Genomic DNA, 144,179 nt, shown 5'->3' on the forward strand with positions numbered 1-144,179 from the left:
TGTTGATGCAAGAGAAAGCTGTCTGAAAAGTTTCACACAACATATATCACACAATATCACAACATTCTGTGCTTGATGGGCGCATCACTTCCTAGGACTACTGAACCATTCTGGGGTGCGTTTCCCAAAAGCATCGTTAGCGAACTATGATCGCAAACTCCGTCGTTATCAGCATAGTTGAACGAGTCAGTGTTTCCCGAAACCAGTTCCAATAAACATTCGCAAACAGCATCGCAAAGTTATGTGGTTGGAACGACAGCTCTCAACCTGTGGTTATAATCATAGTTCTTTGTTTGCATGACATGTGGACTCAATAAATCCTTATGTTGAGCAAAATAAGCAAGCTAAAATTCAGTAGAATCTGTATCTTTTATTAAGAATACATACAAATGTCATTTATGTCTTTTAGCTCGTCAAGAGATATAAATCAACGTTTTTGAAGAGTGTGCATGTGCGAACATGCTATACTATGCAAGAATGAGTCTATGATTGAGTCCGGAAATAAAGAAAAATAACTGAGAAAAATGAGAAATAGTCCTCAGATGCCATGTCAGTAATTTATAGCAAAACATCTAGCATTAATTCAATCTCAAAAAGATTTGTTAAAAGTACTTATTACTCCAGCACGTGCATGACATCAACCAACGTGGTTGAACAACCAATTTGCGACAGTATGGTTTCGGGAAACAGTCGTGAGTAGCTGGATGATTTCTTCAACGATGCATCGTACTGAAGCAGCGAGTTATGTCGTTGTACGGGAAATGCACCCTGGAGTATTCTCTACTGTGGTTTATGGGTGCATCAGTTCCAAGGACTACTGAACCATTCTGGAGGACCATGTGAACCTAATAGTTCAAACATTGTACCCTGAAGGTGGTGTCATGTATCAGCACGATAATGCAATAATACACATAGCAAAACATGTGAAAGAAGGGTTTGTTGAACATGAAGGTGAAGTTGAACATCTCCCATGGCCTGCACAGTCACCAGATCTGAATATTATTGAGCCACTTTGGGGTGTTTCAGAGGAGCAAGTCAAAAAAAAAAGTTTTCCTCCACCAACATCACATTGTGACCTGGCCACTGTTCTGGAAGAGATATGGTTTAAAATCCATCTGGCCACTGCAAAGGACTTGTATCTGTCATTCCCAAGATGAATTAATGCTGTATTGGCTGCAAAAAAGAAGGCCCTACACCATACTAATAAATTATAGTCTAAAAAAACAGGTGTTTGCTTCATTGGCCAACCCCTGTGTGTGTAATATATATATATATATATACAGGCATCATGCTGCAGTCATGTAATGCAGATTCAGAGACAGAGAGTTAGTTCAACCCAAACAGGTATTCATTGACAGAGATGATATGCACAGTTAAGCAGGCGAGTAATGAAGCAGACAGTATAATGAGCAGATGAATACTGACTAACAGGTTCTCTCTCTGTTTTACCAGGGTAACGGGGGACTGGTGGTGACTGGAGCATGACGAGTCAAGAGAGCACACACCTCTTGGCGGAGCAGGGTGAGTAGACAGGTAAGTGTTCTGTTCCAAACATTAGCTTACAGGAGTTTGCTACAATGTCACAAAGAGATTTCACTGGTAAGTATAGTGCAGGTAAGTAAGCCGTATTAGAGACCAGACAAAGAGTGACTGTAGGGTGTGTGCTTTTATTCAGGTCCTGATGAGGGGCAGGTGCAGGTGATCGCCAAGTGAGTACAGGTGAGGGACAGGACGGATGCTGGCAAATCTAATTTCTGACTGGATGACTGGACTGGTGAAGATGGGAAGATGGAGAGCATACGTGACAGCGCCTACTTGGAAGTTTACCACAGCCCACTTTAATGTAGTGGGGTTTCTTTTTGTATTTATTATTATTTTTCCTTATTAGTATATTGTTATTAAACATATGGTATTTAATCGCACATGTATTTATACATTTTAAATGTATAATCTTTAGTGAATATCAAAATTAATATCCATTTTCATACTGTACAATATAATGTTGTGACTTGTGGCATTAAAAATTATTAGTTTTTAGTCTTATTTTGAACGTTGTACATGATGGAATATAATTTTTATTTTGGCTTTTTATCGATTATGCATCCCTATATTTTATCCACAAAGTTATGGTGTTTTGTACCAAAAAAAATTGTAATTTAGTTTATCATAACCTGTTTCAACCCTCCAAATGACTTGTACAATTTATCAGGCTATAGTTAATCGCTGACAGGCAAAAACGCTACTTTTCAAGAAATGGAATAAAACACTGTATTTTTTGTTTATTTATAATTAAGCACTGCATCAAAGCTGATATTGTGACTTTATAGTCAGACACTAACCTGTGTCATTATCCATATTATCAAAATCAAGCTCAAATGGAGTTAAGAGGGTTTTGACCAGCGAATTTCGGACCTGCTTGTATTGTCCGTAATTAGATCGGCCGGATCTGAGGCAGCAAGTGCATTACATTTTCATCAACTTCCAGGTTATAAGTTTACTGTAGCTATGCGATCAGCCAGTTTTTTTTTGTATTCTCGTAATTTTGCCCAAATCTCAAGTTATTAAAGACAAAGTGCTTCACACAGGCTATTTAAGACAGTATTGGCTAAGACTCGATGACTAAATGCTAGACTTATCAGTTCCTCAAATACATTCAACATTAGTCTTTATGTTATATAGTGTTTCTTGAGTAAAGAAAATGCTGTACTTGTTCAAACAAACAGTTCTTTATTATTTACTCTTGCACCACAAACAAGAAGAGACCATAGACGATGGACGACGCCCCTTCGCTCTCTTCCATTGGCGAGAAGTGAAGCCGACATTGTCCCGATATGGCGCTGACATCGTGGGACTTAAGTCTGCGCAGTTGCGATTTCGGGACCAGACATGCGCAGTAGTGAGCAGGAAGCTAAAGCCCGGCCTTCACTCTCGCTGAATCAATCGCAAGCACATGCCTCTGCTGCAGAACAACCCATTATGTCGGTGTGAAATAATTAATTATATCCAATAATTAACTCCAATCTCCTCAGTCTGAGTGTGTGATAAAAACTACAGTAAATGACAGAAACTATCTTTGGAAAAAAATATGTGAAGTGTAATTTAATTGTTTAGTTGGTCTCTCGTCCCGTTGAATAACATGGGGAGGCGGGGTTTATGAGCTATACTAGGACAGGTCACCGGGGGGCGATCGAGACGCTTTGGCTTCACATTTCAGGGCTTGTGCGGCAAGCTTGGAAGAGACAGTCCAAAATGCGTGGCAGTTCGTTCATGATAAAAGCTGTGGAGTTATGAGGTTTGACTGACGATTTGATGAGCCAATGGAGTTAAGAGGTTTAGTCAAAAGCTCTTTTTAATACTTTTCATTGGTTACGTTTTTGCAAAACCCATAGAAACATGTGAAGGCTGACCAATAGTAATGATTCATGAAAATGAATAAAAACGATGAAATATGGAGATATTACATTTTTGCCTAGCAGCAACGTTTTTCTTCTGTATCTTTGAGAATCTTACATTTTCTCTATTACTGTGGGTTTGGTTAACTATGTATCAGTGTTGTTCACACTGTTGCAGAGTACTAGTGATGATGAGTAATAGGTGGTCATCATAACTTAATGTACTCATTGTTATGTCAGTGGTCCCATAACAACTTTTTTTTCTTATTCTATGGGGAAAATATAACGCTCTTATTGCAATGAAATAAGTGCAAAGAAAATCCAGTCAACAGTCCCTCGCCATGGACCCTCACCTCCAGATGGGGCTGAATATGGGGTCTTTCTCAGAACCACAACTCCCACCCACAGCATCACTGCCTCTTCAAACAACCACCTCACATGGTTTTACTTTCAGCCGTACTATGGCTTTATGATAGGGAAAATAATAATAATATCCTGAGACCGCACTGTAAAATGAAAAGGACTGGTTCTCTCATTGGTCAGAGGCTTTAGTGTGATTAATCCATGTGTGTTTGAAGGGAATGGTTTGGCATGAAATATAGAGGCGAACTATTCTCGGCCAGTCTATTTATCTTTATGCTTGTAATTAGAAAACAAACCCCTTATATATATATATATATATATATATATTAATAGGTCTAGTTGATCAATGAGCACATTCATTATGAGAAATTGGTTTGTTTCTGTTTCTTGTTCTCTCTCTATGTCTTTCTATATTTCTCTATTTGATAGAAGATGGCGAGAGAAAGAGATGAGAGGTTTGTCAGACCATGGCTCGGTGTGGATGAACGGACAGGACTGTGTTTTTGTAGGCCGCTGATATAGTCATCTGCTTCCAATGTAGAGAAGAGCACAGGGAGCCATCCATCGCTGGGCACGTGGACTCAACCTTGTTAGTCTCTCTTTTCTTTTCACAGACACTCACACACAAAGTAGGACATAGGCGAATACATGGAAACTTGTCCATGAGAATAAGCTGGAATCCCGTGATGGGTCTTTCATGCCTTCGGATGGATAGGGTCTCTGAGGAGGAACCTACACATAATGAAATTGAAACCGTTGATAAAACACAGGCTGAACTTTCCATGTATATGCATTAGACATTCGTAGTACTACATGATGAACGCTTGTGGACACGATTGTGTAGCTCTTCTATTGTATAGCGCTATAGTAGTAAGGCCGAGTTTGTGGGTTCTCAAGAAACATGCAATCTAATGTGTATCATAGAACTGTTAGCACTGTTTGGATGAATGCGGACAATGTCTGTAAAATAAACGTGGCCTAACTCTTCTTTCAAATTGCAGGTGCGCACAGTCTAAAGATGTCAGACGTGTGCAGTTAAAGAGCTATTTCTACCTGACCTGACCCTAAAAAAAGTACTTTGTATAAAAGTACTTATATATAAAAGTTATTGTATAAAAATATTAAATGTTTTAAACATTTATGTGATATCAGATCTAACCCAATGCCCCACGCTTTTTAAGATTATATATATACCTAATGTTCAAAAGACAAAAGTTTGATGTCTGTAAGATTTTTTGGTAAGACATTGCAATAAAGCATCCATTTGTTAATAGTTAATGAAGCTACATTAGTTAGTTAACATGAACTAACATTAAAAATACATCTAAAGCATTTATGAATCTTAATGTTAATTTGATCAGTCACTAATACATTATTAAAATACTATTTGATAATATTATTATATTATTTAATAAACCCTGAGCTAACATGAACTAAAAGTGAACAGTTGTGTTTTTATTAACCAACTTTAACAAAGGTTAATATATACTGTAACAAATGTATCATTGTTACTTGTGTTACTGTTTTTATGGGGGTTTTTTTTCAAGTCTCCTGCGCTCATCCAGGCTGCATTTATTTGATCAAAAATACAGGAAAAATGGGAATGTTGTCAAATATTATTATGACTTAAAATGAAAGTTTTATATTGTAATATTTTTTTTTTTGTTGTGCAAACCACGATACATTTCGAAATACATTTTTGTATTTCATGTACATTTTTGGCACATTCATGAACAGAAAGTTTAAAAAAAACAGCCTTAATAAATAGAAATGTATTTATTATTTAAATATAATTTATATAATTTATATAAATATAATTTATATCTGAGCATTTCGGTCCCCATGATGAAAACAGTATATAATACTAACTTATTATTATTTTTAATTAAAAATGCAGAATGTTTTTTGCAATGGTTAGGTCCAGGGGGATATATTGTAAAGTTTTTACAGTATTACATTATTATGTCTATAATTGAGTTTTGATATAACCCCAAATCCTAACGTGTGTATAATAATAAATAAAAGATAGACATTTTTTATACTTTTTATATACATACAGAAACAATGTGGAAAACCGCTTTAACCCTTAAACGCATACCTCTTGTCTTTACAGTGACCCTGGACGTCATACCCTCCTCCTCATTCATTTTTTAAAATTAGACATTCTTAACGTTCCTCAATCAATTCATTATAAACAATATAACAAGAAAAATAATGACTTTTTTCCCATTCATTTTTTGTAAAAATTGTATAAGGTCGCTAACGACCCAAGGTGTGTAACAGTGTAAGTAGGCCTATTTTCTTCTGCACAACAATAACTGTATCTTTGATGCCTGAACAAGTGCAATTGACCTTTATTCCACAGGGTGGCGATGTCTGATATAGAATGATGAAGTGACGTTTCACTCATCGTTAGCGCAGGCAGAAAACAATAGAATAGGAAATATCATCAGCAAAACTTGAAATGGCCCAGAGATTTACTGCAGAGCAAGTACTGAACGCAATCAAATATTAGTGTCACTGTCACTTGATGGATCTGGTGAAGAAGCTGTCAGTGATCAAAATATTGAATTTGTAGATGTTGCAAATGATAGATTTGAGAATATGTTTGAGAATGTGAATATGAGCCAGATGCTGAATGTACTGGGAAATGAGCTCTGATGAGGACAGTGATGATGGTATAACTATAAAACATCTCAAACTGAACCCTTACAAGCTCCAAAAGGTAACAAAATATGCTTTATTTTATTCTTCTTTAATTGTTACAGTAATATCAGGAGAATGTTATTGTATAGCGACATGTAGAGATCCATCCATGTTAGATATAGATATGGGTCGCTAAAAACCTGAATATGTAATAATGATTGGCCAAACAGTCATGCATTTAAGGGTTAAACTTTATTGCATGACCTTGGTTAAAGATGACATATTATGCCCCTTGTCACAAGATGTAATATAAATCTATGGTGTCCCCAGAATGTATCTGTGAAATTTCAGCTCAAAATACCCCACAGATAATTTTGATTGTGTGCCTTTAAATGCAAAAGAGCTGCTGCTCCCCATTCGGAAGGGGGCCGATCCTTTACACAAGCTTCTGATACTCCAATAACAAAACATGCGAATAATCTCACTCATCCGAAATCTCAGAAACAACCAGCACCTGGATGTTTCTGAATGGTTAGTGGATACATTCATGTAGTTGTTGTGGAGTTACATTGATTCATTTCATCGACTTGCATGTACCATCATGTTTAACTTTTACACAAGTTGACACAGTTCCATGAGGTCTTTATAAGAATGTGTTTGGTCAAATAGTGTTCTCTGCTCGTCTGTGCAGCCAATGAAAGAACAGTTTGTATGCTTTGCTCGAACTTTTGCCATTGCCTTAGAACTGTTTACACTGTTGTCGCCAGTGAAAACCAATGGTGGCGCCGTGGGTGGAAACGTTGAGATTAAGGGACGGTAATATTATAATAAGATCCCCTTCCTACGTCAGAAGAGGAGCGAAATCTGATCGGCTTATTTTTTTGACATGCTTGCAGAGAAAGGCTTACTGAAACAAAGTTACTGAGTTACTTTTGACGTTTTCTGGGTTGGTAGATGCACCGGGGACCCGGTTATAGCAATCAAACACTGACAAAGTCAGATTTTCATGATATTTCCCCTTTAATATTTCTGATATTGGAGGCGTGGCTTAGTGCTTTGTTGTGTGTATACATATGGAGAGTTCAAATCGTGTTTAGCAAACCACCCCCCCCCCCCCCCCCATCATTTCCTGTCCTCTCTCCTCTAAATAAAAAATAGCTTTTATAATAACATTGAATGGCTTAGATTCGCCAGACAGTTAGATATGTAAGAATCGAGCACTGAATGATTGCCGTGGACTTCGTTGCTCAACACACACATCCGTAGACTCCTCATTTACCAATCACCTTTAACAAGGGTTATTGTGACAAGCCATAAAGAATCTGTACATTTGTTTCCATGCTTTTCTGTGTTGGTGACATCATCTAAGGTTAAGAGAGCATGCATGCCGTTGCAGGAGAAGCGTGGAGGGAGATTGAAACGTGTGGTCTTCGCTGCACTTCTCCTTTAACAAGCTCAAACTGGACTCAAGGGGGGAACGTAAACCATCACGTCTGGATCTGGCACAGAGCAAAGAGTGATATCAAAGAGCAAGGCAAGTGCAAGGCTTCTTTCTCGCTCTCTGTCAGAATACCTCGGCCATATGAGTCACATTAGAGTAATTGAGGAGCAATGGGCCCAGGTGTGAGGTGATCTCTCTCTCTCTCTCTCTCTCTCTCTCTCTCTCTTTCTCTCTCTCTCTCTCTCTCTCTCTCTCTGTCTCTCTCTCTCTTTCTCTCTCTCTCTCTCTCTCTCTCTCTCTCTCTCTCTCTCTCTCTCTCTCTCTCTCTCTCTCTCTCTCTCTCTCTCTCTCTCTCTCTCTCTCGCTTTTTGTTCACTGTCCCACATACTTTACCATCCCAAGTCTGGAAGTTTAACATTCAAGACATTGTATTTGATGTTTTTACCCATTCTTTTTCTTCATTCTCCTCTAGAAAACGTCATCATACATTACATTTTCATACCTTAAAAAAAAGAAGCTTTGATTATTTTGTTTGTTCTTTTCTCCCCCTTGGGACAGCACAAAGTGGTTTGAACACAGAGATCAATTAGCTCCTTTTAAGTGAGATCAAAGCAACGTGGCCCCATGTCCAGGCATGAGGGCCAATTAAACCTGACTAGAAGGATGCTGGTCCCCATGGACCAATCACCACTGGACACATGCTACGGATTTAGCAATATGCTATAAAAACGCCAACAATTTGTATACTTATCATTTGATACAATGAATAGTGTTATTTTAGAGGTCAGCAACACAAAACTTCTCAATTCCTATTATAGAAGTCATAGTTGTTATATCATGAGAAATGCAGGTTCCAGTGTATATTTAATATAAAAATACAAATATAGGCTATTGAACAAAAAAAAGTATATATATTTTTTATTTTAAAGGCAAATTATTATTATTATTATTATTATTATTATTATTATTATTATTATTATTATTATTATTATTATTATTATTATTATTATTATTGTTATTATGTTATTTAATAAGATATTTGAGATGTGGATGGAAATTAGGGTTCACTTTATTTTAAGGTGTTCTTGTTACAGTGTAATGATACATTTAAGTACTGATTAATATTAATTAACTACATGTACTATATGGTTAGGATTAGGGTGCATGTAATTATGCATAATTTATAGTTAATATTATAGTAAGCAGTGTTGGGTGTAATGCTTAAGTATTGAATTAATGTAATTTAATTACTTTTCCCTGGAAATGTGAAGTTAGGGATTAATCTTAATTTTTCTGTAATTTCATTACAGTCACTTCTGATGTAATTGCATTAAATATTGTACGGACTATTGAACAATTCTGTATAAACGAATAGTGAGTTTTAACATCAAAATGTAACGTCTAATGTTAAAATGTATGCTTTTTTAATGTAATCCCCTTTTAAATACTTTGGTCAGTTTAAGAATAATTTATTCAATTTTATATTGTTCAATTTTAAAAAATAAAAGAGCAGTTTCACATCTATCCTTGTATTGTCCAACTGGTCGAGGTTGATATGGAGATTTAAAGAGTAATTAGTAATAAATAATTTGTATCTAATTGCACTGTTGAATATGTAATCAGTAGCTAGTAATCAGTTACTTTTATAGAGTAACTTACCCAACACAGATAGTAACTACATGTAATGGGTAACAAGTAAAGTGTTACCAAAATAAATTGTATATTTGTCCACATCTAAATTTAGACTATTGAATTTGAATGTTCTTAACCTGAAATTCAATTTAAATAACGTTATTATATTATATTATATTATATTATATTATATTATATTATATTATATTATATTATATTATATTATATTATATTATATTATATTATATTATATTATATTATATTATAATAGTTTAGCTCTTTTAGAATGAAAACTTTGGGTAACAGAGGGTATATATTATTATATTATTTCAGGTAAATACTAATTATTATAGCTAAAACGAGGCAATAAAAGAGAGAAACAAAGTGTCAGAGCAGGAGTGAGGGAGCGTGAGAGTGGAGTCGGAAGAGGAAACATCGAGTCTCAGTCCACAGACAGGTGCAGTGACCCTATCCACCTCTGGAGGTGCCACTTGCATTTTATGGGACATTTATGGTAGACCAGCACTTTTTACCATGGCCACCTGGATGCAATAAGAGCGCAGCTCCTGAGCCTGCTTGTAGGAAACTCTCAGAGGCTGCCGGGGGAGGCAGGCCCTGTTAAGATGTTTATGATTCAGAAAGTGGTCCAGGGGGAAAACACTGACAACTACAGAGAGGGATTTTGTAGAGGGAGCTTGTTTTCTTGTTACTCCCAACACTCCCCCAGAGAGCTGTTTTCCCTCTTCTTTCCCTGACTAAAACCCACACAGAGAACAGGACTGATTTAGATGTTTTTTAAACTGTGCTTAATTATGTTTGGTTGATGGTTCAAGCTGATTAGATGCCCGGTCAGTAGGGTTTTAGGTTTAATTTCGTATGCGGGAGTCATAGTGAGACCTAGATTAAGAAATGAATCAGCTAAATGCCATTAAAAGTTTGTAAATGAAATTGCAGCGGGTCAAAGCCCCTTGTGTCCAGATCCAGGTGGGGGTGCTCTAATAACTTCATTAGTATCGACATGCTTCCTGTTCATTGATATATAGATCTGTGGTCAGACCTTGTAGCTTAAATCATAAATTGAATGGCAAAGACAATTATTATCTTTTTTTCCCCCTTTTTCTCTATTTATTCATTTACATCGTTGAATATATATATATACATATATATATATATATATATATATATATATATATATATATATATATATATATATATATATATTAGTGCTGTAAAATTGATAATATATGTGTGTATATATATATATATATATATATATATTTGTTTGTACTGTATATACACACACAGACACATATATACATATAGCCTACAAACACACACACACACACACACACACGTTAGTGCTGTTAAATCGATTAATCACGATTAATCAAATCTAACAACATAAAAGTTTATTTACACACACACAAATACATACATATATATATATATATGTATATATATATATATTTTAATGTATTTGACAGCACTAATAAAACTCAATTATATATAGGCTATATAAATATATATATATATTATATATATATATATATATATATATATATATATATATATATATATATATATATATATATATATATATATATATGTTATATACAGTATAAAATATATAAATTCAGTTACCCAAAGTCTTGATTCTGACAGGGCTACGCTATTTCAAATAGTTAATGAGACAGCTGGTAACTCAGACTGAGAACTTCACAGCTCTAATGCCGCAGGTCTGTTCTTTTCTAGGCTGTAACCCATCTTCCACGCTGACCTTTGATGAGGGAGACCACAGCAATAAATCCTGGGCAGAATCCACTCACACCTTCATGTTTCAGCCCGGTAACTACATTTGACCATTCAGAGGGTTCAAAACTGCAGGCTCTAATAGCCGAGCAGATGGACCAGTAAATGATGGCCAAGACACGGCTACAAATCTGAGGAGTTTAAGTGCTCATGAGATGAAACATAGCTCGCTGGAAAGGCTTTTTCTACCCTTACACTTCTGATGGAAAGTGAAATTTGGACTATTATTTGCTTATATGCTTGCATTTGTATTATGTTTTCCACATACATACAACATTCATATTACATTAATAAGTCTTATAGAGGCCAAATATCGCCTAGATTTCAGATAGCTATCTAGCTATCGGCTAGATTTCAGTTTTCTTTAACATATTTTGGTTTCAACATAAAACAGATCAACAGCTCCACTGCAGGTCATTATTTATCTGTGATCTTAAACACACGGGGAAAAGGTTCAGTGTTTGGACCGGTTTCAGTGCTCAGAAAGTCCTTTTTTTGCTCTCATGGGATGCATGGAGACCCCCGGGTCAGCACATGCAGGGAGCATTGAACGTGTTGATAGAGATGAGGGGGTGCTGGATAGATTCGAAACGCTAGCTTTTGACAGACGCTGCACAGATCTTCATCTCCAGATCCAGCCAGCTGAGGAACATCTGGAGGAATCCCCACTCAGATGCAGACCTTGAGAGATGTGTTCTGAGTTGCATTAATAGCATGGCAATGGCGAATGCGGTCTATAAATTTGTTACAATTACATATTAATAATAGTGCTGTCAAATCGATTAATCACATCTAACATAAAAGTTTGTAAATATATAATATATATTTATGTACAATTATGTATGTACATGTGTATATATATATATATATATATATATATATATATATATATACATAATACATATAAAAACTTTAATGTTAGATGTGATTCATCGATTTGACAGCACTAAATAGTAATAATATTTGTTGTTGTTATTATTATTATTATTAGAAGAAGAAGAAATACTAATTTGTATGTCCTGAGGTATGACATACAAGATTCCATCTAAAACTATTTTAAACAGCATTTTGCTATTTTTTTTAAATTGGGAAACACTTTAATTTAAGTTGACGTAGTTTCACGTTACTACATGCACTAACTATTGTAATAACAGAAAATGATGCATAATTACATGTGACTAACCCTAAGACAAACTCTAAAGGTGACTCTATAGTAATTACACTATAGTTAATTAACTATAACTAAAAAGTAACTATACATCACCTTAAAATAAAGTGTAACCAAATTGTTATTCATATAGATTTAATAACCTCATGTTCATTGACAGACTACATGGAATATTAGGATTTCTAAAAATGAATTTGTCACACTACAAGACCAAAATCTAAAATTAGCTATTGGCAAAAATCTAAAAATAAATAAATAAATAGAAAATTGCACCATCCACAGTATATAAAGTAAGATAATCATAATATAAGATATACGCATATGCATTAGTATATGGTTCATGGACATGTTCAACTATCTTTATTAATATTATTATTATTATAATTATTATTATTATTATCTGTGTGAGAGTTGTTCTAACTATAAGTTGAAAATAAAATGAAAAAGACCAAAGGACTGTCATTCATCAAAGCACCTGAAATTTTACTTGAAGTCTTGATGTGAACCATTAAGCCATTACCTTGATCCCCACGTTTCCCCTTTAATCTTCACGGCACACTGTTGGTTTGCCATAATTACAAACCAGTGACAAATTTTCAGACATCAGCTCCCCTCAGTGTGGCGACTCTAAATCTATTTAGAACATCTCAATTCCAGGCCGCAAGACTGGTTACACACGTTTCATTTCAAGAGCTATGACTGAAGTTATTCCTCCCACAAAAGAGTAACAGGGGATGTATGTTGTCAATGGCACACATCCTAAAATCAGACTCGGAGCCGCCACTGAGCCTGCTTTGCCATGGGATGAATAAATCAGTCTGGAGAAGAACCGAAAGAACAAGACAACCATCTGCTGAAAAGCCTCGTAAATCTCTTCTGGTTTGGGAAACGTTACCATCCCTTCTTATAAGGAGTTGCAGGCCTAAAAAAAAAAAAAAAAAAATCGAAACACTCTTCCATAACAACAATGCAAATGCTAGATTACTTGTGTAATTATCATGATTCTGAGTGCATTACCATTGCCTCTCTGCTATATCAAAGCTGTGTGTGCTAGTATTTCTTTAGCATTAAAAGGATACAAATTTGCCCAAATCTTCAAGCGTTTTCATGTGACATTTTCCAGATTCAATGTAGAAATCAAACACATCTTCTCTCAACACAGTGCCTTTGTTAGCTTTACCTAAAAATAGTCTGTTTCATCTTAAGCTAACTTTGATCTGCTTCAGATCCTGACCTTTGATAAGAGGACTCTGGATGAAGTGAAATTCGTGTGGCTCGAACCTTTTCCTTTCAAAACGTAATCTTTTTTACCTTGTTTCTTTGGGCACTGATGAATGATCAGTTCATCAACTTTTAAAGGCACAGACAATTTTAGACAGTTGGAATGGACATAAAGTGCTAACTTTATTTAAAGTTCTGAAAAGTAGCTGCAATGAACTCTTGCTTAGTCCTCATCTCAATAGAGACTATTAAGTTTAGCTTTATTTGAGATTATTATTAATATTGTTGTATTTTATTGTTCCATGTTTTACCATTAGCATGTCTATCTATCCATCTATCTATCTATCTATCTATCTATCTATCTATCTATCTATCTATCTATCTAGCTATCTATCTATCTATCTATATTTTGTCAGTACAAACAAATAGGTCTTCAAAAAGGTCTTGGCATAAAAAAGTAGCCAGAATGCCCATTTGTGAACATGTTTTTTTCCTAAATACAAAAATGTTGTTACCTATCTGTTATTTTCTGTTTAAAACACATAATGTGATTATTTGCACTAGTGCTGATTATGCAACAAAAACAAAAAAACGTTGCAAACTGAGATGTAGACAGCCACGTGACCTTTAGCACTATTGACGGTAACTTAGCCAACAGCTATACCATAAGTTATGGTATTATGTTGAGTGCGGTGATTAATAAATCTAAACTAGAAGGCTCAAAAATATGTTTGTTTCAACATGAGTAAGTCAAGTAAAAAGTCTATTGGCCACTGGAGGGCGATATTGACCCTGTTTATAACACTGAACATTGAGATACCAAGTCCATTAAGGGTAAACGGTATACTGAACTGCTCTCAGTGCTGAAGAAATAAGAACTACTCATTCAAGAAGTCATTCAGCAATATGAATGTGTTATATCCAAATTAGTAGTTGATGTAAATTCAAAACTTGAAATATAGAAAAAATATATTGGGCCTAATAAAAGTTTTATGACGAGTACATTCAAAGTTAAAATAAAAGTATCTCTTCATCATAAAACGCACAGTGTTACACTCGTTGTAACGTAGATTGTTTGTTAATATTAGGAATATTTTATTTTATTATTTATCTAAAATAATCTTACACAAGAATGTGTGTGGTTGTGCATTATAACGAATATTTCAGGAAAAGAACTTTGTAAAGAAAAAATTATAACAATTATTACAAGCTGCGCCGAATGTAACGGTAGCATTAATTATTGTTCAATTAATGATTAATATTTAATTATTCTTGTTCAGTGGCTTTTGTTATGCATAAGTGAAAATAACTTAAAGCTGCCTTTTATCTTATGCCTCTAAAAAGTGAAATGGTTCGTTATAGCAAACACTCATTAAAAGATCAAAGTGGAACCAAACATGAAAGTTCACTGCCACGTACAATTTACTGTATGTCTGCTTCTTACTGCCATTAGCAGGGTTTGCTAAGATAAGTGAAGGATTAACCTGTATGCTCCAAACAGCTCTAAGATTTATCCGATACGAAACTCAAATTGTGTGTAGCATAAGGTATGTTTCTTGACAACGTTCTTAATGTGCAGTAGCCTTGTTATTATAGGCTATATTAACATATATGTGCAAATTGTGAGTATTAAAGGAAAATATACTTTAAAAGAAAGAATAGGGAGATTAAAACCAGACATACATTGTTTTAATATAATTTCCACTTTAAGACATAATTTGCTATAGGCTAGGCTGTGTTAAAAGCGCAGGATCGGTTAGATCACACGGTGTGAGTGTAGCACGAGTTTGACAAAGTTTTTTCTTCTTCTTCAAAATCAGCCTCTCTATGTACAGTACATTTCCTATAAAAACTAATTATTTTTGGCATTAATATTTATTATTAGTATTATCATAATTATTATTATTGATTATTGTCATCTCGTAAGTAAGAAAGCTCTCCAGAAGTAGGCTAGTAGTAGTCCAGCATTTATTTTTGTTTCTATTAATTTTTCTTTTGAAAATCCTTTTAAATGCATTTAGCTAAATTTGTCGATTGATACTACACTTATAAATGTATACATCCATTTTGATGACGTTACATCGTTGCGATCAAAAGTGAAGTATGCATCGTTAGATGGCAGTGATGCTCTCAGAGCGCGTCACATCGCGCTTCGCCAACACTACACTGCTATCATTTAAAATGAGATCCTAGATGACATCTGAGGTGTTTATAGCTTAAACAGATCCCAATACTTCACTTCATACTTCATTTACAGAGTCATAATTGACACTAATTTTGTGCACATTCCTATACAGAGCTATAATAATATTATTATTATTAGGGATATTATTGTTGTTGTTGCTGATGTCGGAATTTTTTATATATTGTTGTCGTTGTCTTTTGATTTTGTTTGCATCAGGAACATTTATTAGGCTATTTGCTGTAAACCGTTCTATATGATTAATATTAATAGGCTATAACAAGTTTGAGCAAATTTAACAATGTTAATATTAAGCCGTTAATTCTATATATCTTATTATAGGCTATTGAAGGAAAATCTCCCCTAAACGAAATTGTTGGGCTAATTTAGGCTATCTCAATTTGATTTGATTTATTTTGAAAAGGAAACACTACAATCAACAAAATATGGCCTATGATTCGTTTGTAATTTATATTTTCGTTTCTTTAGCGTCAGTACTCATTGGTTGGATGGATAGAGAGAGCCTATAGCCTTCATTACGAGCTTTTTGCCCGTTTTTCATACATAGTGGAATAACACATTATTGCGACCGGACACAATAATCAAACCCTGTTATGTTTTTTAATTGTCCTGTGATCAATTATTTCGTATATAGCCATATTTACAAGTAATGCATATTATATTAAATAAATAATATTATATAATTAATATTAATATTTGCATTGCCACTGTACATATTTTAGCCAAAGATACAGTATGCTACTATAGGAAACTGCAATAACATTATTTTTTAATTATTTCATTCTTTTCGTTTCTTTATAAACAAGCAGTTTAAGTCCTCTTAATGCGAGTTGCGTTGTTCTTACCTTGTGGTCGAATTATCCGCGTTGTTTAACTAAAACAGCGTAGCAAAGCTTGCAAACCTTTATTGAGTTTAGATTGGCTTTTTCGCCCTCTCTCTCTCACTCACTGAGGTGCATGTGCCACACACCTGCTGGGGGGGGGCTGAAAGAAAACAATTAAAGAGAGTTTTCTCAAGCAACATTGCATAAATCACATGTATTTGTATTGCTTTGGGCCTCCTTGTCAAAATTCTTAAGAGACCAAAGTTCAGAACCCATCTCGTGCGCACTAAAACCCTTTCAACTTTTGCGGGCACAACATTTGGGCCTTTGCGCCACCAGTGACGGAAGTCGGACGACTTTTAAGGGACTCGAGACATGTAAGGCGTTCGCTCTGATTGCCTTTCATGCTTGTCCAATGAGATCCGTCTTTATGAAACACTTCGTAAACCAGAGTTCCAAACAAAAGGCCAAGTCCCTAAAACACACAAGTCACGCCACCACCACATTACTGACGGCCTTGGACACAGTTCATTCCTCATTACTTTCTTCATAGCACATCCCTGCTGGGGAAAGAAAACATCTTAACCAAGCCTAAACTAGTTCTCTGGACTTAGCTGGTTCGCAAGCTGATGTTTAGCTTGTGTTTAAACTGTGATGCTAGAGCAGATATTTGTGAAGATATTAGTATATCAAGAGCATCAAACATGTTATGCAATCTCTATTTTAATTGCTCTTAATCCAGACATCTTTATACAATCGTCTTTCTGATAATAAGTTTGATTTTCTCAAGATTTCCTCCGCAATCTGTCTGTCATTAGGCCTAGCCGTTTCTCTGCAGGTAATTATTGAAACGCAAGGGGGAGCCTTTCACAAATCTTGTTTAGGAACAAAAACGACCCTCGGGCTCTAGTTTCATTTCAAAGGATGTTCAGTGAACCTCAATCAAGGTAAATGATGCATCGATCTTTTCTAATGATGGTGAGTCACAAGGTTTTTTTTAACATTACATTTGGAAATAGTGAAAACGTTATTTTTATTTATTTAATTAAAGATGCACTCAGGTATACTGAGTAACAGAGGGAGTTAAAGCACCTTTAATTAACTAGCGTGTGCATCTCTTCTTACCCATGATTTTTTTGCTCCACACACATACATAGCAGCATCCTCCTCTTTGATCGTGGGAAACTACCATCTAGGCCTATGTGTGAAGCAAAGAAATCACGGGTTAGAAGTGATGCGCACGCAAGATATTTAGGGTGTTTCAACTGTCCCTCTGTTCCAACTGTACTCGACCTAATTTACTTGGAATTAGACCTATATATGTACGGATGCAGCATAAACCAGACGTAAACATTTTCGATTTTCCTGCGAACGAATAGCGAATAATTTTATTCTGAAAACTGACATATTGGATTATGTTAAATACAGATGTTTTCCAGGCGACCTGCCCGATACAGAATAATGAAATCTTCCACTTTGTCATTTTAAGCACATTTTCAGAAACATTTTTCGTTTGGTTGTTTTTTTTTCTTTAGCCTACATATTTTACAGTAGCTAAAATAAAATTAGCCTGTTTTTTATTACATTGTAAAAAATTAGACGATCATTAAGTTATGATGAAATATGTTTTTACATTGCTTTAACTCATCAAAATAAGTTAAGTCAATTTCAACCTTTTCAAGATTCAACTCATTTTAAGTCAGTTTAATGTAATTTAAGTTGAAATGACTTAAACATCCAAGTTAATTGTACTTAAAAAAATGAAGGCAGTGACTTTTTTTTACAGTGATAGCTATTATAATTATTATTATTATTATTATTATTATCGTAAGTTATTGTTTATTTTAAGCTTTAAATATGTCCCTACTAGTATCCAGTTGTTGGTGTACGGTCCACCCAATGACTATCTCAGCCCACAATTTATCCTTATTATTATCGAAATAGTCTACACTGTTCGTCCTTTAACTCTCCTCCTGTCTTTAGATTGATTGAGTATTTGATCGGTGACCAGTAGCCTTGCTGATCATCACGAGGCATGCTTCAGTGTAATGGAGAAAGTACTAAAAATACATTATCAGTTGACTTCGACCGAGAATAAACCGTTTAGAGGACTGTAATGAACTGGCCGCCGTGGCCTATGGTTTTCTGAGTGTTAACTGAAGACATTTATTTTTAAAAGTGTTGGGCTGGTGGGGGTTAGGCACTCTATAATGAGGGGTCGTCATAGGTATCTCACTTGGCGACTGCTTGAAGTCTCCTAAATGGCTCGGAGGTAGTACGGAATCCCGGGAGTGAGGTGGTAACAGGGGAGCGTGACGAATTATGTATAGCGCGAGGAGTTAAGCGCGTGCATTCCTCCCTCTCAGTGTACTATATGATGTTTGGAAAAGAGCGTGTTAACTCCCATGCTTGAGTAGCCTACATGACTTGAGGCGTTGGAGGCAAGACGTTGTTTTTAGTTATATTAAAAACGGTACGTTTGACTGGCCAAATCCCATTATAAATTATGAAATATGCAATTAGCTAAATCAATGTTCTTATTTTGACAAAATTTTGAACATTTTAACAGAGGCTTTCAATACTTAGAGTGTGTGTGTGTGTGTGTGTGTGTGTGTGTGTGTGTGTGTGTGTGTGTGTGTGTGTGTGTGTGTGTGTGTGTGTTAATAAGTGTGTGTGTGTGTGTGTGTGTATATTTTAATAAATAGAGGGAGAACGAGAACTTGACTATGTAGTTAATCTCAGCAACAACTGAGGACACGTGCAATTAATAAAGACCTGAAGATGAAAGGTGCAACCATTAGTGGGTCTCAACCAAAAATACCCAGCACTGGGATCCTAACAACTACTCTCAATAGGTAGTCAAATGTATATCATTGGTAGTCATGGCTATCGTTAGTCTGTCTCAAACATTTGTGAAGCATTGGGCTGCCATAATACAGCTGATTTATTGTTTTCCCTCGTGATCAAAACGGTGAGCAAAAAATGTTTCCTTACAATACCGCTATAAATTATGCTGTGGAAAATTTAGTTAAACGATTCTTCTTTGTTTCTAATAAGAACGAAATGTCTTAATGGTTAGAGTCACTGGAATTTACTCCCTAAATTCATTACCTGGGTAACAGAATAAGCAAATTACAAAGAAGCGACACATTTTAAGAAATGTATAAAAGATTCATCACTTATCTGTTGCATCATTTCATTTGTTCAGATGCGTCCTCTTTTGATTGGTTTATTGGTTTTGGATGATAATAGATCTATCCAAAGCGGTCCCGCCGGAACAAAACAAACAAAGCGCACTAAATAAAATTAGCTCGATTTTTATCTTTTCTGTTTAATCGGTAGTATTATTACTCTATCCAAGGCATCCAATAGGACTGCATTTTATTTCATCTGACTCTGTCATCCGCTGTCTGTGGTTATCGGCCCTGATCTCCAGGTGCATCGTGGACGAGGGTCAGAAGGTTCGAGGCTTTATAATGGACACAAAAGCACAAAGCACGCGGACGGGGCAGGCGTGATGCTCCGCTACCTGATATCAAAGCCAGCAGCCTCTGCATGAGAGGAGAGGGGAAAACCAAAGAGCTCTATTTACAACAACAACAATAACAGTAACATTTTACATTACAATACGCATGTTACACATTTGCCGTTATTGTGATTAATTACAAAAGAAATAACGCGTAGGCTAATTGCAAACGGAGCCACATTACAAATGACTTTCTTCTGTATTCATCGCAATCACATTGAAACCTAAAACTGCGATGCAAAGTGTGGGATACTTTTGCTACTAAATAATAATAATAATAATAATAAAAATAACAGTTAGCCTATTATTGATGTTGTTTTGTTACATATAAAATACATGATTTTTTGTTCTGTTTAATTTTTTGCGTCGTAATTTCGTTAAATTGGTAAAAGGAGCAAATCATATATTGTAAAAAAAAATGTCAAAAAAGGCGCGACTGTTCTATATGGCTAAATGTATTCCCACTTTTTAAAAAAATTAAATTCTACAAAGCCTATATATAGTCTTTGGGGCATCAACATCCATATTTGAAGTTATAAATACATATACATAAAATTGTTTCAACATACACGACTTAACAGCTCTTTCTTTCTTTCTTTCTTTCTTTCTTTCTTTCTTTCTTTCTTTCTTTCTTTCTTTCTTTCTTTATTTTTTATCACTTCAGATATGGATGTTGATTCCCCACAGATGTAGAAATGTTGCATTTTGAGCCCTCAACCATTTTTTTAAGTAATACATTTATAGACCGAACAGTCGCGCGCATTTCACATCTTTCTGTCTTTCTTTCTTTCTTTCTTTCTTTCTTTCTTTCTTTCTTTCTTTCTTTCTTTCTTTCTTTCTTTCTTTCTTTTTTTCCTTTAGGCAAAGCTTTAGCTAGAATTAGACTGTTTTCAGACTCGTTTGTTTTCACCACAATTTTCGTAACGTTGTTTACCATCCTTGTGCGCCTCAAGTTTGGGAGGCAATGCGATTTGGAAGGCGGAACGCATTTAGTTCCACTCTGCAGAGTGCACGAACACTGGCGCACCAATAGTATCCCTATGTCAGTCAATAGTCTGCAAAGTGACGCGACCAAAAGGGGAGGGTGCTTTCTCTCAAGCCTATCTCAGTTTTGAGATTTCTCAAGCTGCAGGGAGCCGAATGGCGCACTAATTTAAGAGTTAACGTTTAGACATCTCCTTTATATTTTCGTGGATTTGTACTAATTTCCTGAAAAGTTTTGCGGATCGAAACGACTTGTGCACAGTGTAGAAAAAGGGAGGATCTTCCCTTGTAGCTCGTGATAGCGCACTGATACAAACTTTGCGCTTCGTGCAGAAAACGTCTAGACTGAATCGGCCGGTAATTAACAGGTGATTTAGTGCGTGTTTAAAGTTTTATAGTTATATGTTGTTGTGCTTCTGTACCAAGGTTTTATCTAGAGCATATAGTAATCTTGCAAGTGGCAATTGCAATGAAAAGTTTTCTTGAGCTGGCCATCTTAGACCGAGATTTCTGTAATATCAACTGATGTTGTGTGCTGTAGTTTGGGGATTTAAAGCGTGGACAACTCTGACAAATGTGTTGTTATGGATATTACAACAGGTCCCGGGTAACTAGGACGGAGTTTCCTTGCAGGTAACAGTGGGAATATTTAAAGATGTTGGACGGTATAAAAATCGAAGACCATCCGCTGCGGTCGGGTCAGGCTACACTTGGAGTTATGCTGGGTAAGTGATTCAGTATCTTCAGTATATTTTCGGAGAATACGAAAAGATAATTTCTGAGAATTTTATAATGCTTTTTTAAATCAAGATGTCGAAGAGAAATACAGCTGGAACTGTGGCAGTCGAGCTATGCAAGCGGCTGGGATGCATCCACCTCATGTGTCATGCATTTTACCGGCCGGCCACATATCTGTCCAATTATCAAAGTTATTTCCCAGATAAAATAACCCCAGTACACAACTGATGTATAACATCCATTTCCCTTAAATTTTATGCGCAACGTAATGCATTTATTTCCTTGCTTCAAAATTGGCATTTTCGTGGTAACGGTTACCTATTTCTCATTCTCACACCTACAGAAATATATCGTATTATGACTGCTTCATTTGAACTACAAATTGAACGTCTAATTCCTGGCGAATAAATAAAAAGCTTATGGTAAAAAATAAAAACAGGCCTTAATAAATTTAAAACACACACACACACACACACACACACACACACACACACACACACAAGCCAGCTAACAGACAGACTGACAAGCAACAACTACAACAAAAACCTGCTACATAATTTTTTGGTTTTGTAGGTAGGCTATAGCTATAAACAAAAAGTACAAATATTATATTGTCAATTTTTTTTACATCACATATGGCTATAATCGTCGCAATCATGTAGACCTAGGCTTTAATTTTTATATTTAGTTTTAGCTGAAAGTTGCGTTATTTGAATTTCGAGCGTATGCTATATAATAATGATTATTAATAATTATAATAATAATATTAAATCCCATCGTACATACAGTATGGTGGTTAATTGATAGTTATCCACACATCATTTGTTTTGTTTTGTTGTTTCACCGTGTCATATTATTTAATATGACAATGGTAACCTATAAGAAAATATTTCATAGCCACTTTTTCAGCAGCCCATTTATAAATCCTTATTTTACAAATTCAGATGCAGTCAGTGTGTTATTATTAAAATGATGCTTTTGCCCTCCAGGGACGGAGTGCCATCACCAGGCGGTGTGTGAGGGGTGCCAGCGGCCGATATCTGACCGCTTTCTGATGCGAGTCAACGAGTCTTCATGGCACGAGGAGTGTTTGCAATGCGCCGTGTGTCAACAACCGCTCACCACCAGCTGCTACTTCCGGGAGAGGAAACTTTACTGCAAACATGACTACCAACAGTAAGGGCATGGTTTTTCTTTTTTCGGTGTAACACGCGCGCAGGTTCATTACTTTCGTTTTTTATTCAATTGTGATCAAACAAAGACATGACACAATTTTCGTTTTTACGCACGAGCTAATACTTCCAAGTCTTTCCGTTCGTATGGTGGAGTTGGTGGTATGATTTTGTTGAACTTGTCAACCTCTTAAAATGGTGTTAGTTTTACAATTGAGCCACTACTCTGGAGCAGTGAAGAGTAGTCCTTATAATTTAGACCTTTAAGATAGGCCTATAGGCTAGTTATAGATACCCTAATACATTTAGTTTGTACTTCCTGCGTTGTCTTGCTCTGTTTTTCTTATTTCTAAACTGAGATCGGCTACGTCACTCCTGTGATTTTGAAGGAACTTTTGGGCTGTGATATTTTGCAACGCAATGGGAATGAAAATTAAGCGATTTCATTTAAAATGGTCGTTTCTTCGTTTATTTCGATTAATCCAAGCCGACATAATTATTTGATAATCTGTCGTTCACACAGTAGGTTTATTTAACTCAGATTGATGCTGATGGTCACCACAGATTATTAACGTAGGCCTATCTTAATTTTGCCTTTAGCCTGTTTACATGCCAATGGTAAATCCCCAGAAAATATTTAGGCCTAAATTAGACATTCCGCGTTCTTTAATTCCGTGTATTCTTTAATTTAGGCTATGTATTATTTTAATTTATTGTCTGATGTCTAATAAACGCACTATTATTTTTCCTACTTTTTTTATTGATTAATTCATCAAATGATATATTATTATTATTATTATTATTATTATTATTATTATTATTATTATTATTATTATATTATTATTATTATTAGTAGTAGTAGTATTCTATTATTATTATTATTATTATTATTAGGCTATTATTGTTGTTTTTATTGTTATGCACTCGTGGTCGTTTCTATTGTTCTATTACGGAATGCCTTTGAACCATGAAGCTACCATCATGAATGTTAAACCAAAAAAAAAGCCTATATTTTAACATCGTGTGCAACCACTACATTCTGCTCGAATCGGACTTCTTATTCATCTTTTCTATAAAATGATGAAGGCCTGGTCATGGCATGGGATAGTTTGAATGTGCTCTGTGAATGAGTGCTGTGTTGATCTTCACCCGGTCCTGAAGCTGTGTGTGTGGACCAACCGCAGGGCGCCTTATGTTGCAGGTCGTCTTCCCGTGTCTGTCTCTACTCTAGCTATAGCTTTTGTGTCATGGGGTTTTGAAATATCGCTCCCTCTCTCATAGTTATAACTGGGAGGTCCCTATCGGACACCAAGCAACAATTAAAAGGCCACATCTACCGCCTGACTCTAATAGTCGCTGATTTTTCCAGCTTGACCGTGAAGAGTTAGTGTTAACAAAATTAATTTCATAGCTCTGGTCTTATATTCCATTACCCTGGAGACGGCAGCTAGCCCGAGACATGCCAAACATGGGAAAGAGGTTTTCTGAGTAGCCTATTATATAGACTATACAGTAGGCTACATAGAAGGACTGTTTAGATTTAGCCTATAGGATGCTTGTCTTTTGAGTGCTCTCCTTTTTGTTATTCTTTTTCATTTTGTAATCTTAACTCTGTTATGATTTCTAAGATTGGATTTCTATCAGATGTTAGGTTAGTGTAAATCATATTTTCCTGTCTGATCCCTTTTTGCTAGCATTACAAAACCTGCCTTTTCATAAACAGCAGTTTCGTCCCAGCATGTTCACATGCAGTGCAGGGCCTTTTCGCGCGTGCTACACAGGTAGCTAGCAGTGATATTTGTTTATTTATTTCTCAATGACGGACCACTTAGTAGATGTAATTGGCACCTTTTTGACTTTTATGACGTTCATTTAGGTTGTACTTGTCAACCCCGCAAAGCGCCATTGGCTCCAAGTTGAAGCCTTTGGCCATTTCTGGAACTCCGCCTAATGACATGCTAGCATCAATTGATTCATGCCCTATAATTATTAGAACCGTAAATCACGACATTGGGCAAACGTTCATATTCACACCTCTCTGTCGGATATTTACAACACGAGCTTACCGGCGGGAATTTATAGCTTGTTTTGGCGCGAAAATTTCACCTCGCTGTAGCTCAAGAGTAACTTGGAATAACACCCTTTCGTTATTAGAGGATTAGCTTTGGAATTATGATCTGCATATAATGTTCTTTAAATGGCTCAGAGCAGACCTTTGCGTTAGTGCCAATTAAAGACACAGGTTATGGAAATATAAATGTGTTTCCAAGCTATTAGTGGGAATTCTCTTTACTGTATTGTCAATTAATCGGAATTCATTTGAATTGCAACGCCACTATACAATAGATAGCCTACAGCCTGCACTATTTTTTACATTTCTTTCTTTCTTTCTTTCTTTCTTTCTTTCTTTCTTTCTTTCTTTCTTTCTTTCTTTCTTTCTTTCTTTCTTTCTTTTTTTGCTTGCTTGCTCAAAGGAGACAGGAAAATAAATATTAAATAACCTCAATAGACTATTATTAATTCTCTAAATTAGACTGTAATGCAGACCATTAAATCTCTCATTTAAAAACATTTACAACATTTGGAATCTTTTATCTTTTGTTATCAGAACATTAACTTTTAAAATCAAAAAAGCTGTAAAAACTTTTTAAATTAGGCTAAATGTAATTATAATTAAGTTTTATATTCATGTTGTTTAAATCTATATAGGCAGATGAAGTTTTTGACAAAGATGGCTTTTTGTGGCTGTATAACTCTGAATTGAATTATTCTCACACATTATCTTTCACATGCTTTCTGTGTGTGTGCAAGATAGGCTAGATATGACATAACTTCTGCAGTGCAATATCACAGTGTTATTTAAAGGTATACTGTATTATTTGAATGCTGGGTGTTTGAATGTTCCCCTTTGGCCCTTGTCAGTGGAACCTGGCTCAAGTCTGTTGTTAGTCTTGGTCCAGGGATAATTTGCTCGAAGTAGGAAGTTGTGGACGATCCCCTGGTGTGCTGATAGTTCTATTTTAGCACCGTGGGGGCGTCCTCCTGCGATGTGTTGTTTTTTAATTAGCTCTGCTTTGCGAGCGGGATGCCATATTCCCGCTGACATGAGTGGATTCTGGTCCTGGCAATGTGTTTTCTACATGACTGGAGCCGTATACACCCTCCCAATACACCCTGACATCGTGTTTTTACTCAGAATGCCTTTACTCTCCCATATTATCATTGTTTCAAATGATTTGAATGATTTGTAATGTTCTTCAATACTTGTTTCATTAGTTGTATAAATATAAGAATGAAAGCTGTTTTAATGAAAGTGTGAGAAAAGGTAGTTCTCGCACGTTTAGAGAAGCGAGGACGCCGGGGTCCTAATCCTGCAGCGTTCAGGGGGTTTTTGCTTGCAGTGTTGAAGGCCCTCGTATAGCGCCCTGCTCTGGGATGAGGCCGAGTCTGAGCCAGCCTGTTCCTCTGCAAGGAAGTATTAGGTTTTGTGTCAACATTAGGCCAGCCTCTCCTGGCAGCATTAGAATGATGCAATCATCTGTCATCTCATGACTTGTACCACACACACCCCCCACCACCAGACGTTTAACGCTTTGACCTAACGGGATGTTATTCTGGTGTAGAGGGGAGCATTAGATGGCATGGTTTTGCTTTTACATTCATTCATGGAATAGATTATTTAGTTTTCTCTATACAGGTCTCTTCTCTTAGATGTGTTAGTAAATGTCCTTGACATGTAACTCCACAGCTGTGATAGTATTTAACCATAGAAACTGTGTGTGATATGTCTATATGTTTAATGTGCCAGCCAGAGACAACTTTAAAGGATATTCATTTTGCTATTATAAATAGAGTAGGCCTACATGCAGAAGCTAATATTTCTCGAGCCATTCTTTGCATTATGAATGTGATATTATGAAAATGTTGTCACGAACACTCATTTTCATTTAATTGAACTGAACTCGAAACACTGATGTTTTGTTGACACACTTAATGATTTTTAAAGCTTGACTGTGGTTTTAAAAAGTTGTGTTTTTACTTAAACTGAATTATTAATCCATTTGAGCAAGTTATTAATTAGGTCAATACTTGAACTTATTTGTTAATGTTTATATTTCTATATTTACATACATATAAAAATTATTTTGAACATACATTTGCCGTATTATTTATATAGTAATTGCTATGAATAAGCTAACATTTTTGATGGATGTTCCTAGCATCATAATGAGGATATATAATTCATCTGATGACACTAAAACTAAATTAAATATTTTACAATAATTGGTAACACTTTACAATAAGGTTCGTTAGTTAACATTAGTTAACTACATTAGTTAGCATGAACTAATAATTAACTGCACTTATACAACATTTATTAATATTTGTTAATGTTAATTTCAACATTTACTAATACTTTATTAAAATCTTGTTAACATTAGTTAATCCACCGTGAACTAACATAAACAAACAATTAACAGCTTTATTTTTATTAACTAATGTTAACAAAGATTAATAAATTCTATAACAAATGTATTGCTCATGGTTAGTTCATGTTAATACATTAACTAATGTTAACTTATGAACCTTATTGTAAAGTGTTACCCAATAATTTATTAAGACATTTCTAATCTATAATTTTAAACATTGGTTCATCATCCCGAATTGGATAATCAATCTTTGTGTAATTTTCTATCACCACTATAACATAACATTTCTATAGCAGAAATAATGTCAGGAACTCTTCCCTCGTCAACCATTGGTTGGACAAACAGATAAGCTGTTTCTAAATGCCATTAAAGATGTGTTTGTGTTAGACTGGTTGGGATGCTGAGCCACAGTGGGAATTCATGGGAATAAACAGATATCATCCAATATGCAAAAAAAAAATACTAAGAAGCCAAAATCATGACACCTTTCCATAATTTCTCTTCAATGTTGCTATTGGCTCATTGTTTCACAGTGTTCTCAACATAGTGATGAAGCTCAGAGTCTCAACAGTGTTATTCCTAAACACAGGCTTTTCACAGGTATACGCTAGAAAACAGTAGCACTGGGGTGGCAAGTGGTGCCATGGGGCATCACTATCTCCACCTAACACATTCTACCTATACATGAAGACATTACGCAAGTGGGTTTGTCTCAAAACAAGGATCTTGAGTTTGCGAAATAACCTACATCATTAAAATAAAGCTGGAAATAAAATAGAATTCATGAATGCAAAACCAGCAGTGACATAATCCAGTGATATAACAATTATTGGTGTCTTCAAAGTCTCTGCATCCAAAATAATCCTGACTATTAAGTTGTCTTGCGAGAGACAAGAAGATTTAAGCTTGGCGCATGTCTTAGATGCGAGTTATGAGGATGATAATCAAATCTCATCTTGGACTTTCAGATTCTGTCTCTCCCTCTCTTTCTTTTTTCATATCCTAATGAGATTAGCCTCCTAACAGCCATAGTACTAGCTGATTTGAATGACAGGTCTGCTCCGCTATCCAAGGCTATCTTACTAAGCTCTTTGCCGCATTGTCTTGAATGGAGGGACTGACGGAAGCTGTGTGCCCTAATCCTCTTATTTGTGTCAGAGGGAGAAAAGAGGGAAGAATGAGATGGAATGGGACAGTGCTTTGGAATGGGACCACTGCCACTTCCTCCCTCTGAGCCCTCTCTCACAGCCAAGTGAGCATGAGAGGGATCTTATGGGGCTCAGGCTCGCAGACAGCACAGTCACACATGCATTAAGCAGTTTGCTCCCTCCATTTAACCCTTGTTTGGAATGCATTTTCATAAAGTACAAAGCTCTTGATGGTCTATAAATAGAACATATCCCAGTAGCATTTCAGCACAAATTGAAGAATTCTGGCAGGTGTTCATGTACCAAGGGATACTCCACCAATAATGGAAAATTCTGTCAATGACTTGCCCTCTCGTGGATACAAACCTGTGTGACGTTCTTTCTTCTGTGGAACACAAAAGTCTGTCTCAGTGTTAATTGAAGAACTTTGTTTGGACCCTAACATTCTACCAAACATCTTCTTTTGTGTTCCACAGACAAAAGAAAGTCATATAGTTATGGAACGACATGAAGGTGAGTAAATGATGAGAGGTTTTTAAATTTTGGGTGAATTATCCCTTTAAATGTCAAAAATCGCCTCACCATGTATGGGCCCCATATCAGGTTGTTTTAGGGGTCATTTGAAAGAATGACTTTTGCTGGTTCTTGCTGGATGCTTTGTGGTCTTTTGCACTCACTCAGTTTTCCTTCACGTGGAATAAGCTTTCTCCGGGTCGGACCCTCCTGGAGCTAGAGGTAATCTGTCTTCAGCTGGAGCTCCCACAGTTCTTTATTTACTCATTCAACTAGTTGAAAGTCTGTTAGACTGCAGATCAGATGCTCTGAAACGATCTGATTACCTCAACCAGCCAATTACCTTCCTCCTCGCAACCACAGTTCTAAAGCCAGATTGTGATATTTCTTAATTTTCGTTACAAAGGGAAAGAGAAGAGTAGCAGTTAGAACGATCTTAAATGCTGTCATACCACCAAGGCACTTGGACGGACTTTTCAGGAAAATTAAACAGAAATATTGGAAACGTTACTCTGGCCAGCAATTGAATCCCTACCATATAGCACTATTGATGTTTGAAGGTGAACTTGACAGTTTGCGTTTTGGTTGGCTAAAATGTTTTGTGTGGTTGAAACATTAATGATGGAATAATAATTTTTTTTTTTTTTAAATCAAATAATGGTTTTGAGCAGAAGAGTAAAGTTGTTCTACAAGCAGAACAACTTTAAAGTTAAATAAAAGAAAATACAAGTTTATACTCACTGGAAAAAGGTTGATGCCTTAAATATTTAAGTACAATCAACTTGGGGGTGTTTAAGTCATTTCAACTTAAATTACATTAAATTGAAAATTGCTTAACTTTTTTTGATAAGTTAAAGCAATGTAAAAACATGTTGTCATAACTTATTGATCATATTATTTTTTACAGGCAGTCAGTGCTTTTGTAAAAATTATAAGCTTCAAGTGTATGCTTTTAAATCCTTCAGATATTGGCCCCATTAACTCATTGAATGCCCCATTAAATGCCTTATTGTAAGCTTCTGCTCAAAACCATGAAAACAGAGACTGATTTCTAAAACCTCATTGACCTCTTGTATATGATAATATGAGTTGTGGTAAATGTGTCTTTCATTGGTGCATGAAAAGTAAATGGATTTATCCTGTTAGGGGGTGTTTTCCCCAGCAATTGAACAAAAGAACAAAAAGGATCTTATCTATCTACACTAAAAAACTGATTTGACCCTTAACAATGACTTTCCTTGGTGTAATAAATTAATTTAGTTAATTGAGTCTATGAAATATTTTTTTCCGGGCCTATTCGGATCTGTTTATGTATGAAGGACATTTTTAAATTATGTGACAAAATGCCATTTGCTTTACATTTTTGTACCATTTTGGTGTGTATAAGGCTACATTTAAGTTCATAACTTCAAATTTGTCAAGCTATTATAAGATTGGGTTTTTTGTCCAATAATATAAGCTGTCTGAACTTTTATAATCACCGATCGCTCACTTATCACTGAAGATTTTAGAGAAGAAGTAATAATTGTACTACAGTGTCAAAACTGTTGTTCAGAAAGTTGGCTTAAAGTCAAAGAAATAAGCTGTGCATCAGAGAAGGAGTGTCATTGCTCAGTGTGTGTGTGTGCGTGCGTGTGTGTGTGTGTGTGTGTGTGTGTGTGTGTGTGTGTGTGTGTGTGTGTGTGTGTGTGTGTGTGTGTGTGTGTGTGTGTGTGTGTGTGTGTGTGTGTGTGTGTGTGTGTGTGTGTGTGTGTGTGTGTGTCCGGGACGAAATCCTGAATCCTAAATGTAGCGGTCTAAATATTCCTAATCTCCCTCCCAGGGTTTTGGGGAAGCTGAAGTAGGAGACTAAAGTAAGGAGGTTAAAGTAAACTGAAAAAGCAGCGTTCCGACCAGCAAGACCTCCTGTTTCCCCACCCACGGTCCTGATCTTCTGTTGCGATGGGGATCACTGCTGATCGGCCCATTGCTGACTGGACCAAGGAAAACAAACGTGAGCAGGAGATGGTGGGGATCGTATTTCCATACCTCCATGGGACTGCGAGCCCCCCGCAAGCAGCTAAAATGATTTGTGCTGGAGGTCAAAAGACCCATGGCGGCTTCAAAAAGTGGAGAGTGGAAATATTTGGATGTTAGGCGGAGTCAATGAGAGGCACAGTGATAGAGAATGGAATGACAGGAAAAAGCAGCTAACTGGATTGCAGATGTTTCAAAATTTTAATAATCTTCTGTCAGAAGATTCCGAGGAGTTAAACACACAGCCACAGCACTGTAAACACAATTAGTTTTAATTTCATACTCATTGGAATTAAAGGAATATTCTGGGTTCAGTTCAAGTTTGCATGATGTTGAGATCTACAAAGCTGCTTGTCCCTCATTTTCTTAAAAAAACAAAACAAAACAAACAAAAAATAACAGGAGAAAAATCATAGTGAGGCACTTGCCAAGGAAATTATATAGGGCCAATGTTTAAACATTGCAAAAGCACTCTCTGTTTCAATAGTGTAGCCAGGAAATCTTAATAATGAAAAGAACAACTTCAAGATCAACTACAGCTAAAAAAAAAAGAGTAGTATATAAACAGAACTATTTATGTAAATGCTTTTGTAAAATTATATGCCTTACATTTTTATTTTAAATCCTGTGAGAATTGGCCCTATTCACTTGCATTGTAAAAATTATGTTATTGTATTTTTTTTTTTTTTTTTAAGAAAATACAAATAATTTTTGTGGCAATAAACATATGCTGTCAATTGGTCTTAACTTGTATTGAACCCAGAGGAATTTTACTAGAAGCAGAACAGATTAAAATAGGTTCCCTTTTATAATTTTAACAGCTTTGTTTTAGAGAAGGTTTCCGCCGAGGACGTTGTGATGTCATATTTAGGTCAGGTCTCTTCTTGCTTTTTTATGGAGTGGTGCAACCTTTGTTAGCCAAAAAAAAAAAAAAAAATTCCTAAAAGTATGATACTGATCGTCTGTGCCTTTTTCCTTCTCACCCACTCTAACCCCCACCCCCCCCTCTCCGCTTTCCTTCCATGTCTCTCCTGGCTGGATGCTAATATTTCTCTGAAAAGAGACACAATACATCTTCCTGGGAATTTCCACGACTCGCAAGTGCAGCAAAATGATCTGCTAGTCTAAAAAAAGGTGGATGAGGGAATGAAATATTGAGGATTTCTGAAAATCGAATAAAGGAAAATGATTTATTCCATAGTGCCATTTTAATGAAGACTCATGTGTCTTTGTTTACTTACGAGCGAGACCGAAAAACCTAATATATTGTCTGATTAATATTGAGATATTACGTGTTCTTTGTTTTAGTGTCAAACAATGCATTCTCTTTATTGTTTTACCTTGTGAATGCTGTTGTTTTTACAGTACACTTTTTACCAGTCCTCCCGATGCCCATCTTTTTTTTGGCAGGAATCATTACCACAAACAAAAAGATGCTGTTCAGACATAATAGTGTTTTCGAAGAAACACGGAACCTTAGAATTGCTTATTTAGCAGTAAGGACTGGATGAGAAACATAGCTAAACTCACTTGAGTCACATATGGAAAATAGATAGACCTGACTTTGGCATTTTTTGCCCCTAAAAAGATTGGCTTTGGAGTCGAACATTTCTGTTATGGCCTCAAACATGTTCTCCATCTCAGACCAATCCATCTCTTCTCCTGGCTTCCCTGCTTCTGTTGTTTTTTCTCGGGAGTGAGTGAGTATGTCCATTCCCCCCTCCCGAGGTGGGCGTCTGTCTGTTGTCAGGCGTGAGGAGCGGCCCCTGCCCCTGCAGTTAGCAGGGGGAAAGCGATCCTGACCCCCGGCCCAGAACATGAAACCAGAGCCGGTGTGTGGCGCTTGGTGCTCAGCTGGAGAGGCGGCAGAGCCCTGACCTCCAGCTCCACATCACACCGTGCGCCAGACTCCTCTCTGCCCTCCTTCTTCTGCTCTGTAGTGGTGGGACACGTTGCCAAACCACCTGAGGGCAAAGCCTGAACACCCCACGCACCCAAAAACATCTCCATCTGTGAGATGAACAGTCTGCTACAATCCAAACAATTTGCTGTCACATTCATCCTCGTTTGCAAAAGTACTCTTTACAAGAGTTAAAGGATTAAAATATAGTGTTATACATTAGGCTATATAATATCTAAAATAATACACATTCAAATATTTTGTGGAATAAAAGCAGACTGTATTCAAATACAGAAACGAGACGTCATTTTAAAGTGCATTCCTATTGGTTGTGAGGCTATGGGTTGGCGGATTTATTAGTATAGAGAGGGTTTGGTATCTGTGACAAAATAATGATTTAATGATTTATTTCTCAAATATTATGTCCAGGGCATTCAATCCAATGATACCATAGTATTTAATACTCCAAAGTGCTCCAAGTTACATGTCCAATAACTCTACATCTTAAATGCTTTTTGTCCTCTGTTAATGTTTTAATACTGTTTTGGTCGTTCAAGTTTCACATGCAGGTGTCAAACTTTCTAACGACCTTCTTCATCGATGTCAAATGAGAGGATATCCAGTGGATTGTAGATAAATATTCTGCTCAATCCAGCATCTCCATTCTATCAGAAACTCAATCTCAGAATTGTGAGATATAAACTTTCAATTGCGAGTTATAATGTCAGAATTGCGCGATAACTCGGAATTCTGACTTCGCTTTCAGTCGCTCACGTTTGACGTGACATCGGCGTGGCGACGTCTCGTCTCCCGTTCCCTCCTTCAGGGAACGAGGGTTACTTTAGTAACCGAGACCTTCTTTTTCTCAGAATTTCTATCTCACAATTCTCTATAACTCGCAATTGCGAGTTTATATAACGCAAATCTGACTTTATAACTCACAATTGCGAGTTTATATCATGCAATTTTTCGGAAAAAAAAGTCAGAATTGTGAGATAAAAGTCACAATTATTATTATTTGTTTTAATTCTGTGGCGAATAAACAAGGTAAAACAAGGATTTATCAGTATATTTTTACTGGGACTTATGCTAAAACTGAGCAAGTTGTTCAACAAATCCTGAAAATGGCTTGCTTAAAAGATTCTGCTTAAAAGATGGTCGCTGTTTAAAAGATTGCACTGTGGTTCCGAATAGAATTCCGAATAGGTACATCCGAATAGACTTGCAACACATTTTTGGGTCACAAAACACCACTTGAGAATGACTGGTCTAGATAAGATGCTCTCTCAACCAATTTACATACTATTGGCAAAGCACAATCAAAGCAAGGTCAGTAATGTTTCATAGTTTTCAAAAAGAGAGACCAGCAAACACATCGTCCATGACGTTGGACCCAGTTATGTAAGCGGAGAAGAACAAATGATCTGCTCTGAAGTGTTAAGTGCTTTAGTGTTATGATATCAAATGGAGCATGAAGGCTTGGACAGAGGTTTATGATTTCACTTCTGTATCCCTTTCATGGCTCTTTCCTGTCGTTATTTCCCAGTCTCAGAGCATCTGTCTGTCTGTCTGTCACACGTGGGCTGTATTTGCATATAGTTGCTGAGTTGTCTTATGTGACTACATAACATGTGACGAACAAGAGTGGATTAAGTCACAGTGAACCAGTATATCTCAACTGGCTTTGCTTTGGGATGCAGATTTGTTGTGAAATTCTTTATTGTACAAAATTGAACAAAAGCTTAAAGTCAGTAAAATGTACCAATATTGAACTGCACAGGCCAAATTAAAATGATGGCTCTATCAAAATATTAGTTTGATTGCACTTATATCCTATGGGGAAAAGTTCATCCTCTCATTGACTACGTTTACATGCAGCCAATAACTCGTTCAAAACCGGAATATTAGCAATAACCCGGTCGCGCAAAAACCGGAATATGCTCATATCCCGGATTTTAAAAACACGGATATGATCCCTGGGGTACCCCTTTTCTAACCCGAATTTTTGGTCATGTAAACGCGTATCGGCATATCCCCATAGTGATTTGTGTTCTGCGCATGTTCTATTCGCAAGGAATCTTGGTCTTTAGAGTAGAGGAACCTCTCGGCGCATACTAAAACCCGCATGCAGTATAGCAGAAGTAAACATGGCGAGACGCAGCACAGCATACTTTTGGAGCGAGGTCAGTACCAGCACCAAAGCGCAAACAAAGGCGATCGCTATCTCCCCCGAACTATTCATTATCCGCGTGCTGCTGCTGTTGTTGTTGTCTTTGGATACAGGAAGAAGAATCGGAAATGACTCATATTGCGTCTTAAGGTTGTCCGTACGTCCAGACGCTAACCGTGCGTTTGCCGTTTACATCGGGATATTGCAATTCCATGTATACAGGAGTAACTCTCTCTGCTCACACATGTAAACGGGTGTAGCAATGTTCAGGGAAGAAGGAGGCGGGACCCGGCGAACATTCAAATAAACTATATTAAAATAAAACAAACCAAACTAAAATACTGCCAGCAGCCCCTGGCGGACGACTGCTGGCTTACCTAAAATAAGCATAACGGCCAGCAGCCCCTCGCGGACGACTGCTGGCTAAAATAAAACACAAATACAAAAAACAAAACTCAACTAAAATACAGGCCTGTTCCTCTCTCGATCATCAACGTCGTCGCTCCTCCTTTTTGCTTCCACTCCTCCGTGAGAGATGCGAGACCGGTGTGCTTCACAGGTGTTGCTCATTAGCAATCGCACCACCGGCCTCGCGCCGTTCTCTCACGTCCCTCGGCCGTCCTGTTCGCCACATACCCACATCGCCCCTCACAGGCCGGGGGGTACCCACAAGCCTGTGCCTACTCCCCCCCGGTGGCGGCGATCCCCTGGGGGGTATGGACCGACAAGCCGAGGGGAACGGAGACGGAAGCATGAGGAGCGACAGATCGGGAGAGGGGAGAGAGGAAAAAAAAAATTGGTCCGGTTCCCACAACGCGCTGCCATCTGGTCCCCCACCAGCTGGTCGATCTCCTCTGCGGTGCCTGGTGGTGACGCTGGGTAGCCCTCGGTGGACGGCTCGACCCTCCTCCGCCGCCCGGTGGACGGCGACGGCTCCTTGGGCTCTAGGGTAGACGGTAAGAGTCCCCCGCTCCCTGCTCCTCCCCTTTTCCTGGTGGACGGCAGCCGGCTCCGGCCCACGGCGAGCGGCAGCGATTCCCCCGCTCCCTCCCGGACGGCAGCCGCCCCTCCAACTCCCAGGCGGCCGGCAGCGAGCTTGACCGTCCCACCGGCAACTCACTCCAGCGCACCGTCTCGAGCGTCCATGGTCGCGAGTCCCCCGCTCCCTGCTCCTCCCCTCGTTCGGCGGATGGCAGCAGGCTCTGGCCCACGGCGAGTGGCGGCGACTAGCGCACCATGCTCGATGGCACCGCGGATTCCCCACAGAGGCGAGGACTCTCTGACAGCGCGTTCCTCCCTCTTCCCTGGTTTCGGCACCAGTGTAGCAATGTTCAGGGAAGAAGGAGGCGGGAACCGGCGAACATTCAAATAAACTTTATTAAAATAAAACAAACCAAACTAAAATACTGCCAGCAGCCCCTCGGGGACGACTACTGGCTTACCTAAAATAAACATAACGGGCAGCAGCCCCTCGCGGACGACTGCTGGCTAAAATAAAACACAAATACAAAAAACAAAACTCAACTAAAATACAGGCCTGTTCCTCTCTCGATCATCAACGTCGTCGATCCTCCTTTATGCTTCCACTCCTCCGTGAGAGATGCGAGACCGGTGTGCTTCACAGGTGTTGCTCATTAGCAATCGCATCACCGGACGTTGCGCCGTTCTCTCACGTCCCTTCGCCGTCCTGTTCGCCACAACGGGTTATTCCTAATGTTTCAGAAACCCGAATAGTGACCTTAACCCGACCATAACCCGTATATTTGCTGCTTGTAAACGTAGTCATTTAAACTCTATTGTTCTGTCATTTCTATACATGATTACATGGTTGGTTGCAGTTAATTATTTACATTTAACATTGTTTTGCCCTGAACAAATCTGCAACCTAATTTTGAAAAATACTCCCACAAGCCATATGATGCTCACACATGGACACATGCTCTGTAAAAAAAACCTTCTCTGTGTCATTGTGGTGTGGGTGTTTGCCTTTTTAACAAAGTGGCTGAGCCTGGTGGCGTATTTGCTTCGTGGTTTTCAAGTAGTGCTGATGTTTCTGTATCTGACAGGCTGCAGAGTTTTTTTGCAGAGCTGACATTCGGTTTATTCGCAATGGAAGGGCAGCTGCTGTATACTCTCAACATTTTGGCCTGATCCACTGGTTACACGCTTGCAGGCACGCATACGTGCCGCACATCTGCATCCCACATGCTTAGATACACGCGTACACATGTTGTCGGATTTGAGACTATAATCAGATTAATTGGTCCATCTTTCCTTGGAAACCTAACATACATTTTACGTTAAAGAATTTTTTTTACAAGAGCCATATCGATGTAACATTAACCAGAAGCCGTGCTCGGAGTGTGGGGTCAGAGGGAGACTTGAGGGCCCCTGACATGACATCCTAATGAAATAAAGACTGCAGAAAGAAAATGAATGCACGAGAACCGCTCAGAATTAGCTATTAAGAGAGAAGAATGATTCCTTTTCTCTGTATCGTGCTCACAAGTTTTACCCCTAAAAGTGTTTTCTATCTTTTTTGTTTTTAAAAATGTTAACTTTTACCTCAGATGTTATGTCTCCCCCATTTGAAAAACATGAGTAAAAATCAGTCATGGCCCCACGAGGGAACCCGAACATTAGTTGAAGTATGTTTCTAATCCTTATTAACATTCTCCAAAGTCATGCATGAAATATGTTTTGTGCCACACTACGCACCATGTGTTTTTCTTTTGCTCCACAAGTATTTTTCAAACAGAGATCCACTACACACACTGCTGTGCATTATTTTATTATAGGGTTGAAGCTCACCACAGCCCTGAGAGTTTAAGACAAGGAAAAACTGGCCTTGATTTTCCACCAAGTTTTTGCTTGCTATGTCCCAACGTTCCTTTTTGCTCGATTGTTATTCCGTAGTGATGTCATCAGCACAGGTAAAACATGAAGTTTTATTTATTTTTACAAACTATCTGTTGCTCCAACAGGCCTTGCATTATTACTCCAGCACATTTTCACGATGCTGACCACGGGACCGTCCTCTGCTGTCTCTGCAATGAATCTGTATTTTTCTCTGTCAGGTTTTTAATGTCTCCAAAAAACTGAAGCATTCTCCTGGGATAGATGTATGATCAATCAAAAGGCTGAAACGTCATTATTTTTTGAGAACTCCAAATATCTCCCAACCATGTGGGTTTTTTTTCCCCTCCATGGGAGACATGCGAACAGCTGCAACAAAACTCTTTTGCCAGCCATTGGATGAACCTCAGTGGACAGCCGTCAAGGATTATAAAAGAAGTCTTTCTGTTTTTCGTAATTGAAATGTTACGTCTTTCTGACCGGTGAGAGAAAGACAAACAAGCATCTTGAGAGCCAAACAGGAAGACTTTTTGGTCCGAGTTCACGTAGTGTATCTGAAAAACACTTTTAGTTGTGCAGAATTTGAAGATGTGGTCTTTCAGTTCCACATCATATGTAATGAGCGGAGAGCTGCGAGGAAGAAAACAGGGAAAGAGAGGGAGAGAAATATGGTGAGTGGTTTCTGATGGCAGCATTAACACAGGGTTCTGTAGTATTAAAAGAGATTTACACCCTAATGTTTTAAAGCCGTTTTCTTTAGCTCACTAGCTCCTCTTTTAAAGATATTTCAAGGAAGCTATAAAAGTGAACCGACAACTGGAGCAAAAGCCCTGACACAGCATTGGAGATCGGCCCCTCAAGCCATACTGCATCTAAGATCCGACAACTCTTGGGGCCCTTGGGTTTGAGTTCAACCGCAGTTGTTGAAAGTCAAAGAAAGATAAATAAGTGTACGCTTGCTCTAAGGTTTCATGTGACTTTGTTAGGATATGTTTTTGCTTGAGTTCAGCGAAGACTAGGATTGTATAACTTGTGATTGTGCTCCTCATGATACCTGTTCTTCACGTTTTCTGCTGGAGGCCCATTTGTGACCCAAATGTAGCAGTGTTTTCTGTTTCCCATGCAGTTCTTTTGAAGCATGGGGTCTGCGTGGTCCAGAACGCCTCTGCTCTGTGTCAGATGTCATACTCCCCTCTGGGCTGACCAACAGGCTCTCTTTGCACCCTGATGTGCCCATAATGTTTAACGGTGCTTTGGCAACCCCAAATGGAAACTCTTATTTGGCCTCTGCAATCAGTGTTCATTTCTTTTCTGGTTGAATCTGTATTTTTGTTTCCTTCATTTTTATTTAATTAGTTATTTAACCCTGAGTCTTTTATATCTGTGATGACAAAGACATGGAAATTTGATGGAGAAAGTTAAGTTTTCTCAAAGGGGTGCTTGTAGGAGCAATAGCTTGTTCAGAGGTGTCTTTTGACGGTAGTATAAGTGGAAACTCGAAGTATTTGCAGGGTTTTTTATGAGTGTGTTTGTATGTAACGTGTTTGAGGACCTCTAAACAAGTTAAATGGTATAGTTTTGCTTTACAGTAGACATTTGGTGCACATGCACAATGGCAAGCCCAATAATAGTCCAATTAATGTGCAGAGACAACCGTTTAAAATGCGAGTAAATCACTTGCATATGCAACCAAATTTCACAAGAGGCGACTAAAAATGTCATTAATTAAAAATGTCAGCATGTGACGTAAATACTGAATTGAGCTCTCTTTTACGTCTTCTTGCGCTTGAACAGACAATTTCACACAAAATTGTCAAAATGTCTGTCTTGGCGAGTATTCTAGTAAACAGTCGGCTATGTCTTAAGTGTACCTGTATGTAAACAGTTAAGAAAAAAATGCATGTGCACAGTATCAGTATATTGGATCTGTGCATTATGTCTTAAAGTGACAGCAGCCTCATAGTCCTGCTACTGTCTGTGTTTTTTATGTTAATCAAACAAAGACTATGCAGTGTTATTTTACTTCTGATTACTTTATTCAATTCTGAACTAATCTACCTAAGCTGTATCTAACTACTGTTAGATCTACCTGAAAAGCACTGTTTATTTAATAATTTGCATCTTTGTTCTATTGTTTATTTGTGCTATTGCTTATAGTTTGGTTAGTTGTTCTTATTTTATTACAAAATGTTTACTTGACTTTAATAGTGTTTAAAATTTATATAATATATTTTTATTAGCATCCTTGCATTCCATCTAAAACAGGTCTGGCGAGTAAAATAAAAATAATATTACTAGCCAATGGCGACTCGAGCTTCCGTGTGTCTTTAGAGGGTTGATAGATAATACTAGAACAAACCTATTTACTCACCAAACATCATTTCAAACCTGTTTGTCTTTCTTACTTCTGTGGCACACAAAAGAAGATATTTGGAAGAATATCTATTTATGTTTAACAAATGTTTTTGTTTGTTTATATAGATTATATAGACGGAAACAGTTGAAACATTCGTTGAAAAAAAAAATCATTTTAAAAAGAAGTCTTTGTAAACACTGTAACTCATTTTTAACTCTAGATTATAATTTCACAGAGCAAAAGTGTATATCTATATCAACAGATATCAACCATCATGGGATTTGGGGTGTTTAAAGTCTCCCTGTAGTGAAAGCCATGCTTTTAATGTTGTTTATATGTCTATGTGGTGTTTTTAATATGCTTTAAGACAAACCATGTACAAATGCATAATTCAACACCATTGCTGAGTATTTTCTCTTTAAAAATGCAGTAAACCAAAGACAGTCTCAAAAACGTGGTTTGAAATCGCTGGTGTTTCTGACGTCACAAACTTTCTTGTAACCAATCAGATCAACGTTTGATCATCAACGAGTGGATTGCTGAGCTGGTGCGAGTGAGTGGAGGCGGGGCTAATTTGTATATTCATAGAACCGCGTATACTAAATGGTGTAGAGTTACATTCAAGTTATTTTAAGGCATGAAGATTTTTTTTCAAGAAGAAAGTGATTAAATATGTCATTTTGGTGATCAAAGATAAGTTTTAAGGGATACGATTATTGACTACAGGGGGACTTTAAATAACTTTTATGTGTTTCAAAAATGTCCTATGTGTGCAAATCCCAAATTACCTATAAATCAGTACCACGTCATTATTAGTCCTTGGTTCTTTAATGCTGTATTTTGATTATATTCCAAGGTACTGTGTGGTGGGATGTGAACATCAGAGAGTGATTTCTGCAAGGTGCACATTCTTTATCTCGGTTTTCGTGTCTAGGCTGTCCTCCTCGAGATGGACACTCGCCCTGTGGCGGCAACCCACCAGAGGCCTGTTGGTAATTGCACAAGTGGTTGATATTTCAAAGCCTGCGCTCACTCGCTATACTCCAAATGCGTTTAGGTGCTAGACTGGGAGCGTGTAACCTATTCTTAAGATATTTCAGATAGAAAGAGATGTCATTTTCCAGTGGTTGCATGAGTGTAGATGTCCGTTTTATCCTTGAGATTTGTGATTCTGGCGACATCCATGCAGATGCATTGCATCAAATCCAGGATGCACTTAAAGTGTCCTTCGCGCGTAGCAGTTTATGTGGAAGGTTCATAAGACCCACAGGATCAAAGAAAAGCAGGAAAGAGCACCATAGAAGGGAACAGGGAAAATAAGTAGAGAGGACATGTTTTTTCTTACTCTTTATTTTTTCATTGTCTACACTGTTAATCATGTTAGCATCGACTTTACGGCTCCTCCCACGGCGGGGAGTCATGCTGTGGAGAGTTGCCCGTTATTTTAATTTGTTATTTTTATTGCCGTGAAGAAAAATAAAACTGCGAGAACGCAAAACAGACCTCTTTAACATAAGAACAATGGCAGTTAAAAATGAACATGAAACACAAAACTTCACACCACAGACCTATATCCTATTTCTGCATATTTTTTTATTATGCTGTAACAGTTTGTTCTCTGAAAGGCCAGTGAGCAAATGAAGATCACACTTGACAGTTGCTTATTTCTTTCCTACGTTCACCATCATATTTGTTTATTTTTCAGGTTAGCTCTGCATGGAAACATTCATCAATATGCTGTATAAATTATACGATGTGTGTCAGGCTGGTATTCGCAATAAATGCCAATCCTTTCATTTCCACTGAGCCTTAATTGAGCTGATTGCAATGCAATCGTATATATGTTCTCAAACCATTATCATTATAAAAACACAGCTGTTTTTTTTTATCCCCATGGCATATTCCAATACATTTACCACTAGGCCATTAAACCGATTCCCATCTGAAGCAAAACATTGGTTTTTGCTTGAAAGCATTTTTTTTGTGGAAGGATCGGGCAAAACTACTAGGCATGATTCTCTGATTTATTAAGGCCACACAGACCTCAGAATCTGGTAGGGAATCCTCAAGCACATTTCACCCCTATAATCAAAATTTATTTGCCAGTGGGGTCGCGAGCGATTTGTTTTGGCTGTCTGTTGGAGTGCGAACACGTGAATGAAGAGGCTGGTGCGGACGGAAGGGGCGAATGGCCTCAGAAACCTTGGGTTCCTGTCTCACACTTCATCTGTTTTACTCTCTCTGAGTTTTAATTGGGAGTTATTGCTGGTGAGATAAGTGTGTGGATAAGCTTGCTCTGATCTATGAGGTGCTTGGACATCGCCAGTGCCGTGCAGTAACAGAATGTGTTTGGGGTCTTGGGCGTGACCCTTACTCCACTCCTCTTGCCCTCTGAAGATGTCTCCTGATCTCTTGCACATTTATTAATTCCTCATCCCTTCTCTTATTAATTGAGCTGATTTGTGAAACTCCCGGTAACTTTTGACACTTTCGTGAAGCTTTACCTGCAATCAAGTGTTTACTGTAGTGTTTTTGGAGGTATCGCTCATGCTAGTGATAGAACCACAGGAGCATTCCAGCCCTGGCCGTGTTAATGCTCAGCCTTAGGGGGGTATTAAAGAATGTGGCGGCTTTGAAGCTATCACCTCTTTCCCCTTAGTTTTCTCTCCCTTGCTTTTTCTGGTCTCTTTCCCCAGCTTTCGTCTGATCCCTCCTTCCTCCTCTTTTCTACTCCCCCTCGTTATTTATAGCCATACCCATCCTTCACCTGTGAATAGATGGTGAGGATGAAAGATTACTGGTTTTCAGGCCTGCATGACTTTTGTTTCACATGGATTAATGGGGCTAGGAGTGCTTTCCCTAAGCACAAAGAGACAAATTTGAGCATTAAATTAGACAACTCTTACATGCCAAAAGTGTTTGCTCATTTGGACAATCGCCAGCTTGTTTCCAGAGCCTGTCAGAGTAAATCACCTTAGATTCACTGATGAACGCTAATCCTGTAAGCAAGCATAAGTATGCTAAGATCTAGACCCTGTTATATTCTCTTTTAGGCTAGAGTAAATCTTGCTTTGAGCTGTATATTTTCAGTCTGCTGGAATGCTTTGACGTTTCATGGATAGTTACAAAGACATTTCTCTATCCCTTGGAGTTCACTGCAGAAGCTTAATGTTGGATGTAATTCACTCACGCCAACGTGAAGTCCTGATTATTTGTGACACGTGCAGTTGCAGATTGCTCATGTAACTATCAACACTCTTTTGAGAAGCCTGTGAAATGGCTTTACGAGCACAGTTTTATTGTGCTGATGTATTGAAACAGGAAGTTGGGATGGGAAATACCACATATTGAAGGGTTTGTCCCTTTTTTAAGCCTCAAAATAGCCTTGCTTGTATATGTCAGTAGTTAACCATTATTTACTAATTGGCATTAGTGGGATGGACATTCACATGCTACAATTTATTGGACACAAATTTGGAAACGTTGGTGAGTACAAGATGAGTCACTGATATTTTTGGTCTCATTTTATATTGAAGAGAATTTATGTATATTATAAATGTGTATATCTGCTAAAAGTTACATTTTCTAGAGGTTGTAGGGATGAACCGATGATAAAGTTGGCCAATAATGTAAACTGACAATTAAAAAAAAAATCATGTTAAATGCTAAAACGACATTTATGTTTCAATGCATTATAATTTACTGTATACAAAATGGACATTCATTTTGAGATTTTCTAAAGATTACACTTAACATTTGTATTAATTCATTAGTGATATTAACTTTTAGTGGGCATTGGTAATCTGTAGAAAACAAAAACAAATATAAAATACACATTAACCACTGTTTACAATTACAAAGTTAACAATTGTGTTTACAATTGTGTCTTGACATCCTTCAGTTGTGCAAGTGCCTTCAAAACTCACCACCTCAATCCACTCAAGAATACATAGATTTACACACACATGGAGAGAAAAACATACACAATTTCCTATTTAGAGCCTTTAAACACAGCTCACTGCACATTAATCATTAGACTGGTGTTGTGATCACTCTCTGGGACCTCGGGCCACGTTTAGCCACGTCTGTGTCTCAGGACCCCCAGGCTGACTCCCTCAGTGCCTGTACCTGTGCCTCGATTATTAGCTCTGGATCCAGAGAGTGTGGCTGCTGTCTCCTCCTCCCCCCTCGGGGAGAGCCATAACTGGGCTGCGAGATGAAGTCGGGCAGGGGTGGTGGGGAAAGGAGTGCTGGCTGTGCTGTAATTACTCCATTGATATTCCTTCCACAATAATGCTGTCACTGCTCATTTGCATAAGTGCTTTTCCACTCTCGCGGGAGCAGATGAGCACAGACAGAGGAGGAGAAACCTGGAGGAGTTTGGTTTTCAGTTCAGATTAACGGGTTCGGCTCAGGCCGTCATCTGTCCTGATGTATTCCGCTAGAAATAAACAGAGATATAATGCGTTGTGCAGAAGTTGAATGCTAGGATGTTAGGAGAGGGACAGGAGATCGAGTTGGACCATCAGTGTCAGGATGCTGATATGATTATAAAATATGCGAGGTGATGGTCTTCGAGTGGTCTGTCTTGGTGCAATGCAGCTGCCCTTGAATGTCAATTGAGATCACGTGGCTTCATTGAAATTCTGATGTATTAGATTCTCAATCAGAGTATGTGACCGTCTGTGTACTCTCTCGCTCTAATGCCACTCTATCATGAGCATAACAGGTTAATAGCCCATAATGCAATAACATTTACACAAGAATTCACCATGTCACAGTGTTAATAGATTATTTAGTCAACTTAGTAGCATGAAAAGTCTTAAATTGTGCGAGATGGCTAAATCATTGGGGTTTTCCAAAATGTACAACCACAAGCTAAACCTTAGGCTACCCATGTTGTTTATAGCAGTTCAAATAAAAGAAAGATGGAAATAGTGGAATATATATATATATATATATATATATATATATATATATATATATATATATATATATATATATATATATATATATATATTGTAGAAAAATATGCCAGTTGTCAAAATATTTAAGTTGCAAATAAAGATTATTGGTATACGTTTTACCAGAATATATTAGTTTAGTCTTACTTCAAAATTTCACGGTTTTCAAAATGATTCATACTAATGATCCATTCATCTTAACTGTACAGAAATTGCACAAACACAATTTCACTCCTTTGTACTCAGGTGTATTATGTAAAATATGTTGAAAGAACTTTACAATTGGGTTGTAAATGGGCCCAAATTTTGAGTGAGTTTGAGTGAACTCAGAGCAGTACTCTATTCAGAACTCTATTCAGCGAGTGAGAAAACCTGGAAGGGAGCTGAAACTGGAGGGATCACAGAACACATTGAGTGGGCAGGAAAATTGTAATCACTCCATTCCATTCACACACTTTGAACCCAACCAGCTACTGCTAGTATGATCAAACACATTCTCTCAAACGGTTAACAAATCTATTTGTTTGACCTGAATGTAAGACCTTGTATGGCAGCCATCATAAACATCTGCATTTCCAAAATGGTTCCTGTTTTTTTTTACGGTGTGCATCCATCCATCCAGTCTTGCCTGCACAGAGTGCATGCTGGGTAGATTTTGTGGATGTGTGCGCCCATGACAGGTCCTCCATCTTGGTAGCGGGAGGTGTTCGGAGCCTTTATTTAATGTCACTGATCTTCGCCTCAGTGCTGGCGTGATGAGCATTGGTCATTGGCTGTTTCTCCTCTATTGCTTTTTCTGAGCATGCTGAGGCCTCGGCTCTCTCCCCTTGGAGTCAGGCCCTCAGGCTCCACATCATTTATTGCTGTCAAGAGTCAGGGAAAGAAAAAAGACGGGGTGATGAGTTGAGAGTGCGAGAGATGGGGAGAGAGAGCGAGAAGGAGAGGCAAAACAGGAGAGAGTAGCGATTCCAAGGGGACGCACTGAAGCGAAACAACCGATTTAGTCAAATCTCAGCTGTTGAATATTTAATGGAGCCTGCAGTGTTTATTTAGTTAGCCTGTCGATTTTTAGCACACTGTCAATAGCAGGCTCACACGCCGGGCCCTGATGATCTTTAGTGTCTGTGCTCCCTGGGGTCCAGACGCTAAACACAATTATGGATTTTTTTTTCTTCTTCCCTCTCCCTTTTCACTCTCTCCCCCACCACCGCAATGTGTTTGATATTTTTACTGATCTAATTTGCAATCTGGTAGTTTATTGTTTGGCATTTTAGTGGTGCTCAAGTGGCGAAGCAAATTCGATTTCTTCTCATAATTCTTTATAATGTCATTAATGCTGTTAGCGCACAGGCGCGGGTCTTAAATAAAAAAAAAAAACTAAACGTTGGGAATCTGTCCGCGGATGCACACATTCCTGCTTTTATTGTCTCTCCTCCCACTTTCATTTCACTCATTCGGTTTTTAATTAAAAATCCTTGCCGTGGTTTTCTGTCATTATGAAATATGAAATTACAGTTGTATTGTATTTCAGAGTAAGAAACAGGAAGCTACGGTAAGCCTCCGCTAGGATATATAGCAACACGTCTCCCAGACAGACAAAATGGGAAAAACATCACATGAGGAAAATAAAGACATTATTGATTGAATACCATGAAGAAAAAAATGCTAAAAAAATTTATTTTCTAAAGATACAGTTAAAAATAAAGGAGGGAAGTGAATTATTCGTGCCACTGAACGTCTACAGTTAGGATTTGCATCAAAACAAGGTTACTTCAGCTTCTAAACATTCTCAACATTAACATTTTTACCAGTTGATTTGTTCGTTTTTATTCTTAAACAAACATAAATCTGCACATCTATGTCTCGTACGCAAGCCACGCTGTGCATGTTTGAGCGGTAGCTGATGGGGAGCACACTGCAGGTTAATAGTGATGGTGTGTCGCGTGCTAATGGTGATGGTGTGCAGCTCTTGTGAGGGATCTATTTGCTGATGATGGATGAGCGGTAAGCCACCCAAGGCCTGCGATTTTCCACACTCGAGAGTCTGTCAGCTTTTTAAGTGGACGAGCACAATTAGCACTGAAACCAGAGCGCAGGCTAATCTGATGGCACGCTTGACAAACAGAGAGGCAGAGAGAGGGGAAAAAAGAAATGTGCTCTTTGCAACCAACCTGAAAAGAGATTAGAGCAATAGTTCCTGCTGTCAACTATGACTGAGAATGCCAGGGATGGATAAGCATAATTGGGTGTTTCTTCAACTTTGGGCACTGGAGGTTGATGTTCATGTGAATGATTTTTATGGAAACTAACAGATTATATAATGATAAATATAATTAGCGTGTATATATATATATATATATATATATATATATACACTTAAAACATATAGATTTTCTCTCAGTGATCATGTCATTTTCACCACAACCAACAATTGTCTAATGAAGTTTTAGCAACAATAGTGTCAGTGAATCGATTAATATTAAATATGAGGTGTGATGTGGAAAGAAAATTGCAGCTTGATTGGAAATGTCCTGCAATAATAATACTTTTAGGATACATGAAATGCTAGGTATTAAATTAGCCTTAATTAACCTTAATTAGCCTAGCAAAAATTGGCAATTTTGTTCCATAGAGTGAAATTGGCCATTTTGTTCCATTGAGTCCAAAGATGTGTTTTGAAGTCCACAGGTCCAAAAGTGCCCATAGTTAAAGAAATGGTCTCTCTACTTCTGTTGCAGGCACAGAAACAGTACGTGTGTGTGTGTGTGTGTGTGTGTGTGTGTGTGTGTGTGTGTGTGTGTGTGTGTGTGTGTGTGTGTGTGTGTGTGTGTGTGTGTGTGTGTGTGTGTGTGTGTGTGCGTGTGATGTATGTACCCACAAAGATGGCAATATCGAACATCCTTGACATGTTTTGGTCCCCTTGAGGAAAACAGCTTATAAATCATACTAAGTGCTGTTTTTTTGAAAATGTAAAAAATGCAGAAAGTTTTTGTGTTGGGTAATTTTAGGGGTAGGGTTAGATGATCGAATATATACAGTTTGTACAGTATAAAAATCATTATGTCAATGGAAAGTCCCCATTAAACATGAAAACACAACATGTGTGTGTGTGTGTGTGTGTAAGATTCCCAGGATGTCAAGGTGGTGCAGACAGGGGACATATCATCTGTGGGGTGATCTCTCGGGCACGTCACAGCAGCTCATGTGTGTTTCTCAAACAAACTGGCTACACTTCAAAGACAGGCAACACCCTAGCCTGTCAGCCATGATGTGTGTGTGTGTGTGTGTGTGTGTGTGTGTGTGTGTGTGTGTGTGTGTGTGTGTGTGTGTGTGTGTGTGTGTGTGTGTGTGTGTGTGTGTGTGTGTGTGTGTGTGTGTGTGTGTGTGTGTGTGTGTGTGTGTGTGTGTGTGTCTGTGTGTGTGTGTGTCTGTGTGTGTGTGTGCAACTTAACCTGTTCTCACCTGATACATACCTGCCATCGCTGGAGGGATTACCCGGCTGTAATTGAAGGCTTCTGTGTTGATGGTTATTTTAACACCTTGAGGTAAGAGCCAACCTTTGGACTCATTAAGCACTGAGCACGTAGTCTTTGCGAACACCTGAGAAGGCTTTTCAGAAGTGCTCCACTTAATGTGGCTTCTTTGTATTGCAATTACAGCATAATAAATTAAGAGTTTAAGAAGAGTAAGGAGAAACCACGGAGCAGGGGGGCCAAAACAAAGGAGGTCTCATGTGGAGCCAGAGACTCTTCCTTTTCTTATCCATTTTCGACTCTTATATCTTCATACCATTGTCTCTTCCAATGGTAAATAATTCAAAAAGGATATCAGATGTTGGTGACAGTGATTCATTGTAGTATGACGCTCTTGGGAATGTGGTTAAAATGGACTGTAAAGGAATACCGTAACAGTTCTACATGGTTTTGTGAAAAAAAGATGAGAAGCTTTGGACTAATAGACAAAGTCTGTTCAGACATTAAGTGGTGAGTGACTGCATCAGCTGATTTTTCTCTTGGCTGTCAGGAAATGGTTATTACATACTTGGGTGTTAAAAACCAATGTAAACGCATATAGTGCATCATTTATGCATGAGAATACACATCCTGTCAAAATAAGTCTTTATGACGGGCCAGAGTGTCATGTAAATACTGTAGACATATTGTTTTGATTGTCAGTCATTCCAGCAATTGCTACTGGTATGAAACTTCACAACTCCCAAAATAATTCATTCAGTGATGTCTTCCACAATTTATGTGGCTCTTTCACTAATTCTATCTATCTATCTATCTATCTATCTATCTATCTATCTATCTATCTATCTATCTATCTATCTATCTATCTATCTATCTATCTATCTATCTATCTATCTATCTATCTATCTATCTATCTATCTATCTATCTATCTATCTATCTATCTGTCTATCTGTCTGTCTGTCCCAAGACTTTGAAAACATTGCTGCCTCCCCATCATGCTGCTATGTCTTTGCACTTTTTGACTGTATAATGAGAGATGACAATTAGACTAAGTCAAAAGAGCTGCACAATCAAAGGCCTGTGATTCCCCTTGGCAGAGTGGGCCCTCTTTTTAGCCGGTTTGTGCCAAACTGGAAGCAGATGTGGGCTGCCACAGGGCCCTGACCAGACTGCTAGAGTGTCTCTCAGCAGGGCCTCCTGCCCCTGTCTCAGCCCGCACAGCACCACACACACCACCATGAGACGTGCTGGAGCCCAGCGGTGCTGCCGAGCCAAGTCGCCACAATAAACCAGAAAAACTCTCCGACTCGTTTCAGTAATGTCAAAGCCCAGAGCTGTGGTCGAGTCATAAGGTGGGCTAACCAGTGCTGAAGTTGCCTTGTTTTATCACTTTGTTCCTCTGTATCTCCCTTTTTTCTTGCTTTCAGTTCCAGTTCTTTCTTTCTCTCTTTCTGCTTTCCCATCTGTCTCGTCTCATCCTTCTCCCCCTCTTTTCTCCTCATCTCCGCCTTTTTGTTCAGCTCTATCCCTCCTTCTCTCCCCAAAGCGACTTTCTGCCCTAATTTGATCTTTGTGGCAGATCAGAGGAATGTGATTGAATTTGTGGGAGAGAGTGTGGTGGAAAAAAGAGAAAAGAAATAGATTCTGATTTATCCGCTCTGACTGAGGTGTAGCACCAGATGTGTCGCTAGACCTGGGCTGAAGGGGCTGTATTTTTTTTTTTTTATGGGTGGGGGGGGAGGGGGGGGGGGGTTACCAGAAAGTGTTTTAGGGCAACAAAGATGATGAAAGGAAATTAATTTTGACTTTATTATTATTAGGTTATGAAAAGCCAGTTTGCAAAATGATTATCCTTCTTAACATTTAGAACATTTATCACAAAATAAACTCAGAACCAGTGATGGATATATAGGCAATATTTTAATCTCTTTTCTAGCAAACATAGGTCTTCATTGCCAGAAGTGCTCAGTCAGTGCACTGGAAATCATGAATTGGTGTGTGAAAACCTTGATGGCAGCATTAATAGCTAGTGTAAAAACAAAAAACAAAAAATTAACTAAGTTAGTAAACTGTTAGTAAAAAATAAAGTGTTGTTTAAATAGTTTGGTTTGAAGTCATCACTATGTCAAATTTCCATTTGCGGTTGTCATTTAATTGTGAAAAAAAAATTTTTTTGAAAGCACTGCAATTAGTAGCCAGAAATCTACCATTATGTTTTTACAGCTATTACTTACCAGCTCCAATCAGCACCAGTTCAGTCGTCTGTAATTATAAATATTGTATCTTTTTTTTTTTTGATTTGCTTTGCGAGAATTTTCTGGAGGCATATTTTGCCTTCAGGTTTTGTTGTGTATAAATATGATATTTAAAAATGCTAGAACGATTTGCTTTAAATAAGTTACGGCGAGCCAAATGTGTTTTTGTATTTGCATGAAACTGAACCTGTGGATTACTCTTGACAGACTGACTGGCACTCGATACTGCCCAGAACAGAGGGATGAAATCAGGCGGTGAAGAGACGGGGGCGGGTGTGAACGGGCCAATAGAGCGCTATTGATTTGTTTAACAAATTAGCCATGATGATGGCAGGTGCGGTCGCCAGGGCAGGTTGCCGGGGTCAGCTCGTCATATGGTTGCTAACAGACATAATATTGCTCTGCGCTCTGATCTCTTCATACTCACACAAAAGGCTATAGGGACACCCATGGGAAATAAGCTGTCTCTCTCTCTCTCTCTCTCTCTCTCTCTCTCTCTCTCTCTCTCTCTCTCTCTCTCTCTCTCTCTCTCTCTCTCTCTCTCTTTCACACACACACACACTCAAACTACCCATCACTGCCACTCTTCAAATTAACTCCCCAGAAGGTTAAGCTCCCTCGGTTCATAATTATTCAGTGCCCCCCCCCCCCCCCCTCTCTCTCTCTCTCTCTCTCTCTCTCTCTCTCTCTCTCTCTCTTCATCCTTCCCACTCTCACCTTCGTCGCTTCTCCTGAGTGGCACTTGCCTTTTGGAGGAGGAACGATGGAATTAAATTAGCTTTACTGACCTGAGAAAAGCATAGCCGGATGACGGGCAAGGGGAATACGGCTTGATCTCTGTCTGTTTGCCTGTCACTCCTTCTAATCTAGCTGTCTATCTGTCAGACGAGAGTGTTATTGCCCATGAACCTCTCTGTGGACACGAGGCCGCTCCCCCTTCCACGCTTCGCCCTTGTGATTATGTTACCAATAAACACACCGGTGGCGACAATCCGTCCGTGCGTGTCCCTCACAAAAAACGGTACATGAGGCCCTTTCGCAAGCATTCCTTCAGTGAAATTTAATCTAATGTCTCAGGACAAGGATCACTCCGAAATTCCTGAATGACGTGTACAAATCCCAGCAAGGCCTGATCTTATTGTAACAGCAGTAGCTGTAGTTCATGCCGTAATTCCCGTAGGGTTGCTTGGCATGGGGTTACATAAGGCAAAGAGCGAAAACAACCTCAAAGGGGGAATGCTGCGGAGCGCCAACACCATAGTGGTTTTGTTTTTAAGAGTGGGACTGACATGAAGCCTTTATCTCTCTACATGATATACTGAGTCATTTGGGCCAGTTGGCTCAGAGGACAGCAATAATTTCACTCCCATATCCAGGGTTTGTAATAAACAAAAAAAGAAGCTGGGTAGCGATCAAATGCTTCAGGTTTTTTTATTTATTTATTATTATATGTGGATTTCTGGTATTTTGTCCATCTCAGGTTTGATTTGTGATATTGCCCTTGTGTTGGGGTGTTTATGGTGTATTTCCATTTATCACAACTCAACTGAGCTGTGTTGGGTCTCAGAGTAAATGTAGTTATTTTTTTAAATGAGGCTAAGCATTTACACTGAACAAAATTATAAACGCAACACTTTTGTTTTTGCCCCCATTTTTCATGAGCTGAACTCAAAGATCTAAGAGTTCTTCTATGTACATAAAAGGCCTATTCCTCTCAAATATTGTCCACAAATCTGTCTAAATCTGTGTTAGTGAGCACTTCTCCTTTGCCGAGATAATCCATCCACCTCACAGGTGTGGCATATCAAGATGCTGATTAGACTGCATGAGTATTGCACAGGTGTGCCTTAAGCTGGCCACAATAAAAGGCCACTCTAAAATGTGCAGTTTTATCACGCAGCACAATGCCACAGATGTCGCAAGTTTTGAGGGAGTGTGCAATTGGCATGCTGACTCCAGGAATGTCCACCAGAGCTGTTGCCTGTGAATTGAATGTTCATTTCTCTACCATAAGCCGTCTCCAAAGGCGTTTCAGAGAATTTGGCAATACATCCAACCGGCCTCACAACCGCAGGGCATGTGTACCAAATCAGCCCAGGACCTCCACATCCAGCATCTACACCTGCAAGATCGTCTGAGATCAGCCACCCGGACAGCTGCTGCAACAATCGGTTTGCATTACCAAAGAATTTCTGCTCAGATTGTCAGAAACCATCTCTCATCTACATGCTCGTCGTCCTCATCAGGGTCTCGACCTGAGTGCAGTTCGTCGTCATAACCGACTTGAGTGGGCAAATGCTCACATTCGATGGTGTCTGGCACTTTGGACAGGTGTTCTCTTCACGGATGGATCCCGGTTTTCACTATACAGGGCAAATGGCAGACAACGTGTATGGCGGTGTGTGGGTGAGCGGTTAGCTGATGTCAACGTTGTGGATCGAGTGGTGGTGGGGTTATGGTATGGGCAGGCGTATGTTAAGGGCAACGAACACAGGTGCATTTTATTGATGGCATTTTGAATGCACAGAGATACCATGACGAGATCCTGAGGCCTATTGTTGTGCCATCCATCCAAGACCATCACTTCATGTTGCAGCATGATAATGCACGGCCCCATGTCGCAAGGATCTGTACACAATTCCTGGAAGCTGAAAACATCGCAGTTCTTACATGGCCAGCATACTCACCGGACATGTCACCCATTGAGCATGTTTGGGATGCTCTGGATCGGCGTATACAACAGCGTGTTCCAGGTCCTGCCAATATCCAGCAACTTCGCACAGCCATTGAAGAGGAGTGGACTAACATTCCACAGCCCACAATCAACAACCTGATCAAGCGAAGGAGATGTGTTGCACTGCATGAGGCGAATGGTGGTCACACCAGATACTGACTGGTTTTCGGACCCCCCATCCCAGTAATATAAAGTAAAACTGCACATTTTAGAGTGGCCTTTTATTGTGGCCAGCCTAAGGCACACCTGTGCAATAATCATGCAGTCTAATCAGCATCTTGATATGCCACACTTGTGAGGTGGATGGATTATCTCGGCAAAGGAGAAGTGCCTACTAACACAGATTTAGACAGATCTGTGAACAATATTTGAGAGAAATAGGCCTTTTGTGTACATAGAAAAAGCCTTAGATCTTTGAGTTCAGCTCATGAAAAATGGGGGCAAAAACAAAAGTGTTGCGTTTATAAATTTGTTAAGTATAATTTCAAATGTATTATTTCCCCACTAGTTACAGATTTTATCACACTGGTTCAATTTGAAAAAAATGAAACTGTCATGCAGTTTTTTTAGTATTATTGAGATACTACTATAGTTTTTTTTATATTTAGAATTGTTATTAGCTATAGTTTTTTTCTATATAAATATATATTATGTCAACGTTTATTTAAAGTAATGCAAATGTTTTCTTATGATTTAGTTAACTGTAATAACCCTGGATCAATGCACTCCTGTTTAATCATTAAGGAACTGTAAACTGTACAAAATATAGATTGATTTATGTACAGTTTACAGTTTGCTTTTTATGTGTAATTTAATGATGCACTCAGTAAGTTTTTGCTTGTGTCAAGCTGGCTTATATTCATCCCAAAAGTAGCAGTGGTTTTGTGCTTCATACTGACACCTATTGGTTTGGATTTATGAAGTTTATTGGATGCTTCCAGTTGTTTTGTGGTGCAACAGCTGTGACTATTTTGTGTTAATGCTCAGCGCTTGATGCCCTGCATTTATTCCAAATCTTATGCTCTGTTTTTATGGTTTATGTTAAATTTAGTAAATGCCATGTTAAATTCATGTCATGCCAAAATGTCAGGTGTGTCCTAATTCATAGGCTGGACCCTTTGAAGGACTGGGCATTGTTAATTGGGACTCTCTTGCCTACAGAGGATTGCTCTCGTCATCTTGTAACTATGTCAGCTGACGTTGTCGAGCGGCAGAAACGTTTGTACTTTTTTAAAAGTGATATTTAACTGTTACAAACAAAACGGGGTTCACAATCTGTCTAAATATGTTCACCTTGCGTCGGTATGATGCATTGTCTTCGAATGTAGCTTTCAAAGGATGCAGGCTCTGAATTGGAACACAGCTCGTGTAAAATTAAACAGCTGGGGTCTTCATCTCATTTTTTATGTTTTTTTTTCTTCATGTATAAAACTGTTTTTACTTAGCAAAGATTTAAATATTTTATGCTAATTTGATTGAAATCGCTAAAAGATTAGATTAGATTAGATAGAAGATTGCTCAGTCATTCAGCTGCTTTATCTTCCACTATTACTATTTCAAAACCCCTGAGCATCAGTCATATCGTTCTCTTGAACATTTTCTAATGTAATGAGTGTACCGACTAAAGTCTGTGCTGGTTTCCCTCAGAATACCGCTTAATGAATGCTTCTCACAAGCCAGGCAACAAGAGGCTATTCTGTGTCTCATGATAGCGGTGTTTGTGTTCACTGCATAAAGGCCGTGTTCAGCTCTATGCTTGCAGTCTTTAAAACAGTTACGAAGCCATTCCTATATGGCCTACAGAGGATTAATTACCAAACTACACCCTCCCTTTGGGCCCTATTAGGAGATAGAGAAAACGTAAACACACTCACAAGTACACATCCACATGCATGCAACATTCACACAAAGGGGAACTTCACAACCGAGTACTCTAATGATATGTCGTCAATTTAGATAATGACCTGCAAAGAGATAAACTGAAGTGTGCATTGGAGGTAATTAGATTTACAAAGCTGCAGAGCTAACTTTAGGTAAAGACCAAAGGACTATGTGTTTTTTTTTTCTACTGTGGACCTCCAGTGTCAGAATGTCATGGCATTTGATGAGGGTTAGTTGGACTTCCACTGTGAATTCTTGTACAGTAGTGGAGAACGCAAAAACAGTTTGAGGGGTTTAACATGACTCCAAGTGAATAAACTCTGAAAATAAATCATTTCACAAGAGCGGGGCCAAAAAAAAAACAGCCAGGTAAAACGTCAAGTCTCCCCAGTTCCTATAGTCATGGAACCCATCAATCATTGTCAGCTTAAGTGTTTGTCGTAGAATTGAAGATTGATTGATTGTTCGTTTAGCTGCTTGTTGTTGTTTGTTGAAGGCCCCATTTACACGTACATGGTTATTTTAAAAAACTGAGACATTTCCCTTCGTATGTGTCCTTCGTTTACACGCAAACGGAGAATTCGCATCTGAAAACGATTCTTTCTAAAAACTCCGGCCAGAGTGGAGATTTTGGAAAACTTTGTTTGCACGTTTGCATGTAAACTGAGAAAAATTTAGTTTTAGGCAGCCGTTGTCACATTATGCAACAAAACTTGCACCTGCGTAGAAAGTGCGACCTTGTTGCTATTTTTGGGATTCTGATTGGCTAACGTGGGCTTCAGCTTCTCGTTACACTGCCACCTACAGGTTTGGCATGCTCTTGATGGCATATATACACGGGTTTGTGTAAACGAACACTTTCCTGAAAACTGACAGGTGTGAACGATGTTATTTTTGAAAACGGAGAGGGTGAAATGTCTGTTTATGAAAATAGTTGGCCACGTGTAAATGTAGCCGAAATTAAGTACTTATTTCAGGGCTTCAGACTAAAAAAAGATGACCAGGTGAGGATGATCTACTGATGATCAAGATGATCTACTGGCACCAAAAATAAAACTTAGGAACCGAATGAATTTCTCAGCTGTAATACAAATGCGTTTTTCTGTAGTGGCGTTACTGGTTTTCTCCATGTCACAGCACATATCCTGAACTTTCAGGAAAAATGAACTTCTGTAAATTGCTCATGGTGCTGAATTTGTATTTGGCACTACTGTATTGATACTTTGCACAGGCTTCTATTATACTAATAGGGCATAACCTTGATTTAATGCTAATTTTTATTTGCAAAACACAGCATCAGGATTGCTTCGAATCTTGAAAGAAAAAAAAAATTCCCTGTACTGGATATTGTGTCAGATCTTCTCAAGAAATGTCTTAAAAAATAGCTCACTTTTACCACATAGCATGAGAACCACCAAAGAAAAGTCCCTGCCATTATGTGTGCCTAATGAAATAAACAGTGCAGTCAAGCAAAAGAGAGAATTTTTGCCCAAGGGTTCAGATACTGCCAATCATCAGAAAGAAATATGTCTGGCCGGTACAGTCATTCAAAACTTTCTCTTGCCAGAGAGAGTACGTGTTGTTTTGGTTTTGCAGAGTGTGCTGCGACTACAATCGGGGTCAGATTTTTTACCTTCTTAATTAGATGAGGGACAGGCTAATTAAATCAAATTCATTATCCGCAGGTCTGGAAATCAAGCGGCACTATTGGAAATAAGGTTAGGCTAGCCCTCATCCATCATGCTCCTAACTAACCAATTTACGGGCCTGACTTTTGCATGCCACGTTATTAGCTTGTCATAAACAGTTAGCTTTAAGATCTGTGAGTGGAGCCCTGATAGCGTTGGCGTTTATCACATTAGTTTCTAGCACTGTGTCAGCCTCTTTCGGCCCAAGATAAAGCACATAGCCGGTAATCACGTTACTACACACACACACACACTCCATAGACTTACAGTACAAACGGCCGCCACTTAAAGCGAGCCTCTAATTCACTGTAATTAAGACATACTACTGCAGCCTTTTGCAAATAAAGGCTCTTTAAGACTCTTTAAATGGGAACTTTTTTCTTATAAAATGAATCAGACAGCACATCTATGCTTTTAGGATTTGTGCCTCATGTTTATCACAGGTCTGGGGTTTGTGTTTTTATGGTGAGGTAAATTTGGCAGGTTAAGTGGCAAACTGAACAGGTTGAAACATAATTTTTAATTGTTTGCTGTCAAGATTTTGGACTGTCCCTTAGATAAACCAAAAATTTAAATTCTGTCATCATTTACTCAACATCATGTGGTTTTTAAAACCTGTATGAATGTCTTTCTTATGTGAAACACAAAAGAAGATATTTTGAAAAATGTTGTTTTTGTCTAGTGAAAGTCAATGGGGTTCAATGTTGTTTTGAACCCCACTGACTTTCATTGTATGAGCAGAAATACTGTTAAAATTCTTCGCAACATCTTTTGTGTTCCATAGATGAAAGAAAGTCCTACATGTTTTGAAACAACATGAGACACTAATTTATTTTTTTCTACTTATATATTTTATGTTTAATTCAATGTATTACTTACCATTTCTTTTTAATTGTTTGTGAAATTTTCTAGGAATTTCTGAGTTAAAATTGTTGCTACACAAAAAAATGTCCAGTGTATCCTTATTTTTGTATTGTTTACGTGTAATTATAGACTTGCCTCCTCACTTGTCCTCTTGGCACTTGTCCTCCACTTTGGGCTTGAATCCGAGAGTGAGACTGTGGAGAGAATGATAGAGCGAGGGTAAAAGAGAGGCGATTTGTCGTCTGTGTGTATTATAGCGCTACGGTCAGCCTGATAGAGTGAGAGAGGAGGGGTAGAGGGTAAGAATGAGCGTGTGAGGGATAGCCTCATCATTCAGAGTTTACTCACACTAAATTGAGTTGAAATAATAGGCTTATTCAAGCGGCCCTCACACAATGACACTGAGGCAGGTCATATCAAAGGCTGGCCTGAGGGCCGGGGAGACACTGCACAGGGGGAGGGCTTTCAGAGGACGGGTGACGGCACTGTCACGGAGCAGGGGACCCCACTGACAGACACCTGGAGGAAGGGGAGAGGGGTCGGGGGTTTGGACGGGGCCCGGAGGCGCTCGCATTCGACAAGGGTTGGAGGTTGATGACAGCCCTCGGGTCATTGGGTACCGCAGAGCCACAGTGGGGTCGAGGGACACCAGAGACCAGCCCAGGGTTGGTGGGACATGTTAGTAGAATCAATCACACGTCTGACTTCTTGACTTGCTGGTGTTCGCTAGTTCCATTCAAACATTATGCATGCTGCTGTATTTCTTTGTTTGATTTGTTACTTTCTGTTATTGTTTGTGAGTCAATGATGATAATTTTTTTAATCTAAATGTTAATTTATACAAACAAATATTCAAATGTCTTCTATGATTAACATGTTTCGTAATTTTTATTTCAGATTTTTTTCTCCACTTTATTATTTTAGAATAATTCATTTTTTTACTGCAAAAAAACCAAGCAAAACCCAACTAATGCAATAAACAGCCCCAAAAAATTATGTCATAGAGAGGATCCCTGAAGACCCTTATGTAAACTTGTTTATGCCAGGAAATAAAATAAAAATTGAAAATAGAAAAAGTCAGAATTGTAAGATTTAGACTGACTTTTAAATATCTTCAATTTTGGAATATTTTCTCAGAATTGTGAAATATAAACACACAATTGTGAGATATAAAGTCAGAATTCAGAGCTATAAACTCATAATTGTGAGAAAAAAGTCAAAATTGTGAGATAAAAAAGTTACGATTACCTTTTTTATTTTTATTTTTTCCCATGGCGGGAACAAGCCTCCATACTTGTGTCTGTGTCAATGTCAATGTAATTTTCTGATATTCATGATATTTGTAAAATATACTTTTTAACATTTTTATTTTATTTTATTTAATACATTTACATTTATGCATATTGCAGACACTTTTATCCAAAGCGACTTACATTGCATTTCAAGGTATACATTCATATTCTTAACAATTCTTATATTTAATATTTAAAAGCCTTTTTCGAAAATAATGTTTAAGATGTGCATTCAGTGTGTAAGGAAAATGTGTTGGTTTTCACTTGATTGATAATCACGTGCCATTTCAACTGTTGAAACACTTATCTATGAAACATATATAAAAACAAAAATATATATTTCTAGGATTTTAAAAAGTTTTTCCTTTTATTCATCATGAACACTCTTATGTCATTGACACTTCTTGACTCTCCCTGAACCCTTGCTGTGTGTTTGTGCGTGCCAATCATTTTCACTGCCAGTCATTAGTCACTATGTGGCATAAAGTGCTGCCTTTGCATTATAGAAGCAGCTGCTTTTCGACAGGCTATGTGAGTAAACAATGGCCCACGCTGAAATGAACAAAACAGGCCAAGACTGTGTAAAATCAGCCCATGAATACACCACGCACACTCCCAAAGTCAAAGGGTATCCAACTGGCTCATGAATACGCATACACTCCCTCCGCCACCAGGCATTTGTTAAAGGGAGTGTGTTGTCTGTGTGTAACAATATAAAGAGACGGCATATCTGATCAGCACGGGGATTCGCACCGTGTAGGGAGTTGACGGAGCCGCCCCTCCTGTGGGCTTACATGAGCTGTGTTTCGGACAGCTGGCGGGACAGAACTCAGCTGTGCATGGATCAACATGTGTCCGTCATACATTGTCAGGTCTTTTGGACTTGTAATTGTTATTTCAGTTCAACGATATATTTGTGTTGAATCTCAGCACTGTTATATAAGGGCTGAGATAGAAGTTCCCACATTCAGTTAGATAGTGCCTTTTGGAGATAGAGGGTTTCCTGTCACTTTTACTGCCAGATCACTTGAGGCAAAATAGTCGAACACCCAGGGATGAGAAGACTAGAATAGTAACGTTAGATGGCACGGGTGAAATCCCCATTGCGATGATAGAGATATAGCATCCCTCCAGATCAGATACACTGGACGTGTTTAAGCAAGCAAAATTGTATACAATTAATTTATTGTTCTTTTTGGCCTGTTGTTTTTCTGCTTTAGTATTTATGGTGTAATGTCTAGACGATTTATTGGGTTCGGTGCTCTACAATCTCTAAGATAAAAAGGATTTTTTGGTATGAACTCATCTGAACCAGTATGTTGTTGTGTTGTTGCCGCAATGACGCAATGCTCTCACGTAGGACCAGGGTGCTGAGCAATTTGTCTGGGTTTGAAATGTTATAATCAGATATGGGAATGTTAGTGTTTTATAAAAGTTAATTCTGATCAAATGACGTTAAATACAATTTTGGTCAACAGTTTATTAGTGGTGACCAAAAGACAATCACAATCTTGCTTTTGTTGTCATTTATTGTGTTCAAATCACAATATTTCATAAGGGTTGCACAATATATTGGTTCTGTATTGTTATTGTCTGATATTAGAGTTGTTGTTTTTTGTAGCAGTATTAGTTGATATTGGATATTTAACTTCTTAAACTTCTTCTTCTTTGTCATTTTCTCTTTTTTTAACAATTAGATTACTTTTTCATCATCTAATGCTGACTTAAAGAGAAGCTACTAATAATTTTAATAACACTGTAATCTTTATCAAAACTCATAAGAAATATCCATTTTCATTCTGTATAGATTATCCAATTACTGCAATGTTGTGGTGCCTAAATTCAATTTTAACATGCAGAAGTAGTGATTTTTGTTATATATACTTTTAGACAAAATAATATAGAAGTTTTGCATAAGCCATTTATTGGTTAAAAATAAACTTTGGCTTATTGGTATTGGCCAGAATTTTAATATCAGTGCAGCATTTCATCTTATTTATTCCGGCTAAGTATTTTGTTTGCTATTTAAGGTATTTTATTAAGATAAAAATGCTTTTATTATCAAAATTATATGTCATTAAAAATATACCATATACCAGTGCATCAGAACACACAGTATATAGAATAGCAGAGCATGAGGAGTGAGTTTACTACCAGGGAAATTCTTTCTGAATCAAACTGGAAAGTCTTCTCCAATTGCATTTGTAACTGTAATTCAGTCAGCTGCGGCCAACTCCATCTGTGTATGCGAATTTGTGTGCGAGAGTATGTGTGTGCTTAGAGTGGCTTTGTGGGCTGAAATGGAGATCCTTTAGTAAGTGGCTGATTGGAGGGGAAGTCTGTCGGTTTGGCACGTGCCTTGTCCCATGGGACATGTGATAGCCCAGTGCCCACGCACCAGCGCCAGTCTGTGCCAGCAGGGGATTTCATTTCATCCTGCCTGTGCCAGCCATGTGGAATTTCTTTAACAAAGATCTGAAGGCCTGGCTCTTTTCAAAAAAAAGGTCATGCATGAAGTATTGTTCTGCTTGATTTCATATTAATTGAATATGGTGACATTACTGGGTTTTTTTTTCTGTTTGAGAGGAAAGAGACTTTACATAAACATTTACTATTGGTGCTACGGTATCTATTTTATGGCAGTGTTAATGCATGAGGATCTTTCAGCGTGAAGACCTGCCGTTGCCTCTTGCCTTGCTCTGCATCCAGGTGGATCCTTTACCACTGTGCTCTTCCTGCTTTCTCCCTCACATACCAGAGGAGTTCAGGGGCATCTCCACATCTGACCCTGTCCTCTGCAGCTCGAGGATGGGCTTTCAAACCCAGCCAGCTCCCCGTCACGCCTGGAGCCTCACCAACTGGCCCAGACTCAGGGCAGAGAGAGCAGAGGAGAGACTGACTCCTCCTTTCTGGACATTATTCTGGCCAGTCGAAACAATTGTTGGATGCCTTCTATCACACACACCTGCTGTTTTACAGATACAGTCCTTCACAAAAATATCCAGAGCAGACCCTCTAAGCATTTCTCTCACTTTTAAAAACATGCAGCGCTGATTATTTTTAAGCACTAAATCTCAAATGTATTATCGTGAAAATGGTAAGACTGAAGTAGCCATAAATAATTCATTCTTTTCATATTTCATTCCAGTTTTTTGGGTCTAAGAGTCTGAATACTTTTGCTCAGAGTAGGTTTATTTTTGAAAGTTAATATATATTATTATTATTTATTTATTATTATAATATAGTATAGACATGCCTTGAAGTCATGGCTACATAGTAGCCATTACCCATACATTTCCACCATTATCACAATCAAAATGGAACATAATCGCAAGGAATTTTGTCATCAGTTTTACTTTTACACTGTTGCTGCAATTTTGCCCACCAAAGAACGTGATTTTTATTGAGATTTGGGCTAGTTTTGGCCGTGATTGGGTGGGTTTTGAAGAACAATTGTGCTGGTTTTATTACACAAAACAGGCAATCGGGGTTGTCACACTATATGTGGGGTAAGTTGTCACATTAGGAACAAGACTTTTCAGTTAAATTTAAATAGTAAAACAATTCACCAAGCAGAAAAAAATGCAAAAGAGAGTGCAACATTTTTTTTTAATTAAAACGCTATTCTAATTTTTTATATAAATGCCACATATTTGGTTTTATAATGTTTTTACATTTTTGACTCAAAACCTTATATTTACTGGGATATAGCCATTGTGACAATATGACAACTATAGCCAGGGAGTCTACCTCTCCAATGTATACAAGTTTATCATATAAGTCAGAAGAACAACAAAGAAAATCATCAAAATGCAACAAAAGCAAGAGAGGAAAACATCCTTTGTTCATTGGTGGTCTCGGATGGTCTCTTGTGTGTGTTTGTGTGTCTTTTTCCCGCATTCCACCATCGCTCTTCACAACGCTGCATGCACTCTCACTTTTGCCATCGTTGCCATGGCGACATCTACACATTTCATGCCAGCCCCACACACTGCAGACATATTTGTTTGGCTAGTGTAACTCGGCCCCACAATGAAAGACGCTTTTCAGCATAACACCTCCTAATCTGGAATTGAGCTTTTTGAAGGGGCCTGCTGAGCACAAATTCAAATATAGTTTCTCTATGCTAATCTGGCTGGTAATCCTGCAGCCTTTGGGTCCCGAAACATCCTGTCAACCAAAGAAGAAAAAAAAAACCTTGTTTGTTTTTCATTTTCTCAAGCACTTCCCCCTCAAATGTAGCTTTCTTTAACAGCAGAAACCGATTTTTCTTCCACCACCAAATTTCCATCAGACCTGTGTTCCCATAGTGAAACGCAGCAATGCACCAAGAATAGGATCCCTTCATGAACTTTGCCCTCTACTCCCCTGTAGCAGCTGGTCTTAGCATGTACTTTTAGCCATCAGCCGCCCAGACACTGCCTTGGTTAATATGTGCCCGCAACTACTAACATATCCATCATGGAGGATGTGTGCTCTCCTTGCACTGACTATACCCTCCCGGCTCTTTCTCGCACACCGAGCTTCTTTTCCTCATTCATCACTGGTGGCTTTAATGCTAGCGAGCCTGCCAGTGATGCCATGGCAACAAGGCTCTGTACAAAACAATCTCTAACCTAAGAGTGTTATTCTCAGGTTAAGTTCTCGAGGCATTTTGGCCTCTTTTGTTGAGCTATAGAAGCCAGGGCAACATTTACAACGTCATTGTATTAGCTACGGAGCTGTTAAATACAATATGAATGGCAGAGTACATTATAAATGTACAATATGAATGTGACAGTAATGAACTGCTAACCAACCCGAACCTAAATGGCCACAATACAACAACTATTCTGAAATAACTTGGTTTTAGGTGGTTTAATGGAAATATTATTACAAATTAAATTAACTGTTTACTATTTTAATATATTTTAAAATGTAATTAATCACTGTAAAAAAACACATTGTTGGGTTAACTTAAAAAAGTAAGCTACCTGGTTGCCTTAAAAGTTTGAGTTCATTGAAATTAAAAATTTTAGTTGATACAAGGAAGGAGATTGGTTTAATAAATAGAAACTCCAAATATTATGTTATCTGAACCACATTAATTATCTAAGTTGATTTGACAAAAGAAAAATTTGCAATAACAAATCAAATCAACAAAAAAAATTACATTGTGATAGTAAAAAAACCTTCTCCAGTCTTCAGTGTCAAACGATCCTTCGTAAATCACTTTAATATGATAATTTGGTGCTCAAGAAACATTTCAAGATTGTTTGATAGAAAGTTCATAAGAACATCATTTATGTTGGTGTTATTAAGCTACGTCCTTGCTGAATAAGAGTATTAATTAAATAAATTACAAAATAATTTTTTTTTCAAATGTGATTTTTTATATGAACTACGTCTTTAAAACAGTGGATAATATTCCATCTTCATGACCAGTTTACCAATTTAAAGTGTTTTTAATTTTTAAATATATCACCTTACCATCTCAAACCAGCAAACCAGATTAGACTGATTTGAGCAGGGTTTTTTTTTTTTTTTTTTTTTTGGCTGGGTAATCTTGACTTATTTAAAACCAGCAAACCAGGTCAGGCTAGTTTAAGCAATTTTGTTAGCAGTGCTTATGACAAAATGATTAAAACCTTGCTTTTGCACCTTCAGAAAACAGTAGAGATAATCCTTACAAAGTCATCCAGTGGCGATCTGTCAGTAAATTGTGCGTTCCTCCACGGCTCCTATCTCTTCCACTGCCCCGTGAACTGACATGGGCCTCTTCAGCAGCTTTTCATGGGGTCAAGAGAGCAGCTGTTGACTTTATAACTCTGCAGAGCCTGCCGTTTCACAGCTAGCTACCGACTTTAAACAGGTCTATTAAATGTGCATTCGCCACATCTCAGCCAGACAGTGACAAGACAGCCCGGGAAGGGGGTACACAAGTTTGGAATGCTCTTGTCAAGTCCGCTGAAATATACCTCGCTAAGTGTCATTATAGAGTTGAAGAATAGGGAAGAGGGACTAAATTGACTTTTACGGTCACATATTCTTTCTCTTTTTATTCTTTTTCCTTATAGTCCTATTCAAGATTGTAAAAGCATATGTAATATTACAGTTACATTAAGATTGTATTATTCCTACTGAATGTCAGTTGTAAAAGACAAAACTGAAGATAAGCCTATTAATGATTTTTCCTTGTCACATTGGATAACTGCAATCTTAAATCATAGAAGAAACCGTGTGAAGCTTGATTTCAGTGTTTCACCCAAAAATGAAAAATCCGCTGTAATTTACTTACCGTCATTAGATTCCAAACCTGTATGAGTTTCTTTCTTCTTCCTGTACATTTTGAGAAATAAAGTGTTTTTGTCCATACAATGATAGTCAATAGGAATCGAAAAACTACAACCTTTGACTTGACAAAAATAGTCTACTCTCTTGAAATTTTTTTTTCATGAATGAATGTCATACAGGTTTCAAATGATATGAAGGTGAGAACATGAAGAGAACGTTTTTGTTTTGTTTTTCGGTCAACTATGTCTTTATTAAAACAGTGGATAAGATTCCATCAGCATGACCAGTTTACCAATTGAAAGTGTTTTTAATTAAAAAGTGGGCATAATAAAGAAATAAACAGTGATATTCTTTTTCACAGTCACAGTTGACTTAGTGGGTGTGGAGAATTTCCCCCATTTGAAACAGGAGAAGAAATCTATAGGAATAAAGAAATAAGTGACAGTGCAAACAAACGAGTCCGGGTTCATCTCCACGTCGACTAAGCCCTTGTCACCACGCATTCTCTTGATTTCCAGCTTAAACTAAGTCTCTGTCACGTAAACAGACCCCCCACCTCAACGTGCTAGCATCCAAATAATGACAGGGTCATTCCTGCTAATTAAAACCAAGGTAAACACTCCTTCTTTTTCACTTTTTTGGGAGTTAGGGGGTCAGAGAGAAGGGAGGGATGGACACACATACGCGCACAAGCATCTTTCCAGACTCTGCTTTTGGTAATCCACTATTTATTCATTCCGGGTAAACTCCTCAAGATGGACAGGGCATGGTTCTCCATGGAAGAGTAGGGGGTTGGGGTGAGTTAGCAGACAAGCTTCTCCAGCCTCTGTATGGAGCTAAGGAATTTTTCATTAGTGAACAGCTGGGTCACAAGTGGCTCCAAAGCCATCTTAATATTGTGTAGGCCCACAGATTAGGCTGCCCTGAAAAGGAGCCAACGCGTGACGTTCTCCACCGAATCCTGCCTTTGCATATTTGCAGAGCCCTCGCTTCAGAACACCTTATATTACTGTTTGTTTTATTTCTCAGAAGAAGGCCCTCCAGGGTCAATAGTAATTATGAAGCCCTCTACTCCAAATGTTGCTTTTTAACCACTTCAGCGCTGAAGAATTCCGCTCTTTGTTTTCCTTCTCAAGTGCGTCTCTGGAACGGATGGGAACAGTATGCTAGATCAGTATTTCAGATCTGTGCACCATTGGTTATATAAAGTGGTACTTTGATATACCTCATGATACATTTTAATAAAACAAATGAATGCAAGAATGCATTTTTGTGATATGTTGGATGTATTTAAATGTATGTTTATGTACAGTATAATATATTTATTTATATATTATTCATATATTTAATTGAATTTAATGTAGTTTAAGTTAATACAGTTGCCTAGTAAATAACATCAGATGGACGTAAAATATAATAAAATCCCATTAAAAAATTATATATATATATATATATATATATATATATATATATAATTTTTATTTATTTATATATATATATAAAAAAGTATTTTGAAGATTTTTGAAGGATCATGTGACACTTAAGACAGGAGTAATGGCTAATGAAAATTCAGATTTGCGTTACAGAAATAAATTATATCTTAAAATATGTCACAATAGAGAACAATTATTTTAAATTGTAATACTATTTCACAGTATTACTGATTTTTCTATATTTTTGATCTGAATGCAGGCTTGGTGAGCATAAGACTTCTTTCAAAAACATTAAAAATAATAATGTTTTACTGGTTCTGTATATATATATATATATATATATATATATATATATATATATATATATATATCCTATTTTACTTTTGATTATATAATATTTAATAATAATATTATTAATATTTTTAATAATATTTCACCATATGTCCAGTCTGTAAGTTTCATAATTAAATGGTGGTCAATCATTGTCCATGCTCCTCATCTAAAGGCATCCACCAGGGACTGATGCTAATGCCGAGGATTTTGTCTGACCAATATTCCTTTCATTATAGGCTATCTATAGGAAGTTATGGCTCATAGCATACGTTATGCCATCTGAGAGTTATTAGTCCTACTATAAGCAGATTGTCTGCAGTGGCCTGCACAGCAAGAAGGCCTGTTAGACCTCATTTAAAGTGGCTTGGAAGGGTGAACCACTGAGTTATTAGCATTATTAAATAGGTACAGAAAACTTTACAGGGAGTCCTTTGTCTGTTTGCTTTACAAAATCTCATTCCTCTGTCATTTTTTTTTGTTCCTTCTATTTTTTCCCCTCATTGAATGCTTTTTTTTACCCGTATACTTTTTCAAATATAGAGTTGAATCAAGAGTCCTCGCTTCCCCCCTTTCAGATGCTCTCTCATTTGCAGTGCATGTGCTGTAAAGATGTCAGGTCTCCAACGGGGCCAGAGAGGAGATGAGCATTACTGCAGGCTAGAGTTACAGAGCAGAACGCTGTGATGAGAAGCAGAGCAGTCTCCAGAGCTCTGCCCGTAACTCACGCCCTTCTGCCTCCTTTACAAGGGAACACGCTGTAGCACAATGACAAAGGGTTTGGGAGATGCTAAAAGGGGGGAAATTCACTGATCTTTATATCTATGAATCTCTTCTTTTCCATGCTGAAAGAGACCTCTTAAAAGCTGGTTTGCTGGTCATAAGTTGTTTAGGATGGTCTCCCAGCCTAGCCAAGCTCATTAGGTTGGTCTGTATTGATGGTTTTTACAGGAGCACATTTTTAGATGTCCAGGCTGGAATCCAGCCAGTTAAATTAGCTAAACATCAGCTCTATTGGGATAGGAGACCAGCTTATACCATTAAAAGGGATAGTTCACCCAACAATTTAAATTATCCCATGATTTACTCACCCTCAAGTCATCCTAGGTGTATATGACATTATTCTTTCACACAAATACAATCGGAGTTGTATGTCCTCCTGGCTCTTCCAATCTTTATAATGGCAGTGAATGTCCGTTTCTGTTTTGCATCTATCCATCATAAAAGTGATCCACACTGCTCCGAGGGGTTAATAAAGGCCTTCTGAAGCGAAGCGATGAGTTTGTGTAAGAAAAATATTCGTATTTATCATGTTACAAAGTAAAATTATAGCTACCAACCAAACGGCCATATGCAGTCTACTTACGCCTGAAGCGCACCTTATGCAACTTGTGACGTCGGAAGTAGCGTAGTACGTCAAGCATTATTCGCATTGCGCTTTAGACTTACGTGGAATCCGTAGTTCGTTTGGCCAGAAGCTAGTTATAAGTTTTAAATATGGATATTTTTCTTACACTAACGTATCCCTTCGCTTCAGACGGCCTTTGTTAACGCCCCGGAGCCGTGCGGAGCACTTTTATGATGGATAGATGCATTTTATGGACTACAAAACAGACACGGACATTCACTGCCATTATAAAGCTTGGAAGAGCCAGGACATTTTTTAATATAACTCTGATTGTATTTGTCTGAAAGAAGAATGTCATGTACACCTAGGATGACTTGAGGGTGAGTAAATCTTAGGCTAATGTTCATTTTTTAGTTGAACTATCCCTTTAAGAGCAGTAACCAGGCTAGTGTCCATCTGCTATCCAAATAGACATTAGGCTTGTTTAATCTTTCTTTACTTTCTAGAAAAGGAAATGATTACTGTTTGATCATCTAATATTGTAATCAGAACGTCTTTAAAACTCTTTTGACTCTATTGTAAACTTGACTCAGATTGGTCAGTTCTTGCATAAGTTTTGTCATGCTCGCGCCCACTCAGTCACTCTTTTCTTTCATGTTTTGTGAGAAGCAGCACTGTCTGTTTGTACACAGGAGATGTGGTTCTGCATTGAGCATGCTCACTTGAGATCTACAGCTGTCCAAACACACACTGTGTACCTGTCTGTCGGATGCCCAGGCTTAGCTGTGTACTCAACCTCCAACGCTCACATATCCTTTTCATATCCGTGTGGCCATCTTTCCGCACTCATCCTTCTCTCTGATTCTATCAATGAATACTTTATTTAGCAAGAACACATGAAATGTTTGGAAGCTTGTTTCTGCCATGAAATAAATAGGTTAAAATGGTAATTGCGACTGTCTGTCTCACAATTCCTACTTTCCCCCCTCAATTCCAAGTTTATATCTCACAATTCGGACATTATATCTCACAATTCGGTTATTTTAAAGTTTACAACTTGTTTATAATTATCATTTAAAATAATTTATAAATTATAATTATTATAATTCTGACTTTTTTTTTTCTCAGAGTTGTGAAATATAAATTGGAACTGCAATAAAAAAGTCCGAATTTTGACTTATGAACTTGCAATTACAAACAAGTCAGAATTAATTTTAAAAAAAATTATAATAATTCCATGGCGGAAACAATCTTCCATATTAAAAGTGTCAGTAAAGACATTTTTAAAGTTACAAAAGATTATTTCAAATAAATGCTGTTCTTTTGAACTTTCTATATATCAAATAATCCTGAAAAAAAGCATTACAGTTTCCACAAAAATGTTAAGCAGCACAATATAGTTTTCAATATTGATAATAATAAGAAATATTTTCTAAGCACCAAATCATCATATTATAATGATTTCAGAAGGATCATGTGATACTGGAGTAATGATGCTAAAAAAATTCAGCTTTGCATCACAGGAATAAATTACATTTAAAAGTATATTAAAATTGGCAGCAGTTCTTTTAAATTGTAATAACATTTCACAATATTACAGTTTTACTGTATTTTTTATCGAATAATTGCAGCCTTGGTGTGCATAGAGATACAATATTCCATACTCTTACCGACCCTAGACTTTTGAACGATATATTATCATGCAAATACTAAACTATGTGGTCAGATTTCTTTTTTCTTTGAATAATGTGGCACTTGAAACCTAGTATGCTGTCTACATAGATAGCATTTAAAGCATGATAAAAGTAAAGCTGTTCCAGGAAGTATATTAGGCGACATTTGCATGTTAGCTGCATCCAAAAGCTGAAAAATGTTGCCTTCGGAGGACGAAAGCAAGGTAATAAGGCATCAAGGCATGTCCGAATCCAATGTTAGCTTTACTTCCTGTCTTCTGATATATACCTTCATTTGATAGAATTTCTGATAGAGCATAGATGTATCCTTCCTACAATCCTGTGTGTTTCATTCTGTGAAAGCTAAAACATGAAAGTTGCGGTTGGTGGTCAGTTTCTGTGTAAATGTTTGTTTTTTATCATTGTTTTCCCCTTTTGACGTTATTTGTATTGTGTGAAAATACTATTATTGTAATCATATATATATATATATATATATATATATATATATATATATATATATATATATATATATATATATATATATATATATATATATATATATAAATATTTGTGACAAGCTTAGAGGAAAAAACTTTTGTAATGTTACATTATGTGTTTGATGCCACCTTAGAAGGCAGCTGCCTATAAAGGCAACAAGGTGGCTCTCTAGGTCTTGAAACAGAGCTACTGTGTTTACAGGAATTTATAGATGGAGCAATAGATGGACTTTTCTGCACCAATTTCCTGACAAAAATATGTTAAGACAGCTTGAATTGTGTTAACTCAGTCTGTGAATGTTGCACTTGGCCCCGTGTTTCGCTGAGAGGCATTGAGGTAAGCGTGTAGACATGTTTGGACACTGATACTCTCCCTCAGCCGTGCCTCCCACCTTTGCGAATGACCCCTCAAGTTTCTTCGTCTTTCAGTTCATCGGAGCAGAAAGCATAACATTACTCATGGACATTTTTGATGATCACGCCTGAGAATAATTTAACCGCTCAACCAGGTAGAAAATGCGCCGTATATTTGAATATATCTCCTCGTGTTGTGTGATACTGCTCAGTTTGTCAGATCAATAAAGGAGTTTCAGCCATGCGTGGAATATTATCCTGTCAGATGTATAACAGGAGCCAAACGAAACATGTGTTTCTGTGAACAGAAAGAGAAAATTTAACATGTCACAAAACCACTTTCCAAAAGAATAGGACAGAACCCTGAGGCACTAATTTAATTGAAGTCCTCAAACAAAACATGGGTTTTTAGATCTAAAGCACACTCAAAAACACAGATTGGTCATGAAATATGTTATATAATGAGAGTTTCCAGTGTAGGCCTAATGTGTATGATGATAATGCTGATAGCCGTAAAGCTGATTTGATGCATGCGTAAAGTGACATCGATATTTATCTTTTTCACATTTATTGCGGTGATTAGATGTATTGTGAACCTCATTGGTCGTTTCAATAGTCTTAAATGGCAGATTCATGATTGTGGGAATTTATGTAAACTCCTTTGTACCGCATATAGCAATTCAGGTGTTGAATTCTGAGGGGTCATAAATCAGCTTGCAAAACAAATATGAATAACAATCCCTGCAGCCAGCCAGCCACCTACCTGCGCTAAAAAACTCCCAGAATTCTTAGATGCATAAGACAATGGTGTCATAGACCAAAGGAGAACCTGTCTAGACAAATCCGCTTATCCATCACGATGAGGTAGATGATCACAGAACGTTCTTTGCCGATATGGTGACTCATACAGCGGCTTACGAGCCATTTGTTAGCCACAAGGCATATCATCAACACCCCACAAGTTTCAAAAACGGTTTGCTTCTAATTTGATAGATATTTTAAACATACAGGGGACAAAATGAGAGATGAAACGTGTCTTCTGAGATCTTCCCACAGTGTTCTTCAAGAGAGAGAGAGAGAGAGCCCAAAGATTGTTTGATGGAGGAAAACACCTCTGGGCCAGTAATGAAGGTGCACATTCTTGTCTAATGTGTTTTACTTTTACCTGCTGGGAGTTTAATTAAAAAACAAAGAGCCTCAATTTAAAGCCCATTACTATGCTAATTTAGTATAGAGAGGGAGGTGATTAAGCAGCTCTTAGCGTTGACTTGAGCTTGCCCAGGGGAGTATCGAGAAGACACTCTTTATTTGCCTTCATTAGTTCACACTGTAATCTCTCCACGCCGAGAAGAAACGCTGATACTCAGCAATAGAGGCCCATTTCCTCATGGATTATTAAAGAGAAGTTTTACTTTAATGATTATGGTATTTGTCTAATGAAACAGCATTTTTTAGTCTGTGTTTAAAGTTTAAGGACTTGAATTATGATCAATTGCATTTAATCTCTCCCCCCGAATTGGTAAAAATGTTGCAGTTATTCTTAAAGAATATTAAAGAGCAATGATTTTATGACACTCTAAACCAGTATAAACTTTATCTATGTTGGACGTTCACAATCAAGTCATGGTTTTGGCTGGGAGTTGTACTCTGTTTCATGTGCTGCATTTTTTGTGCTCATATTTACTTAAGTGATGAATTTATATTTTAATTTGATGGTCTTTTAGATTATAAAATGCAAAAAATGTGCAGTATATCCAGATAGATAGATAGATAGATAGATAGATAGATAGATAGATAGATAGATAGATAGATAGATAGATAGATAGATAGATAGATAGATAGATAGATAGATAGATAGATAGATAGATAGATAGATAGATAGATAGATAGATAGATAGATGGATGGATTGTGTTGGTAAATGGATGGACTGATGTCCGATTTAGTGTATATATATTTTATCATATTTCAATTTTGGATGAAAGAACACTACATTTCCCAGAATGCATTTGTTGATTTTTTTTTGTGTAAATTGCAGGATGAGACACAATAAACAGTCTATGAAATGTTACATTTGCTTCACCTATATCTAATTCTTGAATTTTAAAAAATACAAGATACTGTATGAGAATAATCTTTCCCAAAAGATTTTTAGCATCCATAAAAGATTTTACTACTTCACACGTCTTTCAAATTGAATCTGTAACTGTGAAGCTGCCCTAAATTGTTCTCTTTTACTCTTTTTCTTTGTCTCTCTCTTTCTGTGTTGGTATCCAGGAGACAAAATAGCCTGGAAAAAAAAAAGCGCATGCAAGCCATATAGCCTATAACCAGGTAGCTCCCTGACGCAGAGTCTGACAAGTCTCCTTCAACCGGCCCCCTTCTCCAACACCTCAGCGTTTGTGTCTTCATGATTGACACGACCAGAACACTTCACAGGCCTGGGGGGCTCGGTTGAAGAAGCCTGGGGGGGACTCACTGTCTTCAAAGTGATTGTTTACAGCTGTTAGACAGAGCCTTTGATGGAAATGTGGTGACATAAGAATCCTTTCCGAAATCGTTACAGGCTTCTTCTCTTTTTTTTCTCGTTCCCTGCATTTTCAGTACAGACAAGAGGATAGGTGGGGATGAGAGCATGTGTTGCTAAATGTACAACGATTATCGAGCCGCACACTCCCCCACACCTCTCTCCCTTCTCTAGACTCATCTTTAATCTCCTCTGGGTATGTGATCCTTATCAGCGAGTTAGAGGCATTGAGGGAAAGGTCTTTAGTGGTTGGGAAATCATTGGCAACATGTGGTGAAAGCTTTAAGATGTTGTCACACTTTAAGTTGCTCATAAGCTGTTCAAAGAGAATATGCATACTCCGACGGCAACCGCTCTGTGAGGAATTGGAAGATGAGGGGCTAGACTCGTTTCGTTTTTTTTTTCTTACAGAAATGTCTTCCTCTGATGAGCTGTCAAACGTGCAAGATCCGTGCAAGATGCAGAAAGCCTGCAGGGAAAATATCATGCCAGAAAGCAGGGAATGTAAAGATCAGTATGCAGTATTGTGGGGGTCCTTTGCCTTTAACAGGGGAATGAGGTCGGCACTTAACGCAAGCCAGATTCGAACCTGCGTCCCAATGAGCACATGCTGTAGGCACAATGCCCTTAAATTAATATATAGTCAAACCAAAAATTATTCAGACATAATTTTGTATATTTTTTTACTATTGCAGGACACTATATTTCATTTATGTGAGGATACCAAAATAAAGTAAACTGTGACATATTATACCCCCAAATTCTTCACACAGTGGATTATCAGAAAAATGTATAAAAATTTGGGACCAAAAATCATTCAGACACTTTGACATGACCATGTTTTATTTAAGTGTTTTCTCTTTCATTGCTAATGCGACCTTTTTACACCACAGGCTGAACAAAAATGAGCATTGCTTGGTAATTGGTTGACCTAAATTGGTATTATTTAATTGTGTACTTAAATTTAACAGCTGACAACTGACAGCTATTCAACCTAATTCACCTAATGAGACAGTCTAACAGAAGGATGGCCCAAACCAGTGAAATATCAACTGATTTTATAACTCTGAGTCTTGTCATATGTTATTACCATTACTTAAACTAAAGCGAATAAACTGTGATAATGTGAGAAATGTTGAAGGTGTCTGAATAAATTGCGGTTTGATTGTATATATAAATTTAGTTTACCTCATTGTGATTTCTGGTGATAGAGCACCTGTTGCACTGAGATTCCAATGATGGGCATTTCTTCTGGCTGAACACGCAGTCTTAATCCATGATCAACCATCGACTACACTGAAGTATGAGAGTCTGGAAGCACATAATGATCTTTCCCAAAGTCATCCGTGTGGATTATCGCTTTTTTGACTTGTGGGGTCTTGGTCTGGGAGGGTCTGAATCAATATTGGCACCGTGCTGCATGAATTGTGCCTGTTGATTCAAATGTGAGCGTCTTATCTGCTAATCTGTGCGCTCAGGTGTTTGGTTGGGAGCGGACATCCTCAAGACAAACAAATTGGGTGTCTAAAGGACTTTAAAGTCTCCCCCTCCTCAATCCTGTTTAGTCTGAGTCTTTTTTTGTTGTAATTTGAATTAATGACTCAATAGACTTGACATAGTCTTGGCACTGTAATTTCACCTTTATGATCATACACACATTCACTCTCACCATTGTATCCACAATAAGCTCTGATTTGCTCTGCATAGGCAGCAACTAGCACTCTGCACTGGTGACTCGACTCTCGATTGATTTCAAATTGATTTGTTTGAAGGTGCTATACAAAAGTATTATTATTGAGGTATTTTGTAAGGCATCTTAACAGTCTTGATATGCAGCTAATTTGATTTTGGAACTGAGGAGTAGTATCCGCTAATAGATAATGTAAATTATTTTTCAGAAACGTTTTGCTCCTCAAGACCAAGAGTAGGAAAGGTGAGATAGCCCTACAGACAAACACGATCTTGTGTTTTGTGTCCAACGATAGTACTTTTCCTTATTGAGTTTGTAGAGGCAGATCGTTTAAAAAGGCCCAGATGTGTCTCAACTGTTAGTATTCTACACTCTAGTTTCTCTTGTGCTTTCATCTCAGACCACAGGACAGAAATCCCGTCCAGAGGACGTGTAGCATCCTAGTATGTCCGTTCGGTCTGGTGTTCCCCTCTGCAGCCATACTCCGTTGCTCGCTCGGGCTAATCAGGTAATGTTACGGGGGTTTGAAAGCACCCCCCCCCCCCCAACCTGGTTGGCCTTCGCCTGCTCACACTGCGGTGTTGTTTTAAAGCGCATTCTTTCGGCGCTGAACTTGGAAAGGTATTAAAGTGGGATTAGGGGCTCCTCCACAATCCAGTGCTTGTGTCATTCACTGGGCTGCTCTCTTTCCCCCCCTCTCTCTCTTTTTCTTTTACCCCCTCCTCTGCCCTGTTTGATTGTGGCGATCAGTGGGAGTTGAAGTGACTGTGCCTTTCAAAAGGAAAAAAAAGGGGTAGGGTTAAATCCCTACTCCACTGCTCCCTGCTAATTCCCCTTGTTCCTCCAAGAAGGATTTACTTCTGCTGCCAGCTTGTGAAAGGCTTTCTCTGCCCATCCGAAAAGTTAGCCGTCGCCTTCCTGCGGAGGTGTGGTTGCTATAGCAGGGGCGTCATGCGTGGCTATTCCATCAGAGATCCCGCTGAGAATGGGGAACGGGTCAGGGGGGCTGACGACAGCCAAAAAGTCCGGATTAGATGCCGGGACAAAGCCAGGACAGGAAGATTCCAGAAGGAACAAATGGGAATTACAGCAGCAAAAATAATGCAAAGTGACAGAGAGGGGAAATAGAAAAATAATGGCTTACAAGATTAGGACGGGTGGGGGAAAAGGAGGTGAGAAGAAAAGAGGCGGATGAAAGGGAATGTTTTCATTTGGATGAGAAGGATCCTGAGAGCGGGGCGGCGTCGAGGTGAGCGGGCGAAACTAGAAAGTGTCACCACTGCTCAAAAGGGTTCATTTCCTGTGCTTTCCGGCCTTTATCGCCCTGGAATCTTTGACACGGATTCACATTGTTGAATAAACATTTGATTGGGACTGAGTCATGACAGATCCATTATTCTGTTTGACTTGTTTGACAGATCTGGCATGTAACTGGTTAATCTAGTCAAAATACTGTGTCAGCCATCAGTTAATATGAAAGTTGTGTATGTTTGGATGTGTTTAGATAGCAGAGATTCCATAAATATGATGGAATATGCAAAATCATCTTGTTATAGTTACCCACTCATCTTTTTTTAATGTTCTTTACAGATGTTTCAGAAGATCATATCACAGTGCTGTGGTCTTCATGCCAAAAATGACAACCATGCTAATCTTCAATACTTGCTCAATACTTGATTTGTTGCGGGGGGGGGGGGGTATTTTCATGTGATTAATGAAATCTGTATGGACATAATTGCTTGAACAATAGGGAGTAACCACAACAGATCAGGCTGTGTTTAAACACAATGATGAAGGTGTATTCCTTAGAAATATTCATTTGATTCCTTCACTCAAATTGGAGAAACGGAGCCAGGTAGATGAATATCCCATGAGCACAAGAGAATTGTCGACATGCCAACAGTTTAGTTAGGATTAATAGTTTTCCACTGGCAAATCAAAATCTTCTAATCTTCTTATTGTCCAAAAATAAATAAAAGATTATAAGCTTATGTACAGCCTGCTCCATATTGTTATACTCCAAAAAAAAAACAGAGGTTGCTTAAAAAACATAAAAAAAAAACATAAATATGATGATAGATAAAAAATATACACATTTATAGTGTAATGTAATTTCCTAAATCTGGAAAATAGTTACTAACTTAAGTTAATGACAGTATGTATAGTATCTAAATCTGTAATGTAAATACATCTGTGGGATTTAATTGGGATTTTTTGAACCTACAGTATCCTCAAATGAGCATTTGCGCGTTATTCCAGCATTAATAATGATGCAGCTCCATAAATGACAAGGCATTGCCACTATGCTACGTCGGTTTATTCTCGTGACAGCTCAAAGGACGCCCGTAGAAACTCTGACGTGCACAACAACACTCACGACAAAAAAAGTACCCAGCTATACAAACTCCAACAAACAGCGATGCAGCTGGTCGTGTGTCCAGTGGGCTGTCATTATCAGTCCCCATCACCATCTCACAATGAAATTACCATCACAAAACCCACCATATTTACACATATTCATCTGAACTCATATTAACACATATTCATCACTGTCAACCAACCCTGTCCACCATCAACTGAATATGATGATGGGCATTCTCCCTGTCTCTCCCTCTCCGATGAACAATGCCACAGATGAAACGCAGAGATATGCAGAAGCGCCGGGGCAGCTGTCCTACCAGCCAGATCAAACAAAAGAACCAAGGCTAATAAATCAGCTTTTATGGGCTGGACACTGTCACACACTCCCGCTTCTAGTAGAGGTGGGCTCCCGCTGAACCTCAGAAGATGAGAACGAGATGGCAATATCTCTGCCTGTAATGAAAGCAAAATGATTTTATCGACACCCTTAGGAGGAAATGAAGGCTGCGGGGGCGGCCGCGCTCTGTTATGTAAACTGACATGTATTGTGGCACGGCGTATGATTTTAGAGTATATCTGACAGGAGATGAAGATGCAGGTTCACAACGATGTAGTGTAAATTTGCTTACAATTTTATTATTGTATTTATTTTTCAGATCAATAGGGTTGTTGTTTGATTACTAGCCGATATCTCGTGAAATAAAATGCAAACAGTTTTTAAGTCATCTTCTCTAAGAAATAACTTCCCGTTTCAGTATCATTGTGTGAGTGGCGGTGGAGCCTGTCTAATCACTGCAGTGAGTGGGGTAAAGCCAGTGGAGCTGAGGGCCCATGCCGCTGATTGAGGTTTGCTGGTGCGTTGGGTCGAGAGGTGATCCCGTATTTCCTCCAATTGGGTTCTGCTGAAGCGTTGAGGGGTTATGCAAGCTGCATTAACAGATGAGCCAGTGTCAAAGCAGATCACTCAGGGGCTCAGCCTCATGCCCCCTGCCCCCTTAATTACCAAACTATGATGGACAAGCATATGTAAAGACATTCACAGTGCTGTGATGCCTTCTGACTCTTTACTCTTATGTTAAAAGTCATAATTTACTTTCGTCACGTCATGTTGTTTCAAACCTGTATGTGGTAATTTTTTTACCATAAAAGTAGTCTAAATATATATTTATTTGTTTGTTTGCTACATGTACAGGTATTACTCCTAAAAGTTGTCAGTGAGATTGAAAAAAAAATTGATTAAAATTACATTGTAACAATAACACAATAAAGTGTAACTAAATAGAGCAAAATTGACAGTTAAGACATTTATGAAGTTCTATTTTGGTAACACTTTACAATAAGGTATAATACTATTAACATTAGTTAATACATTAGTTAACATGAACTAACTATGAACAATATATTCTTACACCATATATTAATCTTTGTTAATGTTAGTTAATAAAATGTTCATATTCATGTTGGATCACAGTGCATTAACTAATGTTAACAGATACATATATTAGTAAATGCTGGGATTTAAATTAACTAATGTTAACAGATGAAATCTTCTTGTAATTTATCTATAATTTAAATTCAAATAAATGGGGGGGCTAAATGTTTCCTACTTTCTACACAAATCAACATTGATCATAATAATAGGACATGTTTCTTCACCGAATCAGCATATTGGCCTGATTTCTGACAGTGTGACAATGAAGACTGGAGTAATAACTGCTCAAAATTCAGCTTTGCCATCACAAGAATTGGTTAAATTTTATCATTTTTAAATAGCAAACAGTTATTCGAAGTAGCACAAAATATTTCACAATATTTCTGTTTTTACTGTATTTTTTTTAATGTAGCTTTGATGAGCATAAGAGACTTCTTTCGAAAGCATTTTAAAAATCTTACCGACCCCAAATGTTTGATTCATAGGTTCAGAAAAAAGTTTTGACCATGTATTTATTGTTTTATTTTTTTGAGCTTTTATAATTTTTTCTCTTTCTCTTTGTCACTTTCTCAGGTTATTTGCGACCAAATGCAACGGGTGTCTGGAGAAAATCGCCCCCACAGAGTTTGTGATGCGGGCGCTGGAGTACGTGTACCACCTCAACTGCTTCTGCTGCTGTGTGTGTGACCGACAGCTACGGAAAGGGGATGAGTTTGTCCTGAAGGACGGACAGCTGCTGTGCAAGAGCGACTATGAGAGGGAGAAAGACCTGCTTGGCTCCGTCAGTCCTGATGACTCAGATTCAGGTATAAATAAAGGCTATTCTATACACCAAAGTCAATGTATTACATAAACATTATTAGGGGAGATATCATTCTCATCCGAAGACTTTCTTTCTTCTGCGAATACAGAAGATGATATTCTGAAGAATATTTCAACTGTTTTTACAATGAAAGCCAATGGGGTTCAAGACAACTGACTTTTATTTCAATCGACTTTCATTTTATGGGCAATAAAAATGTTCTACAGAAGAAAAAGAAAGGGGGAAATGTGTGGAAAAAGTGTAGAATATGGCCCCTTTAAACAACTATAAGTGGAGGAAGAGCAGTTCTGACAGAGAGAAGCCACACTGTGCTGTCTGATGTTGGCAAGTTAAGTTGCTGGAGAAAGATGAGCTTGAATTTCTGAGTGACAAGAGGGATTTCAGGCCCTGCTCACCAACATCCCCTCACTCCTTATCGGATGCCCTTTCCCTCACTTCACTGTAATGATGCATCTCACCAAGCCTCACTTTTAACATCCCCATGTGGATTGGATTTAAACATGCGCAAGCATGCAGCAAACTCTCTTAAACGCAGAGAAATTTGCCAGATGCTTCACCAAGACTGTGTTGACTTTCTATAATGTTTGTCTCTTTTCTATTCTTCATTTATAATGTTAGAATTGTTGTTGTTTTTTTGAATGTGTGTTTGGGTTTTAAGTTGACCTGAACACAATAAGTGAAGTGCAATGGCAAGGAATTCATTTGGTTTGCAGCAAACCACACTACAAAAGAGATCAGAAACAGATGCGAGAGAAGACCAAATCGGCCCATCATGTTTGTATCTCCCACTGATTACTTAAAAAGGCCAAACCATTTGCAGGCCTAATCGCCAGAGATGTTCACTGCTGATGCCACAAAAGCCACTGGTGCCAAATTGCAGAAGCCCTTAATCTCGAAAAACAGTCAGGCTGGGAACATGCCCATTTGGGTTTTTAACTTTTGAACTGGGCCACGTTATGGAGTTTGGCACCTTTTTTTTAATTACTATTATTATTCAATAAAACATAAGCTGATGTGGCTTATTGGATGAAACCTCCACCCACTGAACAATAAAGCCAATCCCCCGTTTGACTATAATAATTACAGTATGAAAGCCAAGAGCCATTTTGTGAATATGGCACATTAGCTGGACCTACTGAGAGAGATTACCACGACACAGGGCAGGCTTGATTAACCCGCCCGAGGATCACCTATGACTAATTGAGACACTGTGATTAGTTCATATGAACAGTCAGTGTACAATTTGTAATATGAGGCGAGATATCAAATTGAACTTATTGGATCTGTGAGCTTAAATTGTGCTTGTATAGTTTGATTTGACTTTTTTTGCCCTATATTCTGTGAGTTTGACTGTTTGAATTTGTGGTTTCGCTATCTGTTTCACTTCCCCTGGATATTAGACCTCATTTCCCATAAGTACTGCACTTTCATACCTTCCCCCAAAACATTGTATCCGCTGTGTGTTGGATTCTTATCAAAGATTTATATAGTGTAATACAGCCAAAGATGTGCGCTATTAATTTTAAATGACACAATGTCCAGTTCAATGACAAATTCACATACTTCACAGTCAGAGTTGCAGTCTTGCAGTGGATGTGGCCCACTCATGCACTAATAAATTGATAACAAAATTAAAACCACATGTGTCTCCTTTCATTATGGATACACTGTGACTGAATCTCCGAAAATTGAAAAGAACTAAAACATCTATTTATCAGTAGGTTGTCAAAAATTTGCAGAGTTTTAAAAGTAAATACTGATTCTTCTGAATGATGGATTTCTTTCCAGAGAAAAGCGAAGATGAGGAACTGGATATCAAGCCGGAAAAGGGCTCAGGAGGCACTGGGAAGGGAGATGATGGGAAAGACCCAAGAAGACCCAAGCGACCACGTACCATCCTCACCACGCAGCAGAGACGCGCATTCAAGGCATCGTTTGAGGTTTCTTCCAAACCCTGCCGGAAGGTGAGTTCCTCTAGATATCACGGTCCTTTCTCTTTCTATGGAAGAGAAAATAATATTGGATCAGATCAAATAAAACAGATAAAATCAGATAAAATAAAACTGAAAATTATGAGATAAAGTTTAAAATAGGAAACAGTATCATTTTGAGATGTAAAGTTGGAGAAGTGATAGTCACAATTACGTGAAATATAGTTTTAATAACAATATATGAAGTTAAAATGTTTTAGTCATAGTTGTGATATATGGTCACACTGAAACATGTAGTCACATAAAGTTAGTCAAAATAGTCAAAATTTTAAGAAATTAAATCACAGTTGTGGGATATGTCACAATTATTAAGTAGCAATTATGTGAAGTAAAATTGCAATTGTAAGACATAAAACCACACTTACGAGTAAAAGTTGCAATTACAAGATATGCAGTTGCAATATAGTCGCAATTGCATGAAATAGTGTCAGTAAAGAGTTTTAATTAACATAGTAATTTTAAGACAAGAAGTTGCAATTGAGAGTCGCTATTGTAATAGTAACCTCAAAATAGTCACAATTGTGATAAATTAATTTGCAATTGTGAGATGTCAAGTCACATTGCAATAAATAGTCAAATTAACAAGAAAATGTAGCAATTGTGAAATATCAAGATGCAATTGCAAGATATACAGTGAGATGTACAGTTACATTGTTTGAGATAAAGTCTCAATAGTGAGAAAAAAATCTGTTTTTAAACACTCTGAAATGGGTTTCCATATATAATACACAGACTCTTCACTAAAGACATAAATTATTTGTTTTGTGTGTGTAATCTAGGTAAGAGAGACGCTGGCTGCGGAGACAGGCCTGAGCGTGCGCGTGGTTCAAGTGTGGTTCCAGAACCAAAGAGCTAAGGTGACTACCTTATTAATCATTCAATATTACCCGCACAAACCTGATAATGTACATCCAAGGACCAGATAACACAACAATTTGCAAGTAATCCTCCAACAACGCATTAAAGTCCTCGCAACCGCTGCCAAAAGGAAAAGAGCGAGTTAGGCTCGAGACAGCAAATCTCAGTCGCTATCTGCCTGAAGCTTAACCTCTCGACGCATTCCACAAAAAACTCCCCAAGAGTTCGAGAGAGATGTATTCACATCCATCCTGCTCTTACGTTAGCGTCTGAAACCCACCTCAGAGCACTGATTTTATCTTCAAAAGGCTGTGGATAATATAATGCAGCCAGATCAAGCTTGGCGTAGTTCAAGCGGAGGTGAACAACAAGGAGCATCTCTCTTTAGATAGCCGAGAGTTGGTCTGGGGAGTCGCAAAGTTTTCTGATTGTGCTTTTATCGTTATTTTTTCAGATGAAGAAGTTGGCGCGGAGACAGCAGCAGCAACAGGAGCAGCAGAACTCCCAAAGGCTGGGCCAAGGTAAAATGTCCTAATATGAACCCGAAAGGAAACAGATTGGTCCGAAATACAACTTTAAGATGATTTGTTGAAAATCAACAAACATAAATAGCATTTATCTCCAATCTCCAGACCTTTTGTTGCGTTTTTGTAATTGTGTGGGGAAATGTTTTAAATGCATCTGAAAATCTGATTAGCCAACGCACTTAATAAAAGAACACATTTGTAGAATTTTAACTCTAGAATTTTCTGCTGATTTCAGTGAGCGCAGATTCCGTGCAGGCATCTTATAGGGAGTTTTACTCCATCTAGCTGTAACTGGTCGAAATTCAATGTTTGAAAGAATATTCAAGGGTAGAAAGTGTGGTATCCCATCTGACCTCCTTCCACATCATCCCTTGCAGTATGAGTTGTGTCCACCCTCCCAAAAAACAAGGCGAGCGACACAGACGCTGACCACTGGTCGCTGTAGATTAGGTCGAAAAACGAGTGCAACCCTTGTGTGTGGGAGGAAGTGTGGAGGTGGATGAATTAATTTACAGCATAAGCGCATTGAAGTTGCCTCCACTTTCCCGTTCCCTCCCCTGCTGGAAATGACCCAGCATCCTAGTTTCAGTAAAGCAGTTGTCTCAAGTTGCCATGCAGCCGGGCGCAAAGGATGAGCCACTGTGCGTATGTGATCTTCACACTCATGGAGTTCACGGCCTTCATGTTTTAAGTTGCTCATCATGCTTGGCAACATTCCATGTATTAATACCATTTTTCAGCAATGCAACAAGGCTAATTTTTCATTTTCGAGTGTTAAAGAACTAATCCGTAAAGTAGTGTCTTTTCGACAGTTAATATGTTGCTGTGACTATCCAACTGGGCTTCTGTAACAGATGAGTTTGGATGAGACTGTCTGGAAAATGGAAACGTGAAGAATATTATTCCAAGCTCTATGGAGGAGGACAAATGTTTCCTCTACAGCTCAAGAGTCTTAATTCCTGTACAAATATTTGTTGTAAGGCAGTGGAGTCCATTCCTCCATCAGTCATATTTATTTCTTCGCTCTGTCTGCGTTTCTCTTTAGAGACTGTGGAAATCATCATAATGCAGTTTTATTTTAGAGATAAAGTTTGAAAACAGAGAACACATTTCCCTCTTATGGCTGTGTTGGATAAAATATACAGCTTACTGTACTTGAGGCTTAAATTTGAATAATCAAAATATTTAAAGCCAACTTGACTGTAGGTTTTTGGCTAATAACATTGCTTAATAAATTTAAGATCTTTAGTTTAATGTTTGCACAAAGTCTGTTTACATTTTATATCCTTATAGCTATACATTTTTGTTGGTGTACTTAGAAAGACTAAATTTTAATAATCAAACATGTTAATTCTACTGAATGTATGTGCCTAATAAAATTGCTTAAGACATGTTAACACATTTTATTTATATTTTAGAGACATATAAACATGAGTTTTGTTTTTGAGATAAGAGCTTGTCTTCCTGTCTTACTTTTCTGGAAAACTGAGGGTTTATATTGACATTTTATTGCTGAACAGACTCCCTTGTGCCTGCTCCCCTGCAAAGCCATAATCCAGACGATCATTGAATCATCTTCAGTGATAAACCACAACCAATAATACTTTTATTTTATAGTCCGATGTTGGACTATTCTCACGATGCATGCATTTATGGAGCTTTGACTCTGCTGTGTAGAGCAAAAAGATCACTGCCGAACATCAGAAGTGTAAAGTCATCACATCGACACTAGTTTATCTGCGTTTGCTTCAGCACTTTTGTGGTCTTTGGCTGTGTCACATTTAATTGGATAATTCAAGTCAGATAGTGATCCATCTTTGGTCATGAACCCTACCCTCATGAACCGATAGAAATCTTTTCTCAGAGAAACTAAAGAAAATGATAGGGTGATGGGGACGCTCGAGAGAGACAGCTAGGTGTAGATGAACTATTCTGGTGGTCTGAGATACTGAGAAGTTTTGTGAAGTCAGACTCCCCTTTGGGAAATACCAAAGCAAGGCCATGATGTCATGAATCATGGAATTGGGCTGGAATATGTCATCCGATGGAGCCCCATGGTTAATACATCGTTATATTTGTTATCGTAAATCCTATCTGTCTTGGTTATAAGTGTCAGCTTTCCAATAGCTTTAGCTGTGGGGCCAGTGATTGGTGTGAAAACATTCTAGAAAAGACTTTGCTGTGTCATTTTGTGGTTAAAGGGCATTTATAAGATTTCCTGACATCTTACAACTTTATGTAGGTCAGAGACCGAAAGAAAGGGGGGAAAATTTTTGATTTAAAAAATCTTACATTAAAAATAAAAGCTTTTCTTTGAAAATCTTACTTTGTGGATGGTCATAAAAACTTTAAAACCATTTAAAAAAAGTTTAAATTGAATTATACAGGTCTTCTACAAGTCGATGTTGATAACGGTAATTATTATGATTAGCCTCTTGCTTGACTGCGTTATCTAAAAGCTAATAATGTGTCGCTAATGTTACACAAACCATGTTCCCGTTCGCAATCTCAGAGTCAGAGAGCCGCCTTCTAAAAATCAACATTCTTAGAAACGCTTTGAACAACTTAGGTTGTCAGTGGAGAAAGGCATATATCATAACATAGTAATATACATCATATACATGTCAGATGCTATATTGCTAAATCTACCCAATCTTCAAATCAACAGAAACATAGCGGGATAACCTAGCTTCTCTTGAGACTCCCCTGCTTTGCAGCTGGTAATGAAATGCTAAAGCACGCCCACACTTTGACGTGATTGGTTATAAGGTTTGTGACGTAAGAAACACCAGCGATTTTAAAGCGCGGTTTTGAGACTGTCTTTAGATCACTGCCATTTTAGAAGAATATACTCAGCAATGGTGGTGAATTTTTGCATGGTTTGCTTAAAGCATATTAAAAACACCACATAGACATATAAACAACAATAAAAACTTGATTTTCACCACAGGGGGACTTTAAAATACTTATTGACCTTATTGACACAGTCATGAGAGTCTTCAGGTGTTATCTCTATGACATAATTTCCTTTTTTATGTTTTGTTTTTTTCCCCTGCGTGTTGGTTGGACCACATTAGATTTGGTGGAGAATTTTATATTTATAAGCTGTGAAGCAGTTTTCAAATTTTTTTCATATTATTTTTTTTAGATAGGGCCAAAAAAAAACATCACAGTATCTAAACTTTTATTTTTATTTTACGATACTCACAAAAATCCTGGATTTTGGGTTAGCAAAGTGTCAGTGTGGTGAAACTCAGCATAAGAAGTCTTTGCATCAGAGTAGAAGATGTAATGGAAACTTGTGGAAGCCTGTAGAAATGAATTGCAGACATCTTTCTTGCGAGAGCTCACCACTCAAAAGCAGAGGGCTGAGATGGTGGGCTCCAGACTGGAAGCCACAAGAGTCATTCCTAACCCTCGGCATTGTGTGTGACTCATCGAGAACTGCCCTATAGCGCTGGTGTCACAGCGTCTTCTTCCACTACAGAATGAGTGTGTTTCTTGTTTGTTGGTTTTCATGAAATTCAACTTGATTTCGAGGCCAGATACCAGACCCAGCCTTGATTTTTGGAGAAACCCAATCCATAGAAAGTACAATGCTTACAAAACAAAGCATTCATGTTTTGCATTATGTACAGTTGTTAAACTCACTACGGCCTCCAGTTTGCAGAGATGATGTCACTCATCTTTACCATGAGAATGTCGCAAGGGCTAATCAATGTCTTCTTCCCCCCTCCCCCCTCCAGAGGTGATGTCCAATCGGATGGAGGGAATGATGAACTCCTACACACCATTGGCTCCAGCCCAGCAACAGATGGTTGCCATGGAGAACGGTTACAGCACCGATCCCTTCCAGCAGGGCCTCACCCCTCCTCAAATGCCCGGTGACCACATGAACCCATATGGTGAGCATCAACCCATGAGCTTTGTCATGTTTGCTCCCTGAAGCTGGGGCATGTGTTTGGACCACAAGGTTCACAGAATGCGACCACACCACCCTTCTTTCCTCATGAGATTACGCAAACACACCCCTTTATTTTGAAGTATTCCTTCCAAATGAATTCAACATGTTTCAAAACCATACTCGCCCCATCCACTGTTCCCAGAGATACCCATTCGGTTTATTCGCGCTGGATCTCGTAGAGATTAATGGTGTAGTCTGTTATGCTGTGTGACACTGTCTATTGGATGTTTGGTAAAGAGCCGAACGATGATCTGTGGTGCGGCATGTAAAAACAACAATGGTTAACCATGATGACTGACGCTTAAAGTACCATGGGAAAGCATGGGTCTGCTAGCAAAACAACAAAATGAGCAAAACCATTGAGAGCTAGCCAGCCACATGCGTATTTGTCAAAAACAAATAGCATAAATTATTAATTCATAAATGCCATTATGGTTTTGGAGAATTGAACCCCATGACATTTTAAAAACGTTCAGGTTCCATCATAAAAAACTTTAGCACCTTAGCATAGGCTTTTGGGGGTATCAAGGGTATCACTTCATTTTTTACTTTTTTATCTCTTTTTCTGCATGTTATTGGCACCATATTCTTTTTTTTTTGATTATGTTAAACTGTTAAACTAAAGTTTTCTTTTCAATAATTACATTTTTCATTAATTTTAATGAAGCTTTTTTATTTCATTATGTTATCAGGGCAGTTATATCACTGTACCATGGAAAAGCATCCATGGGTCTGCTAGCAAAACAACACAATGAGCAAAACCATTGACATTCGCATCCGTCAAAATTTGGTAAAACGTTTGGGTAGGAAGCGAACATTAATTCCTCAGAGTGAGGCGGTTTCTGGACAACTACAATTGTTCTCGGTATTATTGACATTAACTTCAAGCATTAGCCACATAAATCTGGAGACATCGGTCACAGCCAGCCTAAAAACATGTCCCAAGTGTCTTGTCATTCATTCTGCTGAATGGCAAGGCCCAAATCCCCGGTCTCATCACACTCCAGCTTGGGTTTTATGGGAGAACAGCAGGGACAGACAACATTGCCAGCTCATTAAAAAACCATAGGCCATCAACCTGTCACTGTCTTGCGGAATGGTGTCATTAAGTACTGCAAAGCGTATTACAGCTAACTGTGCCCACAAGGAAAATGATAGAGCGGGAAGATTAGCACAGAAGTAAACATTTGCTATTAGCTCGGTTGTTAGTGAAAAACCATTCAGTTTAGCAATATCCGATTGTCTGGAATGTGGGATCCCATCAAAAAATACATAATTGAACAGTCATAAATTGAATGTTGTTTATTTGAAAAGTGACTTTTAATATAAGGGTCTATGATCATTCACTTTCCAAAGAAGTTAAAATGTACTTGTTTCAAATGTACATTTAAAAAAATATATGTATTATTAATGATATATAATTGTGTGTGTGTGTGTGTGTGTGTGTGAGTTAGAGTTTTGCACATGTAGCCCCAGTTGTTCTCACTGTCGTTTAGCAATCGAAAAAAAACTGTAATACAGATAAACATTGACCTGTTTTCTCTTTCCTCTTACCACAGGAAATGACTCGATATTCCACGACATTGACAGTGACACTTCGTTGACCAGCCTTAGTGACTGCTTCTTGGCCTCGTCCGAGGCGGGCTCAATGCAAGCAAGAGTGGGGAACCCCATCGACCGACTCTATTCCATGCAGAGCTCCTACTTTGCTTCATGAAAACCTAAACAGACAAGGAAATGCAAGAGTGGGTCACTCGCTGCAGCTCACTAGTCAGACGCCACCTATCAAGGAAATACAACGGAATCGTCAACAAAGCTTAAAGACGAGACAAACAGGCAAAAACAGAAAAGACAAGTGAACTTGAAGACTTACGGTCCATATTTCTCTGCAGTGAAGTGCCAACTCTGGACGCCCAGGCGCCTGAGGCTGAGATTTTTTTTCTAGTTACTTGTAGATTGTTTGTACATGACTTTCTCAGAAGTAGCATTTCACCTTATCCTCATTGAAAAAGAGTATTGATGTACAGTTTGACGTCACTGAAGCATCAAGCCTCGACTCATGATTTCCTGCCAGGAGAGGCAGAAGATCAAGAAACAAAGCTCATAATGCATGAATCCATATCCTTGTGATTGTTACGTTTAAAAAAATTGTTACAGAGAAAAAAATCTTGTGTTGTTCAGATGTTAAAATGTGATGTTCAGACTCATAATTTCCTCTTTTTCATTATGTTCAGCATTGCATTTTTATCACTTTAATAGGTTAGCCCTCTGAAAGACAATTTAGAAAAGCTTAGAGGGGTGATATGTATAGTGTATCTGCATTTGTAAGTATGTTAGTGTGTGTGAGTGTTAGTGTGAGTGTGTGTATGTGTGTGTTCCAGTCTCCTCTGCGTGTGTGTGTGTGTGTGTGCGTGCGTGCGTGCGTGCGTGCGTGCGTGCGTGCGTGTGTGTGTGTGTGTGTGTGTGTGTGTGTGAGAGAGAGAGAGAGATGGTAAAGTACTGTCATTGAAAGCTAGAACCATGTGTATATATACTTTTCCCAAACAAATCAGTTGTGCATGTTAAAAATGGAGATCATTCTATTTATTTAACTAAAACATGCTTTTGAAGGTACTTAAGAAACTGAAAAGCTTTATTTAAAAAGGAGAAAATCATGTTTAAGTAGCTGATACTTTAATTTCACGTCATTCTTGTGTGTTTTAATTAGAAAAAACAATGTATCTTTATTCCAGAAATGTACAAAAAATGTGCTATTTATTTGTTTCAGCCCTGTCATTGCCGAAAAATGCATTTCCAAAGGCGAAGATCGCTAATTTGCCAAAGTCTGTTGGTAGAATGAATAAAGTCCTTTTCTCCTTGATTTTCTAGTGTCCACAAGGCTATTTGTGTACATTATCAATAATGTACTTTTTTTTTCTTTTACTTCTATTTTTGTTATTAACTTTTTATTTTAATTTTAATATTAACAGGATGATTTTGTTTTCTTAAACACATGTGATGGAACTTAATGAACTAGAAACTAAAACTTAAAAATGACACAGACATTTAAACAAAACAAAAAACTAATAATAATGACAAAACAACAATTATTAAAAATTTTACTGAAATTAAAATGAAAAAAATATATATATCGACAAAATCTATAGTATATCAATGGTACTAAAACAACACATTGGAAACAATGTCTTGTAAATTTGCTATTCTGATTTTTCTTATTTATAGTAATAATAATGTAATAATATTTATTTATTAATTTGTTTACATTAGGTGATAAATGTATCACTTTATGAATAAGAATTAATTTATGAATGTATTAATATTACACTTATAAATAACTGTTTAATTAATGGAAATGTAGTTAATTGATGCATAAGCTTAAGTGTTAAGTTTAAAACATCCCTTCAAATATAATAATAATAATAAAAAAAACACTATACAACTAAAATATTAATAACACACTCAGACTAAACAAAAAAAGCATAATGGTGTGCACATTTCAATGCATATTCCATCTGTCACACATTCATAATTATGAAGCCTGAGTGGACGTTTTCTTTTAAGTCAATATGTTTACCAGAGGATATAATCTGTCTTCTCATAACAATAGGTTTTGAATTACTGGAGATGGGAACAAAGCTTTGCAAGCATGAGTCATACGTGTTCTCTGGTGTCACACGATCACGCATCACATGCCACACACTGAGCTCATGCATGCGTGTTGGTACAGCAATGGGAGCTCTTGGTTTCCAAGTCGTACAGGCCGTAAATTAATCCAGCGCAGTTTTAGATTCCTCAGCAGACAGAGGCCTGAAGGCCAGATCTGGTACCAGCACTGCAAGCACTTTCTGATGATCAAATGGTGGTATATCTCTCATCTTATCTCGCTCTCATCTGCCATCACAGGTGTTAGTAGGTGTGGTTGTTCATCTAGTCTCTGTCAGAGCAGGTCTTATCAGCAGATTCACCGCAGGAACTCCTCCAAGCCTGGATCTACATTGACACGGCAGCTCCTCATATGCAAAGAATTGGGAAGCGGGTGGCACTCTGTTCGACCCACTGACCTTTCCATGGCTTCCTCTGGAAATGCATTTCTGTCATTCCTTCCAATACTAACCACCCACTTTTTACTCAAACCTTTGCATTTCAATGAGGACTGTCACTAACATCTTAACTCTGGATCATGCTAAACCCTGGGTAAACGGAATCCTGGGCTATCTTAATTCATGTTTCACACTGCTCAAAATTTACCCAAGGTTAACAATTAATACTTAAGCTGACCTTTCACACAGTATATTCCTAAACCCTGGGTTAACATTCTTATTTGCATAAGTGGGGTGTTAGTGTGACTAACTGGACAAACACAGCACGTGACCTGTTTACATAAAGGCACTAGCAGTGTACAACCTAATATTATATATTTCCAACTGAACTACCACTTTTTTCCTGAATGGACTTTTCTAACTATAAAGGTAAGAATGAAACAGTCTCTTCACCTCAATTGATGCGTTTTTGTCACCATTTTACATTTTCCCTTCAAAAGCTGAAACTACTGTTTATACAACACACAGTGTTTGTGTGACTCTCCAAAGCATGTAAATATGAGGCACATATTGACTGTACAAGTTTGTCACCACAGTGCCGAGTTAAAGTCACCATAAAATCAAATTTGACCACTTATTTTTAATAGAATATTGCAGCGTTTAAATTATTCATGCACATCTTTTTTATTTTAAATTCATGTGCTCTTATAATCTTTAGTCAACCCATCGCTCACATAAGATCGCAGCAATGGCAAATGATTCAACAATCCAATCAATTCCCGATGGACTAAATCAAATCCCTCCCTACATTTTTTTCTTGTGTCACAATAGGGAAGAAGCAAGGCAGGGATTCAAAACCCTGGATTTTTTTTAAACTGATTTTCAAGGGTAACATTTTCTTCTACCTTGGGTTAACCCTCTGGGGTCTGAGGTGTTTTTGGGGTCCTTGACAAATTTTGACATGCCCTGACATTTGTGCGTTTTTCAGTTGCTTATAATATTAAAGAATGTCCTTCTTGGTTCCATCCCTGCGTAGATATTTTGGAAACACTTCATTTTGCAGTACAGTACTTACAGTGTACTTACCTAGAAAGTACTGGGTAATATAAGGTAAGTACATGGGTTAAGGGTAGGTTTAGGGGTAGGTTCAGGGTTAGTACCTAGTTATTAACCTGTTATTACCCAGTTATTGTAATTTCTATAATAAGTACATAGTATGTACATGGGAAACAGGACTGCAAAATAAAGCGTTACCGATATTTTCTGAGTAAGTAATAGGGATATAAGTACAGCTCATGTACTTGAATGAAGAAAACATATTTTTTAAAGATTGTGTTTTACTACATTTCAAATAAGGAATAAAATCTATCAACAGTACCATCATACTTACCAAATGATGTTTTATTAACAAAGTTCAGGAGGAACTCGTTCAAGTGATCTATCCAATCAGCACTGGAGGATGCTTATATATATGTTGCCGACTCACCTATGTTCCTAGTTTTCAGTATTCCTCCGCCACCCCGACTTCTCACTTTTGGCTGGTTCCTATCACAGCCAGGAATACAGTGGGATTGCTCTGGGTTCAGGCCAGAATATTGAGCTCGGAGCCCTCTCTTCGGAAAGCACACCAAACACGCATACTCCTTTTACTCAATCTGATTACTTGTAAGTGTGAACTCATGTAACCTGCTTTAATACCCAAAATGCTAAGATAAATACTCAGCCCCAAGGCTTGAAAGGGTAGATTGCCAACAGTACCATCATATTTACCAAATGATGTTTTATTAACAAAGTTCGGGAGGAACTCGTTCAAGTGATCTATCCAATCAGCACTAGAGGATGCTTATATATATGTTGCCGACTCACCTATGTTCCTAGTTTTCAGTATTCCTCCGCCACCCCGACTTCTCACTCTTGGCTGGTTCCTATCACAGCCAGGAATACAGTGGGATTGCTCTGGGTTCAGGCCAGAATATTGAGCTCGGAGCCCTTTCTTCGGACAGCACACCAAACACGCATACTCCTTTTACTCAATCTGATTACTTGTAAGTGTGAACTCATGTAACCTGCTTTAACCCTTTCACACATACGATCACACCGGTGTGATCAGTCTTGGCTGGTCCCTGGAGCATACGATCACACCGGTGTGATTAGAACGGTCAGTGCATCACGTGATCAACTGCTAAATTCAAACGTGCTTTCGCGCATTTGCTGGCGCTGAGCCAGAGCAGGACCCACTCAGTGCTGTCATATATCACAACTATTGAGTGTTTTCAACCACATAATGTTTATTTTAGGTTTCAGACATTTAAATACACACAAGTACTAGCAAAACAATGATTTTGAGTTTGTAAAATAATCCTTTACATTATAATAAGACGACACGTTTTATTCATATCAGATACACATTGTGTAAGTAGCTTTACATTTTACCCTACTCTTCTCCCAGTTCACCGGCCACTTACTTTCATGCATTTCGTGAGAAGTGGGGGAATTGACGTGTAAATCCAACAGATCCGATTCTCTGAACTGTGAAACAAACTAACATGACGCCGCCCATCGGGCATAAAGCTAACAACTAACGCGATCGTTATAAATGTGTTTAAACATCAAAACCATTGGCGGTTCTAGAGGGGGGGCCAGGGGGGCCCGTGCCCCTGTGAGAACAAGCTTGGCCCCCCTTGTGGACCCCCTAAATGTGGAGTGTGAAATAATTTTTACAAAACTGTTTATTGCTATCTTTGTTATCGTTATATGCATATTTTTTTTTTATTAGGCCTATTCTATCTTTGTGGATTTGCTTACAAGTTCACATGACAATTCGCATCACATTCGCGGGAATCGCGGCAGAATAACGTCTGTCTCCTGCACGCGAGAGAGGAGAGAAGGAGAAAGCTGGTCAGTTGCAAGTTCATTCTGTATGTGTGCGATGTGTATTGTCTATTAAAATATTGTAATCATTGTTTTAACTATGTACGAGGCACTGTGAGCTGACATCGCATTTGTCTATGGTTCTTTCACTGCTGTGTGCGGTTCATTGGTAGGCCTATGTCTTATATTTATATCATATTATGTTCTTATATTAGAATATCAAATCAGCAAGAGTGCCGTTTTCCCATGCACAATTGCAACTGTGATATTGATGTTATACAACAGTTAAATCAACAATAAGTTAACATGAGTAACTTTTTAGACACAATATTGTCAATATTGTTTGTTTTCCCTTTATTTCGCCGACTAGAATTTCAAAATGAAACCGTAGCAGAGTCTCAATGCAACAGACAGCGATGATTTATTGACTGAAATCCGCGTTTTGAAGGAAACACTTGCTCCTTTCCCGAATGAATCAGCCGTTTGAACAAATCGGTTTAATGAATGAATTCCTCAACTCAATTCTGTGACTTGCCGCCGCCTACTGGCGGGTTTAGTTACATATTTAAAGTATCCTTTAATTAAAACGTTAAAATTAGAAATCATTTCATGTTTAAATATTGATTTAAAAAAAATCTCATAGCTTTATTTATGCAATTGTAAATCGAGTGTAAATATATTAATGCCGCTTCTGCGTCACCTCTAGGCGGCACTGCAAACATGGATTTTGATTGAATTAATTAATTTGACTGGTAACAGTGGTACTGTATAATTATTGTATAATTAACTATTATTGTATAAATAAGTATAATTACTGTATAATTTGAATGTTAGTATTTGACATAAAAGGTGATTCATAACTCTAAATAAGTTTAGAAAGAATGTCCATATATAGGTGAAAATGCCCCTGGAAATCGATTTAGGCTGGCAAATTAAATTAATTAAAAATTAATTAAAAAATTAATTTCGGTCCCTGCTGTTAACTGACCACTGCATAGAATATTAAAAAATATGAATATCTTTGTGAGTCTGCTGTCAACAACAGGCCTAAACCAGCCATTGCACCAGCACAAAAACACAATCAGTAAAATATCATCTAATTATCAACAAAACATTGTAAATATTGAGATATATTTTTGTCAATATTCCACACCCATAATGTACGGTATGAATTTTGATTTCTTCAGGTCTTAAAAAGCCTTAAATTCGATTTTAAAAAGTGTGCAGGAGCCCTGTAAACGGTTAGTAGTTACCTAGCAAGTCAGTTATTTTCAGTAAATTAATTAATAATCTTCTTGGTCCCCATTGCTTTTGCTCTATAGTTCTCACCAAAATGAAGAGAAAGAAGGACATCATGTCAATTACAGTTACTGTGACTAATACTGAATATGTAATGCAAATGTAAAAATATAATGGAAATGCAAATATATTGTTGAATGATTATAAACATGGTATTTTGCCTGTTAATGCCTGCAGTGCAGTGCAGAAAATGAAATGACAACAATAAGGTCTAAATGTAACTGGCCCCTCTAACAGTACAACTGGCCCCAGCTTGGCCCCCCCAGTTGAAATGGTCTAGAACCGCCACTGATCAAAACACATCCACTTGCATATATTTGACAATCAGAATATCAGTGTTTCATGCTATAGCTAATACATTTGTAAATATTTTTAATAAAAAAGGGAAAAGGACATAAAAGCAGATCATCATTCATTCAGCGCTGTGTTGTGGTTGCGCTGTGTCACGTGACAAGCAATGACGTGTCACCATGGAAACATTAAAGTGACAAGTTCTAAATAATGGTCGCCTTGAAAAACTCACGCTGTGGGGTCAGTTAGAATATTTTAATATTTTCTTACTTGTGAAAGGGTTAATACCCAAAATGCTGAGATAAATACTCAGCCCTAAGGCTTGAAAGGGTAGATTGCCAAAGGGGTTGTTGATTGCCAGTGCTGTGTTGTTAACCTTTCCCAGTGGCTACCATCTCTGATGTTGCTGCCTCTCCAAGGAGGAGCCTCGCACAGGGGAAGCTCAACTCCAAGGGAATCATAGGGCAGCCTAGCCTTACTTTAAGACCCCTGAAATATGGGTAGAGATATCAAGGAGGGACGCCCCGCAGATGAACTTCCTCTACTTATTAGCATTGTCAAACTAGGGTCATTCAAAGGGGAGTGCTGCCCCTACTTCAAGACCCAACCATAATTGGGGAGAGAAGTGAATGAAGTAGAGGGAAAATACTGCCCTTTTAGTTTGTTCATCTAGCATCAACCCTTGGGCCCATCCAAGGGGGAGATATGTCTCTTGTCATTACTCAGACAGGGAGGCAAACAAGAAAAAGGCAAGCTACAGGTTGCAAATAACTCTCATCCACATACTCCAACCCCAAGGAGTCTGTAGGGTAGCGATGTCCTACTTAAAAACTCCAGTACACTGGGGGAGAGCAGTTCAACCCTGACTTAAATAAAGGCACTTCTCCAGCACCCGCTGTAGTGCTTTAACATGAGACAAAATAGCAAGGCCTATACAACACCCACCCAAAGGGGAGCATACATCCCTCTGTCAAGACCCAACAATGGTTTTACTTTTACTTTTTAATTTAAACCCTAACATGGGGGAAAATATAGCTCAAGCCTGGGAAACAAGACACTTCAGGGTATCAGAGTGGATCAAGAGAGATGTCAGACACAATCAACCTCCACCCATAGCCACTGACCAATGCAACTCTCCCTTTGGGAGGCATGTGAAGGGGACCGGATGTCGTCAGAAGAGCATACCACAGCATTGCTCTGGACTAGAAAAAATTGTGGATAACTCCACTAGGTTAATGATAATAACTCACACTCTTATCATCAACCTATACTCTTTACCTATCCTGCATGAAGGCAGAATCCATCCTCAGCATTGATGGGGGGATGGTGGGATGGGGGGGGGGGGGGGTCACCAGGTTCGGACATATCTCCTGGAAAACTCTGAGATCAAAGCATTAAATATCAAAGTGAACGAATTTGTCTTTCTCCTTATGACAGGTGTATCTCTTTGACACCTATAGCAGCCATTAAACCCATTAGCAGTGGTATTTGTGGCACGGATGGCTAGATCTGCCTCAGGAAATACAACCTTCACCTGTGTGTGGACAACAGAGGAGGTGGGTTTATCAAAAACATCAGCCTCAACTCTCTCTGCCTCGAATTCTTCAGAATCAGATATTACACAATAGTCAATTTCTTTTCTTCTTATTTGAGATTAGAAACTAACTAACTCCCCTGCAGCCGAACATGCTCCGTTCAAGCCCTCAGGTCTTTGCCAGTTCCACAATAGTAAACACAAATATGAAAAGCAAGGAAAAACTGCACTCTGATGGAAGACAGACAGAAAGTGCAAGCTTGGATTTTTTGGTAAAACAAAAATTTGGTGAATTATTTAGCCCCCTTCCCTGTTTGTTAGCACGTTTAGAGTGGTAGCAATGCATGGCTGAAGTTTTCCTGTTTAATTCAATACCATAGTCTTCATTCTAGCAGACAAAGTGAGCTCACCACAACCTCTCATTTACAACGAAGTGAAATCGCAGTCAACCCGCGTTACATTTATAACACGTTTAATGTTTCAAATTAACCTAACAGAAATTATGAAACACGTTAGGTTTGACAGCACTAACGTAAATGGCACGATCATTTTCATAATCTTGATGCACACCCATGTTGATAGCTGACTATGCAAATTCGGTAAGATAGGGATAAACGCAGCCTATTATAATGTGTCCCGCTACTGGCACTTACCAGGACCTCTTGCTGATGTGAAGTTAACTCTGTCTGTCCCTCATCATGACCAGGCTGTGGATGCTCAGGCTCAGCTTCCACTTGCTGGTCCTCTACACTCTGGCTAAGTGATACAGTGCTGCTGGCAGTTGCACTGCAAACAAAAAGCTCTGCGAGCTTTTTACATTTTTTACTTTGCTGCATCAGTCTCGAGAGACTTGGCCCCTTTTTTCTTTTACTTTTCCCCATCCACCTTTCTCCTTACGTTTTCTGCTAGCCATTCTGTCGGCGATTTGATTTCGCCCTGCAGCTCAGGCTGTAAAACTGTAAATTTTTCTTACCTGACCTGCTTCCATTACAAATCTGCAACTGCGACTGCAGCCGTGGACCAATCACAAACTGGCTAGTAGGCCGACTCCGCTTATGAAGTCATGGGCTGTCGCCAGCCAATAAAACTGGAGTGTGTTTACACATGCCTCAGACACCGGTCACACTGATAACGTTAATGGCGATCTAAGATGCAGTGTTGAGTTCCACTTCAAGAGAGATAATGACAGAGAAATAAGTCTGTCATTTCAGAGGAAGACAGTGTTGTTAATTACATTAATTAACGTTAATTAATTAAATACAAACCTTTTATTACAAATTAAAAGGTAAAAAAATAAAAAATAAAAAAATGAAACATTCATTAAATAATTTTTTACAATTCAATGAATACATCCATTTAGAAAATAATAACGCACATTTTTGTTTCATGCCAACTGAGAGGTGGAACATTCATTCCTCTTTCCTCGATTTTTTAAATTAATTTTTTAAGAGTGATTCATCTCCCTCTTTATAATGCTGGTACATCAGTTCAGTGTAGAACATTCAAAGGGTAGATTAATGATTCATTTGTGATTCATTCCTTGTCTACCAATAATTTAGTGGTTTTAAAAAAACGTAGAGCATCTGAGTGAAGGTGTACAGTATGTGTGAGTGGTCTGAACGAGTGACACATCAGTTCAGATGGGACTGTGTTTACAATATACTACCTGTAGGAGGAGGGGTCATTCATTAATCAAAAGAGGTTTGGACTGCATTATTATAACAGCACTTTCCAAATCCAGTTGACTACAATGAAGTTATACACAGTTTTCAAGCAGTGTGTCGCTTTCTCTTTCTCTTTTTACTATTTTGCATGCATATATTTGTTTGTAGATGTCAACTATCATGCTAACCTAAAATACACACACTGTATATAGTCAAATGTGAGTGCTATGTACATTTGCTGATCAATGTGTCTATGTGTATAAAATACTAAATTAAATCTGTTTATCATATTAAGCAATCATGAGCACTTCAGAAGACTTTAAACCGGCGCTCAATTCATTTGAATTTCTTTTATGATCTCTTTATGAACGTTTTGAAGCATCAGAGATTTGGATGAATAGACTTTCAAAGGAGAAACAGAAATATACCGGATTTCATTAAAAATATCTTAATTTATGTTCAGAAGATGAATGAAGGTCTTATGGTTTTGGAGTGACATGAGGTTGAGAAACTGATGTCAAATTAAATATTTTGGTGAACCTAACTTTTTTAAACATGGATGCTATAAAATATGACTGTCTCATCTGACCTCACATTTATATATCTTTGCATATCACATCATGTTGTTTGAACATTTCCACACAAAGACCTGCATTGTCACAGTAACGCAAGGGAACATGGGCCACCCTCTAATCAGAAACACAAAACCTCTTTACCACTCAGCTCATATGTCAGAAATTAGAGTGTAGCTAATTGTGTCCAAACAGAGAGTGAACTGAGGTGAATACGGGTCTGACTGACTGACCAGAGAGCGAGCGATACTACTCTTCATAATACTTGAGATAGGACAAATGGGCTGGCGCAAGTAGACAAATATCGCCCCTGTAATATGAGAAAAGACACACACATTGACAGACAGCAGTAGTTTAACCAGTCAACTTTTCACACATTCTCTCTTCAGCTGCCCTGGCTCCATATAGGAAATTAGCCCTGCAACAATATTTTTTTTTAGATTAACTCGTTGCCTCATTTTCAACCTGTGAGACAGTCATGTGCCTATATCACCTCTACATCCCCCATTGCCATGTTTGTGCCGTTCTCTTCAAAAATCCTGACCATGAGAAGTCCCTTAGTTTGTTGATTTAGTTTATTAAATGAACGAGCGAATAAACTCTCTGCAGTAGCCTCTTAGGTGCACAACTGGATAGCAGACATATGAATCTGTTCACTGGTGATTTTGGTGTAAATACAGAGAGGTAACCATGCTGTGATTTGTCAGGTAGCCTATGAAATGTGCTTCATGTGGTAATATAGGCCTACATTAATTAGTTTTATTCAAGTCAAAAATATGATTTAATAGCCTACAACTGAATCCACCTGAAGACATGATTATGTAGCAGTTTATTGGTCAGATTACATAGAAATAGATAAGTAGGTAAACACTGCAATGCGTTCAGTTTATCAAATCTAACCAAAAAAAAAAACTAAACAAAAAACTTTATAGTATGATATTAATTATTTTTAGTGAGTCACATGACTATGTCATCGTTTAAATAATCTGTCACAGCGGAAAACCCTAAAACATAAAAATCTAATGATAGGCCCATATAGGCTACTTCTGAATTATGAACGGAAGAAATCACGAGGCATAAACGTCCACTGCACTATTCCATCTACTTAATGGATAGTTAAACACCTATGCTGTACAGTGACGAATGAATTAAACCATGTACACACAGACAATAAAGCTAAAATGCACTTAGCCTACTCTAAGTTTGGAAAAGCGTTTTGTGATTTCGAGGTAGTTGTTGTAGGCTATCCTTCAGAAAAGGGGTGAAGGATAGCCTGCAGTGAAGCACGCGATCGATCGGACTAGCTAAAAAACACACTCTTCAGTGGGCTTGTGTGTCGAAATTTTTTTTGGTCAAATTTTAACACCCTTCAAGAAAGAACTCACCGATTCTGAATGAATCACGTAAATCTACACTTTTGGATTAAAAATGGAGACGCGTTTCAAGCACGGTTCACAAGGCTCTGATAGCAAGCGAATTATGTGGTAAATTTTAAAAATCGCTAAAGACAAATTTGTTTGCACCAATCTTCTTACCAATGTAATGTGGACACTTTGTTTTTGCATTTACTGTGTTGCATCCTTTAATTACAAACTCAGAGCTCATATATTTTCAGCATTGTTGGCCAATCCTTAAACAACAATCTCTAAACCAATTGATTCCAGACTAGGCCAGACTAGTCAGTCCGAACCATGTAGCAGCAAGGTGTGAAAAGATTAAAAAGTGCTGTTGTTTTTTTTGTTTGTTTGTTTTTGTTGTTTTTGTCAGGCATGTTCTTTTGTCTGGCATTCATAGTATGTAAGATTATCCAGCATCTAACACTTCCATGAGAGAGTCTCTTTGACTCTCTTACAGAGGTGTTTAGGGTTAACCTTATACAGGTTGGAGGTTATGACCAGTGAAAGGTATAGAGGTCATGCAAAGCCATCTAAATATCTCTGCACATAATTGCTTAAGGGCTTGTTCATATGTTGATCCAGAGTTGTTGTGTGCACTTTTTTTTTAAGAACTCGAAAAACAGTTACTTAAAATGGAGAGTTTAGCTGGTTATTGTAAACTGGTTTCTTTCTGAACTCTAAAATATCAACATGATTAAAACTTTGTTGTAAAAACTGTTATACACAGTCTTCTATATATACACACACACACACACACACACACACACACACATATATATATATATATATATATATATATATATATAATTATTATTATTTTGAATTTATTTGGGAAATGTATCAAATATGATACAACATGCTTTTGTGGTAACTTTTTTTATTTTATTTGATGTCATCATCATTGTATTGCATTGCATTCTTTTTTTGCCACACAACATTTAAAAACTAAAGATCTTTAATGACAAAACAAATATCATCTTAGTAAGACATATTATTGTATGATATACTGTAGAGAAGGGTTCACCTGGAAAACAAGTAAGTCCTGAAAAACATGGAACATGAGTAAAAAAAACGGATGACGGATAATTACTGAATCTGTTTACAGGCCGTTTAATTCCTAAAATTTAATTAAAATGAAAAATGAATTAATTAAAACTAAATCCTTGTTTAGGAAAATAATTTCATGATGGGACCCTCTAAAAGCTTCCATGAATCGTCTGATAACCATATTTGGAGCCTTTTCTTTTTAAGAGTATAAGGGTCATAGAATGTGTGAAAATGATATGGGCATCAAATATGATACAAAACATAACACAAATGCAATTTTTTTTTCTATTTTATCTATTTATTTATTTATTTGATTTTCCTTTATATCGTGTAAAAGTCCAAAAAACTGTTCCATTAAAAAAATCTGACTGTTATTTCATATATTAGGCTGTACAGTGTTAAATATGTGGCCATTGGTTTTGGTCTAATTATTATTGGACATTATTAGCACTTATTTGTATGACGGAGGAATTCAGGCGGCTGGTTTTGATGTGGGAAAAGGATTATAGGGCCATCTATAGGGCCAGAGGGCATTGAGAGAATTGGCCATGACCTCAGTGACTAACACCCTTACCCTAACCTGAGATACCATCACTAATTCAAGAGCCTTGTTTTGATCCAATCAATGTTTCCCACAGAATTTAAGTGTTAGTTTCAGATGTCTGTGATAAATTTGTGCTGTTCTCAAGATTGTGATGGGGTTTATACTCAGAGTTGAGTCACCTGCAATATGCAGATGTATGTGTCTGTTGTTTGTTACATTTGTAGGTCTATTAACAGTTTTCAACATGTAAATATTGAAATATGATACCACATTTTGACTTCAGAGAGGGCATGCTTTGATAGAAAATCATCACATAATTTGGTAAATGTAGGCTATCTAAATAGTTATTTCATCTAAAGCAATAAACCAATCCAAAATTAACTTTTAAGCTTGCTTCATATTTTCCTTTTTTTTTGATGACTCAATTTTGTGCATGCAAATCAAAAGCGTACAAAATTAAACTATAATAGATAACATTAAAATCAAGAGACATGTATCTAATTTAATCTAGCCCAAGCCTGTCATTAAAGCATACTATTAAACCTCAGACCCTTGACAATTCCTCTGTATTCAATGAAAACCATGACCATTGTTCCCCTTTGGTTTGGATTATTTAACATGGTACGAGTTGTAATTAAAGTAGTCTAGGACAATGTTATTACGAAACTGAAGAATAATGCTATCCCACCTGGACAAACACTCTTCAGTGTGACAAACTTCAGCTGGTCACGTACAAGTTTAATTATGTGTTCTAGGAACAACATAAGAGTCATTATTTACATACCAATTAATCTCAGTGAACTGGGGAAATGCAGTGTAATCTGATAGCTGTCTGTCCATGTCTATTGCACACTCTTTGACATGAAATGTACAGTAGAGTGAATTTGTCAATGAGCCCCTCTCACGGATAACAATGTATGACAATAGAATCGCTCTGTGGAAAGCATGTGCAGGGTATCATCTTACACAGGACCTTCACAAATACATACAAAAGAGCTTTATTTAAAGGAATAAACAAAATTATTCAGCAAGGACTGATACACGCAATTTATGAAAATAGTTATGTTACAAAAAATGCTTGTTACGAATGATTTCTTTTTCAATAAATGCAGTTCTTTTGAAATTTATTCATCAAAGAATCTTGAAGAAAATGTGTAAGAAAAAGCAGCACACCTGTTTTTAACAATTATAATAAGAAGAAATATTTGTTGAGCACCAAATTAGCATAATACAATGATTTATTTGCAATCATAGGCATCAATATATTTTAATATTAATTTATATATTTAAATATTTATATATTTTTTATAAAAGTAATTATATAATTGAATAGATAACATGTATGTTATAGTGTAACAATATTTGTTTTACTATATGATCAAATAAATGCAGTAAGAATTTTTTCATTATCTTGGTGAACAGCGTATGTGTGTAACTTAATATTTTTTTATCTATTGTATGAATCAAATTATTAAAAATATTGCTTGTAATAAAGTAATTATTATACTATAATAAATGATTATTTATATTATTGTTTTGTTAAGTTATAATTTAGTACTTTTATTACAGTATTTTATGATATTTATGATATATTAAGTGTCATGATATATGATATATTAGCAAACTCATTGATCAAAGGCTAAAGACTGAGATTTTGAGTGTCCACATAGTTTTACTTTTGAAGTGAATGTTTGAGAACCCATGGATTAGATATACTTGGTCCCCTGATAGGAAGCCTGACTCCTTGGTGCTCTTTTACAATCCCATTTACGTGAAATTCAATAACAAAGAGCTTGTTCAGGTTTCTATTACAACTTAAGGTTTATGGATAGAGAGGTTTACTCTTGAGATTGCAATAGCTGAACATGCATTAAGTCATAATACTGCAGAGAATAGAGAATCAGCACAATAATATTTTACCTCAAATACTCCCCAGTAAACTACAGACACCCAGAAAATCTCAAGCAGACAAGTAAAAAGAAGTCAATCCACAGTAAATATTCATGTCAACAGCCAATAAATGAGCTGGTGAAGTTTCTGCCCTTGGCATCATTTCTGTCATGTTGCCTGTATTCATTATGGAGTTCTAATTCCACCAATAATAGCCCTATTTTGTGAACACTCAGAAAGCCATCGCTGTCTTGTAAGGCTTAAGTGGGCTCTCCAAATGTCGTCCTGGTTGGAGCTTTTATTGACGATGCAACCCAGTCAGGTTGAAAAATATGCTCTTAGTATTTAGCCTTGTTGTAATGACCTAGATTGAGACAATCTTATGTCCATTTTCTTGTATATACAGCAGTTTTAGAGTGCTTTTCTTGTTGTTAGGAAGTTATGTGCGAAAGTGAGGATTTTTATAGTCGATGAAATGCAAAGAATCTTAGACAAGTACTGCATTACATCTTTGTATCCCATCACTTTTAACAATCCTAAATGCTCCTAGTGGATTTTTTTGTGTGTATCCATGCTGCCAAAAGAAATCGTGAGAACACGGATGGCACACCTGGAGTGAATTCAGCCCCTTTTTCAAAGGCTGAATTGAGTCTTTTCTACTTTCGCCGCATCAATAGTCACATGACCAAGCTCTGGGAGCAGTATTCCCCGCAAGAGGACCTCTGGGTAATGTTCAGACCAGACAGTGAAAAGGATTAACTCTACACAATCAATGCAAAACATTGAATCTACCAAAATCCAATCTGCTGACTTCTCAATTATTTAAGCTTCCTTGCCTTCCCTATGGAGCTATGCTTAGCCTCCACCTCCCCGGTCGGGCTATTAAATGTTTCTTTAACTGAGCTAACTAAATGACAACCGATCTGGCTTGGGGACTATGTGGCAGGCTGACCCAGGGTGATTGACCTGATAATAACTTGTTTTCACTGGTTGAAAAACAGAGGGCCCTAACATGTCACCGTTTGACCCAGGCTGACCTCCAGTGAGATATTATAGGGTCAGCGTCTGTGTCAGGTCATCAGTGCAATTATGTTGCTTTGATGTTGGTGTGACTGTGATACATGGGAGTGAAAGCACTAAGTTATAGAACTATTTTCCTTTACATTTAAGGGGTTATTTTTCTAATGAAAACTTTCTACTGTTCAAAAGTTTGAGTTTAGTAAGATTTTTTTTTTGAAAGTTCTCACAAAGGCTGCATTGATTTGATCAAAAGTACAGTAAAAAAATAGTAATAGTGTGAAACATTATTACAATTAAAAACAAATAAACAAACTTTCAAACAACAAAAAAGAAAAGAAAAAAGAAATCCTGAGATGGCAAAGCTGAATTGTCTGTCACATGATCCTTCAGAAATCATTCTAATTTGCTGATTTGGTGCTCAAGAAACATTTCTTATTTTTAACAATGTTGAAAACAGTTGCGCTGCTTAACATTTTTGTGGAAACCATGATATTTGTTTTTGTATTCTTTGATGAAGAGAAAGTTCAAAAGAACAGCATTCATTTGAAATAAAGATATTTGTCACAGTATACAAAAAATAGTCAATTTAATCAATTTAATGTTTCATTGCTGAATAAAAGTATACATTTTTGTGACATTTTTTAAATTATAAATGATGAAGAATTGTCAGACGCTGGTCATGTTACAGAGTTGCTACTTGTTTCAGGAATTGCACCACCAGAAGGTTCCTTAAAACTGCAATAATACTGATCTTTGGTCTGCAGATCTTTCTGTTGTCAAACTGATATCAGGAACATTAACTGAACTAGAAGTTCCTGACCCTTTCTGACCCTGACATCTTATGATGAATGGATATCCACCTCCATAATCTCTCATTTTGTATTGGCAGATGTATTTTCTAAATAACTTGTATAAATCAAAAATGAACAAGCACAGTTTTTACTCCTTCTCCAAAGCTTTGTAAATATAGATTTTCAGTCTGGCTCTAAAATACCACAGATAATAATTAACCATCAGGACATTTGTAAGCGAGGACCTTTTATACGATGGGTCAGACTGGTAAGGTTAATTGTTGGATTTGCCAACAGCAAATCAGCCAATTGTCCTTTGGTCTGCAGTAATAAAGATGGATTTTAAAATTTACTGCGCTGAGCTAATAAAAGAGCTTGCAATGTATTTTCTGGCTTATTGTTGGGTCAAACAATCATTTCTAAAACTAAATTGATTTTTTTTTGTACGATTTGAACAATGAATTATGAATTTAACAAAAGGTTCACTTTATGTTTCGACTTATTCAAAAAGACGTATTAATGTATTAAATCTCATGTACAAATTCTCAATTCATTTCTAAAAATAAATTGAAATGGCTGTTTTGATTAGATTCAGATTTGTGTATATTGCAGATAGTTCAGTTGTATATCCATTTTGCTTTCATATGAAAATAAAATCTCTCTTAAATTAATCATTCACATTCTTAATGGAATCAAAACTTTCAAAAAACACCCAGCAATGGGATTATTTAATTGATTATTTTATTGAATGATAAGCAGTGGGTTTAATCAGTGACATTATTAATAGATTCTCTAACGGCGTCTTATCGTCCCCATCTGCTTCCCTTAGTGTTTTTACACGTAGAAAAGACGTATTACATTGTCCAGTTTTCTTCTTGAGCAATAATGTGATTTACTATGGCATATCTCGATGCAGCATGAATGACCTACAATGGTGACATTTTTCACAATCATGACAGAAAATCTTTTTGCAAAAACTATTAGCAAAAACGCAGCAAAATCTTCCTAATTTGGCGTCTGAACAAGACAGTTACCCATAACTCAACACAGCGTGACGTCAGCTTCACATTCTCTTTTGCGCTTCAATGGTTTAAAATCACTTTTTTAAACAGCAATACATACGAATGCATGCAAATGATAAGCTTGCCACGTGAAGGTGTAACCGCGATAGAGACAATAGTCCAAAATCGTCCCCACTTTTTAATTTTAACCCAGCGTACTACTGTTCATCAGTTTTGGTCAGTAATGTGTTTTTACCAAGAAAAGCAATAGGTTTACATTTTAATTTAATTACTAATATTCTCATTGATTCATTGATCTTGACTCACATTATTTTTCCATTTTAATGTTTTATTTTGTGCCTCAATATGCAGAACTGTTGACCGAGGTGGTGACCACAAGCAGTCTTCTTACATTCATTCACACACACACACATCCCAGCCCACCCATTCACACTGTAACCACCTTGAGTGATGTGAACACAGAGGCTCAGTGTTCGCTGGTGGCTTCCATCACCCACGCTAGGCTTTTGCCCTCTACGCCCGCTGCCTCATGTGTTGACACGATAAGCAGAGTCCTCATCCGGCCATGGCGCTAAGAGTGCGTGTCAGTCCATGTTTGCGTTGACGTATGAGTGTGTGCATATGCGTCAACTTGTGTACGTGCACGTGTGCAGGAGTTTTTAATTTCAAAGCTTCAATTTGCCGGACGGGTCGTTGGAGTTGCCGGGTCACAACGGACGTGCGTGGATCTCCCTTCCCTTACCCCCTCCTTCTCCTCATTTGTCATCAAAGTCAGGGTACCCTTCTCCCCCCACATGCCACCGTGCACTTCCTCTGCTGAAAAGGAAGGGTTGACGTGCTTACGTTGAGCGCCAGCCGCCCAAAGCTGCCATACATCATGATGAATGGCACTTATGTTAAATTGCCCCTTGATGCCTGTATTTCACATTTGGGTTAATGTTAGTTTGATGATTCAAGCCTCACTAAACTTTAGTTTATGAATGTATGGGCTCTTTGTGGATTTCCTGAACTTCATGCGTGAATTTGTTAATGAGCAGAGGAGTAAGAAAGCGCCGTTAAATGCATAGAGATACTGGATGAAATCGACAGTCGCTTCCTTAGCCTGCTTTATAGTCATGACCTGTTCATTTTCACTCAACTTAGATTTAGTGTAACATAAGCCCTCATCTCAGTTGTAAATCAATCAAGTGTGGAATGGCTTTTCCACAGCTTCCAACCATCAGCACAAACGGCAACCGAAACCGACACAGGAGAGCTGTGTGTTCAAAATCATTACAACACATTGCTATTGCCCTAAATCCAAACTCTGATCCACTTGGCAGCTGCTGTCAATCTTAAACGGAACTGATACACCGGGATCGGCCCGATATATTTCACGAAGCAGAAAATAATACTTTGACAAAGGCCTTTAGGAGCATGTTGAAAAATCGGCAAGCCCTGACAAAGAGTCGAGTTGAGAACCATGCTGGAATGAGACCTCGCTTGCCTGAAGCCAAAGACAGCTGCCCACAAACTGCTTGCCCGGTGGCTGGGCGCTTGAAAGGAACTGCAGGTTGGTTCTTGTCTTCTGACACCTCTGGGAACACTGAGTTCTCGTGTAGTTTTCTAGAGCATTTGGAGGACTTGTCTTTCTGGTCGGGCATGGCAGCGGATGTGATAGTGTTGCAGAAACTGGCACTTTGTTGAAAGTGGCAGATAATTTGAAGCTCTCAAATGAATTAATAGTTGAAATGGTGCCCTGCGGACATTTATATTTTGTTTCTCATCACGTTAATCAACACTTAACCAACATTTAAAATGTTGAATGGCTTCCTCAGTTTTGTGAGAAACGTACTGCCAGATCTAAGTAACAAAACTAGTCCAATGGCCAAAGGTGGTTCAAATGAGTAAGTCGTCATAAATCTCCATTGTGGTGAACAGAAATTACAACAAATATAACTTTTGCCCTCCCATTTGTATCGAAAACTAAGGGAAAAAAGGCATTTCAATGCCTTTACAAAAGTGGAAAAAACTATTGAGGGTTTGATTGCGTTGTCCAGAGGAGAGAAAGGTCAGATTTGCAGTCACTCACGCAGAAGCATTAACCAGCTTTTTGTAATGCCAAGGTGAGGAAATAAAGTGTAGTGTTATAAATGTACATTAAAAAAATGGAAATATTAAAAAGTTTGCCAGATTTACAATGTTAATAACTATGGAAATTACTGTTTTCATTAACAAGCTCAAAGCTTTCTACCAGTGCCCCTTCCTTACAAAAATCTCTTTTCTCTTTTTCATTTCATCATCTAGCACTGTTCTATTATTGGCAAAATATGAAATGGGTAAACATTTAAGTACAGGCATTTCAGTCAAATATAATGTATGCAATATGCCAGACCTTTAACCAGCAGGGGAAAAATAACCTGTGGTAACAGTTTAAAAGTAGCCCAATTCTTGACAACCCTGAATATGATCAAATAATCTTGGTACCGACCATGGTATGATTGCAAGGCAACAGCAATTGAAACAGAGCTCTATTAATAGATCACTGCTCAACTTAATGCAATTAATTGAAAAATCAGAGAGCTTTTCTACTTCTCTATGTCTCCAAACAGGTGACAGCCATCTTTAATGGTTATGACACAGTTTGCCCCTCCAGATGATGTTATATGGTCCTAATTGAGTTAATGAGTGATGCCCAGAGAGTAAGTGTGTTTCAGCACGAGCTTACATCAGTTTCAAGCTGTTAATGATCTCAACAGGGAATCGCACTCTAAAACAATAAACTAATCAACTTGGAAAATGCGCTGGCCACTCACGTTACGGAGCGGCGATACCCAATGGGCTTCATGCGATGAGGGATTCCTCAATAGAGATTGGCTGCAACACACCGTTTTTGTGGTTTTGAGTGCTGATAGGTTGACACAAAACAGTTTACGGGGCATACACACAAAGAGTCCTTCCTGCATGTAGAGATTTTATTTAGTCCTAAAAGAAAATTACATTTTTGCTAAGTATATGATCATGTGGTATGCTTGATCGTGAACGCAAAGCAGAGCATTAGAGTGATTTGTCCAAAAATTCATAATTTACTCAATACTCGCCATCATGTGGTTTCAAACCTGTTTGACTGACTGTCTTCTGTGAAACAGAAAGGGAGATATTCTTAAAAATGTTCTGGTCATTTATTTTTATTTTTTTACTATGAATAAAGTCTGAAGCTTTCAGTCTACTAAGAAAGAAAGAAAATGTATGCCTTCGATAAAAAAAATAACTCTTTATATTCCAAGTTTTCCAAAGACATATGATGACTGTGATGAACTATCATAATTTAAGTCATAATTTAATGATAATCTTCCATTCCAATCAGCTGTTAATTGTTCGGACTGGTTTATTTAGTCTTTGGCTGCATCTGAAATCGCATACTTCCCTACTATATAGTAAGCAAAAAACAGTATGTGACTACTTCTACTTCTTCCGGCGAGATTCTGAAGTGTGCATATGAAAGACACTTTACTATCCCATGAGGCCACAGGGAGGATTTATGAATGGCAGTGAAGCGACGTAACTAACGGTTGAAGGTCACATGATAATGACAGCATGGCGGATGTAGTATGCTATTTCAGATGCAGCCTGAATTTGAGGACTGGATCAGTCCATGAATGAATCATTCATAAGGGTTCAGTAAATGTGATCAGCTGATTCACTGAAAAGATCTGATTTAACAATTTGTTCAGAAATGGAACATTGCTACTTTAATGAACTCGCATGAATGTGTTAAGGGGAGCTAAAGTGATAATGTCAAGATTTCTAGTCACATCATATTTATATTCATTGTAATGAAAAAAGTTTCAAGGAATATTCTTAAAAATCTGATTTTGTGTTCCATAGAAGAACGAAAGTCATTCAGGCTTAGAACAACATGAGCTTTATGACAGAATTGTCATTTTGGGTTAAGAGTTTTTCTCACTCTCAAAATGCCTACATCATTGAATTGCTTGCATGCTTTGGTCAAAAGTCTATGGCGCTAAATCAATCATTCTGTTTGTATTAACTGTGTCTATTTTTATGCCAGTAGAGCTTCTCCCCCATGGTGTGTATCCTGGCGCTTACCTTTAAAAGTTTCTTAGTTTGTTTTATTGTCTTTCAACCACAAACCATTTATGCTAAGGCTGTGGGTAACCAGGACTCGATGAAGACGCACAACATGAAAATCTCAAATGACAAACTCAATGTATTCATTGGCCATTGCAGTCATGGAACATTCTGGTATAACATAAATCCATTCATGCCATGACCACCGGTTATAACTTATCAAACTTAGCATGCACAGAATGTTCACTTGTTGATAAATGGAGGGCTTTAAAAAGGGCTTTATGGGTAACTACTCATGCATTATTTGAATGGTGTAAGAAAATGTCTATACAGATGAGAAAATCTTGATTCATGCCGACTTCATGGTTTAACACACGAGACACATTCATGAGAGATGAGCAGAAAGAATTTGCCGTGTAATCGTTCACAAAACCATTCTTACATAAATTGTCGCATTCAATTCAATGCAGTAACTCATGAATTGTGTATATGTGCTATTGTGCATGCATGCATGTGTTTGTCTTTCTATGTGCACGTGTCCAGAGTGTCACAGTGGATGGGTGACAGCTGGAGGACAGAAAGCACTCCATCATTAGTACAAAAAGCTGGGAGGAGAAAGGGAGGAGCGGCTCGGTTAACAGCACTGCACGCTCCTCTTTCAGTCTGCCAGGTGATCAAGGACCCGCTGCTCTCCACTGTCAGGGCCAAAGGGCCGAGTAGCAGGTGTATGTCTGTGATGCCATTGGTGGGTGGAAATGTTTCAATTGACTTCATAATGGGGATATTTAAGGAAAGTGTGTTTATTTTTGATCTCTTTATGATGGAATATTGTGATCCAGCAGCATTTGTGTGGTCAGGCTTTGGAATCTATTTCATATACCTCATCACCACTAAATCCAAATGATTTTGTCAAGCACTTTCTATTTTGGAAAAGTCGGATATCCTGGTCCCATTGAGCAGCTTTATGAACAGCTAAAGCCAGGATCATTGTTTGGACTCAGTTTTGCCATAATTGTGCTTTGAGCTAGATAATATTTTGAAACCTGGCTTAAATTTAATAGGATGAAATGACACTGCCGGTATTTCATATAACAACTGTCTAGACATCCACATCATTGCTATACGGCTTCTGTCGAATGAAACATTTTGCTTCCACATCTGTCTTTATTTTATATGACTCTTTCACTGTCTATCAGGCTGTGGCTTTTCTAACTCACTGGGTGTTTCTGAAAATCCCCAAACAAGAGACCTATAATAAATTTATTGCCATATTTTTCCCGATGGCTAACCATGTATATTTTCCATGTTCTTGTTTCAGTAGTTCTGCGGGTAAAAAATGAATTTATTTCTAACGCTAGACTCGTTGCTGAAAACCATGCAATGTAAGCAATCAAATGCTTTGATACAACCGCTTGTGTTCTATGTTTGGAAGAAATACAGTAACCCATAAAAAAAACTGCCCATCTAACTGGCCATGGATAGATAGATAGATAGATAGATAGATAGATAGATAGATAGATAGATAGATAGATAGATAGATAGATAGATAGATAGATAGATAGATAGATAGATAGATAGATAGATAGATAGATAGATAGATAGATAGATAGATAGATAGATAGATAGATAGATAGATAGATAGATATTCTATTTAATGGGATATTTCTCCATTATATTATATTATATTATATTATATTATATTATATTATATTATATTATATTATATTATATTATATTAATTATATTATATTATATTATATTATATTATATTACATTATATTATATTATATTATATTATATTATATTATATTATATTTTTATAATAATGATAAAGGTTCCTGGAAAGAAAAAAGAGGAGTGAAATGTGGTCAATATCTATCCATAAAATTAAAAAAATAATAATTCTCCCATTTTCTTGTCTTCCCATGAATACTTTGAGAAGCATGGCTGTAGGTTCGACTTGACTGTGTCTAATCACTTGGTCTTGTGTTTGAACTCTCAGCCCGATGGAGCAGGTCCCAGAGTCTTGAATTAATTAACATAGGGATACTCCCACTTTTAGGAGGCTGGCATGGCAGAGGCTGATGTTTTCCTAACAGTCTTTTCCACAGGGATAGGTTTGCACTCATCTTTGATAGTTAGCCCAGGCTGACCTTTCCTTGACTCCCACACCAATTCTGACCTGCTTCCTATTAGTGGCTGTCCAGCCGTTCAGCCGGTCAACCGACTCTGTGGGACGATTGTGCAGACATAGTACACACACACACACACACACACACACACACACACACACGCACACACACACACACACACGCACGCTCAGGGTGCTGGGGTGGAGGTTTCTAAAGTGGGAAGCCTAACACATCATCAAAACATGCTCGAAATAAACAGTGTGGGCTCGTTTTTTCATTTTTGGGTCTGAATTATACAGTCTGGCATTTTACAAGGGAGAATTTTAAATGTAATACGCTGTGTGTTTACTACAGATGCACAAAAAGTCATCTCAAAAATATCAACTCAGAAATACAACACAGCGCCGACTGTGTATGGACGGATTTAGTGAGATTGTGTATTGACTCTGAGCCGGAGGAATTTGTTTGTTTATCCGCATCTCCAACACACCATCACTTTTGTTTTGTTGTCTGTTATAAGGCCAAATTGTTGAAATAATGATTGTGGCTACGTAATCATGCTAATACAAAGGCTTATAAAAGCATTCTAATATAAAACACTTCTGAACCTTCATGTTGCCACGACTGTTTCAGAGTGATATTTCTCAGAAAACCCAAAGCCACTGTCGAGTCTGTCCGTGTGGATTGCCATGTTTGAGATCCTCACTTTTTTTTAAACTTATTGTCCTTTACAAATTGTCTCATATGGCGGGGGAGCTCTGAATCAGGGCATCCATCTTCAGCGGCGCTAGCTGTTACTGTGTGCTGTGGTCGGCATTTATCTTGCAGACTCGCAGAGGCACAATAAACAGGGTGAAGAAACAGGCCCGAGGCTCTGCCGAGGGGACACACTTACTAAAGGACACCAGACAGCTACCACCTGCATCTGAGTCCCCATGGAGCTTTGCATGTGTGTGTGCGTGTGAGTGGAAGGAGAGAGGGTTTTGAGCTGTATTTAAGCTTGCGTGTTTTGTGCACATTTTGTTGTCTGTTACAGTTATGTGGTAAGCATTTGCATGTGCTTTCACCTATAATGCAGCTGGGTTTCACACCTGAATTCACCCTCGGGGATCAATAAAGTATTTCTGTTTATCTACAGTATCTATGGGATGTATTTCGGATGTAGGAGGAATGATTGATGCTGGATAGAATATGAAGTTGCTGTACTGGAGCATTTGCAAAAAATAGACATCAGTCATTTAGATTTATATATCTATATTGTTTATTTAAGGTCTTTTGCTCAAATAAAATAAAAATAATATCACCAGGAAGACAACAACAATTGAGGGGGAAACAATAAGCAAAACATACCATTATTTATTTTACAGAAAAATAAATAATTATTAAGATATATCCCAATTATTATTATAAGAACAGTCATTGTTTTTGTCCAAAATTGATACAAAGTGCTTTGATATTCAGTTTGTACCTTTTTGAATAATTCAGTAATTTTTAGCATAAATCTTTTAACAATAAACAAAGTAATAATTTTAATTTGTATATATATATATATATATATATATACATACATATATATATATATATATATATATATATATATATATATACAAACAAACAAACAATACATATATATATATATTGTTTGTTTGTTTGTTAAAGGTCTTGCCTCAGATTTCAAAAAGAAAAAATAACCATATGGGCCATAATAAGCAAAATGTAAAATAACATTCTGAAAGGGGTATCATTTATTTTAAATGAAAGAAAAAACTAAAACAAATAAATAATATAAAACAGAAATATTCATATAGATATATACAAATATATTCATCATAAGAATAAAAAATAAATAATAAAATACAGATATAGTGTTTGTGTGCTATGTAGTGTGTGTTTTATGCACACACACACACACACACACACACAAAGAGAGAGAGAGAGAGAGAGAGAGAGAGAGAGAGAGAGAGAGAGAGAGAGAGAGAGAGAGAGAGAGAGAGAGAGAGAGAGAGAGAGAGAGAGAGAGAGAGAGAGAGAGAGAGAGAGAGAGAGAGAGAGAGAGAGAGAGAGAGGGAAAAGAAATAATTTTTTTCAGGAAAGGTTCCAAACATCACAGGAACAAAGAGAACATTTCTACACAATTGGCACAATGAGCTTTAATAAGCTTTATACCAGTTTGCTAAAAAAGTAATTTGCAGCATAATCAGATCTTTTTATGCTTAACGTAATATTTTAAAATCCAGACACGTTGGGAGACCAAAACAGTGTTTCCTTACTATTTTACGTGGCTAAATGAATTTAACATTTCTCGCCTATTAAAATATTGTATTGAATTACATGGTCAGACTTCTATGAATGGTGTTAGCAGAGGTGGTGGGAGTTCAGACCCCAGTCGGGACTTTACAATAATTGGACCAGATATGATTAAAACATTCCCCAGTCAGAGCTAGTCGGGCTGAGTTACTTGGAGCGCTGCATGTGTCCAAAACCATCAACAACCTGCCACATACTATAGACTAATGTGGCATATATGAGCGACTGAAAACACCTTGTGTTCCTGCTGTCTCTCAATCTACATCACATTCTGTGATTGCCAAGGAGAGATCATTTTGATTGTTTCTAACTACTGCATTATACACAAATAAACACACATCTGAAACCCATATCACTGAATATTTAACAACTGCTCCAAAGCATATTCTGTTTATGAAGTTTATGTGATTGCACGATTAGATTTTATGAAGTGTTGCCCATATGAATTCCATGTTTGTGTTGACCTGCTGTGCAAGTACTAACATGTCTATGTGGTTTAGATGACTAACAAATTAGAAGACATAAATCAACACCATAATAGCCGACAATGCACGTCAGAAAGACTTATAAAGTAAACTCTTTCAATCTTAATTATTACATTTAATGTCAGGGAGGTTTTCTACTCATGACATTAATTCTTGGCATGATGATCAACCTCAAATAACAGTATCTGTGGCATATTTTAAAATGTGATGCAGAGCATGTACTCAATTCTAAGTTGTGGTTCCTGCCTTAATGTTTCAGTGTTTTAACACACAAAAAAACTGTTCAACCTGTATAAGTCCATGTTATGTCACTGGTGTAGCTGGAAAGAGAAGAAACCAATCCACAGAAGCACAGACCCCAATGATATGGAAATAAAACTTCTCTCAGTTCAATACTGCCCCCTACATTTCAGCCTGTGAACTACAGTTAACAAGAGGAGAGACTTTGGTACATAAATAAATATATGTAGATTGATAAAGTTTGTGACACAGTTATATTTTTGTTTTATTTGATCCTTTTTTATTTCATTATTTTATTTTATTTACGTTTCTTTTAACCAAAATCCAAAAGCATTTACATAAACAGTAGACATCAGTCCCTTATTTAGAAAAATAACAATAAATATGATTTAGATTTTTATTTCCTCTCTTTTCATATATCCCATTAACTAGTTTGAAATCATAATAGCTTTGCTGGCATTATTTAAAATGTATTGCCATATAATAGGGTTGCTGACATTATTTAGAGTTTATTGATGTCTAACGATTTTCCAAACAACCAAATTATTATAATTATGGTGAGAGTATTGATTGTGCTTTCAGTGATTTTCTTCTGCAAATGCACACTATTGTATTCAGTGACTGATATTTTAATGATTCGGAATTTTACTGAAGGCTGTTCGCACTGTTTGACTGCAAAATGCAGTAATCTAATTTGTGTTTGTAATTTTATTAGGTGTAATCATAAATGCTCGTCAATGTCCAACAGCAGCACAATAGGGACGGATGAGTGTGAGTTCAAATTAATGCTATTAAGAGAAGCTTGCCTTCAATCAAAAGACCATAAAACTCATCATTATCAGGCATGACCCCTCTGGAGACCCATCCACTCGCTCGCTAACCTGAGTTATGGCTCAAATCACTGCTTTCATATTCTACACGATATTACACTACGTCCACGATACTTCCTGAGAACAGTGCTCAAATGCGTTTTGGTTTTAAATGGTTCTTCGCATCGTCGTCTTTTCCTTCTAGTCCATGTCATTGTCACCTTTGGCTTGCTTAGTTGGGGTTTTATAGACACTTAGGACCGGATTTACTAAATCAGAGTCTGGTTTAAGACATGCTTTTTTGGGGCGTGTTAAAAATGGCGCAAATACCAGAAAATTGACTGGTGCAAACCGTAGTAAATCACCTTGCATGATTCATTTAATTGCTCTCCTCCCATAAATTTTGTGAAAGGGAAACTCCTACAAATGCATATGAAATAAGGTCAGCCGCAAATATAACCTTGTCCACGCCTTTTCAGCGCTAATTTTTCACTGCGTGTCTTTAGTTAATCCCTTTTTAACTCCAAAAGTGGGTTTACGTTGGCACAAGCTGCTAGTAAATCTGGCCCTTAGTATTCAGTAATATTACAGATTTGACTGCACTGACAATATCAACTGAGTTGAGCTGGATGATGACACTAGTGTATTTCTGTTTATAGCTGAATCGAATTAATTTCATAATTGACTAATTTTGCAGCATCGACATTCGACACTGTTATTAGCCGAAATGAATCAACCTTGACTCAAGCTGAATAACAACACTTTTGACTGCAGTAGAGCTGCGTATAGCTAAATTGAGCTTGTTTGATAATTAACTTTACACAGTTATTGAACTGAACTGAACCAACACTGAACTGACTGAGCAGAATAAGGACTCTATTGTCTTTTTTAGAACTGTTATTATTATTATTATAAGCAGAATTTTTTTTTTTTTTCCTGTTTATAACTGTGAAGCTGCTTTGAAACAATTTGTATTATATACTAAAGCGCTACATACTGCAAATAAAGGGGTAACACTTTGTCTTGTGTACCGTTGTCTTGTGACAGGTGTCTATAGGCTATATTTGGCAAATTCCAAACGGAAGTGAGCATCCTTATGCCCTACTCCCTTTGAAGGGCAGAGCCCTTGATGTGGGGACTTTGGAGGGAGAAGGGCACATGTTTGCCATCATGTAGCCGTTTGGAATGCACTTGGCAAATGGAGCAATAAAAGACTATGTAATTTCCTCATTATTTTCACCTGGGATGTTCCCATGACAATGCAGCAAGGTGTTCATCAGCTGAATAGCTGTTCTTGCAACAGAAATTTCTTATGTTTGCTGTTAACATAACTGTTGCAAATGAATATACATTTTATACAAAAAAAGTTTTTAAAATATGCGTTATATATATAACTTTAAAACTTGGCGTCTTATCTTTGGACCCTGCAAACACATTTCTTACCTATGAAACTTATTCAAACATAACACGACAAAAATGTGTGAAATATATCACGAACAAAACAAAACATAAATTGCTCTGTTTGTAAGTTAACTCGAACTCTCCCGCCATCTAGCTTTAAAATGAGTCATGAGTATTTACTGGGTCACATGACCATAAATGATAAAATTACTTCCTTGAAGTGACCATCGCATATAATCTTCGCTAACGGCCTTGTGGAAGGGCCCTTCTTGAAGGGATCCAGTTGTTCACTTTCGTTTGGAGCAGCCCTACAAATGGCGTGTTCTTTCCAAAGGGCCCTCCAAGGGCACAAAAATTCCATTTGGAATATGCCCATAGAGTGCACAAAGACGAAGAATGCAAGGAAATAGTCTTTTAATTAAAGGTAGGGCAATGTGTTTCTAAAACACTTTTTGCCAAATTTGTTTAAATTGTCTTTATATTCCAATACATATCTAAAATGTAAGTACTCTGAAAAGGAGCTTATAGAGTGTCTGTAGTCCTCTCAAGCTGCAATAAACACAGCTCATTATTCCATTCGGACCTAGTGCTCTGATTGACTGGGCGACTGTCACTCTCCCTCATTGCTATGGCTACCAGCCCTTCTGCAAAAGGAGCTGCCCACATGCGCGCACTCGGTTGACTCGCTCATTTCGGAAGAGGAGAGGTGCGTACCGACCGCAAGCCACGAAGTCTCACAATTATGGCAGAGAAAGAGCAGTCAAAAAGGTATTTTATTACCTGTGATTCTGACATGATGTCACTCCTTCGCACTGCGCTCCTCTCCGCTACGCACTGGTAAACATGACCTCCAGCTGAGCGGTTGGCATTGCGACTTCAAGTGTTTTGGGGGCGTGGCTTTGGAATGAGCTCAGAAGGAAGGGGGTGGGAGTTTCTCTGTTGGATACTTTAAAAATCCAGCAGTTCTCTTACGAGAGTATCTCTCGTACTGCGTAATACCTTACGCTATGGGGCAAACCTCTTTTCCACAAGATATTGAAGCCAAAAATTATCCTTAATTTTGAATTAATGTAAAACGCTGTGCGGCAGCATGCAGACATAGGCAAGACGGCTCGCGCGCCTATTGGCTGCCCTGCGGCAACAGCAGCAGCCTATTGAGAGAGGCCCTGAGTGACTTTATACCCAATGGGGGCGCTTCGCGCCCATTTCATCACGTACCGCCAGATTAGGCGTGGCCTTGGCCTATAAATACGCTCGACAGGCTGATACAAACTGATTTTCATCTCTTCAGCGAAGCACTACTGCATCGCTGGATCCGGAGTGAGAAGCCGTGCTGTTGACAGAAAGCCTTCAGCTGGACGAGCCTTTCGAGCCTGAAGCCGCTGGCCTTCACCTCGCTGCCTTCAGCCGCCATACCTGCTACGCTTTCCGACGTCTATATCCTTTCACTGCTTAGAGTGTGTGTTCGCCGCTGCGACTCACACTCTCACTGTATCTCTCTCTCTCTCTCCTAAAAGAGCTGCGTCTTTTTAAAGATGCAAAGACCCTGCGGCTCGTGCCGAGCCACAGTCAGCAACGGGGACCGTCATCTGCGCTTCCTGCCTGGGTGAGGATAACGCGGCTCTCGCGGCGAATGCCCTCATTACGAGCTGATGCCCATGGTGACTCTAAGGACTCACCTGGAATCCTTCTCAGAGCCTGCTCTTCCGCCCGCTGTAGTGCCGCGCCGTAAAAGTGCCGTACTCAGCGGGTCCCCGAGCCTTCTCCAGCCCATGAAAGCTCGCCGGTTCGCCCGCCAGCTTCACCAGCTTCACTCGAGTCACTCGCTGTCGGACAACGGCCGCCGCGCGTCACCGCTTCCGCCGGTAATGATGACGAGATAGCTGCATCTGTAGAGAAGGCCAGCTGCTCTATCCTGGCGTCGGACAGTGAGGATTGGGCGAGCTCTGTGGACCTCCCCCCTTTGCCCGCGAGTCTTCAGGGAAACGGGCCAGCATCAAAACCGCGGCGCGGCTAGCTTTCTTTACGTTATAAGAAAGCTACCCCGCCCCCCGTGGACATGCGTCACCGGCGAAATGAGGAAAGAGTGTGTTTTGGTCCTGCCGAGGCCAGACCAATCTCCATTTCTCAAACATTTCTCAGCTCCTCGTAGTCTGAGCGGCTGAAAATGTCAATATTGCGGCAATGAGCCTGTTGTATAACACGCACGCCTGCAAACAAATGCCTAAACACACAAAACTGTGATGACGCACGCAACCCATGGGCACGCGTCACCGGCGAAATGAGGAAAGAGTGGGTTTTTGTCCCGCCGAGGCCGGACCAATCTCCATTTCTCAAACATTTCTCAGCTCCTCGTAGTCTGAGCGGCTGAAAATGTCAATATTGCAGCAATGAGCCTGTTGTAAAACACGCACGCCTGCAAACAAACGCCAACACACACACAAAACTGTGATGACGCTCTCTTATCTGCACGAGAGACCCGTGTTCGATCCCAGCTCTCGCAGCAGGTAAAAAAAAAAAAAAGTCTCGCCGCGGCCAGACTTCCACCGAACTTTCGCTCGTTCAGTTCCAGAAAATGCGACTGTTCCAGTTTATTTTGCAGTAAACAATCCGGTACCATGGTCCGCTTGCCTGCACACAAATGCCGTTTCCACGGCGACCCACAAAAATAATATAAGCAGTGTATTTTCTGGTATTCCGGCCACAGCTGATGGTGTTATGAGTGTAATAAACACTGCCCACAGCCCAGTGTTCATTTCTACACACAAACACAGCCCGCCACAGTGCAGGGCTCGCACAAATGAGGTCGACTCATGTCAATTGTGCATTAAATGTAGTGAATGTGCCCACAACCCAGTGCCCACAAACACTACACACTGCATGTACCACGGTTTCTGTAAAATGAAACCAACACACATACAGTCAGCTAAGACCCACGGTGTTTAAGTCTCGCCGCGGCCAGACTCCACCGAAACTTCTCGCTCGTTCAGTTCCAAACAATGTGACTGTTCCAGTTTATTTCGCAGTAAACAAGCCGGTACCACAGCCCGCTTGCCTGCACACAAACCCCATTTTTACGGCGACCCAGATAAATCCCAAAAAATAGTGTATTTTCTGGTATTCCGGCCACGGCCGATGGTGTTATGAGTGTTGTAAGAATGCTCACGTCTCAGTGCCCATTCCCACACACAGACACAGCCCGCCACAGTTCACGGCTAGCACAAATAAAATCGACTCATGTCGATTGTAAAAAAAAAAAAAAAAAAATGTTTGAATGTGCCCACGACACAGTGCCCACAAACACTACACGATACGTGTCCCTCGGTTTCTGTAAAAACGAAACCGACACACATTCAGTCAGCACAAGCCGACGGTGTTTTCAGTGCAGTGAGTGTGCCCGCTGTCCCGCGCCCACATTCCCTCACAGACATGCTCAACCCCATGGGGTTTGTCCCGCTCGCTCTCTCTCCACAATCTGTCAAAGAGAATTTGAGCGCGACCAGGCTTGCTGCCGTGATCGGCGCGCCTCCCGACTCGCACACTGTAAACACAGTGTTTATGTCTCAGCACACCGAAGCTCTGCGACCGCCGCTATGCCGCGGCCAGAGCCCGGATTTCATTCTACCTCTAGCTATTCACGCAGAGGCGTGGGCAAAGCTTCCCGGGGTATTAGAATGGGTGTTGAACACCATAAAAAAAGGCTATTCGCTACAGTTCGCTCGACATCCCCGCCGTCAAAATTCGAGCCAAAATAGCGAAACTGCTGAGCAAAGGGGCCATAGAACCTTTATCTCAGGCTGAGAGCGAAGGGGGGCTATGCAGCAGATATTTTCTGGTACCGAAAAAAGACGGGGGTCTCAGACCCATTCTAGATCTGCGACAGCTGAACAGAGTGCTTATGAAGCGCCAGTTCAGAATGCTGACAACCAGGAAAATCCTTGCGCAAGTGCGCCAGGGAGACTGGTTTATGTCAATAAATCTGAAAGACGCCTTTTTCCAAAAACAAATAGCATCACATCACAGGCGATTCTTGAAATTCGCCTTCGAGGGCCAGGCATATCAATACACAGTCCTACCGTTCGGCCTATCCCTAGCACCCGTACATTTACGAAGTGCATGGACGCGGCCCCGCACCCCTGAGACTTCAGGGCATGCGAGTTTTGAACTACTTGGACGATTGGCTGATTCTAGCTCGATCACATTCAGAGCTCATAGAACACAGAACCACATTACTCGAGCATCTCGAGAATCTGGGTCTCACAGTCAATTGGGCGAAGAGTTCGCTGTTTCCCAGCCAGAAAATCTATTTTCTGGGAACAGTGCGGGACTCGCTGTCTATGACAGCACGTCTGTTGCCGGAACGCGAACTGGACATTCAGCGCGCCGCGAAATCCCTTCGCTGCGGCTCTATAGTCCACCTCAAAAGGTTTCAGAAAATGCTGGGCCTCATGGCCTCGGCATCTTCGGTACTTCAGCTGGGCCTGCTTCGCATACGCCCACTGCAGTTATGGCTGAAAGCACGAGTTCCACCCCGGGCATGGACCTCTGGTCTGTTTCGCCTCAGGGTCGACATGAAATGCGTTTCGGCTCTGGAACCTTGGAAAATAGCCGACTGGTGTCAGTCAGGCGTAAGTCTGGTGACTCCCTCGAGTGTGACGGTGGTGTCCAAGGATGCCTCCACCTCGGGATGGGGAGCGCTGCTCGAGGGCAGACCGTTCTTTGGCCAGTGGTCAGAACGGGAAAAGCTCCTACACATAAACTGTCTGGAAATGCTGGCAGTCGACAACGCGCCACGGCGCGTTTGTCCCCAGATAAAAGGCTGCCACGTCTTAGTCTGGTCGGACAACATGTCAGTGGTGGCATACATAAAACCTTTACAGGCTGACGGAACGCTTCCTGGTCTGGGCTCAGCACAACCTGCTTTCACTGAAAGCAGCGCATGTACCTGGTCACCTGAATCTGGGACCAGACTGTCCGTCCAGAAACAATGTCCCAGCAGGGTAATGTCCGCTGCACCCGCAGATGATCCAACTGCTGTGGGAGACATTCGGCAGAGCGCAGGTGGACTTGTTCGCGTCCCAAGAAAACGCTCACTGTCCGAACTTTTTCTCCAAGAGCAGGGATGCGCTGGCCCACGTATGGCCCCGCTGCCCCCTCTATGCTTTTCCCCCCGTCTCGCTCCTGCCTCAAGTGCTGGAACGAATCAGGGAAAACGGATGCCCAGTGCTGCTCGTGGCTCAGCTCTGGACGAACCAGAATTGGTTCCCAGTCATGATGCGGCTGACCAGCACTGCCCCGTGGCCGATACAGGTGAGGAGAGACCTCCTCTCTCAGGCAAAGGGCTCGATTTGGCATCCTCGCCCGGATTTATGGTCCCTACATGCATGGGCCATCAACGGGTACCCGCTAACCTCCTAGAGGGAGTGTTAAACACAATCACGCAAGCTAGAGCCCCGTCTACTAGACGGCTCTATTCCTCAAAGTGGTCGGTGTTCTCTGCCTGGTGTCAAGCTCAGGGCTTTTCACCCGCCGACTGCAGAGTTACGGAAGTGCTCTCCTTCCTTCAGGAGCTGCTGGATAAGGGCAGAATCCCATCCACGCTCAAAGTATACATGGCGGCCATAGCGGCGTTTGCAAAACCGACGTCTGGCCAGTCACTGGAGAAAAACGACCTGGTCGTTCGATTCCTCAGGGGAGCTCGGAGGCTGAATCCTCCCAGACCCCCCTCAGTCCCTGTGTGGGACCTTTCTACGGTTTTTGAAGCCATGAAAGGTGCCCCATTCGAGCCAATCCATTTGTCAGACATGAAACATCTGTCTCTCAAAACGGTATTCCTTATGGCTCTTGCTTCAGTGAAGCAAGTAGGGGACTTGCAAGCGTTTTCAGTAAGCGCGTCATGCATGGAGTTTGGGCCTAATGACTCAAAAGTCATACTCAAACCAAGGCATGGGTACGTGCCCAAATCCCTCAACACACCGTTCAGGGCCCAGGTTATTTCCCTGTGCGCCCTCCCGGTTCATGATGAGGAGGAGGATAGGAATCTCCTCTGCCCTGTCAGGGCACTGAGAGCTTAAGTGTCCCGCTCGTCTGTCTTCAGACAGACTGAGCAGCTCTTCGTTTTGTTTGGCGGACGATTTGTTTGACGGACGCTCCAAGGGACTGACCGCATCAAAATAGAGCCTATCCAGTTGGATAGTCGATGCCATAGCGCTGGCTTACACTTCTAAGGGCCTGCAGTGTCCTTTGGGTGTCAGAGTGCACTCCACGAGGGGCGTGGCCTCGTTGTGGCCGTGGTCTAGCGGGATTTCCTTGCAAGATATCTGTATGGCGGCAGGCTGGGCCTCGCGGTCTACATTTATAAGGTTTTATAACCTAGAGGTTCCCGCCTTAAAAGCCAAGCTGCTGTCGGTCTAGAATACAGTACTATCTGCCCCGCTGCACCGGCGCAGAATGCTGAGTTTTGCTTGTGCATCGCTCACTGATCGATAGAACAGCTCCAAGGGTGTTGAATAATCCGTACTTATACCCAGTTCAGGCTGAGCACGTTCACCCTGTCCACGTGAAACACTGCTAACATAACTAGCTCCTGTAGGATGCTATTTCATGGGGAATGATGCTTGTAGCCTCTCTTCTCTGACTCTCTGTGAGTCTACGGTGATTATGCACTATATGAGCCCCGGGCTACTGCCCTTGGGACTTTGGTGTCGGATCCCAGTACGCACGGCGTGTTGCATTGTGTTCCCCATAGCGTAAGATATTACGCAGTACGAGAGATACTCTCGTAAGAGAACGTACTCGGTTACTAACGTAACCTCGGTTCTCTCTAGAGAGGGAATGAGTACTTTGTATCTTGCCGTGCATACAACAGCGCTGGTTCGCTTCAGTGATGAAAACCAGTTGGTATCAGCCTGTCGAGTGTATTTATAGGCCAAGGCCACGCCTATTCTGTCGGGACGTGACGAAATGGGCGCGAAGCGCCCCCATTGGGTATCACGTCACGCAGGGCCTCTCTCGATAGGCTGCTGCTGTTGCCGCAGGGCGCGCGAGCCAATAGGCGCGCGAGCCGTCTTGCCTATGTCTGCATGCTGCCGCACAGCGTTTTACATTAATTCAAAATTAAGGATAATTTTTGGCTTCAATATCTCGTGGAAAAGAGATTTTCCCCATAGCGTAAGATATTACGCAGTACAAGAGATACTCTCTAGAGAGAACCGAGGTTACGTTAGTAACCGAGTACGTTTTCTGCTAGTTTCTCATACTTACCTACCCCACCTTTAAATAATCCACAGGAGACAAGGCAGAAACACGGGGTAAGACATCCGCTACATGAAGACGAGACAGGACCAAGAACTGAATAAAACAGGGAATATATGAATACACAGACTAAATGACGTAATTAACGAAAGACAAGTGAAATGGTTCATTAATCAAACATGCTAAGAAACCGAGTCAAATTAAACGGCACAAAGGCAAACAAGAACAGAACTAAAACACACACAAAAAATAACTCAAAACAACATATATGTGATAGTACGCCCCCTCCCAGACAAGAGTGTCCTCGCGCCATAACAGTTAAACTGAAGAGGGAGGGCAGGGGTTCTGGAGGAGGACAATGAACAGGAAAGGGACGGACACAGTTAAGGGCAGGCAAAACAGTTATTGGGGGAGTGGAAGGAGGGAGGAGCCAGGGAGGGCCCAGGAGCAGAGGGAGCCAGATGATGAACCAAAGACCAGCCAGGATATATGCCCACGGTGGCGTCGAGGGAGGGAGGAGCCGTGGTGGAGAATCCCTTGACGATACCATGGCGACGACTGATGGAGACGGAGGATCCCCAGGTGGAATGGATAAGATGGAGACCCGAGGTGACACCAGAGTTTTGGAGGGCCAAGGCGGAACTGCAGGCTCCCGGTACTGAGACGGAGACGGGGACTTTGCAGGCTGGAATGGAGGTTGCCTTGGTCCTCACTCATTCCAGCTCTGCTCTGCCCTGCTGAGTCCCCGTCTCCACCTCGGTGGAGGAAATGAGGAGCCTGATGGAGCCAGAGGGATGGAGGGATGAGGCACAGCCAGAGGACTGGAAAACTGCGGTGTAGTGAGGTCGACGTCAGACCAAGCAAGGGCCGGAGGGACGAGGGAGCCGGGTGGAGTCCGAGGTCTAACCAACCCCAGTGGAGCTGAGGGAACGTGGAGCCAAGGACACGCTGAAGGGGCAAGGTGGAGTCAAGGGCTCGTAGGACTGATGTGGAGCAGGGGATCATCTTGTCAGGACGAAGCTGGTGATTGCAAGCTCCTATGCGCATCAATGCAGCACAGCGAGATGAATGGATGAGTAGGGGAGCTGGAGGGGACCAGCGAAGGTGGGGCTTTGGTAGAGGAGGTGGAGAGGGAGGCTTGGTGGGGACTCTAGAGACTCGGAACTGGATGGAACCAACGAAGATATAGGAGAACTGGGGCTGGGCGGGACCAGAGACAATGGGAAACACAGAGAAGCATCCTCTTTAAACTCATCCATGCCATGAAGGTCCACAGAGACCTGATCCAGCATTTCCGGTGGTGCGGGGCTCCACTCCATGTCCTAGAATTCCACAAGCAGCCCCACGGGAACAGTCGATGTAGCCGGCACACATACGGACAGACTCTCTAGGAGGTTTTGGCTCTGGCTTCTCGTGGCAGGCTCGTCATTCCGTCTCTGGTGGGATCAAAAAAAAAAAGAAAGAAAAGAAATAAATTATTCATTCATTCATTCATTCATCATGGGGAATCTGCTTCACGATCGTGGTTGGTTGGTGGCTGGCTGGTCGCTGGGCATGTAGTGGGGTTGGCAATGTCCTCTTCAGCCGGGTATGGTAAATGGTGTTACGTTACATACTAGCACCCACTCCACAAATGTGGAAAATTGTTCCCTTGGTCCGTCCACAGGGAGGCGTGCCTTAGTCTGGATAGCGAGTCTTGCACGCCAGGTTGATAAAGTCCAGGGTATGGTCTTCCAGTTGACGACCCCTCTTCTCCAAGCAGAGTAGTTGAGGGGAATCCATGTGGGGGAAATAATCAAAAGGGGAGAAAGATAATGCCTCAAAATTAAGTTCTTGTTTGGGTCGGGTCTTCTGTCTCGGGTGGATAAAGAGCGCATGAAGACAAAGAATGGAAGGAAATAGTCTATTGATTCAATAATCCACAGGATACAGGGCAGAATCACAGGGTAACACATCCGCTAAACAAAGACAAGACCAGACCAAGAACTGAACAGAACAGGGAGTGTATATACACACACTGAATGAAGTAACTATCAAATGACAGTTGAACAGAATCATTAATCAAACACACTAGGAAACTGGGTCAAATTGGGTACACAAGCAAACAGGAACAGAACTAAAACACAAACATGTGACAACAGTAAAGTTCCAATTGTTAACTCCAATAGTTAACATAAACCAACAGTGAAAAATACTCCTAAATAATTTATTAATTTTAGTTAGTTAATTTCAACATCCACTAATAGACTCTTATTACTATTCAATTCAACGTTTACTAATACAGTAAAATCAAACGTTATTGCTAATGTTATTTAATTAACCTGAGCTAAAATGAAATAACAATGAACAGTTGTATTTTTATTAACTAACATTAACAAACATTAATAAATACTGTAACAAATGTATTGCTCATTGTCAGTTAATGTTAGTTAACTAATTGGACCTTTTTGTAAAGTGTTACCAATAAAGATGACTTGATTTGATTACTGGTCTAAACTACCATCCTGGAATTCCTAATATGCCCTACAGTACACTAACGATGCTTTAACCTCTGACCTTGGCTGAGAAAACAAGGACTGATTTGAAGAATCATAAAGGCAGGCACAGTGCTCAACGGGATCCCAGTCCGGACAATGGAGAACGAACCGAGGGCATAAATCCCCCTCCCAGCTGCGGGCCTGGTCCGATCCCATGCGAAATTCCTGAGAGGGGTCTGGAGGACCCTTCAGGGCAGAGAGGGCTGGCAGGGTGCAGGGTTTGTGGGAGTCTGAGGAGCCTCAAGATTTAGGTGGGGACACGGTACCGCAGGAGGCCTATTTGATGCACATTCTTGACCCCCTCGTGCTTTTGGTGTCTCGTATGTGTAAGTGAGTAGGTTCAACAAAAGTTGGACCGTGGATCGCCCCCCTCGTTGTAGTCTCATCTGCGTCTCAGCTTGCCTCATGCCAGGTTTGATTCCCAGAGTTTCCATGGATGAAGCTCGGGGAGCAGGAGTAATAATGTGCGCCTTTGTGAGGAAGTTCAAACCGAGGAGCGGTGCATGCAGAGTTCAGAGCAAGGTCGTGGGCTCTACTCTAGGGCCAGACACACATCTCATATCAGCGAGAGAGAGAGAGGAGAAGCACTGTCTGTCTGTGAGAGAAAAACAGCATGAATCACTACAGGGAGTGGGGATGGGGTAGACGGGATAAGAGACAGCGAACGGTGCAGATTTTGGTAGGCCCTCGAAACGCCTGCGTTGTCCGTGAGGATTTGTTTACTGAGACGAAAGTGTTCTTAGTGTCTGTTTGTTTTAATAGTTATCAGAGCTCTCATACTCTGGAATAGCACTCAGCATTTAAAGAGAAACAGGAGCGGATGTGGCTTTCTTTGGATGGAGAGAAGAAAAAAGGATTTACATTAGAATGTCTTTACTGTCACTATTGAAAATGTAATGCATCCTTGCTGAATAGAAGTATTAATTTATTTAAAAAATGAAAACTCTTATTGACCCCAAACTTTTGAACGGTAGAGTATATCTACTGACGATTCACAGTTCTGCTGATATTCAGTAAAACAGATTGTGTAATTTGGGTAGTTATTAGCTTTTCGTTTTAGCAAATCCCAGTTTGGGAATCCCTGGTACAATATTTTATTTATTCCTGTGATGCAGTCTTCAGCGTTACATAAATCCTTCATAAATCCTTAATATGCACTAATATGCTGATTTGGTGCTCATGAAAAAAAAAATTATAAAAAGCTGAATCAATGTATTAATTACTTAAGCATTTATTTGGAACATAAATCTTGGTACAATAAGGTTCCATTAGTTAACATTAACATCCATTAGTGACTGTAACTAACAATGAGCAATACATTTGTTACAGTATTTATTAATCTTTGTTCTGTTCACTGATAGTTCATGTTAGCTCAGGTCTATTGAATAATGTAATAGATGCACATTTTTATTTTAATAATAATGAAATTAACATTAATTAGGATTCATAAATGCTTAAGAAGTATTTTTTCATCGTTAGTTTGTTATTTTGTTAATTAACAAATTTTAACTAATGGAGCCTTATTGTAAAGCGTTAGCAAAATCTTTTTATAAATGTCCCTGTCATGTTTGATCAATTTAATGCATCTTTGCTTAATAAACATATATATATATATATATATATATATATATATATATATATATATATATTTTTTTTTTTTTTTATCTTACTGACCCCAAACTTTTGAAGAGTAGTGTATATCAAATATATAAAAGCGATATCACATTGTGATTGTGCAAATCACAGTTCTGCTGATATTCTGTACAACAGCACATTTTCTCATGTGATTTGATTAATTCTCAGGCATTTGTAGCACATTTTACAAAGCCTGCGTTTTCAGTGAGATTTTGTTTACTGTGACAAAAGTGTTCTCAACGTCTGTTTGTTTTAATAGTTATCAGAGCTCTCATCACAAAATACTCTGGAATAGCACTGAGCATTTAAAGAGGAACAGGAACGGATGCGGCTTCTCTTGATGGAGAGAAGAAAAAAAGAGGTTTTCTGGTTTGATGAAAACCAAATCCTGTACGCTGCTGCTTCAGCAGAATACCAAAAGAGGAGAGAGGGGGACAGATGAAATTTTTGCCATGTAGTCTGCCGTTCTCTTCCTGCCTCTTGATGTACAGCAGATTTAAGCAAGATGTTTAGCAATCGATTCCCTCAGTCAAATAGTAGATTCTCAAGCAGTTAGTTCGACAGTAGTTATTTACATGTTCACGGTTCTCTGATGTCAGTTAATGGTCACATCGCTTGCAGGTTAACAAATAAAATATTTAATCTTTTTTTTTATTAATTAATTTAATTTTACATTAATTTATTAGATTTCGTCAACTCGCAAACCCCAGTCAGGGATAAGTGCGCCCTATTTAAGGACCAATACAATTTGACCAATACAATTTGAACTATCATCCTTCGCACGGTCTCTTTGTAAACAGTGGGGTGGTACTTCCGCCGGCGCCGGCGACATCGAGCGTGACCTTTCAAAGTGATGACGTAGTTCCCGGCACGTTGCAGATCAGCTCAATCCGAACAAATGTAGTTAAAAAGGTTTTTTTTGTATTTTTTTTTTTTTAAATGACCTATCGTTTCGCTAGATAACGAGAGATAAGAGATAAGACTCTTCCTCAGCTGCGATCGTGCACAGTCCGTTGAAGCACTTCAAAGACTTTTGAAACTGCATTGATTTGGACTTCAAAACGTTGGTTGCCACTGAAGTCCATTATTCGAAGAAAAATCCAGAAATGTTTTCCTCAAAAAACTTAATTTCTCTTCCACTGAGGATAGAAAGACATGGATATCTTTGATGGCATTGGGGTGAGTAAATTATTAGGAGATTTTAATTTTGAGGTGAACTAATCCTTTAAATTTCACTAAAAAACAGCTTTACAGAGAATGTTGTTTGACAACCTCCAGTGAGCAAGATAGAGGTGACTGTGGCAAGGAGAAACACCAGAAATAAAGAAAAAAGATACTTACAAACAATCAAAAGTTTTTTATTTTTTATTTAATCTCTTATGCTCACCAAGGCTGCATTTATTTGATCAAAAATACTGTCAATTAAATATTATTACAATTTAAAATATCTGTTTGTTTTCTATTTTAATGTATTTTAAAATGTAATTTATTCCTGTGATGGTAAAGCTGAATTTTCAGAATCATTACTCCATGTCACATGATCCTTAAGAAATCATGCTAATATGCTGATTTGGTGCTCAAGAAATGTTTCTATTATTAATGTTGAAAACAGTTGTGCTGCTTAATATTTTTGTGAAAACTGTGATACACCTTTTTTATGATTCTTAGATAAATAGAATATTCAAATAGAAATTTCAAAAGAACTATTATAGAAATCTTTTATAATATAAATGTCTCGTTACTGTCCATTTGTATCAATATAATGCATCCTTGCTAAATAACAATATTAATTTCTTTAAAAAAAAAAAGTCTCACTGACAACTTTTATATGGTAGTAAAACTGTAATATAAAAGCAATATCATGCTCTGTGGCCAAATCAGTTCTGCTGATATTCAGTACAACAGCACATTTGCTCATGTGATTTGCTTAATTCTCAGGCATTTATTGTCACAAGAACTGGACGGAAGCAAATGCAAGTTGACTCTTTTATTAATGGTCAGAAGACACAAAGACAATCACGAGGAACACTGCAGATGGTGGCGCAGGGACTCAGTGGTCAGCGTGCAGGTGGTGGTGATACCGGTGCGGGTGATGGTGAATCCAGTGCAGATGGACATCCAGACGAGACAGGACACGAAGACACCGAACAGGAACTCAACTGGAACAGACTGCGACAGGAACACGAAGCACGACACAGAGAACACCAAACCAACGATCTGACAAAGAGAGGAGAGTGTGTTGAGTCTTTATAGGTGAGTGAATTGGCAGCAGCTGGTGCAGGGAACGAGATCAGCTGGCACGCTGATCAGTGGCACGAGCGGCCACGCCCACTCACACACACACAACAACAATGACACGAGACATGAAGAAAACAGCGAACTCATGAATCGTGACATTTATAGCACATTATACAAGAGACTCCCGTAGGTCTTCAATGCAAATAGTGCTCATCAGAAAACCCTTTGATTGTGAAGCCTTTCTGGATGACAAGACCACAGTTCGATGATACAGGCTCGTGAAGAGGAGGAATGTGCATCTCTGCCGCGCTAGCAGGCAAGCGATCCCGCCTCAGCCCCACCGAGGGGGCGTCTCTGGTCACTGTCCATTAGCTCTGACTGGTACTGCCCGCACAATGGGCGCACTTTGTCCAGGCCTGTCAGGGATGCACTGCGGTAGGCATGAGGGGGTGGTTCGGGAACCTTTGATCCGCAGCAGCTCACTCACTGGGGTGTACCGTGTTGGGAAACCGATCCTCTGATATTTCTGTCTCTGTGCATCACTGTGATCCAAACTATAGAGCGAAAGAGGGGGGAGGTCGAGAAAGAATAATTTTGTAAAAAATCTGCAAATTATTAAAAGTTCTGCCTTGAACTGCTTTGTGTTGCACGGGGGGGGAGAAAGAACACATTTTTTCTGCTCTCTTTTTGTGTTGTATGTCTTAATTAGAAGGGCTCAAGATAAAAGAGATAAAAGGAGCTTTTGTGAGCATGTGTATCGGTAATGTTTATATAGATCTGACCCTGAGTCTGACTGTCTCAGACAGTATTGTTGAAAAACAACGGGTTATGGCCTCTGCATGTTCTTATGTATCAAATGTACATATTTGAACTCTTGCGTGTGTGTGTGTGTGTGTGTGTGTGTGTGTGTGTGTGTGTGTGTGTGTGTGTGATGAGGGTAACCACTTTAAAGTGCTCACTGAAGTGTGATGACACTGAGACATGCTGATCAGTGCGCCCGTGAAATGGGGAATGGAATTTAATTTGGTCACCGTTTACTCGCCCTCATGTTGTTCCAATTCAGACAGGGATGCATTTCCCAAAAGCATTAAGCCAGCTTTTGTCGCAAGTTCCGTCGTTATCAGCATAGTTCAACGAGTCAGTGTTTCCCAAAACCAGTTCCAATGAACATTCACAAACAGCATCGCAAAGTTGTGTGGTTTGAAGGACAGCTCTCAGTCTGTGGTTAGAAGCAGAGTTTCTTGTTTGCATGATGTGGACTTGAAGGCCCACTGAAGTGCTTAATTTCCACTAAAACAAGATAGGGCGGGATATATCAAACAGCTCCTCTCTTGTTTTAAAATAGCCAGTAGAGTTTTGTTTATATCACAGCTCGACCACAGCTGTTTAGCTTGGTAAAGCCGCAGTTTCCTCATCTCTAACCGTTTCTCTTCATAATCTCTTCCATATCGCTTAATATAGCATTCTGTGCAGAATTCAACTGGGTCCGATATGCTTTCTGGTATGCGCCGATTCGTGCATATGATCCTCTCTGTGCTATCGTGTTTCTGGATCGGAGAAGACATGCTGTGGTGGTTTGCATGACATTGAAGGGGAACCAGACATAATTCACCCCAATGGAAAGCATACACTGTCTGAATGTTCCCTGTCCCTATATACACTCACCTAAAGGATTATTAGGAACACCTGTTCAATTTCGTATTAATGCAATTATCTAATCAACCAATCACATGGCAGTTGCTTCAAAGCATTTAGGGGTGTGGTCCTGGTCAAGACAATCTCCTGTACTCCAAACTGAATGTCAGAATGGGAAAGAAAGGTGATTTAACTACCATAGTACGATGCATCATTAAGGAAATCAACTAGCTAGTCACGACTGTTTCCCGAAATCGCATTGTTCCAAATTTGTCTTTCAACCATGTTAGTTAATGATGTCACACACGTGGTGGAGTAATAGCTTCCTAGTAACCCATTTTGAGATATTTTCCTTTCCAGATTGTTTGCTATACATTACGGGCATGGCATCTGAGGGCTAATTCTCATTTGTCTCAGTATTTTCTTTATTTCCAGATTCAATCATTGGCTCTGTTCTTATGTAACTAGAGCACGTACGGAAATGCGCACTCGTCAAAAACGGCGCTTTAAATCTATTGACAAACTTAAAGACATAATTGACATTTGTATTCAAAATAAAAGACATAGATTGTACTGAATGTCAGCTTGCTTATTTTGCACAAGATAAGGATTTATTAAAGTTTTGTGGCTTTTAATATGAATATGTTAGACTCACTGTTATCTATAAGCTAGTGTGCTTCAAAACAATGACAAAATTCGCATTTAGAAGATATATGCATTCAAAACCTACAGTCTCTCACTTCCGCCAATATGGATGACTCTGCAGTTTAGCTTCTCATTAGATTTTCTGTCCAATCAAATGCTCAATCTAAAGCGTCCCGCCCTCTACATTAAAAATAGACGCTGAAGCAGGGGCTAAGATTGGTCACTTGTTCACATTTGTTACTATTTTCTACATGGTGAATGGTACAGTGCTCTACACTCACCTAAAGGATTATTAGGAACACCATACTAATATTGTGTTTGACCCCCTTTCACCTTCAGAACTGCCTTAATTCTACGTGGCATTGATTCAACTAGGTGCTGAAAGCATTCTTTAGAAATGTTGGCCCATATTGATAGGATAGCATCTTGCAGTTGATGGAGATTTGTGGGATGCACATCCAGGGCACGAAGCTCCCGTTCCACCACATCCCAAAGATGCTCTATTGGGTTGAGATTAGTGATGGGCGGATCGATCCTGAAGTATCGATACTTCGATACTGACGTGGTATCGAAAAGGATCGATCCTCACACAAAAACATCGATCCAAGTGTGTGTTTTTTAACCAGTAATTTTTTATTAATTTAGCATGCAATTCAGTGCGTAAAATAAGCTTCTAAGTGGAAAAATAAGCGAATGTTAGCGGGTAATTGTGTAGGATAGAACCTTTTCTCCTAGTCATCTGTATACAAGACGAAACCAATCAATCACAGAGAGCGTTCGATGCTGGTGCTTCGCTGAGCTCACAGGCCCAGTGCGTTTGGGAAACGTAGCCTTGCTTAGATGACAGAGAAACAATCGGGAGTTATTTCGCAATAAACAAACCAAAACTGTATATAATGGTTTAAAATGTTGACGTCAGTAAGATCTTTTTAATGAAATTAATATTTTTATTCAACAAGGATCGATACATTAAATTGATCAAAAGTGACAGTCAAGGGTTTTACACTGTAAAAAAAAATCTACTTCATATAAATGCTGTTCTTTCAACTTTGTTCATCAAATAATTCTGCATAAAATGTATCATGGTTTCCAACAAAATATGAAACTGTTTTCAACATTGATAATAATAAGAAATGTTTCCTGAGCAGCAAATCAGCATATTAAAATGAATTATCATCATGACTGGAGTAATGATGCCGAAAATTTAGCTTTGATCACATGAATAAATTACAGTTTACTATGGCATAGAAAACAGATAGCCTATGTTAAATTGTTAAATTGTAATATTACAGTTTTTACTAAGAGAAATAAAAATCTTACAGACCCCAAACTTTTGAACAGTAGGCTAGTACTATAATTTGGGTAGTTTTGTAAAAGTCACTGACTAATTAAAGGGGAGTTGAGAGCACAGATCACAAAATATTTAGGCCTAGTAGTCATGAAAACGTGTTCAGATTTAGCATATTAATGATGCATTCACCTCATAAATCATGACACACTGCTGTAAGTGCATACAAGTTCAAATGCATGCTTTTAAAATGAAAAAGTATCGGTATCGGTATCGATATCGGCGATACTGGCCCTGTATTTACTTGGTATCGGATCGATACAGAAATTTGCAGTATCGCCCATCACCAGTTGAGATCTGGTGACTGTGGGGGCGATTTTAGTACAGTGAACTCATTGTCATGTTCAAGAAACCAATTTGAAATGATTTGAGCTTTGTGACATGGTGCATTATCCTGCTGGAAGTAGCCATCAGAGGATGGGTACATGGTGGCCATAAAGGGATGGACATGGTCAGAAACAATGCTCAGGTAGGCCGTGGCATTTAAACGATGCCCAATTGGCACTAAGGGGCCTAAAGTGTGCCAAGAAAACATCCCCCACACCATTACACCACCACCACCAGCCTGCACAATGGTAACAAGGCATGATGGATCCATGTTCTCATTCTGTTTACGCCAAATTCTGACTCTACCATCTGAATGTCTCAACAGAAATCGAGACTCATCAGACCAGGCAACATTTTTCTAGTCTTCAACTGTCCAATTTTGGTGAGCTCTTGCAAATTGTAGCCTCTTTTTCCTATTTGTAGTGGAGATGAGTGGTACCCGGTGGGGTCTTCTGCTGTTTTAGCCCATCCGCCTCAAGGTTGTGCATGTTGTGGCTTCACAAATGCTTTGCTGCATACCTCGGTTGTAACGAGTGGTTATTTCAGTCAAAGTTGCTCTTCTATCAGCTTGAATCAGTCCGCCCATTCTCCTCTGACCTCTAGCATCAACAAGACATTTTCACCCACAGGGCTGCCGCATACTGGATTTTTTTTCCATTTTCACACCATTCTTTTTAAACCCTAGAAATGGTTGTGTGTGAAAATCCCAGTAACTGAGCAGATTGTGGAATACCAGCCCGTCTGGCACCAACAACCATGCCACGCTCAAAATTGCTTAAAGCAGTGAGTTGAGCAAGGGAAAAGCACCCCTGTTTGGCTTTCTTTCTTCAGTAAAAACATGTAGGAAAAAAACATGTTTTTTGTCATTACAGTGAAAGTCAAAAGGGTCAGATGTTGTTTTGGACCCCATTTCATTTAATTATGGGCAAATACAGGTGCAAACTTTTTCTAAATAATATCCTTTTATGTTCAACAGAAGAAAGAAAGTCATACAGGTTTGGAAGGACAGGGTTAAGAATTTATTTTTCCTTTTTTAGATGAACTATCTCTTTCTGTCTGAGAGAAAATCCCAATGTTTGTCTATTCCCGTATCTCCTCATGACTTTTAAACACTTTTGTTTGTCTTTAAGAAATTTAAGCTGTTCTCAGACTCTACCTAATTCTATTGTGTTTTCATCCAGTTATCTTTCTTGCTTTCTTTCTTTCTCTCCATATCTTTCACCCTCGTCTGTCTTCTCCTCAGATAAGATGGTTCCTTCCGCTCATTTGTAGATGGTCTCTTCAAATTCCTATAACTCTTGGTGCGGCCCTTTAGACATCTATTACTTCCATTTAAATATTTAAGCAACAAAGTTTTACAAGCTCTCCCTTGGGTGCATTTAAGAGGGCCGATACTGCCTGCTCACTGTCCCATGATGAGATGAATGGCGTGGTGGTGGAGTCATCCCAGATCGGGTAACTGGCCAAATTATGGCAGACACTAAGAAGCACTTCTCACAATGACCTACAGAAAACAGTAGACAAAAGACTCTATTCTAGAGCCGGACAATGAAGGAGGTCAGGGAAGACACCTGAGACAAGCGTCGGCCCATAGGACGGAGTATGACACTGTGACGTGTACTCCCAGATATACACAAAGACAGTACATATACAAACACACATATACTGTATGTGAAAACAGTTATCGACAGGATGCTATAGGAACTCATAAGAGTCAGATTGGCAAGATATTGTCTTCTCGATTGTGCTTTTACTGATGATTTGAAAGCTAAGCTTCAATCAAATTTGCTAGAAAGGCTTAGATTTACTTTGTCAGAACATTTAGATCAAGGTTTCTATTTCTATTCAAGGTCAGCATAATATTCAAATAAATGTTATTAAAACACATTTTTACTTAAATATCGACAATTGTGACATTGGATGTGTCAGAATTGAACGGATTAGATGAAATGGCATCATATGCTGAACTGAAAATTAAGTTTTCTGCTTTTAAACTGAAACTTGAATGACTCTTCCTGTCATTTGTATATCACATGGATTCTAGTCTTATAATCATAGTCATAATCATATTATTCTTAACACCTTGTGGTCCAAAATAACAAATAACATACTGTATATACACTAGCATTATATACTGTATACATACACTTTAATTTGAAAGTCTGGGATTTTTCTCCTTTATACTGTATATATATATATATATATATATATATATAAATTTTTTTTTTTTTTCTATATTTTTTTTCTTTTGTATATATATGTAGGCTACATATGCAATAATTGAAACGTTTGGGGTATGTAAGACTTTTTATTATTATTATTATTTCTTATGCTCACCAAGCCTGGATTCATTCATTAAATCAATAATAAATTATATATATATATATATATATATATATATATATATATATATATATATATATATATATATATACATATTTATATTTTTTTAATTTTTTTTTATACTACTTAGTCCTAGTTTCTTCTGGTTTCAAGTTTTGAGTAAGCCTTGGCACTGTCACTTTTGGCTTGCTTTGACTTGGTTTTAAATATATAAATTTGTGAAACTTTGAAAAACCTATAAATGTTTAATAGCTCTATAACGTTTACAAAAAATGCTATAAAGCCACATAAAAAAGTTTTTTTTTGTTTTGCATCGCTGTCTTAATGAAGCACCTACCATTGAGTCAGGCGTGTGTCCCTGTAAGAGGCCTCCTCAGCCCCGCTCCGTATCATCTGTCATCATCATACTCAAAATTCTTTCACCTGCACCCTAATCCCTTATTATTTACCCGAGAGCCAGGATGACAGCCATCTCTCTCTCTGTTTCACAATCGTATCATTTCACTGTTCTCTCTTTACTTTTGTGCAATGATGATTAATTTGAAGGGCATAACACAAATTGGAAAGAAATTACACAGATGACAGACAGTAAGGGGTCCTCATCTGAGTGGAAGCCAAATGGACTAATTTGTTAAGAAGTTTTAGTAGGCATGTTATAGATCCCACACTCCTGTAGTCCATCTAAATTCCCTGCAGACAGGAACTGTCTGAATATTTTTAGCGTGCTCTGTCCGTCCACATTATCTTTATGTGACCCTTTGACCGTATGAGTTTCCAAATTAGGTTTAATAAGATTCTGTTTTCACAGGAGAGAGATTCATAGGTAAGCAAAGACACTTTTAATAATGCACTGTGGCGTTTTGTCAGCTACCAGTAAACCACAGATCAGAGGGGAAAATGTGAGGCCATGGAGAAAAAAATCTTCACCATTGATTCACTAGCAATTTCCCAGCATTGATTTCCCTTTGTTACCACCTTCCCATCTGAGACATTCTGAATAATTGATTAGAAAACGACATTCTCAGCCCAAAGCTTCCCTGTTAAACATGACAACTTGCTCATGGATGGTTTTCCTATAGCTTACGTAGAGCTAAGTCTTGAAATGTACAATTATGGAGGCATTGTTTAGGTTTTAGGGATAATTAAAATGTTTTTATTTTTATGTTCTGTTCACAATGTCAAGGATTTTTCATTCTATTTCGTAATATTGTACTGTTGACACATTTTTTTACTATATTTTGAGCTGTTTGATTCAAAAGCAAAAATTAAGGTTTCACAATGGCCCTTTAAATACAAGTGTACAATACACTGTAAAATACACTGCCTTTTGCTAGCTACACAAAATAAATATTGTGCCTGTTAACAGAAGACTTTTTACATAAAGAAAAAAAATTACATTAGTGATGAAAATAAAAAAAATTAGACAACTTTACAATTAAAAAAAATACACGTACAATATGCATTACAAAATATTATTTATATCATATATGCTTTAACCAAAAATAAGAGCATCACATTTTTGTTCTTAAACTTTTTTTAAGCTGCTGGATGAGCTCCTACGGTAATCTAAATCATGCCACAACTCAGATAGCAAATGACATCTGGCCCATCTGTGGCTGTAACAGGGAGTCCACTGAAGGCAAGTTGCAGAACCCAAGTGCAGTTTTATTAATATCCAAAACCAAGATCATAAAACAAAGGCCTGGCGTGGCATAAAACTCAAAACAAAAACACGAGCATAGATATGGTGTTTCCCACCAGCGGTTACATGAAACAATACTTGACAAAGACACATGGCAAACATGAGGGCTTAAATACACACAAGACTAATGACTGAACAAGACACCTGTGCACAATGAAACAATGAACCAAAGACAACAGGAACACAGAACACAGGGCAGGATCACATTAGGGCCAGGGAATCACATGACAAGACAGTGGCATGACTGTGACACGAGACATGAAACAATAACCAATACTACCCTTCACAGTGGCCCACATCTCCCACATTCTTCTGGCCCTAATACTGCATGGAAGGACGGCGATGACTCAACCTGAGTGTGGCTGGCAATAGCATTCATATCCAGGCCTCATATGGGCCACCTATGGCACATACGGCTTAGTTCTGGTAGTGGCAATTAAGGTCACAATACAACTCACACTAAATACGGCTTGATGTGTGTGGGCCAGATACGGCCCATATGAGATTTGCCGCTGTGCCATAGTTTGCCCAGATGTGGCCTGGATATGTATGCTTGCTATCTGGGAAGTGCTATCAATAGAGCTTAAAAATAATAATAGCAATTTGCATTTATGAAAGTAGACTTTACAGAGTGCTTGACTTCAAGATTTTCAATACAAGATCTTGACCAAAAATTGATGCACCTCTTGATGGAAATAACATCACAACATTTATTTCCATCAAGAGGTGCATCAATTTTTGGTCAAGATAATGCAAGAGTCGAGCACTCTGTAAAGTCTCCTCCAACACATCCCAAAGACTTTCAATGAATTTAAGGTCTGCAAATTCATGTGTGAAAATGATTCTTCATGCTCCTTCCCAACCATTCTTTCACAGTTTGAGCCTGATGATTCTTTATATTGTCATCCTGGAATATGGTCATATGATCTTCCTACATGGTTGTTTAAGAAATCACAGTCTACACACTCCATCAATTAGGGTTAGAAGAACTGTTGCCAAACATATAACATGCTATAACATGCATATAACACATTAATCACAGCCATAATAAGCCAATCATTGACTCTTATGCATTTGCCTATTTAATTGTTTTTATTTTTATTTTTTTGGCCGGGGCACACAAACTCAGTGAAGCAGTTACATCAAAAAAGGCATGGTAATATTTCTCAGTGCTATAAAGTAAGACACTGAGAACATAACACCCTGACACAAACTCTCCATGGCTTGAGCTTTCAGGGGTGCATTGACTGTGAAGTTTATGAAAACAAACAGCAGACACTGGGCATTGAAGAGATCTCTGCTTACATATGGTTTGCATTTCTGAAATCTCTCAGTGCTATCTTTCAGTCCTTCTCACAGAGACATTCTCAGATGGCTCGGAACGAAAAGGCTCGGAAATCCAGTCTTAGATGGACTGGGAGGACAGGGACACTGGACAATATGTATCGAATCAAGCAATTCTCTTATTAAAATGCTAAGTGATTGTTGCTTTTGGAATTTTTCAAAGGCTTCATTTAGGGGAAGTTGTTACGCTGGGAATTATAGAAGCAGTCGATGGAAGAGGACAAACTCCATCTGTATAAACACACAGGAGCTTATCATGGCTAGCTGCAGGCGATGCACTGAATGGCCTACGCTAACTCTACTTTGTGAAAATTTATGGTTAGCAGAGATGCTAAGTTAGCATTAGGACCCAGTGGGGTTTTCTGCATGAGAAGCTTTAGCTCCATCACATCAAGGCAATTTAAGAGAAAATATAGGAATGTATTTCTTGTATTCTCTGCTGTGTATATGAAACAATCATAAATCTGAGGCCGCAGCGAACATAAAATATAACTAGCAAATCTGGCTGCTTTTCATACAGATTCATTTCACCCTTATGTCCAAAATCCTGTTTCTATGCTTCATATATTGTAGCATTGACTGCTCTTTCCATCAAAAAACAAATGTCCTATCATGAATGTTTTTTTTTCTTGACATTGTTATTGTGAATGTCAACTACATTGTATTATTGTTGCCCTTTTTTGACAGGTCATCCTCCAACCTAAACTGATGCCGATAGTGAGATGAGATTTCAATCTTGCAATGCAATATCATCCAAGATGGTAGAACAAACATATATGTCATGCACATCTGTTCTCGTTTGCTGCACCTGTCAGACAAACCACATTTTCTTCATAACCATGTCATAATGTTGGATGAATTTTTGATTCCTGGCCCTTTTTTGGACACTAGAATAACATCACATTGAGAAAAGATCACAGTAAGCATATAGATTTCCATGTCTACTGCCACAGCATGTTAAAAACAGCAACTTTTCCAATTGCTACTGATTTATGCATGTCCTTTACGGAGCTGTCACGACATCTCACAGCATGCAATAAATTCGTATTCTTGTTCAACTTGTACTCCTATATCAGCAGAGCACTTTCTCCAGCAGGGCCAAACAGCTGTGATTTCTGTCGTTTACAACTCTATATCATCTTCCACAGTGTTAATACACAGCTGTGAAAACACACCTGAAATAAAACTTAAATAGATATGAGAGGTTACATTGTATAGTTGTCACAGTCACCAGGTAGTCACCACCTCCTCACTACATTTCCCATCATCCTCCCTGACCCTCACCTGCATGCACTTCCCGATCACAGAGATCACTGTCACCTGTCACCAATCTTCACTGATCATCATCCAGCTATATATAACTCTTCCCACTGAAGTTCACCATTGTCTGGTCTCGTCGTTCCCTCAAAGAACATTTACCTGACTTCTTTCCTGCACGATACCTACCAGAACTATTTATCTTCAGTCATCTGTCTCCATCTCCATTTCAGAACTTGCACCATTACTCATCCAGATATCCATCCTGAGCACTATATTCTTCAGTTATTCACCTGCTTCCATCTTTGCGATCACATACTTCTGCAAATAAACCTGTTGATCACTTTACCTTTGTGAATCCTTCTGTCTCACGACAATAGTACAAAAGTTAATTTTGGAATTAAATATTTAATAATTATAAATTATGTGTCTGTGTATATATTTACTGTAAGTTTAATATTAAATTGTAAAAATATAAAATTATATAATATAATACAATATAATGGCCACCCATTCCAGGACGTCTCCTTACCTACAGCCCTGGATCGAATTATATAATATAATATAGCATAATATGAGTATTAATATTACCTTTGAGCAGGTTTTGAGCCTTATTAGTGATTATAAATCAGTTAATTTCATCGGAAACATCCGCTGTGTCCTTCCGCTGACAATTTGAACTTTGACCCAAAGAGGGGGTGAGTCCCTGACTAATTGAATTATGCTTTTAATCTCAGACATCGCT

The 144,179-nt window shown here is 38.6% G+C and overlaps 1 protein-coding gene across 3 annotated transcripts; it reads left to right on the top strand.

The window, feature by feature from the left end:
• The first annotated feature begins 1,570 nt into the window (after positions 1–1,570).
• On the top strand, positions 1,571–90,602 carry lmx1bb (LIM homeobox transcription factor 1, beta b). 3 transcript variants are annotated; one of them, XM_077222738.1, is made up of 13 exons: positions 1,571–1,599; positions 1,676–1,851; positions 4,198–4,344; positions 7,798–7,935; positions 11,227–11,319; positions 21,810–21,934; positions 22,937–23,123; positions 80,153–80,385; positions 82,191–82,366; positions 83,173–83,250; positions 83,706–83,772; positions 87,525–87,683; positions 89,302–90,602. In XM_077222738.1, exons 6-13 carry the CDS (start codon positions 21,865–21,867, stop codon positions 89,457–89,459), a joined length of 1,128 nt encoding a protein of 375 aa, XP_077078853.1. In that variant the 5' UTR covers positions 1,571–1,599; positions 1,676–1,851; positions 4,198–4,344; positions 7,798–7,935; positions 11,227–11,319; positions 21,810–21,864; the 3' UTR covers positions 89,460–90,602. The 3 variants fall into 3 exon arrangements, with proteins under 3 accessions (XP_077078853.1, XP_077078854.1, XP_077078855.1); XM_077222739.1 differs by lacking the exon at positions 1,571–1,599 and having other exon boundaries at positions 1,600–1,851; XM_077222740.1 differs by lacking the exons at positions 1,571–1,599; positions 1,676–1,851; positions 4,198–4,344; positions 7,798–7,935; positions 11,227–11,319 and adding an exon at positions 20,951–21,577.
• The last annotated feature ends 53,577 nt before the right edge of the window (positions 90,603–144,179 follow it).

The sequence above is a fragment of the Siphateles boraxobius genome, unplaced genomic scaffold (genome assembly GCF_051911475.1).
Source record: "Siphateles boraxobius isolate OS27281-9 unplaced genomic scaffold, OSU_SipBor_1 9, whole genome shotgun sequence".
NCBI classification, from domain to species: Eukaryota; Metazoa; Chordata; class Actinopteri; order Cypriniformes; family Leuciscidae; genus Siphateles; species Siphateles boraxobius.

Coding starts and splice junctions, on each gene's coding strand:
- lmx1bb (XM_077222738.1), top strand. CDS start 21,865: ATGTTGGACGGTATAAAAATCGAAGACCATCCGCTGCGGTCGGGTCAG. Junction 21,935..22,936: donor TACACTTGGAGTTATGCTGG/GTAAGTGATTCA, acceptor TTTGCCCTCCAG/GGACGGAGTGCCATCACCAG. Junction 23,124..80,152: donor TGCAAACATGACTACCAACA/GTAAGGGCATGG, acceptor TCACTTTCTCAG/GTTATTTGCGACCAAATGCA.